The sequence below is a fragment of the Dendrobates tinctorius genome, unplaced genomic scaffold (genome assembly GCF_039654945.1).
Source record: "Dendrobates tinctorius isolate UK_male_01 unplaced genomic scaffold, ASM3965494v1 ptg000011l, whole genome shotgun sequence".
Lineage (NCBI taxonomy): Eukaryota > Metazoa > Chordata > Amphibia > Anura > Dendrobatidae > Dendrobates > Dendrobates tinctorius.
Genome location: NW_027361679.1, coordinates 35,054,680 through 35,198,858, shown reverse-complemented (window position 1 = coordinate 35,198,858; position 144,179 = coordinate 35,054,680). Strand labels below are relative to the sequence as shown.

Genomic DNA, 144,179 nt, shown 5'->3' with positions numbered 1-144,179 from the left:
AAAAGGGCATTACCTGCCCAGGTCTCAGAACTAATGCATTCTCAGGATGCAGCAAACCCATGTGGTGAAGATGGCAGCAACACAGGTGCAAAATACTGATGAGACAACTACTCAAACTACCAATTCATGGAGGCAGTGATTGTTTAGTATTAAATTGCGCAAAAGCGGCTTGTATAGGGCGCTGGTCACACGCAGGTAATGCACAGTGTCTGGTTTACAGCCTATTAGTGAAGCCCATACTATTAGATAGTGCTGGACAGCCCACCTAATCCAAGTGCACCCCATGAGAATAGACACCTTAGTTTACAAGGCTAAAAATGCTGGGCTTGGCTGCACCCTGAAAAATGGTTGAAATAGTTTGTTAAAAAAATGGCTGCGACTTATGGGAGTCTCTTACTCCATGTTGAATCCTGCAGGTTGCTGCTATGAATTCAACATTCTTCTTTGACTCATCTAAAGATGCTTTCCTGTGGTTGGACCAAAATGAAAAGAAACTGCAGGCAGAAGGGTACTGACATCGCCAAGAACTGTATGGTAGCTATGTTGACAGAATAATTTTGTTCCTGGGCCAGAGTACGCTCTCTCTGGAACAGACCGTATTCTTAATAGGCAAATTGGTACTGTTATTTTTGTTAAAAATTCATGGTTAATTGTTTGGTATAGATAATGGTTAAAAGAAGGGAAAATTTGAGAATTGATCTGGTTTCTCCACTCCCCCCGCCCCAACTGTGGCCATTTGTTTAATCTATGGCTCGGAACGAGACTCTTGTCCCTTTTGGGAGCAATTATTGGGGCAAGGCCACAGTGGTTAAATTGTAAGAGTTAAAATTGGGATTATGTTTAAGGATAGATAAAGTAGTACCAACTCAAACATTATTAATGTTTGGGTATAATTTAGAGGGAAAAATGGAGCGAATTAGTCACACCTGCATCACCTGTTGGTATAGATGGAGTTTGTCTTTACCACAATGTCCCTATCTTTTTCCATGGTTCGATTAGAATGTCTAGGAAAATTAATATAATATTGTAGAATGTTAGAGGAATGAATGATACTAGTAAAAGGAAAGTGATTTTTGACAGCATGAAAAAAAATCAACCTTTACGATTATGTCTTCAGGAGACTCATGCGACAGCGCTTATCTGTTAACCCCCTCCTAGGTGGGCTCGAGTTATCATGCAGTGTTCTCCACTTAGGGTCCCGTCACACTAAACGATGCACCAGCGATCCCGACAACAATACGACCTTGTCAGGATCGCTGGTGCCTCGCTACATGATCGCTGGTAACCTGTCAAACAGGCAGACTCACCAGCGATCAGGACCAGCGAGGACGCTGGTATCCAAGGTAAATATCGGGTAACTAAGTGCGCGCGTCGCTTAGTTAGCCGCTGTGTACCTTGGATACCAGCATGCTAGAAAGGTACCAGGTGTTCGAGAGGTCCCTAAGGAACCCGGGGTGTTGTACATCTCCATACTGGGGTACCCAGCAGGAGCCCAAGTACCAAAAGAGGGGGTAAAAGAACCACCACTGGGGGGAGTCCGAGGTCCCCAGGAGCCGCTGAGGGGCTACCAAAGGCTGCTGCTAAAGACTTGATCTGGGTGTCCAGGTCCTCGACACATAGCAGCCCATTGTCCTATGTCTTCCAAGCAGATGGATTGTAGCCTAGGCAGGTGCTGCTCATATTATGCTTACTAAGCCTGCAGTGTTGACTATCAGCCTGGAGAGGGGCCGTAGTCATGTCCCGTTACCATAAATGGAGTACTAGTGTCAGGACTCTTGGACTGAGGGAGTTTGGTGACCCTGATAAGGGCCACGCTTCCCCATCAGTTGATACCAGGGAAACATGTGGGTGTCCGCTGTATCCACGGGGATGCCAAAGATTACCTTGTTGCCAGAGTCTTGATTAAAATGAGCCGTGGTATGGAGTTTCATGACGTCGGGGTAGTCAGAGACTTGCTGCACCCTGTGATAATCGGGCAGGACTTCAGCCTGTTTTGGGACTTGTGGGAAAAGGCAGGGGTGTCCAGTGACTCAGGCAGGTGCCAGCGCACCCCTGATAAATCCTCGTTGCAGGTGGAGGAGTTCCCCTTGTGTGTCCTAGCCGGTGATGAAGATGAACCAATGACCAGTGAGGCAGAGGTTCCTGAGCTTGGGGTGTCTGGGGAAAATTTGGGGACTGCTCAACTGCAGGATCTTACCCTAAAAGAGGCCTTTGAAAATGTGTCTGTGATTGATGGGGTTGCTCAAGAGCCGGGGGGGCTGACACCAGGTACCCACACTTTGCAGTCAATAGCGAATTATTGTATTGAGTGACTACACTGAGGGGAGGTGAAATAGTGGTGCAGCTGTTGGTTCCAGGGCCATACCGGCAGAGGGTTCTAGACATGGTCCATTCGCATGTTTTGGGGGGACATCTGGCGGTGGAGACACAGGAGAGAATATTGCAGAGGTTCTATTGGCCCGGGATGTTACCGGGAGATCCTGAATTATTGTAGGTCCTGCCCCACCTGCCAGATGACCGCTCCTTCTTCTCACTTCTGAAATCCTCTAGTCCTGCTAATGGAAATAGCCCGTTCATGGACCTAGCAGGTCCTTTAGTTAAGTCTGCACGAAGGCACCCATATATTCTAGTGGTCATGGACTATGCGACCCGGTACCCTGAAGCAGTACCCCTAAGGAACTCTTTGGCTAAGAGTATCGCCCGGGAACTTGTCAATATTTTTGCTAGGACAGGCCTGCTGAAAGAGATACTGACACACCAGGAAATCCCCTTCATGAGCAAGGTAATGAAAGAACTGTGTAGGGTCCTCCAGATTGCCCAGCTGTGAACCTCAGTGTAACATCCACAGACCGATAGCCTAGTATAACGCTTCAATAAAATCTTGAAAGCCATGCTCAAAAAGATACAGGAAAGATATATATATCTTCGTACTGTGTTAGCCAGTAGATAAGGTCCAGCCTGATGAAGAGACCTGAGTAGTCTCGAAGGCTTGCAATTTGTTACCATCTTTTCAGTTAGCCATTAAAAGGTATCAACCACTGAGGACTCAATTCTAAATATTTTTTTATGCTCAAAAAGGTAACTGAAAAGGATGGTCGAGACTGGGACTACCTGTTTCTGCTTTTGCTCTTCTCCATCAGGGAAGTTTCCCCGGCCTATACTGGCTTCTCGCCGTTTGAGCTCCTGTATGGTCGACATACATGAGAGGGCTCCTGGACATCGCCAAGAAAACGTGGGAAGCTGAGGTCACGCTACAGAGGAGCATCATATAGCAAGTCGCCCAGCTGCTGGAGAGAATGGCAAAAGTGATGCTTATCATGAAGGAGCATCGTCTCCATGCACAGGAGGCACAGGCAAGGGTATATAACTAATCAGTAGAGTTGAGTGAAACAGGCCGGTCAGATTCAAAAGTCGCCGACTTTCGCCAAAGTCGGGTTTCATGAAACGAAACCCGACCACAGTGTGAAGTCGGCCATGCAGTCGGCAACCCAAGTGCCAAAGTCGGGTTTCGCCGAATGCTTGCACGTGACTTTTTTCCGCCAATGAGAGAAGCAGAGCATAGCTGGAGTGGGAGAGAGAGGGAGATTTCGCTGCATCTAGGGTTAAAATTCATGCCAGGTGTGTTTACAGTCCTCCACTCACTGACGACTTTTCTCCCCATTGACTTGCATTGAGTTTCATGTTTCCCGACTTTTCCCTATAGTCTGCTGATTTTGTTTGACTCGACTTTGGAGAAAGTCGTGTTTCATGAAACCCGACTCGACCCTAAAAAAGGCAAAGTCGCTCATCTCTACTAATCAGCAAGGATGAGGCAGTTCCAGCCCGGTGACTTCATGCTAGTGCTTATCCTCATGGTGGAGAGCAAGTTCCTATTCAAGTGGCAACGTCCATACGAGGTGGTGGAAAAACTAGGCAAAGTTAATTACAAGGTACACCAGTCGGGGCGAAGGAAGCCGCACCAGGTCTATCATGTGAATTTGCTCAAACCCTGGCGAGAACAGGAATTGCTGAACATCCCTTGCCTGGGAGCCAGTCTCAAAGTCACAGTGGATGACGTCACCATTGCAGAGACTCTGACGCCAGCCCAGAGGCAACAGTGTCGGGAGTTGTTACAGTGGACCTATTTTCAGAGTAACCGGGGCATATGCAGGTGGTGGAGCATGACGTGTTGACAGAACCGCATGTAAGAGTGAACCTCAAGCCCTATAGAATTCCGGAAGCATGGAGAGAGGTGACATCAAATGAGGTGAAGAGGATGCAAGACGTCCGGGTGATAGAAGAGTCGAAAAGTGGATGGTCGAGTCCCATCGTCTTTGTGCTTTAAGCCCGACGGTGAGTGGTGGTTTGGCAATGCACCACTACTGCAGGCTGAATGAAGTCTCTAGTTTTGATGCTTACCCGATGCCTCGTATGGATGATCTCATTGAGAGACTTAAGGCCCTGTTACACACAGCGATCTCGCTGGCGAGATAGCTGATTTTGTGACACATCAGGGATCTATCCAGCGAGATCGCTGTGTGTGACATCAAGCAGCGACCGCCCCCCCCTGCCGGGTATCGCTGATCGTGCTGGATCGTCCTGGGCCATTTTTTCATCGCTGGTCTCCCGCTGGCCAGCGCGCATCGCTGCGGTCGGGAGCCAGCGATCAGCGACGCTGCACGCTGGTTTCCAATGTAAACATCGGGTTTCTAAGAGCCGCGTGGCTCTTAGAAACCCGATGTTTACGTTGGATACCAGCGTGATGCTGGTTTCCAAGGTAAACATTGGGTTTCTAAGAGCCGCGGGGCTCAAACCCGATGTTTTTGTTGGATACCAGCTTGCTCGCTGGTCCTGATCGCTGGAGGGGCTGTCTATCATGTCCGAGCAATCCCATCCATGTCGGATCGTTATGTGTAACGGGGCCTTTAGACCCGTGAGATACTTTACAACCCTGGACCTGATGAAAGGCTATTGGCATATCCCCATGTCCCAGACTGCCAAGGAGAAGACAGCCTTCTCGATGCCTGATGGGTGTTTTCAATACACCAGGATGCCTTTCGGTCTGCAGGGGGCCCAAGCCACCTTCCAGAGGGCGATGGATTGGATACTGGCTCCGCATAAGAAGTATGCTGCAGCGTACCTCGATGACATTGTGTTCTTTAGCCTTGACTGGGCTAGTCATCTGCCAAAGGTACAGTTGGTTCTGGATGCTTTAAGAAGTGCGGGGTTCACCATAAATCCGAAAAAGTGTGCCATAAGGAAAAGAGACCAAGTACCTAAGCTATGTTGTCGGAAAGGGAGAAATTAAACAGCAAATACCCGAGATTTCAATGCCGAGATCTCCATCTGCGCTTGCGCGGCGGCCATTTTCCAGGAAGCAATCCACCGCACAGGCATGGAAGGAACGTCAGAGCCTCCGACGCAGCCAGGGACAGTGCCCGGCGGCGGCAAGCACCGGGGGACCCAGCGCGGCAACAGCAGCACCCGGGGACCCAGCGTGGCAGCGGAATCACCCAGCAGCACCAGGTAAAGAGTGGGCGACAGCACCCCGGGGACAGAGCGGGTGACAGCACCCCGGGGACAGAGCGGTAAGCAATAATACGCCTGGATTATAAGAAGCACCAGCATTTTATTAAAAAAACTTTTTTTTTCCTATTTTTCTCCTCAAAATTTGGGGTGCATCTTATAATCCGGAGCGTCTTATAAAGCGAAAAATACGGTACATTAGATCGAGGCGATTCAGAAGTGGCCACAACCGCTTTTAACCCCTTCACCCCCAAGGGTGGTTTGCACGTTCATGACCGGGCCAATTTTTACAATTCTGACCACTGTACCTTTATGAGGTCATAACTCTGGAACGCTTCCATGGATCCCGGTGATTCTGACATTGTTTTCTCGTGACATATTGTACTTCATGTTAGTGCTAAAATTTCATTCAAATAACTTGCGTTTATTTGTGAAAAAAACGGAAATTTGACAAAAATTTTTATGCCCTTAAATCACATTGATACAGCACACAAAAAACTTGATAACTAACATTTCCCACATGTTTACTTTACATCAGCACAATTTTGGAACCAAAATTTTTTTTTGTTAGGAAGTTATAAGGGTTAAAAGTTGACCAGCGATTTCTCATTTTTACAACACCATTTTATTTTTAGGACCACATCACATTTGAAGTCACTTTGAGGGGTCTATATGATAGAAAATACCCAAAAGTGACACCATTCTAAAAACTGAACCCCTTAAGGTGCTCAAAACCACATTCAAGAAGTTTATTAACCCTTTAGGTGCGTCACAGGAATTTTTTTGAATATTTAAAAAGAAATGAACATCTAACTTTTTTTCACAAAAAAAATACTTCAGGTTCAATTTTTTTATTTTACCAAGGGTAACAGGAGAAATTGGACTGCAAAAGTTATTGTGCAATTTGTCCTGAGTACGCTGATACCTGATTTGTGGGGGGGAACGACTGTTTCGGCGCATGGCAGAGCTCAGAATGGAAGGAGCGCCGTTTGACTTTTTCAATGCAAAATTGGCTGGAATTCAGATCGGACGCCATGTCACGTTTGGAGAGTCCCTGATGTACCTAAACAGTGGAAACCCCCTACAAGTGACCCCATTTTGGAAACTAGACCCCCCAAGGAACTTATCTAGATATGTGGTGAGAACTTTGAACCCACAAGGGCTTTACAGAAGTTTATAACGTACAGCGGTACAATTAAAAAATCATATTTTTTCCACAAAAATGATCTTTTCACCCCAATTTTTATTTTCCCAAGGGTAACAGGACCCTAAAAGTTATTGTGCAATTTGTCCTGAGTATGCTGATACCCCACATGTGGGGGTAAACCACTATTTGGGCGCATGGCAGAGCTCGGAAGGGAAGCAGCGCCATTTGACGTTTTTGGCTGGAATTGAGATCGGACATCATGTCGCGATTGGAAAACCCCTGATGTACCAAAACAGTGGAAACCCCCCACAAATGGCACCATTTTGGAAACTAGACCCCTAAGGAACTTATCTAGATGTGTGGTGAGAACTTTGAACCCCCAAGGGCTTCACAGAAGTTTATAACATAAAGCCGTACAATTAAAAAATCATATTTTTTCCACAAAAATGATCTTTTCACCCTCAATTCTTATTTTTCCAAGGGTAACAGCACCCTAAAAGTTATTGTGCAATTTGTCCTGAGTACGCTGATACCCCACATGTGGGGGTAAACCACTATTTGGGCGCATGGCAGAGCTCGGAAGGGAAGCAGCGCCATTTGACGTTTTTGGCTGGAATTGAGATCGGACACCATGTCGCGATTGGAAAACCCCTGATGTACCTAAACAGTGGAAACCCCCCACAAATGACACCATTTTGGAAACTAGACCCCATAAGGAACTTATCTAGATGTGTGGTGAGAACTTTGAACCCCGAAGGGATTCACAGAAGTTTATAACATAAAGCTGTACAATTAAAAAATCATATTTTTTCCACAAAAATGATCTTTTCACCCTCAATTCTTATTTTTCCAAGGGTAACAGCACCCTAAAAGTTATTGTGCAATTTGTCCTGAGTACGCTGATACCCCACATGTGGGGGTAAACCACTATTTGGGCGCATGGCAGAGCTCGGAAGGGAAGCAGCGCCATTTGACGTTTTTGGCTGGAATTGAGATCGGACACCATGTCGCGATTGGAAAACCCCTGATGTACCTAAACAGTGGAAACCCCCCACAAATGACACCATTTTGTAAACTAGACCCCCCAAGGAACTTATCTAGATGTGTGGTGAGCACTTTGAACCCCCCAGTGCTTCACAGAAGTTTATAACGCCCGGGCGTGAAAATTAAAAATTCGTATTTTTTCCACAAACATGATCTTTTAGTCACCATTTTTTTTATTTTCCCAAGGGTAACAGGAGAAATTGAACCCCAAAAGTTGTTGTCCAATTTGTCCTGAGTACGCTGACACCCCATATGTGGGAGAAAACTACTGTATGGGCACACGTCAGGGCTCGGAAGGGAAGTAGTGACGTTTTGGAATGCAGACTTTGATGGAATGGTCTGCGGGTGTCATGTTGCCTTTGTAGAGCCCCTAATGTACCTAAACAGTGGAAACCCCCGACAAATGACCCCATTTTGAAAACTAGACCCCCTAAGGAACTTATCTAGATGTGAGGTGAGCACTTTGAACCCCCAAGGGCTCCACAGAAGTTTATAATGCCAGGGCATGAAAATAAAAAAATTGTATTTTTTCCACAAACATGATCAATTAGTCCCCAATTTTTTTATTTTCCCAAGGGTAACAGGAGAAATTGAACCCCAAAAGTTGTTGTCCAATTTGTCCTGAGTACGCTGACACCCCATATGTGGGAGAAAACTACTGTATGGACACACGTCAGGGCTCGGAAGGGAAGTAGTGACGTTTTGGAATGCAGACTTTGATGGAATGGTCTGCCGGTGTCATGTTGCCTTTGGAGAGCCCCTAATGTACCTAAACAGTGGAAACACCCACAAATGACCCCATTTTGGAAACGAGAACCCCTAAGGAACTTATCTAGATCTGTGGTGAGCACTTTGAACCCCCAAGGGCTTCACAGAAGTTTATAATGCCCGGGAATGAAAATAAAAAAATCGTATTTTTTCCACAAACATGATCAATTAGTCCCCAATTTTTTCATTTTCCCAAGGGTAACAGGAGAAATTGGACCCCAAAAGTTGTTGTCCAATTTGTCATGAGTACGCTGACACCCCATATGTGGGAGAAAACTACTGTATGGACACACGTCAGGGCTCAGAAGGGAAGTAGTGACGTTTTGGAATGCAGACTTTGATGGAATGGTCTGCGGGTGTCATGTTGCCTTTGGAGAGCCCCTAATGTACCTAAACAGTGGAAACCCCCGACAAATGACCCCATTTTGAAAACTAGACCCCCTAAGGAACTTATCTAGATGTGAGGTGAGCACTTTGAACCCCCAAGGGCTCCACAGAAGTTTATAATGCCAGGGCATGAAAATAGAAAAATCGTATTTTTTCCACAAACATGATCAATTAGTCCCCAATTTTTTTATTTTCCCAAGGGTAACAGGAGAAATTGAACCCCAAAAGTTGTTGTCCAATTTGTCCTGAGTACGCTGACACCCCATATGTGGGAGAAAACTACTGTATGGACACACGTCAGGGCTCGGAAGGGAAGTAGTGACGTTTTGGAATGCAGACTTTGATGGAATGGTCTGCGGGTGTCATGTTGCCTTTGGAGAGCCCCTGATGTACCTAAACTATTGAAACTCCCCACAAGTGACCCCATTTTGGACACTAGACCCCCCCATGGAACTTATCTAGATGTGTGGTGAGCACTTTGAACCCCCAAGTGCTTCACAGAAGTTTATAACGCTTGGACGTGAAAATAAAAAAATCATTTTTTTCCACAAAAATGATATTTTTGCCCCCAATTTTTTATTTTCCTAAGGGTAACAGGAGAAATTAGACCCCAAAAATTGTTTTGCAATTTGTCCTGAGTAGGCCGATACCCTATATGTGGGGGTAAAACACTGTTTGGGCGCATGGCAGAGCTTGGAAGGGAAGGAGCACCATATGACTTTTTCAACTCAGAATTGGCTGAAATTGAGATCAGACGCAATGTTGCATTTGGAGAGCCCCTGATGTGCCCAAACAGTGGAAACCCCCAATTCTAACTCCAACCCGAACTCCAACACACCCCTAACCCTAATCTCAGCCCTAACCCTAACCCTAGCCCTAACCCAAGCCCTAGCCCTAACCCTAACCCTAATGGAAAAATGGAAATAAATACATTTTTTTTAATTTTATTATTTTTCCCTAACTAAGGGGGTGATAACGGGGGGTTTGATTTACTATTTATGGCAGTTTTTATGTTTGGCACGCTAAAAGACGCTTTTTATTGTAAAAATAGTTTTTGCATCACCACATATTGAGAGCTATAATTTTTCCGTATTTTGACCCACCGAGTCATGTGAGGTCTTATTTTTTGCGGGACGAGTTGACATTTTTATCGGTACCATTTTCGGGCACGTGACATTTTTTGATCGCTTTTTATTCCGATTTTTGGGACGCAGAATTAACAAAAACCAGCGTTTCATGAATTTCTTTTGGGGGGTGCGTTTACACCGTTCCGCGTGCGGTAAAATTGATAAAGCGGTTTTATTCTTTGGGTCAGTACGGTTACAGCGATACTTCATTTAGGTAGTTTTTTTATGTTTTGTCGGTTTTATGCAATGAAAACTATTTTATATAAAAAATAATTATTTTTGCATCGCTTTATTCTGCGAGCTATAACTTTTTTATTTTTTTGCTGATGATGCTGTGTGGCAGCTCGTTTTTTGCGGGACAAGATGACGTTTTCAGCGGTACCATGGATATTTATATGCATCTTTTTGATCGCGCGTTATTACACTTTTTGTTTGGCGGTATGATAATAAATCATTATTTTTTGCTTCGTTTTTTATTTTTATTTTTTAAGGGGTTCGCTAAAGGGGTTAACTAATGGGACAGTTTTATAGGGCAGTTCGTTACGGACGCGGCGATACCTAATATGTGTACTTTTATTGTTTTGTTTTTTTTTATTTTCAAAAAATGAATTTATTGGGGAATATTTTTTTTTTTTACTAATTTATTTGGCGATTTTTTTTTAAATTTATTTTTACACTTTTTTTTAATCTTTTTTTACTTTATTACATAGTCCCAGGTGGGACATCACTGTCCTGTGACAGATCGCTGATCTGTCACATCACAGATCACTGTGACAGATCAGCGATCTGTCACAGGCAGTGCCGAAGGCTTCCTCATGCCTGCGCTTTGCAGGCACTGAGGAAGCCAGCTTCCTGCAGTCCCCCGAAGGCCCCCGTCGCCATCTTGGATTCGGGGGCCTGGAGGAAAGGAGCCCCCCGCAGCAGCGCTGCACATTGCGCTGCCGTGGGGGGCTCAGGGAAGCACGGAGGGAGCCCCCTCCCTGCCGATGCTTCCCTTTAACTCCCGGTACACCGCGATCATGTTTGATCGCGGTGTGCAAGGGGTTAACGTGTCGGGGGCGGTCCGTGACACATTGTGCCGGGTGTCAGCTGTGATAATCAGCTGACACCCGGCTGCGATCAGCGGCGCTCACCACGTGGGCGCCGCTGATCGCGGTAGACGTACTATCCCGTCCACGGTCATACGGGCCCGGGTACCGTGGACGGGATAGTACGTCGGATGTCAGGAAGGGGTTAAAGAAGCAAGTGAAGGCATTTCTTGGAATTGTGGGCTATTGCCGGCGGCTCATCCCAAGTTTTGCTATAATCGCCGCACCATTGACCGATCTTCTTAGAGGTACCAAGTCGACAATAGTTAAATGGACTGCTAACATAGAGATGGCATTCCAGGAGCTGAAGCAAGCTCTGTGTAAACATCCGATTCTGGTAGCACCAGACTTCAGCAAGGAGTTTGTGATCCAGGCGGATGCCTCAGAAGTCAGCTTGGGAGCCGTGTTGACTCAGGAGATAAATGGGGAAGAGCATCCCATCCTATATCTGATCCAGAAGCTCTTGTCATACAAGAAATATTACACCATTGTAAAAAGCATGTCTAGCCATAAAATGGGCAGTGGAAACATTGAAGTATTATCTATTAGGCTGGAGGTTCAAACTCGTGTCCGATCATGCCCCTCTGAGATGGTTAAGAGAGAAACAGAGTAAGAATGCCTGGGTGACTGGATGGTTCTTAGGCCTCCAGGATTTCAGGTTCCACGTAGAACACACGCCCAAGAAGCTACACAGGAACATAGGTGCCCTCTCCCGAATTCTGTTTGGTGTCCGAAGGTGCCAACATCCCTGGAGGGGGGGGGGTAAATATGTGACAGGGTTACTGGTGCCGTACATGAGGGGAGATATGTGTCACAAAGGTCGCTTTCCTGCGTGATGTGAAAGCCATAAGTGTTTTCTCCAGCATGATATGTGCTGAGAGCAATCCAGTCGCTATACAGCCATGGCTTTTATGGTGGGTAGGTCAGAGATGGGTGGAATGCCTACCCACTATCTCCACCTCCAGGGTGTGGCTGGAGGGAGTTAAATGTCCAGCTAGTTTTTTTTTTTCTGTCTGTGTGTAGTGTGAAGGAAGGAAGCCTCCTGACTGCTAGCTTCTAGGAGAGCTGCCATATGTGTTGTCCAAGAAGTACTAGGCAGGACTTTGGAAGAACTGTTTACTTTCTTTTGAGCCAGACAGGCTGCTTTTCTGTTGTCAGTTTGGGTTTTTGATTTATGATGCAATAAACCACCCAGAGATTTTAACCACACGTGTGCCTCTGTCTACCTTGAGGAGCAGCTAAGTGAGCCAACCTCCCACAACACACACAGATTTCCTACATAACTCACAACTAGTGTTGAGCATTCCGATACCGCAAGTATCGGGTATCGGCCGATATTAGCGGTATCGGAATTCCGATACTGACTTCCGATACTTTTGTCATATCGGATACCGGAATCGGAAGTTCCCATCATGCTATGAGCCTGCTTGCTTTGATTAAGCCAATGGGAATCCTCCGAAGTGTGGGCACATCCTGTTAGGCATGTAGGCATGTTAACTATTGGCATGGCTGTGATTGGCTGCCGAAATGATGTCATGATGCACTATAAAAGCCACCGCAGCCGCCATTTCTGGTTCACTCTGCTGTGAATTCAGTTAGGGACAGGCTGCTGTAGAAGACTATGAGGGACAGTTAGAAATAGCGATTCCACCAAACATCTAGTGCTTTACCCAGGCTACATAAACCACCACTGTAGCCTTCTTTGCCCTAGCAGCAGTGTTCACAGCTGTCTGCAAGGGCTGTGTGAGTGCAGCTCACGCTGTGGAGTGGGTCCTGCAGCCACGTCAGGTTGTAGGCTGCCCAGCGTGTCTCACTGCTGCCTCATACATCTTTTAATTTTTGAGCTGCATTTTTTACATAATTTCAATCTAGTGTGCTTCCATCCGTATCCATATACGTTGGTTGCAAACACTAGTAGTAGACAGCGGAGCCTTTCTGCAGCCTTTCAGTGCTAGTGTCCACTTTGCTGCACTGTTCACGGCTGTCTGAGAGGTCTCTGACTGTGTGTGAGTGCAGCTCACGCTGAGTAGTGTGTCCTGCAGCTTCGTCTGGTTGTAGGACGCTCAGCGTGCGTCAGTGCCTCACACATTTTTATTTGAGTGCAGCTCATTTTTTCTTCTATTAGTGTGCATCCATCCGTCTCCATCTACGGTGGTTGCAAACACTATATAGGAGTACACAGCGGAGCCTTTCTGCAGCCTGTCAGTGCCAGTGCCCACTTAGTTGCACTGTTCACGGCTGTCTGAGAGGTCTCTGACTGTGTGTGAGTGCAGCTCACGCTGAGTAGAGTGTCCTGCAGCTACGTCTGGTTGTAGGACGCTCAACGTGCGTCACTGCCTCACACATATTTGTCTTTGAGTGCAGCTCATTTTTTCTTCTCCTATTAGTGTGCATCCATCCGTATCCATCAACATTGGTTGGTTGCAAACACTATATAGGAGTAGATAGAGGAGCCTTTTTTTCTGGCTTGTGCCCTGCCGGCGCAGCCAGATTAGTATTACCCAATTTTTTTGGAGCCTCATCTTTTGCATTGTAGGTTACCTGCCTGCATTGTAATAGCTCCAAAAAGTTGGTGATACTATCAGTTTCAATTCTTTGTTCACATACTTTGAGTTTGTTTCCAACAAAGAAACCACAAAAAAAGTTCACCAAACACTACATTTGGAACTTGTGTAGGCCACATCAGCTCCTATTAAAGTGTAGTCCACACACACACACTTCATAAAATTAGTGTTTCTTGTACCTGTAACCAGCTGTTCAGGAATAAGCACACTAAGGCCCCCTTTGTACTTTTCTGCCTATCTTAAGCAGTCTGGCAAGATGAAGAAGGCAGGGAGTAAGGCACGTGGGCGTGGAGTTTCAGCAGGGAGAGGACGTGGGGATTCTGCAGGGAGAGGACGTGGGGATTCTGCAGGTAGAGGACGTGGGGATTCTGGGCCTGCTGCGGGCACCAGTGGATCAGCATCCCCCAGTTTTAGCAGGCAACAGTCCTTTATGCACAGCTTTGTAGGACCTCAACGTACCCCACTGCTGCGGGAGGAACAAATTGAAGCCGTTGTCGGATGGATGGCAGCTAACGCATCGACTTCAATTACTTCCACAGCCTCTCAGGACCAGAGCACCGAAGAGCAACCATCTGTCTCTTCACCACCTGCCAAAGTGCCCAGGCAGTCAGAGAGACATGGACAGGAGCCATCACAGTCTCTACTTCTGTTCTCGGAATCTGTTGGCTTGGAAAGAGGGGGCCAGCCAAGCAGCATTCCTGAATGTGAAGAAGAGGGAGTATGCAGTGATGCGCAACTTCTTTGTCCCTCTGAATCTGAAGAGGCGAGTGGGCCAGTGCCTATGGTCAGCACACCTCAGTACGCATCAGATGATGACGAGACTCAGTTGCCACTTTCTGGTGCGTACGGTGCTGGCGAGACAACCCCGGAGAAGCAGCTGTTTGAAGAGGGGAGGGAAGATGATGAGGTCCTTGACCCATCATGGCGTGAGGAACAGGAAGGTGGTGGGAGCAGCTCGGAGGAAGAGATTCCCCTACCGGCCAAAACAGGAGGCAGAGGGAGGGGGAAGACTTGGTTGCCTGTACCCTCCACTTCGGCACCCGTTAGGAGCATTCCTCATTCCAAAGGCAAAACGGGCGCTCCCAAGACTTGCAGTGCGTGGTCCTTTTTTGACACAGTTGCAGATGACATTTGCTTTGTCAAATGCAAGCTGTGTCATCAGAAAGTCAAAAGAGGAAGAAATGTCAGCAACCTCAATACCACAAATATGTGGAAACATGTGCGCACCAAGCACGAGTTGGAGTTGCAGAGACACCCTGAAGACGTAGGCCAACGTACAGCACCACCTACTACCTCTTCAGTTCGTGTTGGGGCCTCTTCCTCCAGCTCACACACTGCTGGTTCGGCTTCCTCACAGGATCGCCAAGGAAGAACCTCTGCCACTGTTGTCCGGAGACCCTGTCAGATTCCACCCATAGCAGCACGTTCCCATCCATCACAGCCATCGGTAGCACAGGCATGGGATAAAAGGCGCCCTTACTCGGCAAACCATCCCCGAGCACAGTCTCTGAATGCTGGCATTGCCAAACTTCTGGCAGTTGAAATGCTGTCATTCAGGCTGGTGGACACTGACACCTTCCGGGACTTAATGGCATTGGCAGTCCCCCAATATAACGTGCCCAGCCGCTTTTATTTCAGCAGGCGAGCCGTCCCTGCCCTGCAGAAACATGTTGAGGGCAAAATAAAACATGCGCTACTAAACGCCGTTAGTAGCAAGGTCCACCTGACCACCGATGCGTGGACCAGTAACCATGGACAGGGACGATACCTTTCCCTCACTGCCCACTGGGTCAATGTTGTGGAGCCGGGTACAGATCTGGAGAGTGGCGCTGTACGTGTTCTTCCAACGCCACGGATTGCAGGACTCCAGTCTGTACACAGACTCCTCCTCCTACTCAAGTTCCTCAGAAACAGCAGAGCAGGAGCCTGTTACGACCGATATGAGCACAGCCGTGGCCAAACGTCAACAGGCTGTACTCAAATTAATTTCTTTGGGGAATCGAAGCCACACAGCGCAGGAGCTCTGGAATGCTATCAAGCAGGAGAGCGATGTGTGGTTTGGGCCAGCGAATCTCCAACCGGGCTTGGTAGTGTGTGACAATGGCCGAAATCTGGTGGCAGCTCTTGGCCTAGGCAACCTCACACACATCCCATGTCTGGCACATGTGCTTAACTTGGTCGTGCAGAGCTTTCTGAGGGACTATCCGGATCTTGATGCACTGTTGCACAAGGTCCGCATAGAGTGCGCTCACTTGCGGCGTTCCAGCACGGCAAGATCGCGCCTCGCTGCTCTGCAGCGACGATTTGGCCTTCCGGAACATCGCATCATATGTGACCTACCCACCCGGTGGAATTCAACGTTACATATGTTGGAGCGGTTGTGTGAGCAGCAGGCAGCAGTCATGGAGTACCAGCTGCATCAGGCACAGACAAGTCGCACTGTGCGCCGTTCACACTTCAGCACCATTGAGTGGGCCTCTATGAAGGACATCTGCCTCGTTTTGCGTGCCTTCGATGAATCCACGCGGATGGCGAGTGCAGATGATGCACTAGTCAGCATGACTGTCCCCCTTATCTGCCTGCTTCAACAAACACTGCAAGCACTAAGGGATGAGGTTTCGGAAGAGGTGGAGGATGAGGAGTCCCAAATGTCATCTGCTTCTGGACAGTCTGCGCTACGTGTTTCCTCACAAAGGCCTAGGCAGGGGACACTTTGTGAGGAGGATGAGGAGGAGTCGATGGAGGAGGAAGACATCTCTCCAGAGGAGGGAGGTACACAAACCTCTACTCAGTATGTACAGCGAGGGTGGGGTGATGCAGAGCAGGCCGAGGTCACGCCTCAAACAGGGGACAGCGGTTCTTTGGCAGTTGGGAGTCTGCAGCACATGGTTGATTTCATGCTGCAGTGCCTGAGAAACGACCGCCGCATCGCCCACATTCTCGTCTCGGCTGATTATTGGGTGTACACCCTCCTAGATCCTCACTACCGGGACAGCGTACAAAGGCTCATACCAACGTTGAATCGGGAGCGTAAACTGCGGGAGTACGAAGAGTCACTGGTGCAGTCCATAATGTTTTCCATTCCAGCCGACAGCATTGTTGCTAGTGCTTTACAAAGCAGCTCTGTGCGTCGAGGCAGTGGAGGAAACTCTGCACAAAGAGGGAGCAGAGGCAGCGCCGCAGCACAAGGCAAGACCACTATAGCCCAAATGTGGCAAAGTTTTGTGTGTCCACCACAATTGTCTACACCATCAGTGACGCCTCGAGTCAGCAGGAGGCAACGCTTCCGTCAGATGGTGTCAGACTACATGTCTTGCCCTGTCACTGTACTCCCAGATGGCTCTTCCCCCTTCAAGTTTTGGGTCTCTAAGCTGGATACATGGCCAGAGCTTAGCCAGTATGCATTGGAGGTGCTGGCTTGCCCTGCTGCCAGTGTATTATCGGAACGCGTCTTTAGTGCCGCAGGTGGTGTACTAACAGACCGTCACACGCGACTATCTTCCGATAATGTTGACCGGCTGATTTTTCTGAAAATGAACAAGGCCTGGATCTCCAAAGACTTTGCCATTCCTCTTACAGACTAAATTAGTGGTTGGCAACTGTATCCAGGTCTGCTGGTGTGTTCATTTTTCTACCACCTGAACTATAATCCCTGTGCTTCAACACAGCCAGTTGTCGCTCAGATGTGTCGTCTGCACAGAGAAACACACTAGCTCCTGTGTTAGTGGGGTTCAGTAACGCCAGCTGATCCCCTGCTGTGTGGACGGCAAAGTCACCAGCTCCATCAACATTCAAACCACTACTGATTTTTAACCATGCCCAACTTAGGTCTCTGGCTCCACTGTCTCTACTATTTCCCCTGGCCTCCAGCCCCGCCATCTACATCTCTGAAGTGGCGTCAGCACAATCTACACTTGTTCCTGTGTTCCAGTGGCTCAGTCCCATCAGTTTATCCCCTGATGTGTGTCCGGCAAGGTCTCCTGCTCTGTCCACATTCCCATAACCAGTAGTGGGAATGAGGACAGAGCTGGCGAACTTGCCGGACAAACATCAGGGGATCAACTGACGGGACTGAGCACCTGTAACACAGGAACAAGTGTAGATTGTGCTGACGCCACTTCAGAGATGTAGCTGGCGGGGTTGGAGGCCAGGGTAAATAGTAGAGACAGTGGAGCCAGAGGCCTAAGTGGAGCATGGTTAGAATCAGTAGTAGTCAACAACCTCCATAAAAACCGCTGCCCTTTGGCCTCTGCATGCGGCATGCGTAATCCTGGGCTCCAACAGCGTCAGTTGGTGTTCAGAAGTGTCGTCTCCACAGAGCCAAACACATTTGTTCAAGTGTTAGTGGGGTTCAGCACTGCCAGCTGTTCCCCTGCTGTGGAGATGGCAAGTCTCCTGCTGCCTTCACCTGCCAAAAGCAACAGGCCCCAGCCTGCTCCTCGCCTAATCCTGGGCTCCAACAGCGTCAGTTGGTGTTCAGAAGTGTCGTCTCCACAGAGCCAAACACATTCGTTCAAGTGTTAGTGGGGTTCAGCACTGCCAGCTGTTCCCCTGCTGTGGAGATGGCAAGTCTCCTGCTGCCTACACCTGCCAAAATCCAGTAGGCCCCAGCCTGCTCCACGCCTGATCCTGGGCTCCAACAGCGTCAGTTGGTGTTCAGAAGTGTCGTCTCCACAGAGCCAAACACATTCGTTCAAGTGTTAGTGGGGTTCAGCACTGCCAGCTGTTCCCCTGCTGTGGAGATGGCAAGTCTCCTGCTGCCTACACCTGCCAAAATCCAGTAGGCCCCAGCCTGCTCCACGCCTGATCCTGGGCTCCAACAGCGTCAGTTGATGTTCAGAAGTGTCGTCTCCACAGAGCCAAACACATTCGTTCAAGTGTTAGTGGGGTTCAGCACTGCCAGCTGTTCCCCTGCTGTGGAGATGGCAAGTCTCCTGCTGCCTACACCTGCCAAAATCCAGTAGGCCCCAGCCTGCTCCACGCCTGATCCTGGGCTCCAACAGCGTCAGTTGGTGTTCAGAAGTGTCGTCTCCACAGAGCCAAACACATTCGTTCAAGTGTTAGTGGGGTTCAGCACTGCCAGCTGTTCCCCTGCTGTGGAGATGGCAAGTCTCCTGCTGCCTTCACCTGCCAAAAGCAACAGGCCCCAGCCTGCTCCTCGCCTAATCCTGGGCTCCAACAGCGTCAGTTGGTGTTCAGAAGTGTCGTCTCCACAGAGCCAAACACATTCGTTCAAGTGTTAGTGGGGTTCAGCACTGCCAGCTGTTCTCCTGCTGTGGAGATGGCAAGTCTCCTGCTGCCTTCACCTGCCAAAAGCAACAGGCCCCAGCCTGCTCCTCGCCTAATCCTGGGCTCCAACAGCGTCAGTTGGTGTTCAGAAGTGTCGTCTCCACAGAGCCAAACACATTCGTTCAAGTGTTAGTGGAGTTCAGCACTGCCAGCTGTTCCCCTGCTGTGGAGATGGCAAGTCTCCTGCTGCCTACACCAGCCAAAATCCAGTAGGCCCCAGCCTGCTCCACGCCTGATCCTGGGCTCCAACAGCGTCAGTTGGTGTTCAGAAGTGTCATCTCCACAGAGCCAAACACATTCGTTCAAGTGTTAGTGGGGTTCAGCACTGCCAGCTGTTCCCCTGCTGTGGAGATGGCAGTCTCTCCTGCTGTCTCCGCATTCCAAAGACAGTAGGCCTCTGCCTACACCCTCCTATTTCCTGGGCTTCAACACAGCCAGTTGTAGCTCGGAAGTGCCGTCCACACGGAAAGAGACACTTGCTGCCGTGTCTCAGTGGGGTTCAGTAACGCCAGCTGTTCCCCTGCTGTGTGGATGGCAGTCTCTCCTGCTGTCTCCGCATTCCAAAGACAGTAGGCCTCTGCCTACACCCTCCTATTTCCTGGGCTTCAACACAGCCAGTTGTAGCTCGGAAGTGCCGTCCACACGGAAAGAGACACTTGCTCCCGTGTCTCAGTGGGGTTCAGTAACGCTAGCTGATCCCCTGCTGTGTGGATGGCAGTCTCTCCTGCTGTCTCCGCATTCCAAAGACAGTAGGCCTCTGCCTACACCCTCCTATTTCCTGGGCTTCAACACAGCCAGTTGTAGCTCGGAAGTGCCGTCCACACGGAAAGAGACACTTGCTGCCGTGTCTCAGTGGGGTTCAGTAACGCCAGCTGTTCCCCTGCTGTGTGGATGGCAGTCTCTCCTGCTGTCTCCGCATTCCAAAGACAGTAGGCCTCTGCCTACACCCTCCTATTTCCTGGGCTTCAACACAGCCAGTTGTAGCTCGGAAGTGCCGTCCACACGGAAAGAGACACTTGCTGCCGTGTCTCAGTGGGGTTCAGTAACGCCAGCTGTTCCCCTGCTGTGTGGATGGCAGTCTCTCCTGCTGTCTCCGCATTCCAAAGACAGTAGGCCTCTGCCTACACCCTCCTATTTCCTGGGCTTCAACACAGCCAGTTGTAGCTCGGAAGTGCCATCCACACGGAAAGAGACACTTGCTCCCGTGTCTCAGTGGGGTTCAGTAACGCTAGCTGATCCCCTGCTGTGTGGATGGCAAAGTCTCCTGCTGCCTACACAGTCCTACTACTACTGATTTTTAACCGTGCTCCACTTAGGCCTGTGGCTTCACTGATTTTCGTATTTCCCCTGTCCTCCAACCCCGCCAGTTACAGCTCCGAAGTGGCGTCTGCACAATCCACACTTGTTCCTGTGTTACAGGTGTTCAGTTCGGTCAGTTAATCCCCTGATGTGTGTCCGGCAATGTCGCCTGCTCTGTCCACATTCCCATAAGTGTGTCCGGCAATGTCGCCTGCTCTGTCCACATTCCCATAACTACTTATGGGAATGTGGACAGAGCAGGCGACATTGCCGGACACACATCAGGGGATTAACTGACCGGACTGAACACCTGTAACACAGGAACAAGTGTGGATTGTGCAGACGCCACTTTGGAGCTGTAACTGGCGGGGTTGGAGGACAGGGGAAATACGAAAATCAGTGAAGCCACAGGCCTAAGTGGAGCTTGGTTAAAATTAGTAGAAGTCTACAACCGATCTTAAAATTTCTTCAATGCAGCCTCAGCCTGCTCCGTGCTTGTCCCTGGGCTTCAACACAGCCAGTTGTAGCTCAGAAGTGCCGTCCACACGGAAAGAGACACTTGCTGCCGTGTCTCAGTGGGGTTCAGTAACGTCAGCTGTTCCCCTGCTGTGTGGATGGCAGTATCTCCTGCTGTCTCCGCATTCCAAAGACAGTAGGCCTCTGCCTACACCCTCCTATTTCCTGGGCTTCAACACAGCCAGTTGTAGCTCGGAAGTGCCGTCCACACGGAAAGAGACACTTGCTCCCGTGTCTCAGTGGGGTTCAGTAACGCTAGCTGATCCCCTGCTGTGTGGATGGCAGTCTCTCCTGCTGTCTCCGCATTCCAAAGACAGTAGGCTTCTGCCTACACCCTCCTATTTCCTGGGCTTCAACACAGCCAGTTGTAGCTCGGAAGTGCCGTCCACACGGAAAGAGACACTTGCTGCCGTGTCTCAGTGGGGTTCAGTAACGCCAGCTGTTCCCCTGCTGTGTGGATGGCAGTCTCTCCATTAAAGAAAGGGTTTTCTTTAATTCCGATATTTTGGCCCCATTGACTTGCATTGGTTCCCGGTATCGGAATCGGCGATACCGATACTTTTTTGTAAGATCGGCCGATCCATTCCGATCCGATATTTTCAAGTATCGGCTGGTATCGCTCAACTCTACTCACAACTCTTACCCATACACAGCTTTCCCACATACACATACAGCTCTCCTATTTCCACAAACACAGCTATCCAAGAAACAAACATGGCTTTGAAGTAAATAAATTGTAGAAAATTGAGCAGATGATAAAGATCAATTAACTCATTACAGGTATGTGAGATAAGGTTGCTGGCTGTACAATGCTCCACACCTGTATGCACTATGCTTCTAGAAGTAAAATATGACCTGAGAATTCCATACTTCTGTAATGTCATTAAAGAATATAGTAACCCTATGGACAACATTAGTTGAATTCCAAAATTAGGCATACATAAAATATAAGGTCCTCAGAGTTCAGACTGTACCAACAATCCCAGTGGGAGAGGAATTGATAGGAGGGTTCCAATCCTTGTGGCAACAGTTCTGTGTCTGAATATGATTCCCGCACAAGTTTTCATTAACCATGTAGATCACAAACCCCACAAGCCATACAATTATGAAAAATCGCAGAGCCTACAATGTGATCTATGAATTGTTCAGATCTTTTCCCACGATTTATGTAGACGAATCTATACATGAGATGATCACAACAGCTCCTATTGACCATTGGAATGGCGAGGTAAGACATTGACAGGGACAACACGGACATTGCTGTCCACACTTTTCTGGTATCACCATAATGGAAAGTGTACTGGATTAAGATTAATTGGTTTGGAGAGTTTACAAATCAACATTAGGGTATGTGCACTTCAAGTCTTCTTCAGTGGAGTCTGCTCCGCCTGAAAAAGCTCTTAAGAAACCTTGAAAGGAATGAACGTATGCATTGCAATGTAAAACGACTGTGCATACGTTCAGTCCATTGAGACTGCGTTAGGCCTGGTTCACACATCAGTTTTTGTACATCAGTCAAGATCCGCCATTTTGCAAAAAAAATAAAAAACAGATCCGCCATTTTGCTTGGCGGATCCGTTTTTTTTCCCATTGAGTTGCATTACCGGCGGATCTTGACGGATGGCCATCCGTTGGATCCGTTTTTTTGCGGATCCGCCAAAATTTTAACGTCCGCCGACATGCCCAAACGGAGCATGTAACGTTTTTTCGGGCGGCAGGATCCGCACTTCACACTGCGCATGCTCGAAAGACTTCACTCAGCCTGAAATTTAACCCTAAAGTCTGTTCTGGCGGCTGGAAAAAAATCTCTCTCTCCCCCCCCCCCTCCCCCGGGCTACGGCTCCTTTAAAATTCTTCATTCATCAAAAAAACGGTCCGGTGGCATCCGTTAACATCAGTTTGTCGAGGTAGCTATTTTGGGAGGGCTAAATTAACCCTTCACGGTTGAGCCAGTGATTTCGAAATTATTCCAGTGTTGCTAGCAACTCAAATGACCACACGGAGACTGGGGTCTCTGTACGGGAGGATCGAGGCAGATCACTAAACCCCTTTATTTTAGTCACATCTTTTATAATGTTTTGCTTAATTATGCAAGGTTCTCAAGTACCAATAGCATAATTTCACTTTGTAAGCCAATAATATTGCAAGAAAACCAGAAACTACATATATGTCCGTATCGAAATAGAAAGTAGTATAATGACATATTCTTCAGAGTTTTACACTCCCACCTCCCTTATCTTTGTACCTGATGAGAACAGTCTGGTTTCATGACAGCACATGCCAATTATAAAAATTTATCTTACAACAACAAAAATTAAGAAACGAAACCTACAGAGAAATGGAGAAGTGAAACTTAAGCTCTGATTTTAGTATTAACCCTTCACAAGTTTAGCAACGGATCCGCTTTCCGCCATTTTGGCGGATTTTTGACATAAAAAACTGAAGTGTGAAACAGGCCTTAGAGGTTTCAAGTTTGTAAATCCAGTCTATTCTTCTCCTTGAAAACCTTTCAATATTTTATACATACAAGTAAAAAAAAGCCACTGCAAAAAACAACAAAATAGACACTTCAGGAAAAAAAATAACTGCTGGTGTTCTCCTATAAGTCTTCTGCTTTAAAAACTCGACTATTCACTACAAGGTCTTATTCTTACCGCACACATAAAATGGCTGTCAGCCAAACGATATTTCGGCTGATTGTTCTGCCAGCAGCCATCACAGCCGAATCTGCCATACAAAGGAGAGCTTGCTTGGCGACGTGCTCCTGTGTTCTTTATGAAGAAGCCACTCACTGACAAATAGACCGGCGGCTTATCTCAGGGAGAACAATGTGATCAGAAGTCCCAAATAAGACATGCACAAATGACCATCAGTCAGCCAGTATCCCCATACACGTTGGACTATCAGAAGAACCCATCGATATCAGCGGCTCCAGCCAACTTTAGTCGAATATTTTTTTTGTTTTCACTCTACATACTATTCACTTTTTGTAGCTATTTTTTTTGCTTTTGTGTTATCTATATACACTCTGGTCTTGAATAGTTGAAAACTTTACATATCTTCTGTGGTGAGGGCCCACTTCTGGTTTATACATAATGATGCAATATACTGTATGTGACACCTGTGGTAGATCAGCTCACTTGGCTGCACATAGCTGTAGACACAGGAACACTGTTTCTTTAAATCTTCCATTGGTTTATTACAAATACTGCATAAACCAGTGCAACGTTAGCTAAAACAAACTCGGCCTTCTTGGTCTAACAGAAAAATAAAAATATAATGTATGGCACAGTCATTGTTGCTACAGGAAACCACCTGCTCCATGAACAAAGGCGCAGCTTTCCTTAACATGAAACCACACCTCCCAAACATGCACCTCCAGGTCCACCCCACACTGAATGCTCTAGAAGGCTGGGTATTTATCTTCTGGACTCCTCCCACTCTACAGCTGTTCAACCAAACTGGCACTAAACATGGCTGATTAACCCCTTTCAGCACTTAGGGTGCTGGAGCATTTTCCTAGGTTGCCATCACTGAAGCCAACACCCTTAGGGTAAGTTACCATGATCAGGATTTGAGCGGTTTTGACGCTGTGTGTTGCAGCGTCAAACCCGCAGCGGCCAGATGTTAGAGCATAGTGGATGGGATTTCTAGAAATCCCATGTCCATTGTACGTCTATGTGCACCAGCAGATCACCCATGGAAACTGACATGCGGCGCATCTTTCAGATCCACAGCATGTCAATTTCTCTTGCGGGTACGCTTGCAGATTTTCACAATAGCCTTATATTAATGAGAAAAATCTGCATGTGTATAAAATTGTAAATGCATGTCCTCTAATTTGGATAATAGGTGCGGAAATGGTGTGGACATTCTACAGCATCAAAACCATAGCAGATCCTTATCATGGGAATGTACCCTTAGTGAAACATACCTCACCTACAGTATTTTGCCACACACCTTATGAGGGTAGGAATGGGTGAAGAAGCAGCAAGTGAACCTTAAAATTCACAATCTCTTGAGCTCTTCATTTGGGCTTTACAGACAAGCTAATGGGTTGTGGAGTGGATTCCCCATCAATTGCTCTCATACCATTATTGTAGCTCTCATTTCTACTTTTAACCACTGACACAAACCACAGAAGACATAATAAATTCCAAAATGGCAATATCTTTATTAATATAAAGTGCATGTGGTATAACATACTGTACTTATAGCATATAAAGTGTATGCAAGCTTACACTACATAATACTCATTAAGGCAGGGGTGCACAACCTGCGGCCTGGGGGCCACATGAACTCTGCAGTACCCTTCTGCGTGACCATCTGATCACAGGCACTTCCGATAGTGTCTGGTAGCTGATCACATGTATTTTCCATGGCAGGTAGAACCACAGAGACAGATACTAATTGAGTGTACAACTTTGGGACCCACATATTTTGGCATAACGGGGGAGTCTTGTAGCACGGAAAGCAGTAGATGAGGTGCGCATAAGAGATATTATATTGTGGGGGGATAGCTTACTGATCAGTGGAGGTCCGAATGCTGGAACCGGCAGCAATCAGTCGAATGAGGAATTTTTATTCTCAAAGGGTCACTTTTATCCTGATTACAAAATGGAGCAGCAAGTCGGACAACTTACCTTCATTCTCTTTGGGGCTGCCAGAAAAAAAACGAGAGCAGTGCTCAGCTGCCCCATAGGGAATGAATAGAGCAGTGATTGAACATGCACACTGTCATTCCATTGGGTCCCACCAATCAATAAGCTATTACTGGACAAGCCCTTTAAAGGGAATCCGTCACCCCTTTTTTGAGATATCATATAATGATATCATTCAATTGTGTGTCACATAAGGATTCTCTTAGTACTTTTGCTTCCCCCTGACCACACACCTTTCATGCATAAATACCTTTTTTATATCGGTCCAGATGTATGTAAACTGCCACGGTCCGGTCCGATGGGCGGGGCTTATTCACCTGCCCCCCCCCCCCCCCGTCTTGCTCTACACAAGAAGAAATGCGTAGAGCAAGACAGGGAGGGGGGGGAGCAGTGAATAAGCCCCGCCCAGCGGACCGGACCGTGGCAGTTTACATACATCTGAACCGATATAAAAAAGGTATTTATGCATGAAAGGTGAGGGGTCAGGGGGAAGCAAAAGTACCAAGAGAATCCTTATGTGACACACAATTGAATGATATCATTTTATGATATCTCAAAAAAGGGGTGACAGATTCTCTTTAAGTAAAATTAAAAGAGCTATATGTATTGTGGATTCTTTTCTGAATGCGGAGAAGGGGACTTTTATCCTCCTGATAGGTGCAAGTCATAAAAATAAAAGCAGCACCTATTAGATTTCTATGGCATGTACTTGAGATAAAATAATGCCACCTAATACTCAAGTGTTATTATAGTCCTTGAGTTGGGTTAATTTGACAATGCGGCAAACAGATTAAAAACAGATTGTACAACATTGTCAAGGGAATATCACATCATTATTCAGCTTAATGACAAGAGACAAATCAGCTGACAACGTGAGCACTAAGGCTGGAGTCACACATAGCGACTCACCAGCGATCCTGACAACGATATCAATGTGTCAGGATCGCTGGTGAGCTGTCAAACAGACAGCTTCACCAGCGATCAGCACAGCAACCCTCAGCGCCCGTCGTCGCTGTGCACATTAGTAACCAGCGCGCTGATGCAGGAAGCTGGTAACTAACGTACACATCGGGTATCCAAGGGACGTGCGTCCCTACATACCCGATGTGTACGTTACCAGCTCCCTGCATCAGCGCGCTGGTAACTAACGTACACATCGGGTATCTAAGGAACGCACGTCCCTTGGATACCCGATGTGTACATTAGTTACCAGCAGATTGCTGGTCTCCTGCCTGTCACACGCAGCGATGCGTGGTGGCCAGCAGGAGACCAGCGACCAAAAAAAAAGTCTTGGCCTTTCCTGCAGCGATCCCGGCAGGGGGGCAGGTCACTGATCGCTGTCACACACAGCGATCTCGCTGGTGAGATCTCTGTTGTCACAAAAATTGTGACTCAACAGCGATCTCGCTAGCGAGATCGCTATGTGTGACGGGGCCTTAAGAGTATGCTCACACGGAGTTTTTTTTACAATGATTTGGAAGCGAATCTGCTCCAAAGTCCACATCAGGACACAATGAATACACTTCTGATTCATTTCAACAGAAAATCCACTTTTCTGATAAAACAACCACCGTCCAAAGTGGTTGTGAAAATTTTTTGTGCAGTAAAACAAAAAAAAAAAACAAAGAAAAAAAAATCTCAAAACAGTGACTCTTACTGATTTCAGGTGGATTCTTCGTGAAATCCACTCCAAAATTGAAGTTATCGAGAAAAAAGGCTGAAAAAAACCCCAAAGATAAAACACCTCCAAACCATTCCCATCCCCTCAAAGAAGCCGCGATTATGGAAGTGGATTTCCCTTAAAAAATGTTAGATTTTTCAGCCTCCCAAAATCTCTGGGTGAACACACAGGCCATACACTTGGACACTTCGGTGTGACTACTTGTACACACACTTTGTGAACAGCCATCCAACACGATACAATTTTTGATACAATTCATACTATAACCTTACATATACAATCTAGCTATGTTATGTGATTCACAAAGTTCTAGTGTAAAATAGATTTACTTCTCACACTGGAGCAGAATCAAAAAACGTACACGGATATCCATGAAACTTGAGCACTTCAAGATGAAGTTTGTTCATAAAAAATACTATAGTAACAACATGCTACAGAATTATTTACAAGGCCTTTTATCTCTTGACTGGCATCATTTAAAAATCAAAGGAAAAAAAAAAAGGTTCTTATTGCACAGTCGTCTTCTTCAGAGTTATTTGTGTTACCTATACTGTATGGTCATGTGTGGCAGAGCGGTGTCATACGTGTGAATGGAATATATAACAATATATGCACACACTGGTGAGAAAATCCTATTCATAGGTGTGGAATTACCACCCTGAAAACGTCTGAAATACTTAATAAAATACTTCTGAAAAGTTATGAAATCTGCCAAGTGTGAGCATACCATATGCATGCACCTAAAGAAACAGAAAGAAATTCTAGTGCCACACACTGTATAATATGAACTGAGATTATTACCGTAATTACAGAGAAATATTCTTCAATTTAGGCGCTATTTACAAAGTTGGATCAGATTACATGATTAGATCAGATTAAATCATGGAGCGGATATGAATCTTTAGGCCGGGAGCACACATGCGAGAAACATGGCCTGAGTCTCGCATGTTAATACCCGGCACTGCCATTGGCACTCGGGAGCGGAGTTTGCGGCTCCATGTATTGCTATGTGGCCGCACGCTCCGATGTGAGTGCCCGGTATTAACATGCGAGACTCGACTGTGTTTCTCACATGTGTGATCCCGGCCTTAAAAAAAAAAAAAAAAAGGTTGTCTTCAGGTTTTTGCCATCTAATCTGAGAGCAATATAATGTACAGTCATGGCCAAAAGTTTTGAGAATGACACAAATATTAATTTTTACAAAGTCTACTGCTTCATTTTTTCTAATGGCAATTTGCATATACTCCAGAATGTTATAAAGAGTGATCAGCTTAACAGCAATTACTTGCAAAGTCAATATTTGCCTAGAAAATTAACTTTATCCCCCAAAACACATTTCAACATCATTGCAGCCCTGCCTTAAAAGGACCAGCTAACATCGTTTCAGTGATTGCTCCATTAACACAGGTGTTGGTGTTGATGAGGACAGGGCTGGAGATCAATCTGTCATGATTAAGTAAGAATGACACCACTGGACACTTTAAAAGGAGGCTGGTGCTTGGCATCATTGTTTCTCTTCTGTTAACCATGGTTATCTCTAAAGAAACACGTGCAGTCATCATTGCACTGCACAAAAATGGCCTAACAGGGAAGAGTATCGCAGCTAGAAAGATTGCACCTCAGTCAACAATCTATCGCATCATCAAGAACTTCAAGGAGAGAGGTTCCCTTGTTGCCAAAAAGGCTCCAGGGCGCCCAAGAAAGACCAGCAAGTGCCAGGACCGTCTCTTAAAAGTGTTTCAGCTGCGGGATCGGGCTACCAGCAGTGCAGAGCTTGCTCAGGAATGGCAGCAGCCAGGTGTGAGTGCATCTGCACGCACTGTGAGGCGGAGACTCTTGGAGCAAGGCCTGGTCTCAAGGAGGGCAGCAAAGAAGCCACTTCTCTCCAGGAAAAACATCATGGACAGACTGATATTCTGCAAGAGGTACAGGGAGTGGACTGCTGAGGACTGGGGTAAAGTCATTTTCTCTGATGAATCCCCTTTTTGATTGTTTGGGACATCTGGAAAACGGCTTATTCGGAGAAGACCAGGTGAGCGCTACCACCAGTCTTGTCTCATGCCAACTGTCAAGCATCCTGAAACCATTCATATGTGGGGTTGCTTCTCAGCCAAGGGAATGGGCTCTCTCTCAGTCTTGCCTAAAAACACAGCCATGAATAAAGAATGGTACCAGAATGTTCTCCAAGAGCAACTTCTCCCAACCGTCCAAGAGCAGTTTGGCGATCAACAATGCCTTTTTCAACATGATGGAGCACCTTGTCATAAAGCAAAGGTGATAACTAAATGGCTCAGGGAACAAAACATAGAGATTTTGGGACCATGGCCTGGAAACTCCCCAGATCTTAATCCCATTGAGAACTTGTGGTCAATCATCAAGAGACGGGTGGACAAACAAAAACCTTCAAATTCAGACAAAATAAAAGCATTGATTTTGCAAGAATGGACTGCTATCAGTCAGGATTTGATCCAGAAGTTGATTGAGAGCATGCCAGGGAGAATTGCTGAGGTCCTGAAGTAGAAGGGTCAACACTGCAAATATTGACTTGCTGCATTAACTCATTCTGTCAATATAACCTTTTGCTACTCATAATATGATTGCAATTATATTTCTGTATGTGATAAAAACATCTGACAAACACACATAAAAACCAGAGGGCAGCAGATCATGTGAAAATATAATATTTGTGTCATTCTCAAAACTTTTGGCCATGACTGTACTGTAGAGACAGAGACCCTGATTTCAGCGATGTGTCACTTCCTGGGCTACTTGCTGTAGTTATGATAAAATCACTAATTTATCAGAGGGATATAATTACTAGAGGACTACGAAACCTGCTGCCATGTGGTCTCCATAGTCATAAGTTCTGTATATCTTCGCCCCCACTGCTGATTAGTAGCCTTCTGCCTATGCACAGTGCATACAGAAAGCTGACAATCAGTGGTGTGGGCAGGGTTATACAGCATTCAGAGAACTCGTAGATCTGCCCCTACATCATGCTGCTCTCAGACGGGATAACTAATACCTGGTGTCAGATTTCTTTTAATCTGACCAGGGCCCTAACATAACAAAAAAAAATAGTGAACTGTAAAGTTTGGGGTTTGTACCAGACACCTAGTGTCCGATGCAGAACTCTGAACACGAACTTCTCCCGGAAGACCATTTTAGTGTTTGGAGATCGGAGGCTGGAGAGAGAAAGATAAGAGATACACAGAGAGAGTCCCCATTAACTTCTACGGGGTTGGTGTTCAAGTTCAGGTAGAGTTCTGGTGCCCGAACAAAACTTTGGGCTAAAAGTTCGCTCAAACCGAACGAATCCAAACATCAAAGGGTCCTCTGAGCCCTACAGAAGAACCGTAGTACCGTATTTAACAGCTCATCACGACTCCAGACTGATGTTAAAACCCTTTTATAAGTTTTATGATTGCTCCATCGATCTGGGCTTATGTAAAATAAAATAAAAGGTTTACACCAGTAGAATGCAGTTCAGGAGAGCACCGCAAGCTCTGCTATTCTTCCCTACATTCAGAATTTTATACATTAACTTCAAAGGACCAAAGAAAACCACCAAAACACACCTAATGATTGACATATACTACAGTGTTCCGTTAAATAGTGTACACTCTAGCAGTAACATCTAAGCAGTAATCTAAATTATTTGACAAGGGAAAGATCAGGATAAATTGCACTAGACCTTTCTATTATAATACACTGTATATAGACAGTAACAATAGTCTTATAGCCTTACTGTATGACGTATTTGCTCATTGGCCTGCAGCACTAAGCCTTATGTTCGTCTACATGTAGGACATCAATGTGTGAATATTTCATCTCTTATTCACTGTGGTCTGAGGATTGTAAGGTGGCTACAAACCCTGTCTTATGAGGAAAGGTTGCAGGATTTGGGAATGTTTAGTTTGCAAAAGAGAAGACTGAGAGGAGACTTAATAGCTGTCTACAAATATCTAAAGGGCTGTCACATTGTAGAAGGATCAACTTTATTCTCATTTGCACAAGGAAAGACTAGAAGCAATGGGATGAAACTGAATGGGAGGAGACACAGATTAGATATTAGAAAAAACTTTTTGACAGTTAGAGTGATCAATGAGTGGAACAGGCTGCCACGAGAAGTGGTGAGTTCTCCTTCAATGGAAGTCTTCAAACAGAGGCTGGACAGACATCTGACTGGGATGATTTAGCGAATCCTGCTTTGAGCAGGGGGTTGGACCAGATGGCCCAGGAGGTCCCTTCCAACTCTACGATTCTATGATTCTATGATACTGGACATATAGTTTATGGGAGGTATATATCACGGAGGTGGTTGTCCTCTGTGATGTAAACCTGGAGTAATGCTCTAGTGCACATAGTACTAAAAGGCTTGTTTTGGGCATCTGGGTCAGGTTTACGAGTAGCCAGAGAGATGGGCGGATCAGGCTGCCCACATACCCCACCTTTGGATGTGGTTCAGATGATAAAATAGAGTCTGTTTGTTTGATGCATGGCCTGTGTGTGGAGATAAGAAGACCTCCCCTGTGATGTCTCTAGACGGTATTCTGAATGCAATCCAGCCTGTGTGACCAGGACTGTCTCTAAAGTGACTTTGTTGGAACTTTTTGTTTTGCCTGCACTGAAAGGCCGTTTATTTTCCTTTGTTTGTGGCATGGTTTATGAAGCACCAATTAACCAGCCTGGACACTTAAATGGAAACGGTTCTTATGTTGCCTCACCACGCACTCCCACAAAATAAAACTGTGGGCAGGTGCCTTCTTTGTGGTGATCGCCCTACTACTGTCCCGGGCAGCCGGGATCATTGTGCGCTTCGTTGAAAGTCTAAAGTAAGAAATTGCTCAGGTCTAATTACAGCAAACTGCAGTTCTCGACTTGCTGGCCTGAAAACAAATACCCATATTTCATTATCGTTGACCAACCCACTATGTCAGTATTTAGACCTGGCTGTTTGTAACACTAGTGGCCACTGTTCCCCCATCCTGGCCCTCTGTGGATTGTGAGGAGGGAGGCCGTGAGCTCCTGCAGCGTGCCTGGCCATTGGCTCCACTAGGTGTCCCCAAGCGGTGGCTCATTTGGGAAGCCGCATCATCGGATTCCCATCTCTCCAATTCTTCTCTCACCAGGCGCTCCATTTGTTCTCGGTGCATTTCATTATCCCGGCCAAGCCTTTCGTCCTACACATGAAGAGAAATTAAAATTATAACTAGTTAGAATAGTCCCCCTCCCTGATTGCATATCTCCCTCTGCACTTAGGTTTATTGCATTCTATTCCCAGCAATCATTTCAGATTTCACTACCCCAATACAACCCAACTAATCCCATGATGCCACAGAATGGCATAGCATTAGCCGGAGGAGCCATTACTATCTGTGTCAAACTGGTTATCCTTCCCTCAATATTCTAGATAAGTATAGAGCCAGGAAAGCGGAGTTGTGATGCTCTCCCCTCTGACTGCTTGCATTAAGCACTTAACCCATGCATGGGTTTTCATAGAGTAAAGGCTTTAATAAGACATATACCTCGGTGACTCCATCCAGAAGTCGTGCCAGGACCTCTCTGCGCTTCATTTTAGCCCTCTCCATGGCTTCCAGCTTAACAATCACTGCATCAATCTTGGACACGATACTTCCAATAGAGTGTTCCATCCGATCAACTCGCCTAACCAGACTACAGGAAGACAGATCATTTATATGCTTGCATTGGGTACATCAAAGGACAGAAAAATTGGGAACCGATAAATGGGGGACAGTTTAGGGCCTTCTGACTTGTATACATGGCATTAACATCTCCATAGAAAGCTAAAACATGGGGTCCCCATGGAACGTCATTCCCCCAAAAGAGAGTAGTGATCCCCTTTGACATATAACATGCAATGGCAACATTTTTTTACTTTTAGCATGAAGCAACAATTCCACTTAGTGCTCACCGTAGCCTTTAAGGTATCAACCCTTTTATAGATAAAAAAAGAAGGAAGAGAGATAGAAAACTAGGTGAAACGTGCTCTCACACTTGAAATTCTTCATAGGAGACGCCACTAGAGCTGCTTCCTCTCCTGCGAGAGCTGTGTCCACTGTCCTCATCATCATCCTCTTCGGAGTCATCAAGGCTGCGTGGGAAGCTGCGGCTGCTCATGGGGCGAGGCAGAGAGCTGCGGTCCAGCTCCAGGTCCTCCTTGGAGGAAACAAACATGCAGCTACTGATTGCTGATCATGGGATGTGAGGCCAATCTAGCTGCGAATCTTTACCTTAGTAATAATAGGAAACCCAATCCCTCACTTATTGATTAAAATAGGGTCTGTGCATACGGTGTACGAGCCTTCCAGAAAAGGTGCAGTATTTCTCAGGAACACTTCCAGAAAATACTTCTGCCTTGACCATTCGGCCGTCATCCAGATCATACATCACACTGTGGCTACACAATTGTGTCCCACTAGATTAAAAATGCAGTTTGATACACAAAGGTTTGGCAATGCGTCCTGCACTATGGAGGCCAAAAAGGCACTCTGTCTCTTTGGGTGAATCGAACCCAATGAAACATTTTATTTACGCTCTGGATGAGCAGCGTTATATATACTGTATATATTTTCCTATATTTGATGTATATACACACATATGGGACAGGCTTACACATCTGGCAGAGAATTTTCTAGGTCAGTGACATAGCTATATACAGCAGATTCTTTAAAGTTTATGGCTTCTGCAATACAAAGTCCAGGTGATCTTATTTTGCAATGTTTTCTACACACCTGCATGACAGCTTATTAGTTACACAGAATTATAGGGTAAAGTCCACGCCTGGTGGCTTTTTCTAATTTGCATCATTTTTTTTAAAGTCAACTTTTTTTTTTTTTTTTTTTGCTATTGTGGACAGGATTTAGGATTTTCAGATATTATTTGGCTGATTCATCAACTGCAACTTTTTGAAAAGTCACAACATCTTTATGCGGATATACTCCAGTCCCCCACTCAAGTGATTTTATATATGCTCAATTTTTTTTTGTATCTTTAAAAGCTAAAAAGTAAAAATAAAGTTAAAGTCATCAATAGAGTATTTTTGATTTTGCGAAAAAATTATATAAATCGTGTGCGCCATTTTAACCCTTTTACCCCAAGGGTTGTTTGCACGTTCATGACCGGGACAATTTTTACAATTCTGACCACTGTCCCTTTATGAGGTAATAACTCTGGAACGCTTCCATAGATCCCGGTGATTCTGATATTGTTTTCTCGTGACATATTGTACTTCATGTTAGTGGTAAAATTTCATTCATATAACTTGCGTTTATTTGTGAAAAAAACGGAAATTTGGCGAAAATTTTCCAACTTTGAATTTTTATGCCCTTAAATCACAGAGATATGGCACACAAAATACTTAATAAGGAACATTTCACATATGTTTACTTTACATCAGCACAATTATTACTTCAGGTTCAATTTTTTTATTTTACCAAGGGTAACAGGAGAAATTGGACTGCAAAAGTTATTGTGCAATTTCTCTTGAGTACGCTGATACCTGATATGTCGGGGGGAACCACTGTTTCGGCGCATGGCAGAGCTCAGAAGGGAAGGAGCGCCGTTTGACTTTTTCAATGCAAAATTGGCTGGAATTCAGATTGGACGCCATGTCACGTTTGGAGAGCTCCTGATGTGCCTAAACAGTGGAAACCCCCCACAAGTGACCCAATTTTGGAAATTAGACCCCTCAAGGAACTTATCTAGATGTGTGGTGAGAACTTTGAACCCTTTGTAAAATAAAAAAAAATGGACCTGAAGTAATTTTGTGAAAAAAAGTTAAATGTTCATTTTTTTTTAACCCCTTTCTGCCATATGATGTACTATCCCGTCCATGATGTGCCCTGAGACTTAATTCCCAAGGACGGGATAGTATGTCATAGCGATCAGCAGCGCTCCCGGGGGGGAGCACCGCTGATCGCGGCCAGGTGTCAGCTGATTATCACAGCTGACACCCGGCACTATGTGTGAGGGGCGGTCTCGGACCGCCCCCAACATATTAACCCCCGGCACACTGCGATCAAACATGATCGAAGTGTACCGGAGAATCAGGGAAGCATCGTCAGGGAGGGGGCTCCCTCCGTGCTTCCCTGAGACCCCCGCAGCAGCGCGATGTGCAGCGCTGCTGTGGGGGCCTCCTTCCCTGCAGGTTCCCGGATCCAATATGGCGGCGGGGGCCTCAGTGCCTGCAAAGCGCAGGCACTGAGAATGCCTGTGCAGCGCCCGTCAGATCGCTGATCTGTCACAGCGCTGTGTGATGTGACAGATCAGCGATCTGACACATGACAATGATGTCCCAGCCTGGGACAATGTAATAAAGTAAAAAAAATAAAATAAAAAAAAAGTGTAAAAATAATAAAATCGCTAAATAAAAAAAATAAAAAAACCAATAAAAGTACACATATTTGGTATCGCCGCTTCCGTAACGACCCACCATATAAAACTGTCCCACTAGTTAACCCCTTAAAAAATAAAACTAAAAAACAAAGCAAAAAATAATGCTTTATGATCATACCGCCGAACAAAAAGTGCAATAACGCGCGATCAAAAAGACGCATATAACCATGGTACCGCTGAAAACGTCATCTTGTCCTGCAAAAAACGAGCCACCATACAGCATCATCAGCGAAAAAATAAAAGTTGTAGCTCGCAGAATAAAGCGATGCAAAAATAATTATTTTTTATATAAAATTGTTTTCATTGCATAAAAGCGCCAAAACATAAAAAAATGGCATAAATGAGGTATCGTTGTCATCGTACCGACCTGAAGAATAAAACCGCTTTTTCAATTTTACCGCACGCGGAACGGTGTAAACGCACCCCCCAAAAGAAATTCATGAAATGCTGGTTTTTGTTCATTCTGCGTCCCAAAAATCACAATAAAAAGCGATCAAAAAATATCACGTGCCCGAAAATGGTACCAATAAAAACGTCAACTCGTCTCACATGACTCGGTGGGTCAAAATATGGAAAAATTATAGCTCTCAAAATGTGGTGATGCAAAAACTATTTTTACAATAAAAAGCGTCTTTTAGCGTGCGACAGCTGCCAAAAATAAAAACCGCCATAAATAGTAAATCAACCCCCCCGTTATCACCCCCTTAGTTAGGGAAAAATAATATAATTAAAAAAAATGTATTTATTTCCATTTTCCAGTTAGGGTTAGGGCTGAGATTAGGGTTAGGGGTGTGTTGGGGTTAAGGTTGGAGTTAGAATTGGGGGGTTTCCACTGTTTAGGCACATCAGGTGCTCTCCAAATGCAACATGGCGTTTGATCTCAATTCCAGCCAATTCTGCGTTGAAAAAGTCAAATCGTGCTCCTTTCCTTCCAAGCTCTGCCATGCGCCCATACAGTGTTTTACCCCCACATATGGGGTATCAGCCTACTCAGGACAAATTGTACAACTTTTGTGGTCCAATTTCTCCCGTTACCCTTGAGAAAATAAAAAATTGGGGGTAAAAATACCATTTTTGTGGAAAAAAAAATATGATTTTTTTATTTTTATGGATCTACGTTATAAACTTCTGTGAAGCCCTTGGGGGTTCAAAGTGCTCACCACACATCTAAATAAGTTCCTTGGGGGGGGGTCTAGTTTCCAAAATGGGGTCACTTGTGGGGGGTTTCCACAGTTTTGGCACATCAGGGGCTCTCCAAAGGCAACATGACACCCGCAAACCATTCAATCAAAGTCTGCATTCCAAAACGTCACTACTTCCCTTCCGAGCCCCGACGTGTGCCCATACAGTAGTTTTCTCTCACATATGGGGAATCAGCGTACTCTGGACAAATTGACAACAACTTTTGGGGTCCAATTTCTCCTGTTACCCTTGGGAAAATAAAAAAATTGGGGACTAAATGATGTTTGTGGAAAAAATATGATTTTTTTATTTTCTCACCGGGGCGTTATAAACTTCTGTGAAGCACTTGGGGGTTCAAAGTGCTCACCACACATCTAGATAAGTTCCTTGGGGTGTCTAGTTTCCAAAATGGGGTCACTTGTGGGGGGTTTCCTGCTCTCTGCAGGCACTGAGGAAGCCGCCTCCCTGCAGGGAAGGAGACCCTCGGAGCAGCACAGCACATCGCGCTGCTCCGGGGGTCTCAGGGAAGCACGCAGGAATCCCCCTCCTTGTCGATGCTTCCCTAATCCCCCGGTACACTGCGATCATGTTTGATCACATTGTGCCAGGGGTTAATGTCCCGGGGGGGGGGGGGGGGGGGGGGGGGGGGCCGGGTGTCAGCTGTGATAATCAGCTGACACCCGGCCGCGATCAGCGGCGCCCCTCCAAGAGACGCTGATCGTTTAGACGTACTATCCCGTCCCCGGTCATAGGGGCCCGGGTACCGTGGAAGGGATAGTACGTCTCATGTCAGAAAGGGGTTAAAGAATTGGTGTGGGGGGAAAAGAGAGCATCACCACAAGTACCCTGGGATTTACCGGTCACATACAGAAAAAATTCATAATTGCAGTATGTAATGACAGGGATCACCAAATAATTATAAATGATTTATTAACAAAGACAAGCCAAACAGAACATGTTTAAAAACCGCTAAAAAGCATGAGTAGCTATGGAAGGAAATATACAAGATCACAACATTATAATGTAGAATTTGGACGGGAAGGAGTGACGTATGGAATGCAGACTTTGATGGAATGATCTGCCGGCATCATGTTGCGTCTGGAAAGCCCCTGATGTGCCTAAACAGTGGAAACCCCCCAGAAGTTACCCCAATTTGGAAATTAGTCCCCCAAGGAATTTAAGTAGATATGTAGTGAGCACCTTGAACCCCTTAGGTGCTTCACTGAAATTTATAACTTAAGAGCTGTGAAAGTAAAAATAAAAAAATAAAAAATATAATTTTTTTCCACAGCAATGTAAATTAGCCTAACTTTTTTTATCTTCACAAGGGTAACAGGAGAAAATAGACCCCAAAATTTGTTGTGCAATTTCTCCTGAGATTCCCCAATTGTTAGGGAAAACTACTTTTTGGGCGCATGGCAGGGCTCAGAAATGATGGAGTGACATTTGAAACAGACTTTGATGGAATGGTCTGCAGGCGTCATGTCACATTTGGAGCCTATACAGTGGAAACCCCCCCACCAGTGCCCTATATTGGAATTTATCTAGTGTTTTCCTGGTATGTGAATTTTTTTAATATGGTAGCATACAAAGTTGTGTAGAGTGCATCAGGTTGTCATACACGAATTGTGTAGCGTGCCTCAGGTTGGCATACGCGAGCTGTGTAGAGTGCATCTGATTGTCATACGAGAGTTGTTTAGAGTGCATCAGGTTGGCATACGTGAGTTGTGTAGAGTGCATCAGGTTGGCATACGTGAGTTGTGTAGAGTGCATCAGGTTGGCATACGTGAGTTGTGTAGAGTGCATCAGGTTGGCATATACGAGTTGTGTATAGTGCCTCAGGTTGGCATACGTGAGTTGTGTAGAGTGCCTCAGGTCGGCATACGCGAGTTGTGTAGAGTGCATCATGTTGGCATACGTGAGTTATGTAGAGTGCCTCAGGTCAGCATATGAGTTGTGTAGAGTGCATCAGGTTGGCATACGTGAGTTGTGTAGAATGCATCAGGTTGGCATGCATATGAGTTGTGCAAGTATTTCATACACAGACTAGGATTGTCATGGCAGGTGTCACACAGATAAATGGTGTCTTTGCGTATCCCCGGTCAATAACACACTTTGTACTGTTTTTGAGACCTTCCTCTCTTTCCAGTTTGAGGAACCTCACCTGGGAAATGTTGGAATGGTACGATACGAGCACCTTTAGTTCCAGAAGTACTGGGGTCCGCTCCTTCATAACTGCCAAATATTAGGGCCTTGATTACTACTTCTTGGAACTGAAGGAATATACCACTATGGCCTGCACATTGTGATAGCACGAAAGCATTGTACCTTGCCAATTGCATGATGTACACGGCCAGCTTCTTGTACCACATCTTTCTCTTGGCATTGTACGGCTGGAGAACTTGAGAGAGATCAACTCCCCCCATGTTGTTGTTGTACCCCAGTACCCAGTGTGGTTTGGGGACCTGTGTAGAGGTACATCGTAGAGTGCTGAGAATTCTGCTGTCACCATGTATGGTGGTCAAGAAAAGGACAGCCCTCTTGTCCTTGTACTTGACCACCAGCATGTTGTCGCTACATTGGGCTCTGCTCTCACCTTTTCTGAGCAGCTGCCCAATTAGTGTATTAGGGTGGCCATTCTGATTTTTGCGGACAGTATCGCAGGCTGCGGTAGCTCGCACTGAGAGGGACTTTATGAGTGAGATGATGGTAAAAAGTTATCTATATAGGGGTGATAACCTTGATCCTGCAGTGGGTGCACCAAATCCCACACAATTTTCCCACTCACTCCCAGCACATGGGGCCATTCAGTGGGTTCAATCCAAGTGTCCTTCCCTTCATAAACTCTAAACTTGTGGGTGTGCCCTGAGGTACTCTCATACAGTTTGTACAGCTTAATTCCATTTCTGGCCCTCTTACTAGGCAGGTATTGCTGGAATTTGAGCCTCCCCTTGAAACTTATTAGGGATTCATCCAGGCAGATGTCCCTTTGGGGAACGTACACCTTGTTTCTGAATTAATCAATGACCGGCCAAACTTCGAAATGTAAGGGTCATTTAGGTGAGGACATTGTGCACCATCACTGTAATGCACAAAAATTGTTCATGGTCGCAAAGAATGTCTGGGGCATAGCCATGCGGAACAGTGGAGTGTTGTATAAAATGTCAACACTCCAATATTGCTGAATTTCTAGTTTCTTCACTAATCCCATGTGGAGAATAAGGCCCCAAATCGTCATTATTTCTACGGCGTCTACAGAGGTTCAGTTGGCAAATGATGAAGGTGGATTTTAGGATCAAAATGGCAGTGCATACAAATTTGGCTGGGACATTATGAGAGCTACAAAATCCTCAGAGAAAAAGTCAATTTCTGTGAGGCCGGCAGTGTCAAATTGAATTAGAAGATTGCACCACAAAAATCAGGAATCCGTGGCTCATAATTTTCGGGGGGTGAGGTCCATAGAGGGTCACCAACGGTGGTCGCTGGTTCATATTCTGTCCTGGGGGGTCTGCGTGGTTGTTCGGTATCACTTCAGGAAGAGTAGGAGGAGGAGGAGATGGAAAACAAAGGAAGGTGGGATCCTCTCCCTTAAGGCCCCATTGCACATAACAATATCCCAGCGATCCCACCAACGATCCGACATGGATGGGATCGCTGGGACATAGTTAGCTGATCGCTGGTGAGCTGTAACAGACAGCCCCTCCAGCGATCAGGACCAGCGAGCAAGCTGGTATCCAACGTAAACATCGGGTTTCTAAGAGCCGCGCGGCTCTTAGAAACCCGATATTTACCTTGGAAACCAGCGTGCAGCGTCACTGATCGCTGGCTCCCGCTGCCACACGCTGCGATGTGCGCTGGCCAGCGGGAGACCAGCGATCAAAAAATGGCCCAGGACGATCCAGCACGATCAGCGATACCCAGCAGGGGGGCCGGTCGCTGCTGGATGTCACATCAGCGATCTCGCCAGCGAGATCGATGTGTGTAACGGGGCCTTTACTGTTAGTCTTGGAGTCAAGGAAAGCGAATGTCTCCTCCGCTGAATACTGGGTTTGGGGTGAGCCGGATGACATTTTTTATGCGGTGTTGGTATTGTGTACCAAATTTTTTTCAGGTGTGTGAGTATTTAGTGTAAAGTTTTTTTTATTTAGAAGAGACAAAAAAAAAGAATCTAGAGAGAAAAAGATAAAATAAAAATATAAACGTTTACTAAAAGGACATCTGTAAAAAAACAAATTACTGAGCACCCGCAGCTGACACTAATCCTGACTATATTCTGTAGAAAATACTGTAATAGTCGCTGGTTACTACGGTATAATTTCATTATCCATAATCTAGTCCTATTATCTAACCTACTTTTTTTTCCCCACAAAAAAAAGACAACAACCGGATGCCGATCACTCATGTGCATCAGTGCTCGATCGCTGTAGGACGCCCGTACAGATGGGATTCTTTTTTTTCCGAGCTGACACTAACGGTAACTAAATTCATAAAAAAAATACTACATACTGTGATCGCAGTGCTGGCCCTGGTGATGTCGGCGTTGCTACGCTCCGGCCTATGATTGGGGCTCTTACAGCAAACGATGTGATTAGCTGTTCAGAATTGAACAGAAATCATGGTGATTGTAGTTTTTTTTTTTTTTTTTTTTGGGGGGGGGGCACACCCCACCATGGCTACGAGTCACGCTGCCCTGCTGTGAGAAACATGTACTTTATTGGTCGGGAAGTCCTTCCCTCCATGACACATATATATCAAATGTTGGGAAAGGGTTAAAAGAAGACTTTGTTAAAAAAAAATAAATAATAATTTCTCAACATTTCTTGATACACTGCTATAACTCTGAATAATAAACTCGACATAAAACAATTCCATATTATTCTCCTATTATATAAGAAAAAGGATAGTTACTGCTACTATACAAGTAAATAGGCAAGACAGGAAACCACATGGGAGGCTCACCCTCTCCTTCTCCAAATCGTCCCTCATCTGCTGATGTTCATGCTCAGTAAGCTCCTGGTCCCCATCTTGGTCATATTTAGCAAAAATTGCCTCAATTTCTGCATCTGTGTGGCCTTTCCTGAAAGACAAATGTAGACTTTCTAGAAAAGGAATTCTGTAATTGATATTGAACAGGTATCTTTTTACCAAGCCAGTTTTTAAAAAATAAACTTAAAAGAAATATATACTGTGTATAATAATATAATATAATTTTTTTATATATACAGTGGGGGGGAAAATGGGAAAATAAGAGGATTGCAATTTTTACTGTAGGTACACTTCAACTGTGGGAGACCATCTAAAAAAAAATACAGAAAATCACATTGTATGATTTTTACATGATTAATTTGCATTTTATTGCATGAAATAAGTATTTGATTCAATAGAAAAACAGAACTTAATAATTGGTACACAAACCTTTGTTTGCAATTACAGAGATCAGATGTTTCCTGTAGATCTTGACCAAGTTTGCACACATTGCAGCAGGGATTTTTGCCCACTCCTCCATACAGATCTTCTAGGTCTTGTGGCTGTCACTGGGCAACATTGAGTTTCAGCTCCCTCTATAGATTTTCTATTGGGTTCAGGTCTGGAGACTGGCTAGACCACTCCAGGAATATAAAATGCTTCTTATGGAGTCACTCCTTAGTTGACCTGGCTGTGTGTTTCGAGTCATTGTCATGATGGAAGACCCAGAAATGACCATCTTCAATGGTCTTACTGAGGGGAGGAGGCTGTTGGCCAAAATCTCGAGATACATGACCCCATCCATCCTCCCTTCAATACGGTGCAGTCATCTTGTCCCCTTTGCAGAAAAGCATCCCAAAACTATGTTGTTTCCCCATCATGCTTCACGGTTGGGACAGTCCTTGGGGCTGTACTCATTCTTCTTCTTTCTCCAAACTTGGTGACTGGAGTTGATGCCAAAAAGTTCTATTTTGGTCTCATCTGACCACATGACCATCTCGCATGGTTCATCCAGAAGGTCAATGGCCAATTTCAAACTGGCCTCCCCATTGTTTGTAGGTGGAAAAAATTGCAATATTGGCAGTGTATCAAATACTTAATTTCCTCACTGTATATGTGGTTTCCCTCACTAAGGGGTCCTGATATTTCTACCCACATAATACAGGTATATCGTCAACAGAAGCTGCACTCTTAATTCTATAATTTGCCATATATGAATTGGACAGTGCAGGAACACTCACACACTTGTCAAGTGTCCAAGCACAACACTTGTGATGAGTGAAGTGTCAGAAAAAGCCGGTGGGAATAGGATCCAGATACATTTATTTATAAGTTGATGTCGACTATTTCTGTACTGAGAAAGGAAACATTTTACGCTGCTATTTTTAATATTACACTTTAAGGAATAATAACAGATGTGTTTGCTATAAAAGTTTTTGAACATCTCAATTTTTATCAACTAAAAAAATTCCAATAGAAATAATAAATAAAATATCCTGAAATAACACAGTATTCCTCCAGAGACTACAGCATAATTAAATATGCAATATTAGGTTAGAATAGGGTTTAAAATAAACTCACCCTTTCAAGTCCTGGCGTAGTTCATCAAAATTAAGTTTCCCCCCTCCTTGTCGTAGGCTTTCGGATATATCATCCACTGCAGTTTTCTTGAGCTTCAGCTTCACCATTGCTTTACTGCAACCCTGTAATTAATACGCACATGTGACTACTATATACGAAAAATATGTAATATACCACATTTAGATGAATGAAACCACAGCAGAAGTCACTGCAATAAATCTGCCACATGTGATTATACCATTATGGTCAGTTTCCCACATCCTTGAATCGTAGTTTGACATCTATGGACTGGCTTGTGGGTCTCCTGACCTGAATTTAACATATATGGCTACAGGGCTGCAAAGTTGTGGTGAGAGGACCCATGGCTAGACTTGGACCGTGATATATGGATGTGTGAAACCGGCCTAAAGCTCGGCTGATCGTGAAGAAGGCATCAATTAAGTACACCCAAACAGCGGCTATCGCTCAGCAGTTTACACCAGTGGTCCCCAACCTTTTTTGCACCAGGGACTGGCTTCAAGCAAGACCATTCTTCCATGGCCTGGCAAGGCGGGGATGGAGGTGTGGCACGGGCGGGGCTTTGTCATAAGGGGCGGGGCTATGGACGGGGTTGTAGTTTAGTAGTGCATACTTATCATTTAATGCTAACATTTATAATGTTAATGTGACTCAACTCACCATAGGTTTTGAATTAGTGGGAGCACCGGGCTTGTTTCCCTGTATCAGTGGGAGCCGTGGGCTTGTTTTCCTGCAACAAGACTGTCCCATCTAGGGGTGATGGGAGGCAGCGACACCCTTGTATGCATGGCTCCGCTCCCACCCTTGTATGCATGGCTCCACTCCCACCCTTGTATGCATGGCTCCGCTCCCACCCTTGTATGCATGGCTCCGCTCCCACCCTTGTATGCATGGCTCCGCTCCCACCCTTGTATGCATGGCTCCGCTCCCACCCTTGTATGCATGGCTCCGCTCCCACCCTTGTATGCATGGCTCCGCTCCCACCCTTGTATGCATGGCTCCGCTCCCACCCTTGTATGCATGGCTCCGCTCCCACCCTTGTATGCATGGCTCCGCTCCCACCCTTGTATGCATGGCTCCGCTCCCACCATTGTATGCATGGCTCCGCTCCCACCATTGTATACATGGCTAGGCTCCCCTGTCCTCCCCCATCATACTTACCCTCACACCGTCGCTGAACTTCCCTGCATCTCTATCCTGGCGCGTCAGCTTCTGCCTGTGCGGAGCGGTCATGTAGTACCGCTCATTAAGGTCATGAATATGGACGCCACGCCTATGGGAGTGGCGTCACGTCCATATTCATGATCTTAATGAGCGGTACCACGTGACCGTTCAGCACTGGATGAAGCTGCCACGCCCGACAGGGATGCAGGAACTGAGGGTGAATATCGATGTCTTCTGGAAGCCGGCGGTTGCAGCTGTCACTACAGTGCTACAGCCGCCGGCTCCCCTTGTGTCCAGCATTCTGAGCCGTGGCTCCGCAGATCGGCAACAGCACTGCAACGGCCCAGTCCTGGGCCGCGGACTGGTGGTTGGGGACCCCTGGTTTACACCATAATGGACAATATGTTATTATGCCATAAACTGATAGAGACCAGAGCGTAATGTTAAAGCACCGCTCCGTGTTTTTTTTATTTTGCCCCTAGTCTCATACCTACCCACCGCAGTCTTCATCTTCTATCACCCACACTCCCAGCAGTGTCCGGCAGTTAGTGCCCTACCGGATCTAACTGCAGCAAGCCGGAGGTCAATTCTCAATGCAAGGCTACGAGAGCCTCGGTCTGGTTCTTATAGACTTAAATTGAGTACTTGTGACTGTTACTTCCTGCTAGTTAGAAGTGGTGGTCACAAGATGGCACTGCGGGACTGAAGCGGTGCCGATAAAAGGTGAAGATGCTGGTGGGTGAGAATAATACTACGGTCAGGGACTATATTTTCAGTGCTGGAGTGGTGATACTGATCTAACAAAAAGCTGGAGTGGTGCTTTAAAGATTTGTTTTTATCAGGTTATATGAATATCAGATATGTGCGTGTAACTGGAGTGAAATATCTCTCGTTATACTGATTAATCCATAAAGAATTAGCCAATTCTTGGTAGTGCATTTATACACACCCTCTACCACTAGGGGGAGATAATGGGGAGATCCTGGAACCTTATAGAGATAATTCTTCCATTGTGTTACTAGGGTCTTTACTGACCCCAGATGTAATTTTAGAGGTTGCCCCAAATCTTTACTGTATTTAAACCTGGTCAGTAAAGTTCCTAAAGCTAGAAGAGAGCAGGAGACCGATGTGTCAAGTGTCACATGTTGGTTAATGCCAAATTTTTGTCCAAATTGTGACTTTTGTTTTGTGCATCCTAAAAAATAAACATGCGGCATAAATGCATTTGTTTATCACCTTGAAAAGGAAGCCGCCATGTTATATTAACTCTTTATATGCAGGTTAATAGCGTTACAATGCTGTGAACAGGTGCAAGCAGTCACGACTATTCAATATAACCAAGAAAATACAGCTGTAGTCCGAAATGCTATAATATGCAAGCGCTGAATATATGAAATTAGAACTGCATTACTGCTATAGAAAATATGTTTAACCCCTTACTGCCATGTGACGTTCTATCCCGTCCATGTGCCCTGGGACTTAATACCCAGGGACGGGATAGTACGTCACAGCGATCAGCGGCGCCCACGTGGTGAGCGCCGCTGATCGCGGCCGGGTGTCAGCTGATTATCACAGCTGACCCCCGGCACAATGTGTCAGGGGCGGTCATGGACCGCCCAACATGAACGCGGTGTACCGGGGGTTAAAGGGAAGCATTGGCAGGGAGGGGGCTCCCTCCGTGCTTCCCTGAGCCCCCCACAGCAGCGCAATGTGCAGCGCTGCTGCGGGGGGCTCCATCCTTGCAGGTCCCTGAATCCAAGATGGCGACGGGGACCTTCGGGGGGGCCTGCAGGGAGCTGGCTTCCTCATGCCTGCAAAGCACAGGCAAGGAGGAAGCCTGTGTAGTGCCTGTGACAGATCGCTGATCTGTCACAGTGATCTGTGATGTGACAAATCAGCGATCTGTCACAGGACAGTGATGTCCCATCTGAGACAATGCAATAAAATTAAAAAAAATAAAATAAAATCGCTAAATTAAAAAAAAAAAAAAATATTCCCTAATAAATTCATTTTTTGGAAATAAAAAAAAAACCCAATAAAAGTACACATATTTGGCATCGCCACGTCCGTAACGACCCGCCCTGTAAAACTGTCCCATTAGTTAACCCCTTTAGCGAACCTCTTAAAAAAATAAAAAACGAAGCAAAAAATAATGATTTATTATCATACCGCCAAACAAAAAGTGCAATAACGCGCGATCAAAAAGACGCATATAAATATCCATGGTACCACTGAAAACGCCATATTGTCCCGCAAAAAACGAGCTGCCATACAGCGTCATCAGCGAAAAAATAAAAGTTATAGCTCGCAGAATAAAGCGATGCAAAAATAATTATTTTTTATATAAAATTGTTTTCATTGCATAAAAGCGCCAAAACATAAAAAAAGACATAAATGAGGTATCGCTGTAACCGTACTGACCCGAAGAATAAAACCGCTTTATCAATTTTACCGCAGGCGGAACGGTGTAAACGCACTCCCCCCAAAAGAAATTCATGAAACGCTGGTTTTTGTTCATTCTGCGTCCCAAAAATCAGAATAAAAAGCGATCAAAAAATGTCACGTGCCCGAACATGATACCAATAAAAACGACAACTAAGACCTCACATGACTCTGTGGGTCAAAATACGGAAAAATTATAGCTCTCAAAAATAAATAGTAAATCAAACCCCCGTTATCACCCCCTTAGTTAGGGAAAAATAATAAAATTAAAAGAAAATGTATTTATTTCCATTTTCCCATTAGGGCTAGGGTTAGGGCTGAGATTAGGGTTAGGGGTGTGTTGGGGCTAGGGTTGGAGTTAGAATTGGGGGGTTTCTACTGTTTGGGCACATCAGGGGCTCTCCAAACGCAACATGGCATCTGATCTCAATTCCAGCCAATTCTGCATTGAAAAAGTCAAATGATGCTCCTTCCCTTCCAAGCTCTGCCATGCGCCCAAATAGTGTTTTACCCCCACATATAGGGTATCAGCATACTCAGGACAAATTGCAAAACAACTTTTGGGGTCCAATTTCTCCTGTTACCCTTGGTAAAATAAAAAAATTGGGGACTAAATGATCATGTTTGTGGAAAAAATACGATTTTTTTATTTTCATGCCCTGGCATTATAAACTTCTGTGAAGCACTGGGGGGGTTCAAAGTGCTCACCACACATCTAGATAAGTTCCTTAGGGGGTCTAGTTTCCAAAATGGGGTCACTTGTGGGGGGTTTCCACTGTTAAGGTACATCAGGGGCTCTCCAAAAGCAACATGACACCGGCAGACCATTCCATCAAAGTCTGCATTCCAAAACGTCACTACTTCCCTTCCGAGCCCTGACATGTGCCCATACAGTAGTTTTCTCCCACATATGGGGTATCAGCGTACTCAGGACAAATTGGACAACAACTTTTGGGGTCCAATTTCTCCTGGTACCCTTGGGAAAATAAAAAAATTGGTTACTAAAAGATCATGTTTGTGGAAAAAATACGATTTTTTTAATTTTCACGCCCGGGCGTTATAAACTTCTGTGAAGCACGGGGGGGTTCAAAGTGCTCATCACACATCTAAATAAGTTCCTTGGGGGGTCTAGTTTCCAAAATGGTGTCATTTGTTGGGGGTTTTCACTGTTTTGGTACATCAGGGGCTTTCCAAACGCGACATGGTGTCCGATCTCAATTACAGCCAAAAACGTCAAATGGCGCTGCTTCCCTTCCGAGCTCTGCCATGCGCCCAAATAGTGGTTTACCCCCACATGCGGTGTATCAGCGTACTCAGGACAAATTGCACAATAACTTTTAGGGTCCTGTTACCCATGGAAAAAAAAAATTGGGGGTGAAAAGATCATTTTTGTGGAGAAAATATGATTTTTTAATTGTACCGATGTACGTTATAAACTTCTGTGAAGCCATTGGTGGTTCAAAGTTCTCACCACATATCTAGATAAGTTCCTTGGGGGGTCTAGTTTCCAAAATGGGGTCACTTGTGGGGGGTTTCCACTGTTTAGGTACATCAGGGGCTCTCCAAACGTGACATGGCGTCTGATCTGAATTCCGGCCAATTTTGCTTTGAAAAAGTCAAACAACGCTCCTTGCCCTTCCCTTCTGAGCTCTGACATGCGCCGAAAGAGTGGTACCCCCCACATATCAGGTATCAGCGTACTCAGGACAAACTGCACAATAACTTTTGCAATCCAATTTCTCCTGTTACCCTTGGTAAAATAAAGAAAATTGAACCTGAAGTATTTTTTTTGTGAAAAAAGTTAAATGTTCATTTTTTTTTTTAAATATTCAAAAAATTCCTGTGACGCACCTGAAGGGTTAATAAACTTCTTGCATGAGGTTTTGAGCATCTTCAGGGGTGCAGTTTTTAGAATGGTGTCACTTTTGGGTATTTTCTATCATATAGACCCCTCAAAGTGACTTCAAATGTGATGTGGTCCGTAAAAATAAAAATGGTGTTGCAAAAATGAGAAATCGCTGGTCAATTTTTAACCCTTATAACTTCCTAACAAAAAAAAATTTTGGTTCCAAAATTGTGCTGATGTAAAGTAAACATGTGGGAAATGTTATTTATTAAGTTTTTTGTGTGCCATATCTCTGTGATTTATGGGCATAAAAATTCAAAGTTGGAAAATTGAGAAATTAAAAATTTTCGCCAAATTTCCGTTTTTTCACAATTAAACGCAAGTTATTTGAATGAAATTTTACCACTAACATGAAGTACAATATGTCACGAGAAAACAATGTCAGAATCACAGGGATCCATGGAAGCGTTTCAGAGTTATTACCTCATAAAGGAACAGTGGTCAGAATTGTAAAAATTGGCCCGGTCATGATCGTGCAAACCACCCTTGGGGGTTAAAAATGTTAAAACATAGTCATGAAGGCTTCCACCTGTTCACACTTGAGTTATTTTATCTGGAGGTGTGGGTCATTTCTTTTATTTTTGTGCTCAAACAATCTGATTAAGGGCTCCAGCAGACATTCGTGGAGCTTGGCCCGATCTCATACCGCAATACACGGACAGGGTACGGTTCTCCAGACCGGAGCGTGACAAATACTTATATTTATGTAGGCTGTCACGCTTAGGGGGTCCATGCAATAGCGGTCCCATGCTTGGACGTCTTCATGAGCCCTAACACATGGGTCCCTAATACAGCACCGACTCCTTCTACTCGTATTACAGTAAATAATAACATTAGAAACTCTTACCTTTTTAATAAGATCGGCCAGTTCCATTTCACTCTTTTGCTGAGCCATGTCAGTTTTTACTTCTGAATAGGTGTCACTGATGATGGCCAAAAACATGTTCTGTTAAAATACAAACAGTATTTAATAACACAAACGCACATTTTTACAGAGTCACAGATATTAATACTAGTATCCTGGATTCTGCGCATAACAAGAGATCTGCAGATGTGACAATCGCAATGTCCATCCTCAAATGTGAAGAAGCATTTGTGGGCCTCAGGCATTTCATCTTTACACTTGTGAACTAGTGATGAGGGAATGTGCTGGGATGAGGTGTTACCTGAGCTTGCTCGGGTGCTAACCAAGGATCGTGCTTGAATAATTTGTGCGAGCCCCCACAGCTGCATGTCTCACGGCAGTTCGAAAGCTGCATCACCTGCAGAGATTGCCTAACAAACAGGAAATCCGAGCATGTGTTGCGGCTATCGAACAGCCGCTAGACAGGCAGTTGCGGGGGCTCGCACAAATTATTTGAGCACGATCCTTGGTTAGCACCTGAGCAAGCTCAGGTAACACCTTATCCCAGCATATTCGCTCATCACTATTGTGAAAAGGCAACACAGGAACTGAAAATTTTGGACTTTTCATCTGTTTTAATGGTCAAGGAAAAACAACCATAAGAAAATCTTTTTTAAATGACTAAAAGGTCAAGGTCAGACAAGGGTACTAAAAATTCTCCAATTTCCATCCAGAAAACTTGTGATCATTTTCATCACTATCGTCATGCATGGGTTATCAGTGTGTCCTTATTTTTCGTCCGTGTGCCTCACATTTTTATACATCAATATTTTTTAAATATTTGTGATCAAGTACAGTTTTCTAGGTTAATAATGGCGATATATCCATTAAAATCTGATGCTATACAGATAATCCATATGGGGATGTGTTTGGTTTTTTTTTTTGCGCAACCATAAAATTGTAACGAGAACAGTGAGTGCTGTGATTTTTTGTCACACAGACACTCACTCCATGTGAGGAAACGGTCATCTGAACAGCCCTATTGAATTACATTGGTCTGATTTTTACTCGGACAGCACACGCCCGTCGAATACGCTTGTCTGAACAAGGCCTGACACCGACGTCACAAAGTATAGCTACCAAACCAGTATACAGGAGCTTACAATTAAAATATGATCACAATGGCCTAGCATTGGTCATAGATAAAATAGCAGAATAAACTGACTGATGACATCGACAAAGAGATAATGAAATAATGTTAAATAAACAAAAAATGTCACTAGATGGGAAATGTAAGAAATAATATAATTCACATACCAAAAGGATGAAGAACATAAAGAACACAAAAGATGTAAAATAAATGGGCCCCAAGATTCGATTTGCTTCCTCAATCTCAGTGAAGTTGAAATCTCCCAAAAGAATACGAAACTGAGTAAAACTAAAAGAAACAGTCAATAAAGTTCAATTAGATCAGGTTCTACAGCTAATAGCCACTTTACATCTCATGTGATTTATGGTTGGTCACTGAAAAAAAGAAAAATAAATTGTACCAGTCTACAAGAAGCCCAGATAGCTGAGCCCTCACATACACAGACTAATGGCAGCAAAACCTATTGATAATGATGGGTTTGGTCAACAGGGTCATGTGTATGTGTATGGGGGCCCCGGACCGATGATTGTTGGGGAAGTGAATGACCTGGCATGTCTGATTTCGGACTGGCGAACCTTTTTTTCCTTAGATAAGCCGCCAGCAGCAATGTCTGGAACATAGAGCACACAGGAGCACTTGGCAGAGCGAGTGCGATCCTATGTAGGGGGGAGACGGACAAGATGATTGCTGGGGTCGAATGATTGGAAGAACCATCGCTTCCCAACAGGCATAAAGTGGGGCTTAAGTCTTAGGACACCGTTTTAAGGGCTTCAAAACTCGGACAGATATTTGTAGACCCTGTTCGCACAGTTTTCAAGGGTTATGAAGGGGTCCACAAGCATTTTTGCTTTCAAAGTCTTTGACTTTTTAAAAAGTTGCATGAAATTTCTATTTGGTACCAGACAGAAGAGCACAGTAGAAAATGCTGATATAATGAACACCGAATAGGATGGAATCATGACAATTGAGTGAGCAGTGGGTGGTCCAGTGGTGGCAAAACTGAAAAGAGAAGCAATAAAAATTTTGATATAATTTCACACAAAACCCCTAAAATGGCCCAGACAAAATTGTTGGCACCCTCAACTTAGATCCATGGTTGCACACCATTTGGAATAAATAACTGCAATCAATTGCTTCCTATAACCATCAAGTTTCTTACACCTCTCAACTGGAATTTTGGACCACTCTGCTTTTGCAAACTGCTCCAGGTCTCTCATATTTGAAGGGTGCGTTGTCCCAACAGCAATTCTAAGATCTCTCCAAAGGTGTGGACTCATTGATGGCCACTTCAGGACTCTCCAGTGCTTTGTTTCCCACCATTTCTGGGTGCGTCTTGAAGTATGATTGGAGATCATTGTCTTGCTGAAAGACCCACGATGCAAACACAGCTTTCAGACACAGGCCACTACATTGTGACCCAAAATAGGGATTTTTGTGTACTCACCATAAAATCCTTTTCTCCGAGCCAATCATTGGGGGACACAGACAGTGGGTGTTATGCTGCTTGCCACTAGGAGGACACTAAGTAAACACAGAAAAAAGTTAACTCCTCCCCTGCAGTATACACCCTCTCGCTGGCTGGGAATTCCCCAGTTCGGTGAAAAAGCAGTAGGAGCATTAAAGAAATGACAATAACCATAACTCCTTCAAAACCTAAGAATGCTACAGTGAGCCAATAGGCGAAACAGGGTGGGTGCTGTGTCCCCCAATGATTGGCTTGGAGAAAAGGATTTTACAGTGAGTACACAAAAATCCCTATTTCTTCTACGCCTCATTGGGGGACACAGACAGTGGGACGTCCTAAAGCAGTCCCTGGGTGGGGAACATACAACTGCTAATACCCCATGTACCACAGACTCAACACTGTGGTACTGCCGATTGCAGGATGCGTCTGCCAAGAGCTGCATCCGCAGAGGCCTGAGAATGAATTTGGTAATGTTTGTAAAGGTATGCAGGCTGGACCAAGTCGCAGCCTTGCAGACAGGCCTGAGAATGAATTTGGTAATGTTTGTAAAGGTATGCAGGCTGGACTAAGTCGCAGCGTTGCAGACCTGTTCTGCCGACGCCTGGTGCCGAATGGCCCAAGAGGCGCCCACTGAGCGGGTAGAATGCGCCTTAATCCCTGCTGGGACAGGCGTGTCCCTGACACGGTAGGATTCCTGAATAGCCTAGCAAATCCACCTGGCTATCGTGGTCTTTGAAGTGGCTAGACCTTCCTATGCCCCTGTGGAAGTATGAACAGGGCATCTGACTTGTGGAAGGGAGCCATCCGCGAGATGTACTGTCTCAGAGCCCTAACCACATCCAGGGTGTGGAGGGCCCTCTCAACTCAATGGACTGGTGCTGGACAGAAGGAAGGCAAAACAATTTCTTCATTGAGATGAAAAGAAGACACGACTTTGGGCAGGAAAGATTGGGATGTCCTGAGAGCTGCCTTGTCCTGTTGAAAAGTCAGGAACGAAGGACGGCAGGACAGGGCCGCCAATTCTGAATCTCGTCTGATTAACGTAATTGCCGCTAGAAAGACCACCTTCCAAGAGAGAATAGCTAGTGGTACATCCTGCAGTGGTTCGAAAGGAGCCTCCTGTAAAGGCTCTGAGAACCAAGTTAAAGTCCCATGATTCTAATGGCCCATAATATAGGGAGGCGCCACATGGGAGACTCCCTGAATGAATGTCTTCACCTGAAGTTTGGTGGCAATTTTGCGTTGGAATAGCACTGACAAGGCTGAAATCTGGCTCTTGAACGAACTAAGCGCGAGGCCTGACGTTAATCCGGATTGTAAGAATTCCAATATGGAAGGAATAGAAAACACCAGTGGGGATTTGCCATGGTCCTTGCACCACGAGAAGAAGGTTCTCCAGGTGCAGTGATAAATGCGCATGGACACGGGCTTCCTACATTAATCATGGTGGAGGTCACATCGGGAGAAAAACCAGCCTGTGCTAAAATCCAGGATTCAACGGCCACGCCGTCAAAGACAGGGCCCCAGAGTTCTGGTGGTAAATCGGGCCCTGTGAGAGTAGATCCATGCGATCTGGAAGTCGCCAGGGAACGTCCGCGACTAGTTGTACTAGTTCTGCGTACGATGGCCGGCGCGACCAATCTGGCGCGACTAGGATCACTGGTACTCCCTCTGCTCTAATTTTTCGAAGAAAAAAACGCATACCAGCCCAGAAGACTGGCGTCAATGGTCGCCACCGACCGTCGTACTGGGAGAAAGAACTTCCCTTAACTCATGGAGGATTTCAGTGTCCCCCGCTTGGGGGCTCGTCTGACCCGCAGGGACAGAAGGAACCGGCGGTCCAGGGAGAACGGGTTCTTGTCCCAAGTTAACAGCAACGCATGTTGTAAAGGACCACCGAGAACTATCATGCTGAAACGTATGGAGTGAGAAACTGGTCGGGAAAGAGTCCGCGCTGCCTGTTGTAAGGCTCGGGCCTTTTCTGGAGGGAGAATGACCAACCCGCGGGAAGTGTCCCAAGATCATTTCCAAAAAGGAAATCTGCACCGGGGGAAGACTTTTCAAGTTTATCTTCCCACCCAGGCAAGAAAGTGTATTTACTGTGATATCCACGGATTCATCGCAGGCTGGAAGGGACAGGCCCTTGATCAGCAGGTCATCCAGATACGGCAGTACCACCACTCCCCGAACGTGTAGAATGGCCATGACAGCTACCATGACCTTGGTATAGACCCTGGGGGCGGTGGCGTCCAAAGGGCAAGGCAACGAACTAGAAGTGTTTCTCTTGAATTGCAAACTGCAGGAACTGCTGGTGAGACGGGCAAATCGGAATGTGATGGTAAGCATCTTTGATACCGATGAATGATAGGGACACTCCCTTTTACATGGAGGCGACAACCGATCGGAAGAATTCCATTCGGAATTGCCGTACCATGACAAACTGATTTAACAGCTTAAGGTCCAGTGTGGGCCGCATTGTTCCTTACTTCATTGGAACCACAAAGAAAGGTTTGAATAAAAAAAAAAAAAAAAAAAAAAAAAAAAATTGCTGAGCCAGTTGTCTTGTGGGACCGGAAGGGTGACTCCATCCCTTTGCGGCGCATGAACGGCCCGAAGGAAGGCTGTGACTGAATGACAGCAGACGGCCGCCTATTTTGTCGGTGTCTGCCAGATACCACAACAAGTCATTGAGTAGAGGATCTATGGGATCTACTCTCCTAGATCCAGATGCTCTTGGCCTGGGTTTCCAAGAGAGGTTAGGTCTGTGAGAGACCTGGGAACCTCTGTCTCCATGCGGGGACCGACCTGATCTGGAAGAGAAGGTTGTGGAAGACCAGCTGGAGCTGTTGCGAAAAGGTCGAAAAACGAGTCAGCTGTTGATTCCGAAAACGGACGGGCAGCCCCTTGTTGGGGAAGAAATCTACTCTTTCCCCCGGAAGTGTCAGAAATGAGCTGGTCTAGTTTTTCCCCAAACAGGCGACCAGTTTGATGATAGGACAGAGAAGTCATTGATCTCTTGGAGATGGAATCTGCCCGCCAGTCGCGTAGCCATAGGGGTCTTCTGATGGAGACTGCATTAGCGGTTGCCTTAGCAGCGCAATTAGCGGCATCTAAAGAGGCGTCTACTACAAAATCTGCGTAAATTATTTGCTTGGAAACACTGGTTGTCCTTAGCCACTCAAGTCACCGTGAAAGGGAAAATAGCCGCTCCTGAAGCTCCAAAAAAACGAACGAGCGAGGTACAGGAGGATCCACCGAGGGGGACTGTAACCAATCCTTCATTAGATCTAGAGCAAAGGGGTATTTAGCCTCAATAGTCTTTTGCCCTGTGAACCGTTTATGTGGTCGGTTCCTACGTTTCTGGACAATGTCTGTAAACTCCGGATGGCTGGCAAATACCCTGCGTCCACGTTTAGTCTTGTTAAAGGAGATAACGTGTTCTGGAGTGGAAATATTCTCCTCGACCAACGTCAGAAACTTGTTGACTGACTCGGTAAGAGAATCAAGCAACTCATGGACATTTGGGGGATTCTGAGGGACTGACGTGTCAGACTCGAATTCAGAGTCATGTTCTCTGTGAACATTAGGAGAGGGAAAGCGAGGCAGAACTCGCCGATGCTGAAGTGCGAGCGTGACTAGGGGACGTGTCATGGGTTCGCTTTCTAGAGACCGAGGATCCCTTGAACGAGCATGGCCCCTGCTGTTGGACGGTTCCCGGCCGTCGCGAAAGCCCTCCTCAGGCGGTAAAGACGCGTTCTGACTTAAAGAGGATTCCCGGAGGAAGTCTATAGCCTTGGACAGTGACTCCACAGACCGTGACAAGGACGCAGCCCACTCAGGGGAAATAAAGGAAGGGAACACCTTGCAGTGGCGGCGGATGGCGTTTTAGCGCAAGCCGGGCCGCAATCCGTGCATAGCGGATTCGTCTAGGCACTGGGCAAGACAGTCTTGTGGTACAAGCGGTAAAGAACGCAGTGTGCTTCTTAGTAGCCCCCATTTTGCCTTTTTAGATTGAGACATAGTGCCTGAAAAGGTTACAAGCAGAGCCTGGGCTGCAGCTGCAGGGAATGTGCAGAGAAGGGGTTAAGCTTTGCTCTGAGGTAGATGCAGCTTACCCGCGGTCCTGATGCTGTGTCCCTGGGAAGAATATCGGTGGACCTGTAGCATCATCAGATGCTGTCCATCCGTGCGCGCACCCCCCGCAGCCGTCACAGAGCCCAAGGGGCAGAGGTTAAGGACATGGCCCCTGAGACTAGCAGGGCGCCTCTTGTACAGAGCGAGAAGCGCCAAAGATGTGGGCGGCGGCGCTAACGATGGGCGGCGCTATGTAAATTGCAGCCTACTAGGCCAAAAAGCCGGAGACTAAATTTTTGGGCCTACCCGCGGCGAGCGCCGGGTGAAGCTGGGAGCGGGGGGCCACGACGGGGCGCTGGTATACCACCACTGAGACTAGGTCAGCGCTTCTCCCAGGGACCAGGACCCGAACCCATACCTCCAATCCGGTGTTTGCGCCAGCTGCGCTGTCCAGGAGCCTGCAGATTTCATCCCATCACAGATCCTGAGGTAAAAAAGCTCCCGGGCGATGTAGCAGAGCCGGAGGAGTTGTTAAAGGGGTATACCTCAATCGATCCACCCTATGGGCAGGGGGATGGAGAGGCTATGGGGTTGATTCAGGGCATCCAAAGCGCTCCACAAGTTCTCCATACACTCCGTGTGCTCCGCGCTTGCCCTCGTATCCGTGTGGGGAGACCGGGACCGTAAAGGAAACGTCGCCCAGAAGAATCAGGTATGCCCCAGTCCTCGCAAGAAAGTGTACGGGAAATGTACTCCGCGTGCTCACCTGTTGTTGGTTCGGGGGAGAGCGGGCCGTTGAAAGGAACAGTCGCCCCCTTCACTGTTACAAAATAAAAATTTACAGAAAATTCAAAAATGAAAATAAAAACGGTGGGGTCTGAAGTCAGACCCAATTGCCTCCTACAGACACTAATCAAGAACTGGGGAATTCCCAGACAGCGAGAGGGTGTATACTGCAGGGGAGGAGTTAACTTTTTTCTGTGTTTTCTTAGTGTCCTCCTAGTGGCAAGCAGCATAACACCCACTGTCTGTGTCCCCCAATGAGGCGTAAGAGAAATCCTTTGGTAATCTTCAAATTTCATGATGCCTTGCACAGTAAAAAGGAGCCAGTGCCAAAGACAGCAAAACAACCCAAAAACATTTTTGATCCTCCACCATATTTGACTATAGGTACTGTTGTAAGCCTCATTCCGTTTTCAGCAAACAATAGAATGATGTGCTCATCTTTGTCTCATCTGTCCACAAGACGCTTTCCCAAAAGGATTTTGGCTAAGGCTGGTTTCACATTAGCGTTGAAACAACGCTGCGCACTGCGTCGGTAAGCCCCGCCCCGATCCGGCTCCCTGCCCGCCCCATCCGGGATCACCGCCTACTATCGCATTTGCACGCATGCGATCGGCGCACCCTATCTTTAGCATAGAGTGCGCAGATCATGCGCTGCCAGTGTGAACGTAGCGCGCTGCGCACTTTTGATGGTGCGCCGTGCGCGCCGAAATGCAACATGTTGCATTTCGGCGCGCATGGCGCACCGTCAAAAGTGCGCAGCACGCTACTTTCACACTGGCAGCGCAAGATCTGCGCACCCTATGCTAAAGATAGGGTGCGCCGATCGCATGCGTGCAAATGCGATAGTAGGCGGTGATCCCGGATGGGGCGGGCAGGGAGCCGGATCGGGGCGGGGCTTACCGACGCAGTGCGCAGCGTTGTTTCAACGCTAATATGAAACCAGCCTTACTCACATACATTTTGGCAAACTGCAGTCTAGCTTTATGTCTATGTGTCAGCAGTGGGGTTTTCCTGGTTCTCCTGCAATATTTCATTCAGATGTTGACATGATAGTTCCCGCTGACACGGATGCACCCTGAGCCTGCAAGACAGTTTGAATTTTTTGGAAACTTTATTGGAGCTGCTTATCCACCATCCAGACTATTCTTCTTTTCCAACCTTTCATTAATTTTTCTCTGCTGTCCACATCCAGGAAGTTTATCTACAGTGCCTTGGATTGTAAACTTGATGATTATATTGCACACCGTGGACAAAGATCTCTGTAGATTGAGGATTTTTGTGAAATTATGTCAGATTCTCCTTTTTTTGTGTTGTTCCAATACACACAAAGGAAATAAGAACATATAGAACAAAACATGTGTAATTGTAATAATTTTCTGGGAGAAATACTTCATTTTCTAAAACAATTTCAAGGGTGCCAAAAAGGAGTGGACACTGAAAGCTGACGGACACCTGTGCAAGAAATGTGTCTGGGCCTCCCTCCTTTTATGGCGACAAAGCTACAGATATATATATACACACACACATCTATCTATATATATATATATAGTCACACACACACACACACACACATATACATACGTGTATATTACATAGTCTCCTTTGGATTATATAGAGCCCTGTCTTTTTTCCGTAAATATATTTATTGAAGTTTTAAACAGTAAAAGCAATACAAAGAACCCGTTACAATGTCCAAGAGCCCTGTTTTTTATTACATAACGTCCTCTCTTGTTAGATAATATAATGCAATGTCGACTGATGGGGCATGGGAAAGCTTCTTTTCTAATAGAGGAACTGATGGGCCTGATCACTGGCTGCTTCATCAGCAGTCATTTTATATTCTAACAAGAGAGGGGATTATGTAATAAGAGAGGACGCTGTGTATAACAAACATAAGAATACACTATGTAAGGGACAGCAAATTACATAACAGCTGAGGAAGCTATATAATAAGAGATGGCATCATATATAACTAGAGAGGATGGTACATAATAAGAGACAGTGCTGTACATAACAGCAGGGGAAGCTATATAATAAGGGACCGCCCCATATGTAACTAGAGAGGATGGTATAATAAGGTACGGTGTTATACATAATAAAAGAGGAAACTATGTAACTAAGGACGGCGCTATACATAAGTGAGTATACTATACACTAAGAGACTGTGCTATATATATATACATACATACACACTAAGGGACTGTGCTATACGTAATAAGTGTCCTCTCCCCCACCTCCATCATTGTCTTCTCATCACTATCATTGCCCTATCCACCACCCCATCATTGCCCTCTCCACCATCCCAATCAATGCTCTTCTCCACCACCTCCATTATTGCCCTCTGCACCACCTCCATCGTTGCACTCTCCATCACCCCAATCATTGTTCTCCCACCATCACCACCATCATCATTGCCCTCTTCATCACCCCAATCATTGTTCTCCTGCACCTTCTCCCAATGTACTGTTAAAAAAACAAAACACCACCGCTCCCTCTCTGTCCATTCCCCCGCAGCATCATCGTCGCCGGCAGCTTTCTATTTGACACAGGCGGGCTGAATGCTGACGTCATCCAGCTGTGCGACTGTCAGACAGAAAGGGCCGGGCAGGAAGTAGAGGATGAATCCCTGCAGCTCCGATTTGCTGCCATTTTTTCCTGTTAGCAGTGGAGCTGCAGGGATCACTCCCTTCCCACTGCACATAAGGGCAATCTGGCCATGGGCTCCCAGGAGCCTTGGGGCCGGAGAAACAGGCCAGACTGCCCTCATTAGCAGGCATCCTGCAGGGGCCCCCCTAGGGCTCCGGTGTAGCTGAACTGGTGGTTTGTCCACCCCTGGTGCCAAAACTTTTAGCCATGACTGTATATAGTGCACATTATGAGATACTCCACCCTTTCAGATAAAAAGTCTGGACATCCAATATTTATAACTAAACTCTGAATACAAACTGCAAAGGAATAATTACTTACATGCAGTCTTGGAAGCTACTGAAGTCATCAACCTGGGTGCCAAACACAAGGTAGGCAAACTGGGCATACGCAAGGAATATGATGAAAAACATGATGGAGAAACCGAGAATGTCCTTGGCACAGCGAGACATGGTGGTTGACAACTGAGTCATAGTTCTGTTGAAGTTCACAAACTTAAAAAGCTTTGGAAAAGAAAATTACAAAGTGTCAGTATAGATATAATTACATTCCAATAGGGGGTGCAGTCAGATGGACATATATATCCAACCAAGATCAGAATGCAGTGCATGGACTGGCCAACGGTACTCCCGACCCAAACGTGACAGCTTACGGTAATTTTCGTCTATGCTGCTGTCACGCTAGGGTCAGGAATGCCGCCGGCCAGTCCGTGCACTGTGATCTGATCTTGGACTGATTTAAACAGCCATCTATCTGCGCCATTATACTAAACAGTTATGATCAGTGGCGAACTTTGGGGGCTTCAAAATGTTTAGGCAGGGGTATACATGTATTTCTTGCAGTGCAACTACAGTTTCACCAGCAAAAAAAGTGTGGCCATTACGATCACAGTTTATCTTAATGGCTGCGTGGGCTTGTAGGTGAACCAGACTTGATTTTGCCAATCATGGAAAGACCGCAGAGCCACAGGACTGATGCAGCTAAAAGTCACCTAATAAGAATAGAATGAGTATAATGGGGACTGTTACCTTAACCCAAGCGAAGAATACAGTTACTGCAACCACGTTATTAAACTGGTTCTGCCAGTAAGCCAGAGATTCCAGGTTGTGGAATAAGTTCATGTCCGCTAGGAGCTTGCTCAGAGGTCCTTCCATTGACATTCTGTACAGACTGAGGCCCATTGACACCACAGAGAGCTACACAAACAATATCATGAAAAGGATCAACCATTTCTGAAGGTTCTGTTATACAAAGAGGTCACGGGTACAGAAAATTACAAGGGGCTTTCCAAATACTTTAGTGACCGGTCAATTATGGGTAATGTTATTTCAGTAAATGGGGGAAGATAATTGGCTCTCAGAACGGATTAAACATGAATATCTATCTTCTCCAATCCAAGTTTTCTTCAGACTTTATCAACTGCCATTAACATATCAAACTTATGGTGATAAAAATCTGTTGTCTACAGCCTAAATCTAAACCTAGAAATAATGAGAAAAGTAGTAGAAGATAACCGTGCCAAATAATGTTCATTAGTTTGTCATGCAGGAAAACTCAAAAACTATCAGTCTTGCTGAAATCATGCAGAGATCACATGATCGGTTAATTTTCTGCTTTGTTCCACTTTCTTTTTTTTGTCCTACTGTAGACAAAGCAATGGGGGGAGGCTCCTGCTGCAGCCAGTTTTAGAGTAGAAACGCTAAATGTCCAATTTCATCCTGTACTTCTAAAACTCTACAAGGTTGTAGTCTTGGGAAAGAGACAGGCTAGTCTAGGACTAGAAAAAAATTAGAAATGCCTTTGGCCAAAAAGTACAACATACTATAGATATCTTCTCTCTATGGAGATATACATCCTGTCAGTTATGTCCCAGACATCACAAATGGAAACTAGTAATGCAAAGCAAGCCTTCTAAGTTGTAACTTACAGAAATGCTGCCTTAGATACATCACGTACCACAATGATGACAATATCCAGGCAATTCCAGAGACTGTGGAAATAGTGCAGGCGATGATTATAGATCTCCAGGAATTCCTCCACCATATAATACAGGATGAAGATGCAGAATGCTATCTCACAGGCAGCCAAGAAATAGTCGAATGTGGAGACATAGTGAATCAGCTTTACCGTCTGGAACTGCCAGGAGGTAACTAGCCCCCCAGTTGCTGGAAATTCTACCAACAGCCTAAAAATCGTACATAAAAGAGCAGCATCAAATACAGCTCATAGATAAGGGAGCAGAATAAACTACAATATGTGTATACAGTGAAGAACAAATGTGTAACAATGTTTTGCACTTTTGACTTTCAGGCTCCATATCTCGCCATCCACTTCTGCTTTGGACTTGAGACTGCTATCATGTTATAGACAATCATGTTGGATAGCTCATACTTAAATTTGCCTTGCAACTATTTAGCATGTGATTAGTTATGCATATTCTTATCATATCACTGCATTGTTACTGTTTTCCTCCTGACGATATACATTTTTTTATTATTTTGTTAGTATTTTATAATTCCACCTTTGTCTTTCAACGTTCCCTCAATCCTTCTGGGCATGCTCTTGGTCAGATTCAAACATGTGTTAACCAAAATTTAATCTCAGGTCTCTTCTACACGTTCCCAAGGTTGGTGCATACTGGTCGACTTGGGTATGTATACAGCTTTTTCTTCAATTCTTACCCACAAGTGTTTGATTGGGATGAGGTCTGGGGACTGTAGGGGCCAATCTAGCACCTCTACTTCATTGTCATTGAACCATTTCTTCACCAATCTCGACGTATGCTTCATGTTGTTGTCCTGTTTGAACACTGTCGTTATTTTCATACCCATAGTACTTGAGTGTGCCAAGTAACTCCTCTTGTAGGATACTCACATATAGCTCAGCATTGAGATCACCAACGATCCCGTCAAGTATCCAACATCTTTGGCTATGAAACAACCCCATATCGTCACTTCCTCCACCAAACTTGACATTTTCTTCAATTTCTTGATCCGTAAGCCACTTTTTTCCTTGTTTCTTTCAGACCCATTTGCACATATCAGAGCCTTGTCTATTGACTTTCATCTCATCGCTACAAATCATCAGTTTCAAATCTTTAAATGTCCACTTTTCAGACTTTTTTGCAAACTCAAACTGACGCTTCCTATGGCAATAATGAAGTTGAGGCATCTCGAACGTTTTCCGGGCCGCCATTCCAGACTTGTGTAACGTGCATCGCATGGTGCCTGCATGAACATCTGTGATCTCACTATTTTGAAGGATATGAACCACCTTCACTGCCGCGCCAGAACTGATAGACCTTGGGATGAGCAGACATGTTGACTCTCTTATTTTGCCTGTACGTCCACCTTTTGGCTTCTGAATGGCTTTACGGATTTCATTTCACATTCTTCCAACAGTCACGGCACTCACATGATGCAACTTTCTTGGTCAAGAGACGGCTATCGATGAGCTGGATGATGCGGTTTCTCTTTTCTTGGGAAATCATCTTCATGGTTGCTCCTCAATTCAAACTAATGACCTTTCACTTGGGAATCAATACTAATACACTGAGCTATTAGGGAATGTGAGAACAGGTTGTATTTTGTAGTATTCAGGGAGAAAATTTTTTTCTCACCACTAGGGGCAAAACAGTAACAATGCAGTGACATGTCAGGAATCTGCATAACTAATCATATGCTAAATACGAGGGGCGCCTGAAAACTTCGAGGCCCACCCATGAAATCTTTTTTGCATGGTCTTGTTTTGCAATGCAATATGTTATTTAGTTAGCTAAATGGTCTCATGAGCAATCTGGATTTATTTTGATTTTTTTTGTTTCCGTTACAGCATTTTAAAGTTGGGTCGCAAGGCTGAAATATGGAAATGGAGAAGTTGGCAAAGTTCACACATCGGCTGTTGCAATGGCTGCAATTCCACCTTCCACCAAGGTGCTTTTTCATCTGTGGGAATAGGTGATAGTCCGAGGGAGCCAAATCAGGGGAATAGGGTGGGTGCTGAAGCAGTTGGAAACCACAGGAGTGAATTGCAGCAGCCGATGTGTGAACTTTGCCAACTTCTCCATTTCCATATTTCAGCCTTGCGACCCAACTTTAAAATGCTGTAACGGAAACAAAAAAAATCAAAATAAATCCAGATTGCTCATGAAACCATTCAACTAACTAAATAACATATTGCATTGCAAAACAAGACCATGCAAAAAAGATTTCATGGGTGGGCCTCAAAGTTTTCAGGCGCCCCTCGTAGTTGCAAGTCAAATTTAAGTATTAGATATCCAAGATGATTGTCTATAAAATGATGGGAGTCTCACGACTAAAGCAGAAATGGATGGTCAGATATGGAAGTCAAAAGTGCAAAACATTGTTACCCTTTTCCTCTTCACTGTAAAAAAGACTACTGCATGTACACACTTGTCTTGTTATTTCCACCAGGGTTATGGTATTTTTCATGGCAAGAATAGCATTCAATGTAGTGTTGTTCTTGCTTATGAAAAACCAGGGGAAGAGTCTTGAGGAGATCATCTGCATATTCCCAGTGCCTTCTGGGATAAGTGAAGAGTCTCCGCGAGCTCAACGATCACTGGGTTTTGGCTGTTGCAGCTGAAAAGAGGAAATCGGAAAACCAGGGGAAGAGTCTTGAGGAGATCATCTGCATATTCCCAGTGCCTATCGGCGCGCAAATTTTGTCTCATCTTTCATCGTTTTTAAGAAATCTCAATATGGAAGAGGCCAGGAGCCATTTGGTGAGCTGCATTTCTTGCTACATGTTCACAGACTTACCAGTGGAAAAGCCAAACTTCTCATGCCACAAATGCAAGCTTGTGTCCCTGTTGGAGGAAAAGTTGCAAAGTCTCGAAGAGAGGTTAGCTACGTTGAAGATCATTAAGGAAGGTGAAGAGTTCTTGGACAGAACAGAATTATCTCTTCATGTTACGGAAAGAGAAGAAATTCGAAGTGCACCTGAAGAAACAGAGGAATGGAGACATGTGACCCAGAGAAGCAGGAGGATCAGGAGGCAGTCAGCACCCATACTCCTCAGGAACCAGTACCAGGCTCTCACGCAGTAAACCAATGAAGAAATACATCAGGATAAGATTTTGCCCACAAACAGCAACTATGTACGCCTTCAGAGTCCTCATGGATGGAGAAAGAAAAATGTTGTGAAGAAGAAACGGAGAGTGGTGGTCATGGGGGATTCCCTGCTGAGAGGAACAGAGGCCGCTATCTGCAGACCGGATATAACTTCAAGAGAAATGTGCTGTCTTCCAGGTGCAAAAATTAAAGATGTGTCTGACAGGATATCAGGACTCTTCAGACCTACAGATGACTACCCATTCCTGCTACTACATGTGGGGACAAATGACACCGCAAGAAACGACCTGGAAACCATCTGCAGAGACTTTGAAGACTTAGGCAAGAAAGTGAAAGAACTGGGAGCGCAGGTGGTCTTCTCTTCCATCCTCCCAGTGGATGGCCATGGAACAAGGAGGTGGAATAAGATTCTGCAGGTGAACAACTGGCTACGTCGATGGTGCCGTCAGCAACGATTTGGATTTCTGGATCACGGAGTGAGGTACCTTTACGATGGACTACTTGCTAGAGATGGGGTGCACCTTACGAAGACTGGAAAACATGTATTTGGAAGTCGTCTTGCTACACTTGTAAGGAGAGCTTTAAACTAGAACAACATGGGAAGGGAAGCAAAAGACTAGAAAAAGCCATACACCTGACAAATGGTATTGAGAACTCTGCTATTAGAAGTGGAAAGGAAGAACAAAGACGAAAGAATCTAATTAATAAAAATATTGGAGAAAGAGAAACCAATCACAAACTAAAATGTTTCTATACTAATGCACAAAGCATGGGCAACAAACAAGGAGAATTGGAACTACTAACACAGGAAAAGAAATATGATGTCATTGGAATCACTGAAACTTGGTGGGACAATACACATGATTGGAATACAAGACTAGAAGGATACAACTTATTTGCAAGAAACAGACTTGATAAACGAGGAGGAGGTGTCGCATTGTATGTTAGAAACGCGTATATCTGCACAGAGATTGAAGCTTCAGAGACTGGGAGTTCTGTGGAAACTGTTTGGGTAAGAATACAAGGACAGAACAATGGAAAGGACACCATTGTAGGCATTTACTACAGGCCACCTGTGCAAGCTGAAGATATGGATGAACTCTTTATGCATCAAATGGCCAAGTTCTCCCAAAAATATGACATAGTTGTCATGGGAGATTTCAACTATCCAGACATTTGTTGGGAATCTCTCTCAGGCAAAACTAACAGGTCAAGGAAATTCTTATCCTCTCTTGCTGAAAACTTTATCTTCCAAAAGGTAGGGGAGAAAACAAGGGGAACTGCTACCTTGGATCTAATCCTTATAAACCTGGAGGAAATGGTTGAGGAGGTAAAAGTGGCTGGGACCCTAGGAGGTAGCGACCATGCTATTTTAGAATTTTGGATAACTAGAGGAGGAAGACCTGTGAAGACTCAGACGTCAAGGTTAGATTTCAGAAAGGCAGATTTTAAGGGATTCAGAAAGAGAATTGGAGGGATCCAATGGCTGGATATCCTTAAAGACAAAACTGTCCAGGAAGGATGGGAAATCTTGAAAAATGAAATTCTCAAAGCACAATTGTTAACAATTCCGAAAAGAGGGAAGAATAGGAAGCATTTAAGGAAGCCAGGATGGATGAACACAGAACTTAAGCACATGCTGAAAAGGAAGAAAAAAATGTTTATAAAATGGAAAGAGGGAGGCATATCTAAAGAAGAATATAATGCTGTCTGCAGAACCTGCAGGGCACAAATCAGATTATCTAAAGCTGACAATGAATTGAGGCTTGCAAGAGATGTCAAAAGCAATAATAAAGGATTTTGGGGATATGTCAAAAGTAAAAGAAAAGTCAAAGATGCTATAGGATTTTTACAGGATGAAAATGATGAAATGGTAAGACAGGATGTTGAGAAGGCCGAACTTTTAAATTCCTATTTTGCATCTGTTTTCTCTCAGAAAGGAAATGTGACATCAACTGTTCTTCACTGTCCTATTAAGGGAATAGAAGAATCCAGGATATCTATAAACAGAAAGATAGTGAGGAAACACTTAGCTAACCTAAATGAATTCAAGTCTCCAGGTCCAGATGAATTACACCCCAGAGTACTGAAGGAGTTAGCAGAAGAAATTTTTGAACCCCTCTCCATAATATTTGAAAATTCTTGGAGAACAGGAGAAGTCCCAGAAGACTGGAGAAGAGCAAATGTTGTTCCTATCTTCAAAAAGGGGAAGAAGGTGGACCCAGGCAACTATAGGCCGGTGAGTCTGACTTCTATACCAGGAAAGATCTTTGAACAAATTATTAAACAACATGTATGTCAGTACCTGGATAAGAATGAAGTGATTAAACAGAGTCAGCATGGGTTTGTAACTAATAAGTCATGTCAGACTAACTTAATTTCCTTCTATGACGGAATCACTGATTGGGTGGATCAAGGAAATGCTGTAGATATAGTATATCTTGACTTCAGCAAAGCATTTGACAAAGTATCTCATACAATCCTTATTGAAAAAATGACTAAGTATGGAATGGACAAGGCAACTGTTAGGTGGATTCATAACTGGCTTAGTGATCGGACCCAAAGAGTGGTCGTAAATGGCTGCACATCCAGTTGGAAGAATGTCTCAAGTGGGGTACCACAAGGCTTTGTCCTGGGCCCTGTATTGTTCAACATCTTTATCAACGATTTAGATGAAGGAATTGAGGGTAAACTGATTAAATTTGCTGATGACACAAAGCTAGGAGGGATAGCTAATACTAGAGAAGAGAGAGAGAGGATTCAAAAAGATATAAATAAACTGGAGAAGTGGGCAGCAACTAACAGAATGGTTTTTAACAGGGAAAAATGCAAAGTACTACATCTGGGCAATAAAAATGAAAAAAGCATATACAGAATGGGAGGAATAGGCCTAAGCAACAGCACATGTGAAAAAGACTTGGGTATACTAATAGATCACAAACTGAATATGAGTCAACAGTGTGATGCAGCAGCAAAAAAAGCAAATGCAATTCTAGGATGTATTAACAGAAGCATACAGTCTAGATCAGGTGAAGTCATTATTTCCCTCTACTCCTCTTTGGTCAGACCTCATCTGGAATATTGTGTCCAGTTTTGGGCACCACATTTTAAAAAAGACATCAACAAACTGGAGCAAGTTCAGAAAAGAGCAACCAGAATGGTGACTGGTCTGCAAACCCTGTCTTATGAGGAAAGGTTGCAGGATTTGGGATTGTTTAGTTTGCAAAAGAGAAGACTGAGAGGAGACTTAATAGCTGTCTACAAATATCTCAAGGGCTGTCACATTGTAGAAGGATCATCTTTATTCTCATTTGCACAAGGAAAGACTAGAAGCAATGGGATGAAACTGAATGGGAGGAGACAGATTAGATATTAGAAAAAACTTTTTGACAGTTAGAGTGATCAATGAGTGGAACAAGCTGCCACGAGAAGTGGTGAGTTCTCCTTCAATGGATGTCTTCAAACAGAGGCTGGACAGACATCTGACTGGGATGATTTAGCGAATCCTGCTTTGAGCAGGGGGTTGGACCAGATGGCCCAGGAGGTCCCTTCCAACTCTACGATTCTATTCTATGATTCTATGAAAAATACCAGAATTCATACTAAAACCTGACAGAACTAACTATACAGTAAGTCGATGGGTTCGACCACGATCATGCCTCCATGAGGGGTTGAGGCCATGAAACCAGCAGGCACAGGAGCTAAAGTTTCCATTCTTGACCTACCTGATAATGCAGAAGAGATTAATATTTGCATTATACACTGTGAAGTCCATAAACACTGCTCGGGTGCCTCGGTCCAGCCATAGGTTACTCTTCAGGGTCTCAATCTGAGCAGCAGCCTCTTCTCTGTTCCTTGACAGATCTAAGTAATACCCGGCCCCACTGTATGTGGATATGAGGCCCCATTGACTTCTGCCATTTAAATCCCTTTCTTTGGTATATGTCCACCTGTATAGGCATATGGTTACATAGATTATAGTCCAGACATTATGATGCAACTACTATAATTCATTTATATTTCCCAATCACTTTTACATACATATTCGTAATCAAAGTATTTTTTGGACTGTAAGACGCACCCCAGCTTTAGACAGCAGAAAATAGGAAAAACATGTTTCCTATTAATTAAAACTTCCCTTGTGGTGTAAAGTGGAGGGGTCATTACCATTATTCACTAAGGTCGATTAGGGATGTACTCTAGGTATAGGGATTCTACACATACAGCTCTGTTACACATGCACATATAGACATGCAGGAGCTCTACTTAAGGCAATTAATACAATGACAAGGATTTGCAGACCCATAATACACATATGGTTAGGATATCACGTGGGGGTAACCACAACAAGAACTAAGTTCAGACCAAATACCACCACTTGAAGTATATCAAATATAAGTGCAGATAATTTAGCAATTAAACAATTTAATCTTTATTACAAAAAAATGCATATATAGGCACATACAGCTTTGGTACATGCACATTTACATACACACAGCTCTGCTCTACATACACACAGCTCTGCTACATGCACATTTATATACACACGGCTCTACTACATGTTGGTATACACACACAGCTTTGCTACATGCACATTTATATGGACACAGCTCTGCTACATACACATTTACATACACACAGCTCTGATACATGCACATTTACATACACACAGCTCTGATGCATACACATTTACATACACACAGCTCTGATACATGCACATTTATATACACACGGCTCTGCAACATGTAGGTACACACACAGCTCTGATACATGCACATTTATATGGACACAGCTCTGCTACATACACATTTACATACACACAGCTCTGATACATGCACATTTACATAGACACAGCTCTGATACATGCACATTTATATGGACACAGCTCTGATACATGCACATTTATATACACACGGCTCGGCAACATGTAGGTACACACACAGCTTTGCTACATGCACATTTATATGGACACAGCTCTGCTACATGCACATTTACATACACACAGCTCTGATACATGCACATTTACATACACACAGCTCTGATATATGCACATTTACATACACACAGCTCTGATACATGCACATTTACATACACACACCCCTGATACATGCACATTTAGAGACACACAGCTCTGATACATGCACATTTATATGGACACAGCTCTGATACATGCACATTTACATACACACAGCTCTGATACATGCACATTTACATACACACAGCTCTGATACATGCACATTTACATACACACAGCTCTGATACATGCACATTTACATACACACACCCCTGATACATGCACATTTAGAGACACACAGCTCTGATACATGCACATTTACATACACACAGCTCTGATACATGCACATTTACATACACACAGCTCTGATACATGCACATTTACATACACACAGCTCTGATACATGCACATTTACATACACACACCCCTGATACATGCACATTTAGAGACACACAGCTCTGATACATGCACATTTATATGGACACAGCTCTGATACATGCACATTTATATGGACACAGCTCTGATGCATGCACATTTACATACACACAGCTCTGATGCATACACATTTACATACACACAGCTCTGATGCATACACATTTACATACACACAGCTCTGATACATGCACATTTATATACACACGGCTCTGCAACATGTAGGTACACACACAGCTTTGCTACATACACATTTATATGGACACAGCTCTGCTACATGCACATTTACATACACACAGCTCTGATACATGCACATTTACATACACACACCCCTGATACATGCACATTTAGAGACACACAGCTCTGATACCATTTATATGGACACAGCTCTGATACATGCACATTTATATGGACACAGCTCTGATACATGCACATTTACATACACACAGCTCTGATACATACACATTTACATACACACAGCTCTGATACATGCACATTTACATACACAGCTCTGATACATGCACATTTACATACACACAGCTCTGATACATGCACATTTATATACACACAGCTCTGATACATGCACATTTACATACACACAGCTCTGATACATGCACATTTATATGGACACAGCTCTGCTACATGCACATTTACATACACACAGCTCTGATACATGCACATTTACATACACACAGCTCTGATACATGCACATTTATATGGACACAGCTCTGATACATGCACATTTACATACACACAGCTCTGATACATGCACATTTACATACACACAGCTCTGATACATGCACATTTACATACACACAGCTCTGATACATGCACATTTATATGGACACAGCTCTGATACATGCACATTTATATACACACGGCTCGGCAACATGTAGGTACACACACAGCTTTGCTACATGCACATTTATATGGACACAGCCCTGCTACATGCACATTTACATACACACAGCTCTGATACATGCACATTTACATACACACAGCTCTGATATATGCACATTTACATACACACAGCTCTGATATATGCACATTTACATACACACAGCTCTGATACATGCACATTTACATACACACAGCTCTGATACATGCACATTTACATACACACACCCCTGATACATGCACATTTAGAGACACACAGCTCTGATACATGCACATTTATATGGACACAGCTCTGATACATGCACATTTACATACACACAGCTCTGATACATGCACATTTACATACACACAGCTCTGATACATGCACATTTACATACACACAGCTCTGATACATGCACATTTACATACACACACCCCTGATACATGCACATTTAGAGACACACAGCTCTGATACCATTTATATGGACACAGCTCTGATACATGCACATTTATATGGACACAGCTCTGATACATGCACATTTACATACACACAGCTCTGATACATACACATTTACATACACACAGCTCTGATACATGCACATTTACATACACAGCTCTGATACATGCACATTTACATACACACAGCTCTGATACATGCACATTTATATACACACAGCTCTGATACATGCACATTTACATACACACAGCTCTGATACATGCACATTTATATGGACACAGCTCTGCTACATGCACATTTACATACACACAGCTCTGATACATGCACATTTACATACACACAGCTCTGATACATGCACATTTATATGGACACAGCTCTGATACATGCACATTTACATACACACAGCTCTGATACATGCACATTTACATACACACAGCTCTGATACATGCACATTTACATACACACAGCTCTGATACATGCACATTTATATGGACACAGCTCTGATACATGCACATTTATATACACACGGCTCGGCAACATGTAGGTACACACACAGCTTTGCTACATGCACATTTATATGGACACAGCCCTGCTACATGCACATTTACATACACACAGCTCTGATACATGCACATTTACATACACACAGCTCTGATATATGCACATTTACATACACACAGCTCTGATATATGCACATTTACATACACACAGCTCTGATACATGCACATTTACATACACACAGCTCTGATACATGCACATTTACATACACACACCCCTGATACATGCACATTTAGAGACACACAGCTCTGATACATGCACATTTATATGGACACAGCTCTGATACATGCACATTTACATACACACAGCTCTGATACATGCACATTTACATACACACAGCTCTGATACATGCACATTTACATACACACAGCTCTGATACATGCACATTTACATACACACACCCCTGATACATGCACATTTAGAGACACACAGCTCTGATACCATTTATATGGACACAGCTCTGATACATGCACATTTATATGGACACAGCTCTGATACATGCACATTTACATACACACAGCTCTGATACATACACATTTACATACACACAGCTCTGATACATGCACATTTACATACACAGCTCTGATACATGCACATTTACATACACACAGCTCTGATACATGCACATTTATATACACACAGCTCTGATACATGCACATTTACATACACACAGCTCTGATACATGCACATTTATATGGACACAGCTCTGCTACATGCACATTTACATACACACAGCTCTGATACATGCACATTTACATACACACAGCTCTGATACATGCACATTTATATGGACACAGCTCTGATACATGCACATTTACATACACACAGCTCTGATACATGCACATTTACATACACACAGCTCTGATACATGCACATTTACATACACACAGCTCTGATACATGCACATTTATATGGACACAGCTCTGATACATGCACATTTATATACACACGGCTCGGCAACATGTAGGTACACACACAGCTTTGCTACATGCACATTTATATGGACACAGCTCTGCTACATGCACATTTACATACACACAGCTCTGATACATGCACATTTACATACACACAGCTCTGATATATGCACATTTACATACACACAGCTCTGATATATGCACATTTACATACACACAGCTCTGATACATGCACATTTACATACACACAGCTCTGATACATGCACATTTACATACACACACCCCTGATACATGCACATTTAGAGACACACAGCTCTGATACATGCACATTTATATGGACACAGCTCTGATACATGCACATTTACATACACACAGCTCTGATACATGCACATTTACATACACACAGCTCTGATACATGCACATTTACATACACACAGCTCTGATACATGCACATTTACATACACACACCCCTGATACATGCACATTTAGAGACACACAGCTCTGATACATGCACATTTACATACACACAGCTCTGATACATGCACATTTACATACACACAGCTCTGATACATGCACATTTACATACACACAGCTCTGATACATGCACATTTACATACACACACCCCTGATACATGCACATTTAGAGACACACAGCTCTGATACATGCACATTTATATGGACACAGCTCTGATACATGCACATTTATATGGACACAGCTCTGATGCATGCACATTTACATACACACAGCTCTGATGCATACACATTTACATACACACAGCTCTGATGCATACACATTTACATACACACAGCTCTGATACATGCACATTTATATACACACGGCTCTGCAACATGTAGGTACACACACAGCTTTGCTTCATGCACATTTATATGGACACAGCTCTGCTACATGCACATTTACATACACACAGCTCTGATACATGCACATTTACATACACACACCCCTGATACATGCACATTTAGAGACACACAGCTCTGATACATGCACATTTATATGGACACAGCTCTGATACATGCACATTTATATGGACACAGCTCTGATACATGCACATTTACATACACACAGCTCTGATACATACACATTTACATACACACAGCTCTGATACATGCACATTTACATACACAGCTCTGATACATGCACATTTACATACACACAGCTCTGATACATGCACATTTATATACACACAGCTCTGATACATGCACATTTACATACACACAGCTCTGATACATGCACATTTATATGGACACAGCTCTGCTACATGCACATTTACATACACACAGCTCTGATACATGCACATTTACATACACACAGCTCTGATACATGCACATTTATATGGACACAGCTCTGATACATGCACATTTACATACACACAGCTCTGATACATGCACATTTACATACACACAGCTCTGATACATGCACATTTACATACACACAGCTCTGATACATGCACATTTATATGGACACAGCTCTGCTACATGCACATTTACATACACACAGCTCTGATACATGCACATTTACATACACACAGCTCTGATACATGCACATTTATATGGACACAGCTCTGATACATGCACATTTACATACACACAGCTCTGATACATGCACATTTACATACACACAGCTCTGATACATGCACATTTATATGGACACAGCTCTGATACATGCACATTTACATACACACAGCTCTGATACATGCACATTTACATACACACAGCTCTGATGCATACACATTTACATACACACAGCTCTGATGCATACACATTTACATACACACAGCTCTGATACATGCACATTTATATACACACGGCTCTGCAACATGTAGGTACACACAGCTTTGCTACATGCACATTTATATGGACACAGCTCTGCTACATGCACATTTACATACACACAGCTCTGATACATGCACATTTACATACACACACCCCTGATACATGCACATTTAGAGACACACAGCTCTGATACATGCACATTTATATGGACACAGCTCTGATACATGCACATTTATATGGACACAGCTCTGATACATGCACATTTACATACACACAGCTCTGATACATACACATTTACATACACACTGCTCTGATACATGCACATTTACATACACAGCTCTGATACATGCACATTTACATACACACAGCTCTGATACATGCACATTTATATGGACACAGCTCTGCTACATGCACATTTACATACACACAGCTCTGATACATGCACATTTACATACACACAGCTCTGATACATGCACATTTATATGGACACAGCTCTGCTACATGCACATTTACATACACACAGCTCTGATACATGCACATTTACATACACACAGCTCTGATACATGCACATTTATATGGACACAGCTCTGATACATGCACATTTACATACACACAGCTCTGATACATGCACATTTACATACACACAGCTCTGATACATGCACATTTACATACACACACCCCTGATACATGCACATTTACATACACACAGCTCTGATACATGCACATTTACATACACACAGCTCTGATACATGCACATTTACATACACACAGCTCTGATACATGCACATTTATATGGACACAGCTCTGCTACATGCACATTTACATACACACACCCCTGATACATGCACATTTACATACACACAGCTCTGATACATGCACATTTACATACACACAGCTCTGATACATGCACATTTACATACACACAGCTCTGATACATGCACATTTACATACACACAGCTCTGATACATGCACATTTACATACACACAGCTCTGATACATGCACATTTATATGGACACAGCTCTGATACATGCACATTTACATACACACAGCTCTGATACATGCACATTTACATACACACAGCTCTGATACATGCACATTTATATGGACACAGCTCTGATACATGCACATTTACATACACACAGCTCTGATACATGCACATTTACATACACACAGCTCTGATACATGCACATTTACATACACACACCCCTGATACATGCACATTTACATACACACAGCTCTGATACATGCACATTTACATACACACAGCTCTGATACATGCACATTTACATACACACAGCTCTGATACATGCACATTTATATGGACACAGCTCTGCTACATGCACATTTATATGGACACAGCTCTGCTACATGCACATTTACATACACACAGCTCTGATACATGCACATTTACATACACACAGCTCTGATACATGCACATTTACATACACACAGCTCTGATACATGCACATTTACATACACACACCCCTGATACATGCACATTTACATACACACAGCTCTGATACATGCACATTTACATACACACAGCTCTGATACATGCACATTTACATACACACAGCTCTGATACATGCACATTTATATGGACACAGCTCTGCTACATGCACATTTATATGGACACAGCTCTGATACATGCACATTTACATACACACAGCTCTGATACATGCACATTTATATGGACACAGCTCTGATACATGCACATTTATATGGACACAGCTCTGATACATGCACATTTACATACACACAGCTCTGATACATGCACATTTACATACACACAGCTCTGCTACATGCACATTTATATGGACACAGCTCTGCTACATGCACATTTACATACACACAGCTCTGATACATGCACATTTACATACACACAGCTCTGATACATGCACATTTACATACACACAGCTCTGATACATGCACATTTATATGGACACAGCTCTGATACATGCACATTTATATGGACACAGCTCTGATACATGCACATTTACATACACACAGCTCTGCTACATGCACATTTACATACACACAGCTCTGATACATGCACATTTACATACACACAGCTCTGATACATGCACATTTACATACACACACCCCTGATACATGCACATTTACATACACACAGCTCTGATACATGCACATTTACATACACACAGCTCTGATACATGCACATTTACATACACACAGCTCTGATACATGCACATTTACATACACACAGCTCTGATACATGCACATTTAGAGACACACACTGTTCTGCCACATACACACACCTCTGTTCCAGGAAAATTAACACACACACACTATACATTACCACATCTTGCAGTTCCTCCCAGCATATGACAGATAAGCTAGTCAGGTGGAAGGTCCTTCAGCTGCTCGGGATGTGCAGCTTCCCGGCAGGTCCCAATATCTTCCTGCTCTGCACCGATTACATATATCAGTGTGGCGCAGGAGGAGAAAGAGCAGCTTTCTGTGATCAAGAAGGACATGGTGGCTATGTTTTAATTCATGGCAGGGAGCTGCCTGCAGACTATAAGACGCACACACTTTAATCAAGAGTTTTTCTTGCTAAAAAGTGCATTTTATAGTAGGAAAAATACGGTAATTAAAAATTGTTTCTTTTTCCAATTACTGAAAGCATGAACATGTGATTTGTGTCAAAACCATTTTTACACAATGCTAGTATATAATCCTAATGTCAGTCTATATAGGAAGGTTACTACACCATGCTTGATTTTAGCATTTTCTTAAAAATGTCAATAACTGAAAGTGGTACGTACGCAGTTCCATTGCGTAGTCCAAAGGGGGCAGTATCTTCATTCCTGACTGAGTACATATCATAGCACTCTGTGATTTCATCCTTCAGGTCTTCTGGAACTGAACAGGAGCCGTTCTTCACTTTAAGCTGACGTAGTCGAGGTACTCCAAGGAGGAGGTTCTCGTAGTAGATAAAGCTTTGATTTTCTGCTATAGTCCTGTTCTTGTACCACATGTCCCAGTACAGGCCGTCTACTAGAGGCCCCTCAGCAAACTGCAACAATAAAAATCACATTAAGTGTTGATTAAGAGGTCTAATATTTAGTTGCAATGACAAAAATGTAAAGGGAACCTTTCCGCTGTTTCATGCTGCCAGAACCAGGGCTAGCAAGAATTCTAGACAGACTTAACACAGCGAGGTAGGTGTTATTCTAAAAACTGGAGGAAAGCATAACTTAAAAGATAAGTCGGGCAAAGGTAGAAGAGTCATGGCACAGGTAAAGTCTAGATTTCTTGTGGCCTGTCTCTCAGACAGCATGAAAGAGCTGAAAAACTACCTTTAAATTGTTAATCAATTAATACATTTGAGAACCTTACAACTACAAATGAATGACAAGTATATGGTGGATGCACCTGCCCATATTGTTTGTCGGTCAGCAGGATTTCTTGCATGTTTCTGAAACAAACCGTCTTGTAGAAATCCTGCAGCTCTTCAGCTAGCAAATAGATGAAGTGGTGTGGCTCAGTCAAAGGGGTGCAGTTTAACAATAATTTTGGTCGAATGCACATTAGGCAGAGGGGGAGGTTCCTGCTGCAGACAATTATCTTTTAGTCTGACGTAGGACTGTGAGGAAGGAGAAAATACTCAGTTAACGGGACACAATTACCTTCACTTGGCTTTGGTTAAGGACTTCACTTTCTAAACAAATTCAATACAACATTGCAACACGTAAACACAACATTTGACATGCTGCAATTCACATCACAACCATTGGGTGGACACAGGCACATATAGCATATAAATCATGTGACAGACTCACAAAATAACGCTTTTAACACTAATATTGCACGATACATCTCGGGATATCTTGAGCCAACAGATGGATATGGAAAGACACATCTGGAAATAGATATATATTAATCATATGAAACCTATTTCTGCTTCTACTACGACAGGAAGGTTGTTCCAAACCTCTTGGAGAGCTGACCACAAATCTTATGTGGATTTAGTGCAAAATTTTCATGCAATTTAAGGGCCCGTTACACTAAGCGATATCGCTAGCAATATTGCTATAAAGTCACTGGTTTTGTGACGTAGCAGCGATATTGCTAGCAATATCGCTATGTGTGATACTTCCCTCCGACCGGCTCCCCCGCTGGTTATCGCTGATCGCGTGAGAACGTCCTGGGCCGTTTCTCGTCGGCCGCTTCCTGCTGTGGCGACGAGCAACGCGTGGACGCGGACGGAAGGACGTCTTCATTGCCTCGTCTGACAGGTAAGTAGCGACCGCCGACCGCTGCTATGTCTGTTGTGAGTTCATTTTTCCCTTCACCATTGAGGTTTGATGAACTCCCTCCTCTGGTGAAGGAAGGTAGTGAGACTGATTACCAAACACCTGGGCAGCTAGATGATAACTGGGTGGCTGGAATTGAGGAATGGATATAAGGCTGCCGACGCCCTTCTTCCTGGCTGGTGATTTTCCTGCTGGATTCTTGGAGACCAGTCTGATTCCTGCATCTCAAAGCTAAGTTTTTCTGCTCTGCTTTGTACTCTTCAGTGTTTTGTTTTTTTTCTTACCTTGTTTTTTGGGAGTTCTGCCATCCCCGGCCGGGGGTGAGCTGAATTCCATTTTTGTCTCTGATCTGTTTATCTTTTGCTCTGTCTTCAGAATATACCTGAGTGCTGATATAGTCTTTTGAAGCCTAGCGACTTCAGGGCCTGTTTTCCCTATCAGTCGGTTGGCTCATTTTGATAGGGTTTTTGCGGATGGCAGACAGCAGCTTTCCTATCCTGTCCTATGTAGTTAGCTTGGGCCCCATCATTTGCTCAACCTATCTTTCTATCTATGTTAGTGTTTTCATCTTGCTTCACCGTCATTATATGTTGGGGGCTGCCTATTGCTTTGGGGTCTGCTCTGGGGCAGTTTAGTTTTTCCCCTTTCTGTCTTTAGGCTATGTAGCTCTCCGGCTGTGATCGAGGGGTCTAGGGCACTGTAGGAACCCCCCACGGCTACTGCTAGTTGTTGTGGATAGGTTCAGGGGTCTGCAATCCGATAGCTGCCAACCTCTCTGGTTTTTCTGGACTTAGCTGGTATTTTGTTTTTTCCTCCTTCGGTGACTCATCATAACAGAATCACCAGCCATACCGCAGATCCTAGGGTACTCAATAGCAGGAGAGAATTGTAATAAAAAAAGGGAAAAAAAAAAAAAAAGTGTGTCAGAATTTTTTTTTTTTTTTGTGTGCATATTTTTTCCTCTATATCTCTGAGGCCGTAGGGGGAATTTTTCTCTCAATGGAGATGAAGCAATTGTCTGATCGTGTGGAGCAGCTCGCTGCTGAAGTGCTGGGAATTTCCGCCTATCGTGCTCATTCACATGCTGCTGAACCAAAGATTCCTACTCCTGATGTGTTTTTTGGGGATCGGTCTAAATTCTTGAATTTCAAGAATAATTGTAAATTATTTTTTGCCTTGAAGCCTAACTCGTCGGGGAACTCCGCGCAGCAGGTTAAAACTGTCATCTCTTTGCTGCGCGGCGATCCCCAGGATTGGGCGTTTTCTTTGAAACCTGATGATCCTATTCTGAATAATGTGAACGCATTTTTTCAAGCCTTGGGGTTGTTGTATGATGAACCTAATGCTATTGATCAGGCTGAAAAGACCCTGTTGGCATTAAGCCAGGGTCGGGATTCGGCAGAGTTGTACTGTCAAAAATTCCGAAAGTGGGCGGTCCTTACTACCTGGAATGATGGTGCCTTGGCAGCCCTCTTTCGGAAGGGTTTGTCAGAAACTGTAAGAGATACTATGGTGGGATTTCCTGTTCCCTCTGGTCTTGACGATTCTATGTCATTAGCCATTCAGGTGGATCGGCGTTTACGTGAACGCAAAACTACACGAGAGATGTTCCCACCTGTTGAACAAATGTCTGAACCTATGCAATGTGATAGAGTTTTGTCTAGGGTGCAACGTCAGGAGTTCAGAAGGTGTAATAAGCTGTGTTTTTTTTTGTGGAGATGCCTCGCATATTATTTCTGTCTGCCCTAAACGAGAGAAACGTTGTGCACACACGTTTTCTGTGGGTGGTGTTCAACCTAAGTTTCTTCTGGCAATTACTCTGATCTGCTCCCTGTCCACATTTTCCGCCAAGGCTTTTGTGGATTCAGGAGCAGCTCTTAACCTGATGGACTTGGATTTTGCTAAACGTTGTGGATTTCCTATGACACCTCTGTGGACGCCTATCCCTTTGAGGGGTATTGATGCTACTCCTTTGGCGAAGAATAAACCTCAGTTTTGGACCCAGGTGGTAATGCGGGTCGCCCCAGACCATCAAGAAAATTGCAGATTTTTGGTGTTGCATAATTTGCATGATACCATTGTTCTGGGGTTTCCCTGGTTGCAAATCCATAATCCAGTTCTGGATTGGAAATCTTTGTCTGTGGTGAGTTGGGGTTGTCGGTGTGCCCTTAGTGATGCTCCTGTTTTCTCCACCTCTCCCCAGTCGCATGATGTTCCTGACTATTTGGCTGACTTTTATGATGTATTTAGTGAGAATGAGTCTGCGTCTTTGCCTCCTCATTCTAGTTATGACTGTGCAATTGAGCTGAACCCGGGGTGTAAATTCCCCAAGGGTCGGCTTTTCAATTTATCTGTACCCGAGCATGAGGCTATGCAATCCTATATTAAAGGAGGCATTGGAGAAGGGTCATATTAGACCATCCTCTTCACCCTTAGGTGCTGCTTTTTTTTTCGTGGCTAAAAAGGATGGTTCATTAAGGCCTTGTATTGACTATCGTGCCCTCAACAAAATTACTGTTAAATATCAGTATCCGTTACCCCTGATTTCTGATCTATTCTCCAGAGTTAAAGGTGCTTGCTGGTTTACCAAGCTTGACCTCAGGGGGGCGTATAATCTTATTCGCATTAAGCATGGGGATGAATGGAAGACGGCGTTTAATACTCCGGAGGGACATTTTGAGTACCTGGTGATGCCTTTTGGGCTCACTAATGCCCCTTCTGTCTTCCAGTGCTTCATGAACGATATATTCCGAGACTTTGTGGATACATTTTTGATCTATCTGGATGATATTTTGATCTTCTCCAAGAATTGTGACTCTCATGTGGAACATGTTCGGACTGTGTTCCGGATTTTGAGGGAGAATTCCCTGTATGTCAAGGGATCGAAATGCCTTTTTTGGGGTACAGAGGGATTCATTTTTGGGATTTATTTTGTCTCCGTCAACTATTGAAATGGACCCGGCCAAGGTACAGGCCATTTATGATTGGGTTCAGCCCACTTCTTTGAAGGCCCTCCAGAAGTTTTTGGGTTTCGCTAATTTTTATCGGAAATTTATAGCTAATTTTTCTGGTATTGCCAAGCCATTGACGGATTTGACTAGGAAGGGTGCTGATGTGCTGAATTGGTCTCCGGAGGCTGTTTCTTCCTTTCAGGAGCTGAAGCGAAGATTCACTTCTGCTCCGGTTTTGCGGCAACCTGATGTCTCACTCCCGTTTCAGGTGGAGGTGGACGCTTCTGAGATTGGTGCAGGAGCGGTGTTGTCCCAAAAAGATCCTGTGACATCTAAAATTAATCCTTGTGCTTTCTTTTCCCGAAAGTTCTCCCCATCCGAATGTAACTATGATGTGGGGAATCGGGAACTGTTGGCCATGAAATGGGCATTTGAGGAGTGGAGACATTGGTTGGAGGGAGCCAAACACCAAGTCGTGGTCCTTACTGACCACAAGAATTTGATTTACCTGGAGTCGGCCAATCGCTTGAATCCTAGACAGGCTAGGTGGGCCTTGTTTTTCACACGTTTTGATTTTGTGGTCTCTTTTCTTCCGGGCACTAAGAATGTCAAGGCAGACGCCCTCTCTAGGAGTTTCCTTGCTGATTCTCCTGTTGTGACTAAGCCTGCTACCATCTTAGGCGAGGGGGTAGTTCTTTCTGCCATCTCGCCCGATTTGAGACGTGCTCTGGAAGAGTTTCAAGAGGACAAACCTGAGCGTTGTCCCAGTGGAAAGTTGTATGTGCCTGACCAGTGGAGGAAGAGAGTGATGTCTGAAGTTCATTGCTCTGCATTGGCTGGTCATCCAGGTATTTTTGTTACTAGAGATCTGGTGAGTCGGTCTTTTTGGTGGCCCGCCTTGTCTCGTGATGTCAGGAATTTTGTGCAGTCCTGTGGGACTTGCTCCCGGTCTAAACCTTGTTCTCGCTCTAGTGGGTTGTTGATGCCTTTGCCGGTGCCCAGGAGGCCATGGACCCATATTTCAATGGATTTTATCTCTGATATGCCTGTCTCTCAGAGAATGACTGTTATTTGGGTGATTTGTGATAGATTCTCTAAGATGGTCCATCTTGTACCACTCCCTAAGTTGCCATCTTCCTCTGAGTTGGTGCCCTTGTTTTTGCAACAGGTGGTTCGCTTGCACGGGATTCCTGAGAACATTGTATCTGACAGAGGAGTTCAGTTTGTGTCTAGATTTTGGAGGACTTTCTGTTCCAAGCTGGGAATTCAGTTGTCCTTCTCCTCTGCGTTTCACCCTCAAACCAATGGGCAGACGGAGAGAACAAACCAGACTTTGGAGTCGTATTTGAGATGTTTTATTTCTGCCGATCAGGATGATTGGGTTTCATTTTTGCCCTTGGCCGAATTTGCTTTAAATAATAGAGCTAGTTCTGCCACTTTGATGTCACCTTTTTTTTGTAACTTTGGTTTTCACCCTCGATTTTCTTCAGGGCAGGTGGAGCCTTCTGCCTGCCCAGGTGTTGACACTGTGGTGGAGAGAATGCACCAGATCTGGGACCAAGTAGTGGATAAGTTGTCTCTCTCCCAGGAAAAGGCCCAGTGGTTTTCCAACCGGCGTAGGAAAAAATATCGCTAAAAAGGTGGCTTCTCCTAAGTTTAAGCCTAGATTTATTGGACCTTACAAGATTTTGGAGATTATTAATCCGGTCTCTTTTCGGTTGGCTCTTCCTGTCACATTTAAAATTCATAATGTGTTTCATAAGTCCTTGTTGAAGAGGTTTGTTGAACCAGTAGTTCCTGTGGTGGCACCTCCTGACCCTATATTGGTTGAAGGTAACATGGAATATGAGGTAGAGAAGATACTGGATTCCCGTCTGGCTAGACGGAGACTCCAGTATTTGGTTAAGTAGAAGGGTTATGGTCAGGAGGATAATTCCTGGGTCTCTGCCTCTGATATTCATGCCGAAAGATTGGTGCGTGCCTTTCATCGGGCTCACCCGGATCGCCCTGGTGGCATGGATGAGGGTTCGGTGACCCCTCCTCAAGGGGGAGGTACTGTTGTGAGTTCATTTTTCCCTTCACCATTGAGGTCTGATGAACTCCCTCCTCTGGTGAAGGAAGGTAGTGAGACTGATTACCAAACACCTGGGCAGCTAGATGATAACTGGGTGGCTGGAATTGAGGACTGGATATAAGGCTGCCTACGCCCTTCTTCCTGGCTGGTGATTTTCCTGCTGGATCCTTGGAGACCAGTCTGATTCCTGCATCTCAAAGCTAAGTTTTTCTGCTCTGCTTTGTACTCTTCAGTTTTGTTTTTTTCTTACCTTGTTTTTTGGGAGTTCTGCCATCCCCGGCCGGGGGCGAGCAGAATTCCATTTTTGTCTCAGACCTGTTTATCTTTTGCTCTGTTTTCAGAATATACCTGAGTGCTGATATAGTCTTTTGAAGCCTAGCGACTTCAGGGCCTGTTTTTCCTATCAGTCGGTTGGCTCATTTTGATAGGGTTTTTGCAGATGGCAGACAGCAGCTTTCCTATCCTGTCCTATGTAGTTAGCTTGGGCCCCATCATTTGCTCAACCTATCTTTCTATCTGTGTTAGTGTTTTCATCTTGCTTCACCGTCATTATATGTTGGGGGCTGCCAATTGCTTTGGGGTCTGCTCTGGGGCAGTTTAGTTTTTCCCCTTTCTGTCTTTAGGCTATGTAGCTCTCCGGCTGTGATCGAGGGGTCTAGGGCACTGTAGGAACCCCCCACGGCTACTGCTAGTTGTTGTGGATAGGTTCAGTGGTCTGCAATCCGATAGCTGCCAACCTCTCTGGTTTTTCTGGACTTAGCTGGTATTTTGTTTTTTCCTCCTTCGGTGACTCATCATAACATATGTCGCTGGTGAGATCTGCCTGTGTGGCAGCTCACTAGCGACCACTTAGCGATGCACCAGCGTCCTGACCGCGTCATATCGTTGTCGGGATCACTGGTGCATCGCTAAGTGTAACGGTACCCTAACTCAGTGATGTTTAGATTGGGGCACTGTGGAGATTGTATCATCACTTCCAGGACTAGAGTTGAGCGAATATGTTCGGAATCAGTCGCCGAATCTGAATTTGCCATATTCGTGCCAGATTGGTACCCTATTCATGCCGAATTTATGTTTGCTGATCGGTGAAAAACATATTCTCTCATTTCTATTCCATTGACTTTCGGTTGTGTTCGCCGAATATTGCAAAAACAATATTCGCCGCCGATCATAATCGGAACTGAATTTTGAAAAATTTGCTCACCTCTATCCAGGACTCCTTGTTCTGTTACACTGCAGATAGTTCTTAATGACACTGGCTGTATGTGTGGGGTCATGGTCCTGCTGCAGAACAAATTTGGATCCAATGAAACGCCTCTATGATGGTATTGTATAATGAATAAGTCTCTGCTTGTATTTCTCAGCGCTTTCTCCATCTTCCCCAAACTTGCAATAAACCTCCACTGTCCTTCCTGTTGCCAGCAGACACTTCTTTTTGTACCGCTCTCCAGCCCATAGGTGAACAAACTATCTTTAATTGCAGACAAATATTTCACATTTTGACTCATAACTCTAGAGCACCTGGTGCCATTTTCTGCACCCTAATCCCTATGTTTTTATACATAGTTGAGTGACTTGGCCTTGCTCCCAATTCCAAGGTATGGATTTTAGCCACAATCCTTCTGTGGGGAAGGTGACCGGACGACCGGACTTGTCAGAAGGGAAACAGCTGGGAAAAGTGTAGAATGGGTGCAGTACCCCGATATGACCACAAGATGGCAGGGGGAGTGTGAGTACAGGACTTGACAGCAGCTTATGGCTCTACAAACCGTTAGTCATGGGGGGCGGGGTTACAGGGGTTCAGGAAGGTTATAAATAGGACAGGAGGGTTCCAGAAAGTTCCAATCCCGGGAGGAGCTCAGGAGGAGAGGAGTTTGTGAAGGAGAGCGGACAGTGTTGGAGAGCTCAACAAGGGGACTGAGGAGAAAAGGAGTCAGTGGAGTGGCCCCGACACAAAGAACCGCAGAACAGAACAGACGAGGCCCCGGGGGTACCAAATTGATGACGACCTCTGACCGGTGAAGTGCTGGTGGTAGTTAGGCCTAGGGTGGCCCCCAGTGACAGAACCGTGAGAAACATCAAAGCGACAGAAGAAAGGTGTGTGTACCCGGGTCTGAATACGGAGAGCTGTGGAAGTGCTGCGGTGTATTGCTGAGGTCATCAGAAGGACGGCCAATAAACTTTGACCTGTTGTACCCGAAATCTGCCTCCGTCTCGTGTCTGTGACGTCTGTTCGCGGTAAACGGGACCACCTCCCAAGCTGGGCCACCTTACTACACTTCCATGTTGACCACTTCCGCCCAGACTTCTCCAAACAGTAGGGACTAGATGGGTCCCACTGGTTGCTGCCAGTTGGGAGCTGATGGAACTGCGGGACGTACTGATTTTGAAGGGAAGTAGGCCTGATGCATCTTTCATCTGATGTACTAAGTTTTCTTGGCTAAGTACAGCGCCTACAGTTCTCAACGTAGCCCTTTTCTTGATGTCTTCAATGCTGAGAAACACAAGCAGATACTTATACATCAGGGAGGCATCTGATTAACTCCAAATTTATTCTGCAAAAGACATGGACCCTAAACATACAGCCAAAGCTCTACAGGCTATCTTCATCAGAACTAAGAACAAGTATTCCTGGAAGTGACGATACAGCGCTCACAGAGCAAAGGATTTGCACAAACCTTTATCCATTGTAGATCCATGGTTAGTTCCCCAAGATTCTCGGAACAACCTCCCTAGTTCCTTCAAAAACTGTGTGCAAGTGTCTCTAGAAGAACTGATGCCATCTTGCAGGTAAAAGGTGCACCAAATATTGACTTGCTTTCTTTTTTGTTCATTGCCTTTGCATTTTAATTGATAAAAATAAACTAACTCTTCTATTTTTTAAAGCATTCTTACTTTGCAGCATTTTTTCCACTCCTACCTCACAATCGGCCCTTTGGCACAAACAAAGGAATGAAATGCTCCAGCAGTGCGGGTTATCTGGAGAGTAGTGCATTCACCACTGCACTGCCAAACACAGCCGAAAGTTTGTCCAGACTACACTCCTGTGCAGCAGATAAAAAAATCTGCCATCCGAAATGTATTTTTTTTATTAAAAGTAAGTTCCAGGTAAGAATAAATAAGGGTATTGGGCATCATACTCATCTGACTTGTGGAATACATGGATCCACATGTGTATGTGGACCCGGTGCTTTTATTACAAGTTAAAGGGGTTGTCCAGGCTTGGGGTTAAAGTCACTTTATGTGACTTCAGAATCTTCAAAGCGAGCAGTGTGCGCGATTCTCCAGCAATGAAAATGGACCATGCATTCCTTTACCTTCCAGAAGTCGCCCATGGTCATCAGGGTCTTGAAGTTGGTGTTTTCAGTTTTTGACACCGGCGTATCCAGAAAAAGCTGTGTCATAACTTTAGTGTAATAAAACATACTGGAAGTCACCATGCCATACGTCACTGCAAAAACAAGACACAAGACAGATCCATTTACATCAGTTACTTCTTATACTAATTCTTTCAGGTCAACATTATGCGCAACCAATAATCACTGGTAAGCGTAAGGTAAGGTTAAACAAAAAAAATTTGATTTAAAGAGCTCATCCAATCATAACGTTCTAAATTAACAGGCCATAATCATCTGATCACCGACTCTTTAGTTCCACTTTGTGTTGCAGTCAATCAGTGGTTTTCCTCTACTTAGATATCCCAGATAATAGTGAAGGAATCCCTGCCGGCTGTTGGATGACTATTAGCAATGACCCGCTCACAGAGGAGTGCCAGGCTCATGCAGATCATGTCCTACCGGCAGGCTCTTGTCCCATGTCAGACTGTTGGAAGCCTATTTTGTCAGTACGTGGTAAGGAATCATCTTGCATTTGGGTTTGATTGCAGAATACAACGCTCACTTTTACAAACTATGCTTAGCATTTTTGTGACACAAAGCTGGTCATTCCGGCAGGTGACTTCAGGAATATCAGGCAGAACACTGCAGCATGATCTTTCAGTAATGATAGTATAATAATAATAATAATAATAATCTTTATATATATAGCGCCAACATATTCCGCAGCGCTTTACAGTTTAACAGTTTCAAAACACAAGTCATAAGTAACAACGCTAACAATACAATAATTAAAGCAAAATAAGACGAAATAAGACGACCCTGCTCGTGAGAGCGTACAATCTACAATGAGGTGAGGGAGATACAGAGTACAGGTGTGTAGGCACTAGACCAAGATGTATGCACACTTAACTCAATGTAGCATGAAGTATACACTGCATAGACATAATTAGGCAAATTGGGAGACTACAGTCATGGTCCGATTGGTTACTGGATGTCCTCCCCAGACTAATAACCTGCACGTAGGAACACTGATGGTCCTTATGCTAGAACACTTCGTTCCATAATCTATTCCTAGAATTATTAGATATAACCACAACTGCTGTAGACCAGCTCCCTGCATATAAAAATGCACAAGTCTGAGTATCCAGCATGCATAACGCTACATCTAGAGCCCCTCATACACTCTAGATGGCTGTCCATTGTTCGGCCAGCAGCTATCTCTCCTTCTCTCTCACGGTGCACCGCGTCATTTCCAGGTCATACATGACGCACTATGTATTTATATGCTGATGGCCTTCTTTACATTTAATATCATATCTGAGTCTGATTGGTTGGTCATGTGACTGCTACAATGTCTTTACTCTGTTTAGGAGATTCCCTTGCGATATTGAGCATTCCACATGTAGCCTTCTATGACTGTCACCGTTTTTTGTCTGTTAGGCCTGTTTCACACATCAGTTTTTTCTGCCAGTTGTAAACCGCCAAAATGGTGGAAAACGGATCCGCCTGCGTAAGGACATCAACGTGTGCCACCGGACCGTTTTTTTGATGGATCCGGCGAAGGAAGAAATTTAAAGGAACCGCTGTCTGTGAGAGATAGAGGGGGAGAGAGAGAGAGAGAGAGAGAATTTTTTCTCAGCCGCCAGATCGGGATTTAGGGTTAAATTTACTGCAAAGGCGATTCTGCTGGGCATGCGCAGTGTAAAGTACGAATCCGGCCAGCCAGAAAAACGTTGCATTGTCCATCCAGTCTTGTCAGCGGACGCCAAAATCTTGGCGGATCCGCAAAAAAACGGATCCAACGGATGGCCATCCATCAAGATCCGCCAGTAATTCAAGTCTATGGGGAAAAAAACGGATCCGCCAAGAAAAATGGCGGATCCGTTTTTTTTTTTGCAAAACGGCGGCTCTTGACTGATGGAGACAAACGGAAGTGTGAAACAGGCCTTAGTTGTCAGCTTTGGGCATGAAATCTCATCATGATGTCTGGACAAAATGAAGAAGAAAAGAAGAACGACTTCAATCAGAACAGACGTCACCTATAAGGTCCCTGGATGTAAATATGCGATACTGCCTGCATCTCAGCAGTACTGTGGTTTCTGTATTATGAGGAGGATTTAGCCAGTTTCTGCACCAAAAACTCAGTTTAAGTTAGCGTGTGTTCACACAAACTCTCAAAAAACTTCCCAAACACTCAAAACCTGGTTCTGAGGATGAATTAATGTACTAACAGTTGTTCTGGTGATGTATTCATGTAATTAACCCTAAACATTTTTTTCCTGCCCTTGGGATTGGTTCAGTATGGCAATGTGGCCCTTGGACCAGAAAATGTTGTGCATCCCCTGCTTTAAGTAAAAGGACCAACACATCAATAATTTAGAACCATAGCATAAAAACACTGAAAAAAAGGATGTGTAGGCAGCATTTAGGACACGCGAGGACAAGTATGCATCTCAGGAAACAGAAGAAAACTTTGAAAATGTTTCTCTTTTTCTATGTTCTGGGATCGACTCCAATTTGTTATAATTAGTACTGTCCCAAAAAAACAGATGGATCGAGCCTTCCCCTGCCACATCCACTCAGATATGGCGCTATATACAATTCAGATATTTGTGGACTCGCTTGAATGACTAGTAAAACACTAACCAGCTCAGTGGGAGAGCACAGCCCTACAGAGAGCGGAAGAAGCTGCGCTCTGCAGGAGTCCAGTTTGCTCAGGGACAAGGTCACTGCCAGACATTCTTCTGCCAGGTATGCAGGAGAGGGCAAGCTACAGACAAAGCAGATGGGCCACTCTCATTTAACTCTTTGACGCTGCATTATAAGTGCACCATGATAATACTCTGAATTAAAACTTGCTTTTCTTACACCCTATGTAAAAAGAGGATATTTTGGACATGGGGCACAGGCTCTTGCCGCTAGGAGGAGAAGTTAGTAATGCAAATAAAAAATAATCCTCTCTTCTTGCTCATGTCTTTGGTAGACACAGAAGACTTGGTGACATCCTAAAGCTGTCCCTGTGGATTGGAACAAGACACAGGTCTTCTAAACCATTGTTGTCTGACGGCATTTGATTGGGAAATCCATCCTAGGATGCACACAACCAAAATGTGGATAAAGGACCAGGTGGCAGCCTTACACATCTGTAGACCAGAGGACTGATGGCCAATAGGCCCCCACAGGTCTTTTGGAATCAGCCTTGATTCAGAAGAGTAGTGCTCTGCCTTATGCACAACACCACTCAAATGGCCATGCTGAAAGTAGCCTGGGATGATAAGACTGAGTAAAGCCCCCGTCTCACATAGCGAGATTGCTAGCGAGATCGCTGTTGCGTCACTGATTTTGTGATGCAACAGCGATCTCGCGTGCGTTCTCGCTATGTGTGACACATAGCGGCGATCGGGCCCCTGCTGCGATGTCGCTGATCGTGCTCGAATGTCCTGGGTCATTTTTTGATCGCTGGTGTTCCGCTGGCGAGCATGCATCGCTGTGTTTGACAGGGACAACGACGAACGACCTCAATACTACAGGTCTGAGAGACAGGGTCTCAATGACCGTCGTATCGTTCCGTATCGTTGCTGCGTCACTGTTGAGATCTGACTGTTTGACATTTCACCAGCGAACTCGTAGCGACGCACCAGCGATCCCTATCAGGTCGCATCGTTGTCGGGATCGCTGGTGCGTCGCCAAGTGTGACGGTACCCTAATGAAGATTGTTTGGCACCGAAGAGTCTACAGGGCTACAAACTTATATGGTGTTGTTCAGGATATGTGAGAGGGGGAAAGAAATGACCACCTGTAGCTTGAAGGAGGAAAAAGTACACATAGGTTGATTACAAAGATGACTACTGCATGGGTCAAAGAACAGGACAAGGTCGCAAGTGGTTGGCGACAATAAGGGGAGCAGGATAGATAACCCCTTGGAGATAAATCTACACGTAATTTCAGGGAAGCGGGGGGCCGAACCCAATTCTGCTGTGGAAAAAAAAGTTCTCACACTAGCAGCAGGAGGCCTTCTAGGTCCTGTACAAAACAGGAAACAGTGAAGGACTTCTGGATTTCAACATGATTCTGATGACTCGTTCGGAGAAATCATAAGATCTTAGGAATGTGCATGTGTTGGCGGTGAGGCTCTGATGTGGGCACACAGTATCATATTTTTTTGTCTTGTCCTGGGATCACGGGTTTCTGGGAGGACGTGAGACAGTTGATTTCCAAGGTTCTCTATGTGGAGGTGGAACTGGAGCCAACTATAAACCTGTTAAATATTACTCCCAAGGGAATGGGGAAAAATTTAGCCAAATGCTACTACACATTCTCACAGCAGTTAGGTGCTTGATATCTCTTAACTGGAAGCAAGTCTCCCCTCCCTCATCCCAACACCTATTATAGAGAATTAATGACATCAGGAGAATGGAAAATATGACAGCTCTTTTGAATCACTCTGACTCTATTTGGGCTCCATGGGATTACTTCTGGGCTCAGAGTAATCAATAGATCTTCTTCTAAAATATATGGTTCATTCTCTTCTTGGTGTCATGATCCAGGCCGGGTTTTGTATCCTGTCTCTCTTTCCCGGTCTGATCATGTCAAGGGTTAACTTTTCTCTGCCTCGTTCTGGCATCAGGTCGGCTACTTCTCTCCACTGCATCCTGGAGGCAGTGTCACTTATAGTTTCTGCTTAAGGCGTGTGTAGCTGACTCTACGTACCGATTTCGTCCTGCTGCTTTTGCTGACTGTACCCATGTCTGTTTATTCCCCTCTTCCCATCCCGACTCTGTGTTCCCCTTCTCGTGTTTTGACTCCCTGGTATTTGACTTGGTTTGGATCCTGACCTGCTGTTTGTCTCTTGTTCTTGGCATATCTGCTCTTGACCGATATTGACACATTTGGCTTGTTTCTGATTGTGCTTGTTTATTCTTTTGGTACTGCGCTACAGACTAATATCGACCTGGCTTGTTTTACCATTCTGCTGCCACCTGGTGGTAGCCTCGCTGATGCGCTGCAGGTCTGCTCCTGCTGTGTGCAGTCCTCCCTCCATTCTATTGCCATGTAGTGGAGCTGCATCTACCTGCATAGCAGCAGCGTGACACTTGGATTACTTATTCCCCTTTTTTCCCCCTCCTAGATGTGTATGTCTTGTCTTTTGTCTGTTATAAGAGGCTGTATTCATGACTATTATTTGGGGAATGTTAGGATTTGTGATATCTAATTTTGTTTGGTATATATAATTTCCACGAGCTTAGCTTATGGATTACATTTGAACATTCCCCTTCTCATGTACAGCACCATGGAATTAACCCCTTAACGACCGCCGATACGCCTTTTAACGGCGGTAATTAAGGGTACTTAAACCACAGCGCCGTTAATTCACGGCGCTGTGATTTAAGTGAATAGCGCCCCCCAGTGTCGGATTTTCTCCGGGGTCTCGGCTGCCAGGGGTAGCCGAGACCCCAGAGAACATGAATCAGTCGGTTTTTACCGACCCCCGCTTTTGCGATCGCCGTTATTAACCCTATAACGGCGACCGCAAAAAAAAAAAAAAAAAAAAAAGCCGCAATTTTACATTTAATTTCTCTTTCCTCTGATGTGATCGCACATCAGAGGATAGAGAAATAGGGTCCCCGATCCCCCCGGTCCCCTCCCTTGTCCTCCGTCCCCTCCCGGTGGTCCCGCGCCCGCCGGCGTCATCCGATGGGCGCCGCCATCTTGAAAATGGCGGGCGCATGCGCAGTGCGCCCGCCGGGAATCTGCTGGCTCCGGCTGGCAGATTCCATTCATTATTTTGATCACTATGATAAACGATCATAGTGATCAAAATAATAAAAATAGTACATAACCCCCCCGTTTATCACCCCCTTATATAGGCACACATAACGAAATAAAAAAAATATTTTTTTTTTCAGTTTTCCATAAGGGTTAGGGTTAGGCTAGGGTTAGGGTTAGGCTAGGGTTAGGGTTAGGCTAGGGTTAGGGTTAGGCTAGGGTTAGGCTAGGGTTAGGGTTAGGCTAGGGTTAGGCTAGGGTTAGGGTTAGGCTAGGGTTAGGGCTAGGGTTAGGGTTGGGCTAGGGTTAGGGTTGGGCTAGGGTTAAGGGTTAGGGTTGGGCTAGGGTTGGGCTAGGGTTAGGGCGAACTAGGATTAGGGTTAGGATTAGGGTTGGGATTAGGGTTAGGGGTGTGTTGGGGTTAGGGTTGGAGCAAGAATTGAGGGGTTTCCACTATTTACCAACTTTGGGGGTCTAAAAATTGGGGTCTAAAAAATCACTTTTGTGGAAATAAAAAAGACTTTTTATTTTCACGGCTCTGCGTTTATAAACTTCTGTGACGCGCTTGGGGGTTCAAGGTGCTCACCACACATCTAGATAAGTTCCTTAGGGGGTCTAATTTCCAAAATGGAGTCACTTGTTGGGGGTTTCCACTGTTTAGGCCCATCAGGGGCTCTGCAAACGCAACATGATGCCCGCAGACCATTCCATCAAAGTCTGCATTCCAAAATGGCACTCCTTCCCTTCCGAGCTCTCCCATGCGCCCAAACAGTGGTTCCCCCCCACATATGGGGTATCAGCGTACTCAGGACAAATCGCATAATAACTGTGGGGGTATGATTTCTCCTGTTACCCTTGTAAAAATAAAAATTTGGGGGTGAAAAGATCATTTTTGTGGAAAAAAAAATGGATTTCTTATTTTCACGGCTCTACGTTATAAACTTCTGTGAAGCACTTGAAGGTTCAAAGTGCTCACCACACATCTAGATAAGTTCCTTAATGGGTCTAGTTTCCAAAATGGGGTCACTTGTTGGAATTTTCCACTGTTTAGGCACATTAAGGGCTCTCCGAATGCAACATGGCATCCGATCTTAATTCCAGCCAATTCTGCGTTGAAAAAGTCAAACGGTGCTCCATCCCTTGCGAGCTCTGCCGTGTGCTGAAAAAGGGGTTTACCCCCACATATGGGGTATCGGAGTATTCAGGAGAAATTGTACAACAAATTTTGTGGTTGATTTTCTCTTTTAACACTTGTGAAAATAAAAAAAATTGGTTCTGAAGTAATTTTTTTCCAAAAAAAAGTTAAATGTTAATTTTTTCCATCCACATTGCTTTCGTTCCTGTGAAGCACTTAAAGGGTTAATAAACTTCTTGAATGTGGTTTTGAGCACCTTGAGGGGTCTAGTTTTTAGAATGGTGCCACTTTTGGGTATTTTCTGTCATGTACACCCCTCAAAATGACTTTAAATATGATGTGGTCCCTAAAAAAAATGGCTTTGTAAATTTTGTTGTAAAAATGAGAAATCGCTGGTCAACTTTTAACCCTTATAACTTCCTAACAAAAAAAAATTTTGCATCCAAAATTGTGCTGATGTAAAGTAGACATGTGGGAAATGTTATTTATTAAGAAATTTATGTGACACATCTCTCTGATTTAAGGGCATAAAAATTTAAAGTTTTAAAATTGCAAAATTTTAAAATTTTTTGCCATATTTCTGTTTTTTTCATAAATAAACACAAGACTTATCGAAGAAATTTTACCACTAACATGAAGTACAATATGTCACGAAAAAACAATCTCAGAATCAGCAGGATCCATCAAAGCGTTCCAGAGTTATAACCTCATAAAGGGACAGTGGTCAGAATTGTAAAAATTGGCCTGGTCATTAAGCTGCAAACTGGCTCTGTCGCTAAGGGGTTAATGGCGCTATATAATAACAACAACAACATTATAAAATTTGGGGGTGATTTTCCTCATATTGCCCTCCGCATTGCCCGGTCTATGTAATTTCCTTTATTTTTTGTGCCTCTGGATGTAAATGTTAATCTGGAATTAATTTCATTTGTTAAAATTTGTAAAAGTTGAACAAAAATTTAGTTTAAAAAAAAAAAAAGAGATCTTTGCAATGTGGTTTCCACCATTGTGCCGAACTCTGGAAGAAAAGGTCTTCCCTGCTAAGTCGACAGCAGTAGACTTTGGACAGAAATGAAATAATGAGGGTGTGCTGTACCACACAAGGCCCATCTGGGAGCAACTGGACTTTTAGGATTCCCTATGTTTTGATAAAAATCATGGGAAAGGAGGCAGGAGCCATCTAAAGTGGCAAACTCTGCCCAACTAAATCTGCATTTTCCCCGGTCTGAAATCAAACATTAAAGTGGGTTGTCTGAAGATCATTGGTCAGGTGCGGCATGGATGCTCTTGATTGCACAGAATATGATAACACTTCAATAATGGAAGAAAATCCTAAACACTTACAAACGCATAACAGGAATAGAAACGCTACGTAAGTAACCAGCTCTCGGAGGATGGTTTTTAAGTATTTTTCCCTTGTAGTTATTCGGTCTGCTGTGTATCTTGTGCCCCAAAGACCTGTAGAAAAGCAGAAAAATAGATAAGGACCAAAAAAGAAAAAAAAGCGCATAAAAAACCCAAACAAAAGGGAAAGTATAACAAAATATTTTTTTTTTTCTTGTGCCAACTTAAAATAAATGTTTCAACAGAAATGACCTATTGTTTGAATTAGGTTTTTACATTAAATGGATTTTTTTTTATTTTCCAAATATCTATCTATATTACCATATATTAAAAAAATTAGAAACCTTGAACTTTTGCCACTGACCACTAATTTAGGGTATGTGCACATGCTGCGGATTGTGCTGCGTTGTACAGTACCTTTATTTCCTATGGAAATAAAAAACGCTGTGCACATGCTGCAGGTTACAATCCGCAGCATGTCAATTCTTTGTGCGGATTTTGCTGCGGTTTCACATGAGGTGTGAAACCGCAGGGCAAAACCGAAGCCCAATCCGCAGATAAACCGCAGGACTTTTGTCCTGCGGATTTACCTGCAGATTTTTCATCAAAATCCGCACAACCTAAAAACTACATGGAGTTAACTCTTAGCCCAAGAGCTGATCTCCGGATCGCTGCGTACAGGACAGGTCTTCAAGGCTCCTCACACCTTCTCTCCAGAGACTGAACACTTGCTACTTCCATAGACAGGTACTATACAAGGGTCTACCTAGACACCAGGGGTCCAGTGTCCACGCCTGCAGTAGATTGGGGGCTGCAGATGGGTGGCCATGCTCCATTGTACTGAACATGAGAAAGAGAAGCAGCAAAGATGGTTTCGTAAATGCCAGGTTTTTTTCCCCCTTGCAGTTTTAGAGATGCCGGATTATTATTTGAATTCTTCAGAACGTTAATATTTTCAATGTTTTTGCAGTGTTCTTCAAGCATTCTAAAAATGGAAGTAAAAACCATCAAAGAAGCACGTAAAAACGCGAGTAAAACGCCAAGTGTGAACATACCCCAATTATAGTGCAACTACAACTCTCAGCATGCCCCGGCAGCAGCAGGCCGTAATGTGTCATCACGCATGTGCAGACACTACTTATGGAAAATACGAGTTGGAGGACATTCATTGCAATACGTGCCAGTCAGATGTCATCGGGGGCTGCAAGAGGCAACATAGCAAGTCCGACTGATTAAAGCTAAAAGTGGTGAGAAGCTTCCCGGGGGGCTGGTGGTCACAAACCCTCCTTTTCTAACCATTGGTGAAACTTCTGACAATAGATCTGCAGGCCACTGCGCCATGTCAGATCCTGAGAATCACCAGAAATGAATATGAAGACCACTGGCTCTCCGGCGACACCTACAGGCAGCTGCCATATAAGTCAGACACTACGAAGAATTCTTGGCCGGTTTTATGGAATGTGAGGACATAATGGAAAAAACTGCACGCCCTCACTGCCAGCCATGATACTGAGGGAGGTGGAAATTCTGTGTAACTGTTAGAAAAGACACTTGAAGCTCCAGGACAAACTGGACGCTACAGTAAATGCATCCGTATACCACTGCTACAGTAAGTTCTTCCGGATTCAGAAAACCCTTTCTCCCACAGCTGCAGTTTGCTTTTATTTAAATTGTTCTTTCCTCACCCTCCCCACAACCAGCGCTGAGGCTCCGGCGCCACTCCTGGTGTCTGTCATTGCCCACAGTGCTGGCAACATGGTGACTGCTGCCGTCAATAACTGATTTCAGTGGCTCTGGCAAAGAGAATGGCATGTGCAGCTGAGCTCACCGATTGGCTGCAGTGCCGCTGACGTGACATCAGCACTGCAGACACTAACAGAAGCAGTGGTAGAGAATTATCACTGGAACTAGACAGAGTGAGTAAAGGTCAGGTCATTTTTAAAATAGCGCCCAAAGTGAATAAACTGCTATTGCATATGTTCACCCGTCACTTCGGTCACTGCCCATGGGATTGACAGATACAGCCGGCAGCACGGTTCTCAGTGTCGGCGCCAGGCAGTTTCAGAATGCCATTAAAGAAGCTGTCCACTATGTGGACAACTCCTTCTCATACCCCACACTTGGCCCCGATAACATAGCGCCTATATACTCCCCTCCCGTGCAAGCGCTGTTCACGCGGTGTCGGCAATTGCTCTCCCCAGGGCTCTTGTGTGATGTTATGACCCCAACGCCCAATCAGAGCTGGCATCACTGGCATGAAAAGGAAGTCAGATCAGCTGCAGCCCGGACTTACTCTTCATGTTCAAAATACACGAAGGTGAAGACAGTTACGCCAGCACTGATTGGGCACTGGAGAGGCATTACACCGCACGAGAGCCCCGGGGAGAGCAAGTGCCAACACCATGTGAACGGCACCGACATGGGAAGCGAGTATAGGTTTTATTATGTTATTGGGGCCAAACATTTCGATCAAGAAGGGGTTGTCCTAGTAGTGGAAAACCTCTTTAACCTGCAGATTACCTCATATCTAAGGGTTAATAGTGTTTTTTTTACATGACAGGTTCCTTTTACCTGGTTAAAAGTGATCACTTTTTGCCTAAGCAAGAACTGGCTCAGGACAGAGACAGCAGAGGGTGTATAGAATCATAGAGTAGGAAGGGACCTCCTGGGCCATCTGGTCCAACCCCCTGCTCAAAGCAGGATTCGCTAAATCATCCCAGTCAGAAGACTGTCCAGCCTCTGAAGATTTCCATTGAAGGAAAACTCACCACTTCTCGTGGCAGCTTGTTCCACTCATTGATCACTCTGTCCAAAAGTTTTTTCTAATATCTAATCTGTGTCTCCTCCCAGTATCTGTGTATACTGTGGAGGAGGAGTTAACTTTTTTGTGTATTTGCTTAGTGTCCTCCTAGTGGCAGCAGCATAACACCCAAGGTCCTGTGTCCCCCAAGGAGACGTAGGAGAAAGTGTTTTTTGTTTTTTTTTTTACGAGAGAGATATTTTTTTAGGTCCCAGAATGGAAATCGCAGCTGCGGATCCGCAAAAACAAATGACATGCTGCAGAAAATAAACCGCAGCAAATCTGTGTGGAATTTTCCACAGCATGTGCACAGCGGATTTGGTTTTCCATAGGTTTACATGGTACTGTAAACCGCATCCAGCGTATCTGCCCACTACACCCATACAAACAGCCCAGTATCCCCATCGTATCTTCCCAATAAACCCACACAAACATCCCAGTATCCCCATCGCATCGGCCCAATATACCCACACCAACAGCCGAGTATCTCCATCTCATCTGTCCAATATATGCACACCAAGAGCCCAGTATCCCAAACGCATCTGCCCAATATACCCACACCAACATCCCAGCATCCCGATCGCAAAAGTCCAATATACCCATACCAACAGCCCAGTATCCACATCTCATATGGCCAGTATACCCATACCAACAGCCCAGTATCCACATCTCATATGGCCAGTATACCCATACCAACAGCCCAGTATCCCCATCTCATCTGCCCAATATACCCATACCAACAGCCCAGTATCCCCATCTCATCTGCCCAATATACCCATACCAACAGCCCAGTATCCCCATCTCATCTGCCCAATATACCCATACCAACAGCCCATCCGCAGGGCCAAATCTGTTGCGGATTCGCAGCGAAATCCGCAACGTGTGCACACACCCTTACAGGGCAGATAAGTACGCCTGCGCAGGAGCTCAATGCCGGTTATTTTTCTTATCTTTCAGGTTGGACCGGAGGATTATCTACAGCATTATAGAATGCTGTAGATAAGCCCTGAAAGACAGTGGCCACATCTTATATCAGCCAAAACAGGTGTCAGGTTCCCTTTAATGAAATACTCATACTTGAACCAAATGAACCAAAAGGGGGCCAGAGCCAAAAATATACAGAAAACAATTAGCTCACATTGCCCAACATAGACAATGAAGATCCATATAAAAACACAACAGGAACAATCTCACCCATTCAGTAGGGAGCAGGATCTCCAAGATGGTTTAAAAATTCTCCCATGGAGCTGAAGACATAACACCATAAGGACAGACATCTAATTCAGGAAAAAGAAAAAAAAAAAAGATATTCATGCCATTCCAACCAGGGACCGCCTCCCAGCGCATTTCATCTCATTAGGGGATATGGCAGCCAGGGAAAGAGTTCCACCATGCCAGGTGATGCACTAGAGCCTCCCAGGGGAAGGGGGAACATGGTGAGGGCCATTTAAAAATTCATTTTTCTGGTACTGTAAAATGCTGCGTTTTTTTTTTTGCATGCAATAAAATTGCAGTGTGTGAACAAGCCCTAACTCTATAATATGTTACATGTGCACGTTTCCATATGGTGAAATTAACAGAAGTTGAAAGGACTTGGATATTACTGTGCTGTACCATAGTAATGATTACTGTATCATAGGTTATAACCAACTATAATGTAAAGGTTCATGGAAAATCAGGGACATCGCTGGATATTTTACAACACTAATAACGCAGGTAACCCGTACATTGACTCACGACAAAAAAATCTGCGATTTGTCTGCAACTACAGCTGCGATAACCTATGATCACATTGCAATTGTGGTGAAGCTAAGGACTGATCTAGAGGAGCATTCAACATTTAGGTCTCAGGTTTGTCTTCCCAGTATCCCCATCTCATTAGCCCAGTATACCCACACCAACAGACCAGGATTACCATCTCATCTGTCCAATATACCAACACCAACAGCCCAGTATCCCCATCTCATCGGCCCAATATGCCCATAGAAACAGCCCAGTATGATCAGTATCCCCAGCATATCTGCTCAATACACCCATACAAACAGCCCAGTATCGCCATCTCATCTGTCCAATATACGCACACCAAGAGCCCAGTATCCCAAACGCATCTGCCCAATATACCCACACCAGCATCCCAATCGCAAAAGCTCAAAATGCCCATACCAACAGCCCAGTATCCACATCTCATCTGCCCAGTATCCCCATCTCATCTGCCCAGTACACCCATACCAACAGCCCAGTATCCACATCTCATCTGCCCAGTACACCCATACCAACAGCCCAGTATCCACATCGCATCAGCCCAATATACCCACACCAACAGCCCAGTATCCCCATCTCATCTGTCCAATATACCCACACCAAGAGCCCAGTATCCCAAACATATCTGCCCAATATACCCACACCAACATCCCAGTATCCCGATCGCAAAAGCCCAATATACCCATACCAACAGCCCAGTATCCACATCTCATCTGCCTAGTATACCCATACCAACAGCCCAGTATCCCCATCTGATCGGCCCAATATACCCATACAAACAGCCCAGTATCCACATCTCATCTGCCCAATATACCCATACCAACAGCCCAGTATCCACATCTCAACTGCCCAATATACCCATACCAACAGCACAGTATCCACATCTCATCTGCCCAATATACCCATACCAACAGCCCAGTATCCACATCTCATCTGCCCAATATACCCATACCAACAGCCCAGTATCCACATCTCATCTGCCCAATATACCCATACCAACAGCCCAGTATCCACATCTCATCGGCCCAATATACCCATACCAAAAGCCCAGTATCCACATCTCATCGGCCCAATATACCCACACCAAGAGCCCAGTATCCACATCTCATCGGCCCAATATATAAATACCAAGAGCCCATAATCCCCATCTCATCTGCCCAATATACCCATACCAACAGCCCAGTATCCACATCTCATCTTCCCAATACACCCATACCAACAGCCCAGTATCCACATCTCATCGGCCCAATATAACCACACCAAGAGCCCAGTATCCCCATCTCATCTTCCCAATATACCCATACCAACAGCCCAGTATCCACATCTCATCTGACCAATATACCAACAGCCCAGTATACACATCTCATCGGCCCAATATACCCACACCAAGAGCCCAGTATCCCCATCTCATCTGCCCAATATACCCATACCGTGTGTCTCCCTGCAGCATAAGTATCTGAAGATGCAGTTATTACTACGGCCGATAATTAACATCAAGCTCCTCTCCTCTCTTCACACAGGTACAATCTTTGCTCCTGCTACAATCCCTGCTTGCTGTCATCTAGTGCAACCTTTCATTTAATGGTATATAACAGTGCCTACTGAATGTTTGCTAAATTCATTTGTTGCATTGAACTCAAAACTTACTGCTGTACAGCCATGTTGGGGCCAGAAGAGATGTTATCAGGTGTAAGGTGTTACTAGCATATGGATGTAGCCAGGCCCTATGCCTTTGATTGTCTAACCTCCCCTGGTGTGCTAGGCAATTGGTAATTTATTCCAAATCAGTTCCCACAATCCCTCTCACCTGATCCTCTACTCAGTCCTATATATTCAGATGCCGCCTAGGGGGGCACGTGTGTCTCCCTGCAGCATAAGTATCTGAAGATGCAGTTATTACTACGGCAGTTAGTCTCGGCAGGAATCAGGACCCCACACTATGTACCTGTCTCGTTTGGGTATGTCTGCTGAGTAAGCCATTCTTATTACTTGGACTTAGCTTTTCTTAACCTATCTTAATTCTTCACCATGTTTACATATACCCTCACATTGTTTGCTCCTTTAATCCTCACTCTCCTTCGCTATCCCCAAACCCCAACACCCTCTAACCAAATAATCATCTCCCCTTCCCTCCCCACCTGACCTCCTCTGCTGAACTGCTACTCAATCTCAAATCTGTCCGAATGAAACATAAAACAAGCTGCCCACTCTCCTCCCATCTGCTCTCACTTTCTATGCTTCTCCTCACTGCTGGTGACATATCTCCCAATCCTGGACCCCCACAGCTCATACCCCCCATTACTACCCCTTCCTACCGCTCCCTATCTAATAAAAACTACCGCAATCTTTCCAACTTAAAACCTGTACCATTGACACCCAACCCCCTGCTCCCTCTCTCGGGAGCACTTTGGAATGCCCACTCCATCTGCAATAAGCTCCATGTGATTCATGACTTCTTTCTCTCTTGCAATCTTGTCTTCCTCGGCCTCACAGAAACATGGCTGACATCCTCTGACACCGCCTCCCCTGCTGCGCTGTGTTACGGCGGCCTCCACTTCACCCACACTCCTCGCCCTGGCAACAGACACGGTGGAGGAGTGGGTCTTCTCCTTTCTTCCAACTGTACCTTCAACCCAATCCCACCTCTTCCCTCCCTAATCCTCCCCTCTTTTGAAGTCCACTCTGTCCGCATCTACTCTCCCTCCAACCTCCAAGTGGCTGTCATATACCGACCTCCAGGCCCGACCACTGTCTTAACTGACCAATTCTCTACCTGGCTTCTTCATTTTCTTTCAACTGACACCCCCACTATCATCATGGGTGACTTCAACATCCCCACTGATACCCTTCAGTCAGCAGCCTCCAAACTCCTGTCCCTTACTTCATCCTTTGGACTTACTCAGTGGTCCTCCTCAGCCACCCACACAGACGGACACACATTAGACCTGGTCTTCACCCGTCTCTGCTCTTTTTCTAACTTCACCACCTCCCCTCTCCCTCTATCTGACCACCATCTACTCACTTTCTCATCCCTGTCCTCCTCACCAGGCACCCAGGTCCAGCAACATGCGCACCCCCCGCAGAAACCTTGCGCACCTAGACACCCACGCGCTCTCTGACTCTATTCTACCACTGGCATCCATATCCTCACTCCATGACACAGACAGTGCCACTGCTTTCTACAATGCCACTCTCGCATCAGCTATTGACGCGGTTGCCCCTCTCGTTCATGGCAGAATGCAACGTATCAACAGACAACCCTGGCACAACAACACCACTAAAAAGCTCCGGCAGGTGTCCAGAATTGCAGAGCGGCGCTGGAAGAAAACAAATTCGCAAGATGACTTCACCACATTCACACAGGCAACACTCGATTTCAAATCTGCCCTCACCTCTGCTAAACAGGCCTACTTCATAACCGTCGTATCTTCCCTATCTTACAACCCCAAACAGCTATTCAAAACTTTTAACTCCCTCCTCCGCCCACCACTACCTCCTCCAACCTCCCTCATCTCTGCCGAGGACTTTGCCACACACTTCAAAAACAAGATTGACCAAACAAGGCAAGTCTTCATCACTCAACCACCACAACCCCTTTGTATGCCAGACCAATGCCCAAACCCCATAACCTCACTCTCCAACATCACTGAAGAGGAGCTTAGTCGTCTCTTCTCCAAATTGCACCTCACAACCTGTGCACTTGACCCCATCCCATCCCACCTCCTCTCCAACCTCACCACCACACTTATCCCATCCCTAACCCACCTCTTCAACCTATCACTAACCAGGGCTGTGGAGTCGGTAAGCCACAGTTGCGACTCCGACTCCTGGATTTTATCAGGCTCCGGCTCCGACTCCTTCATAAATGGCCAATTCATAACAACAAATTTACTGTTGTAAAATATTAAACATCGTGCTTATTCAGTTTCTCACCATCATATAAGTAATCAGACCACTTAGAGCAAAAACTACATTTATTAGAATACAATTAGAATATAGCAAATAACTTTTATAAACTTTTATAAACTGTAAGTAAATATGCAATAAACACTTTTATGCAGTTAATAAGAAGAAATCTATAAATTTGTCCTCAGAAAAAGTATTGCCTCTGTCAGATCCTCCTTCGTGGATGCCCTCAAATCTGATCTAATTATTTTGAGAGCAGAGAACAACCTCTCTACACTAACTTGTGTTGGTGGCAAAGCAGTAACCACTCGGGCAACATCTCTGACAATGTCAGGATACAGAGAAATCGCTTGTTGCACTGTTATTTTTGATGAACGGTCAAATTTCTCAATTTCTTTTAGTGCACATGAAAAATTCTGCTGAAATGTACTGGCTATTTTCCTTGATGGGGATGACTCTTCTTCTATGCGGGAACGCTTTGCACGGTCCTTGTGATCCAAATATTTTTCGAAATTAAATTCTTCATCAGTTGATGATAAGGGTGAAGATGTGGCAGGACGACCAAATTCTTCTTGTTCCTCCTGACTGTTCTGCAACCCTTTCATCCTTACTGCTATTTCAAACAGAGCTTCTTTTCCTTTACTTAGCTGTTGATCATCTAGAAGAATCCGATGCATTGGGTCTACATAAACAGCTGCCAAAAGAATGTTATTTTGTAATAGTAGCTCCTCTCTCTGTTTCATTGATGTAGCAATGCCACTTGCAATTAACCCTCCTCTTTGGGACAGGCGAAACATCAGGTTCTTCCACTCCTTTAAGAAAATACCTGGAGTTAAGTCCTCTGCTTGTAATTTTTTAGTCACTGTAAATGGGTGCTCTAGCAATTTTTCCAGCTCAGTCACCTGATTCCACTGACTTTCATTTAGCGTCAGTTGAGGGTTAGCCATGTCTACAAGAAAGGTTTTCAGTTCAACCAAGCGCTGAATCATTAAGTAAGTACTGCCCCATCGTGTGGCTTGATCAATAATTGCCCTTTTTCCAGCACATCTCTTCAAAATTGAGTCAACTTTAGGGGTTCTGGCAACAGTAGCCAATTTTCTCACCTTGCCAATCAGTGCAGCAGCATGTCCTTCTTGCAGACTGTCTCTTATAGCCAGCTGTAGCGTATGCACAACACAGCGCATGTGATGAATGAAAGAACATATTGACACAGTTTCAACAAGATCATCTAAACTATCATGTTGCTGTTCATCTGAAGCAACTTCAGTTTGCTCCTCAGTTACAATACTGTGTTCCTCTATTTCAAACATTTCTGTGTCTGTGGACCCAGAATGTTCTTCTAGCTGCTGGTCACCATCATTACTCTCATTCATTAGCTTAATAGTACTTATCATATTTGAAGCATTGTCAGTTACGACAGAAAGAACTTGCTCTTTTTTAAGTTCATAGTCTTGCAGAACCTTTTCCACCAAGACCTGGAGAAACTCACTGGTGTGATCAGCGTCGGACTGGAACACCTTGGGCCCACCAGAGAAAATCATTCTTGGGGCCCACTATGTAGCTGCATAGAGTTAAATACCAGACCACCAATTATGCGGTAAAACACGCTAATATCCGGGTATAAGGTTGTACATGTCTTAATTATGTAGCAGGAGTTGGGGTAGCCCCCTCATAGAATATAAAGCAGCCCCCTCACATAGTATAATGCAGCCATCTCATAGAATATAATGCAGCCATCTCATAGAATATAATACTGCCCCCCTCATAGGGTATAATACTGCCCCCCTCATAGGGAATAATGCACCCCCTCATAGGGTATAATGCACCCCCTAATAGGGTATAATGCACCCCCTCATAGGGTATAATACTGCCCCCCTCATAGGGTATAATACTGCCCCCCTCATAGGGAATAATGCTGCCCCCTCATAGGGTATAATACTGCCCCCCTCATAGGGTATAATACTGCCCCCCTCATAGGGTATAATGCTGCCCCCTCATAGGGTATAATGCTGCCCTCCTCATAGGGTATAATGCTGCCCTCCTCATAGGGTATAATGCTGCCCCCCTCATAGGGTATAATACTGCCCCCCTCATAGGGAATAATGCACCCCCTCATAGGGTATAATGCACCCCCTAATAGGGTATAATGCACCCCCTCATAGGGTATAATACTGCCCCCCTCATAGGGTATAATACTGCCCCCCTCATAGGGTATAATACTGCCCCCCTCATAGGGAATAATGCTGCCCTCCTCATAGGGTATAATGCTGCCTCCTCATAGGGTATAATGCTGCCCTCCTCATAGGGTATAATGCTGCCTCCTCATAGGGTATAATGCTGCCCCCTCATAGGGTATAATGCTGCCCCCCTCATAGGGTATAACGCTGCCCCATCATAGGGTATAATGCTATATAGATATATAGATATAGAGTTAGATAGATATAGATAGAAAGATAGATGTAGAAATAGATAGATATAGAGATAGATAGTAGATAATGGATAGAAAGTAGATAATGGATAGATATAGATAGAAAGATTCATAGAGATAGATAGAGATAGATAGAGATAGATATAAAGATAGATATAGAAAGAAATATAGATAGATAGATCGATAGGTAGATAGATATAGAGATAGATAGAAAATAGATAATGGATAGATAGATAGATATAGAGATAGATAGCTATAGATAGAAAGATATAGAGATAGATAGATATATAGATAGAGATAGATAATAGATAGAGATATACAGATATAATAATAATAATAATATAGACATATATAGATAGATATAGAGATAAATATATATAGATGGCTATAAATAAAAATAGATATAGAGATATATATAGAGATAGATATATATAGAGATAATAGATATAGAGATAGATAGATATAGAGACAGATAGATATAGAGACAGATAGATATAGAGATAGATATAGAGATAATAGCTAGATATAGAGATATGTATAGAGATAGATAGATATAGAGTTAGAAAGATAGATAGATAGATAGATGTGAGCGAATGCCATAGACTGCGAGAAAGAGAACTATGATATGCCATGGACTTCTATGGCACCCACCCTGGATATGCCCCAATCCCCCATCCACCTTCCCTATGCCATGGACTTCTATAGCCCCATCCTGGATCTGCCCCATCCACCTTTCCTACAGCCCCTTCCCAACATCCCTACAGTCCCTATCCCCTTCTGTACACCTGCTTTGGCAAAACTAATGTATATTTAGTCCTGCCAATAAAGCTTCTTTGAATCTTGAATCTTGATAGAGATAGCTAGATAGATAGATGGATAGATAGATAGATATAGATAATAGAGATAATAGATAGATATAATAGATAGATATAGAGATAGATGGATAGATCAATAGATAGATAAAGAGAGAGAGATGGAGATAGAGATAGATAATGAGATATAGAGATAGATATAGAGATATAGTGTTAGATAGAAAGATAGATATAGAGATAGATAGATATAGAGATAGATATGGATATAGAGATAACAGATATAGAGATAGATAGATATAGAGATAGATAGATATAGAGATAGATAGATATAGAGATAGATAGATATAGAGATAGATAGATATAGAGATAATATATAGATAGATATAGAGATAATATATATATAGCTATAGAGAGATAGATATAGAGAGAAACAGATATAGATATAGAGATAGATACAGAGATAGATAGATATAGAGATAATAGATAGATATAGAGATAGATATAGATATAAAGATAAGAGATAGATATAGAGATAGATAGATATAGATATAAAGATAGATAGAGACAGAGAGAGCGGTAGATAGAGAGATAGATATAGAGAGAGATAGATACAGAGATCGATAAATAGATAGATAGATATAGATATAGATAATAGATAGAGATAGATAGATAAAGATAGATAATAAATATAGAGATAACAGATAGATATAGAGATAGAGTAAGATAGAAAGATATAGAGATAGGTAGATATAGATAATAGAGATAGCTAGATAGATAGACATAATAGATATAGATAGATATAGATAGATATAGAGATAGATAGAAAGATAGATATAGAGATAGATGTAGAGATAGAAAGATAGATATAGAGATAGAGCGATAGATAGAGATAGATATATATAATAGATAGAGATAAATAGATAGATAAAGATAGATAGATATAGAGATAGATATAGAGATAGAAAGATAGATAGATATACAGATAGATATAGAGATAGAGATAAATAGATATAGAGAGAGATATAGAGAGAAATGGATATAGATATAGAGATAATAGATATATATAGAGATAGATAGATATAGATATAGAGAGAGATAGATACAGAGAAAAGATATAGAGATAAATAGATAGAGAAAGATAGATAGATATATAGATATAGAGATAGAAAGATAGATAGATAGATATACAGAGAGATAGATATAGAGATAGATAGAGATATATAGATAGATAGCTATAGAGATAGATATAGAGAGAAATAGATATAGATATAGAGATAGATATAGAGATAGATATATAGATATAGATATAAAGATAGATATAGAGATAGATATAGATATAGAGATAGAGCGATAGATAGCGAGAGATATAGATATAGAGATAGATAGATACAGAGAAAAGATATAGAGATAGATAACGGATAAATAGATAGATAGGTATAGAGATAGATATAGATATTAGATAGAGATATATATATAGATAAAGATAGATAGATATAGATGGTAGCTAGATAGATAATAAATATAGAGATAATAGATATAGAGATAGAGTAAGATAGATAGATATAGAGATAGATAGACATAATAGATAGATATAGAGATATATATATAGAAAGATATAGAGATAGATAGATAGATAGATAGATAGATGTAGAGATAGAAAGATAGATATAAAGATAGAGCGATAGAGATAGATATAGAAATAGATAGATATAGATAATAGATAGAGATAGATATAGAGATAGATATAGATAATAGATATAGAAAGATAGATATAAGAGAGATAGAGAGAGAGATATATAGAGATATATAGAGAGATAGATAGAGACAGATAGAGAGAGCGAGAGAGATATAAAAAAAAACCAAAACACAATACTCACCTCTCCTCCTCGCTCCCACGCTGATTCCGGCTTCAGTGTCAGGAGCTGCCCCCTCTGCCAGACACACAGCGGGTGCGCGATGTAGTGACGTCATCGCGCACTGGCTGTGAGCCAGGAGCAGAGAGGACTGAGGGTGGCGCCGGCCCTGATGCAGAGCAGCTTACTGGGCTGGGGGCGGGGCCTCTGGGGGTGGAGACCTGAAATGATATTCACTGCTTCGCAGTGAATATTCATTTCTCTTTAGCAGCGGGGACAGGGGCTCCTGCCTCCTGACACCCGCTACTGCTCCGCTGGCAGGGGCCCCCATAGCAGCTGCATGGTGTGCGACACACCACTGGCTGGGGGCCCCTGGAGCAGCGGGGGCCCTAGGCAACTGCTGGCCCTGTATGCCAGCAGGTGCCAGGGCCCACCAGATGCCAGGGCCCACTGGAGAATCCTGCGGTTCTCCGGTGGGCCAGTCCGACGCTGGGTGTGATGAGCTTTGGTGTCTTTTACTGCCAATGTCTTGGTAACTATTTCATTTTTGTCACAAACAAATCGGACATTGATGGCAAAATAGTTCACTCTGTGACGTGTGCAGGCATCCATTTTAAGAAACAGAAAGCGTCCCTTGAGAGTTTTTTTTAAGTTCTTCCTTTTGTTTAAAAGCTTCTTCGATTACTAATTTTCTAATACTCTCTCTCTCCAGAGAAACACCAAGCTTGCGGGCCATTTCCCCATTCAGACACATAAAAGCTGGTCGTGAAAATAATGAAATAGGCACACTATCCTTTACAACAAGCTCTATGATCTGTTTTTTAAATGTATCTACTGTCATTGTCACAGTAACTTTGTCACTGACAAAATATCTTGCAACTGATGGCTGCAAAGTTCTCTGCTCCTTTGTTTGGCTGGAAGAGCTGGGCACTGGTTCATTGGTTTGGATGCAGTCTTTCTCATCCACTGCTTTCAGTACTTCTGGATGAAAGTGCTGTAAATGTCTCTTTAGATTAGAAGCTCTGGTAGGAGCATTTTTATCTTTGCCTGAATATGCACTCATCTTGGCTTCACAGCATTTGTTTTCGTCTGGATCATTTGTCATACACTGACAGACATAATGTTTTCTATCTTGAGTGATGGTGAAATGTTCAAATACAGCTGATTTAATGTGATGCTTCTTTGACATTCTCAGGTTTTTAATTCTGCATTCACAATCCAAATGACAATTGTTTTTCCTAAAAACAATTGTACAAAATTATTGCCAGGTCGTACAACTGATATAGTGGTCAGTAATACTGTTATTATTCCTCATGTACTCACAGTTAACTGATGCAAAGTTTGTTGAAAGGATAATACTTCTTACAGTCTTCCTCTTCTGAGTAGCAGGCAGCTGTGAGATGCTTGGAAGACGCACACCTAGCATGATCTAGTCTAGAGGAGGAGCTTTACTACTAAGAATTTGCAACACATTTTCACTTTCAGTTTCATACATTGTAAGTAGGGGGGTTGGGGCAGCATGAGGTTAACCAAGTATAAGATTAGATAAGGGCAGTGGAGAACAGTGACACACAAGAAGTAAGAAATGTCTATCTCCAGCAGAACTGCTTATCACTGTTGTTCATAGTTTGATAGAACATATATATTTGAGTAACATTTATAAAATTCATATGAAAGTTCAATTATGAAATATTAATACATTTTTTTTTTTTAAAGCTGGAGTCGGTACATTTCTACCGACTCCAACCAAAACTAACTCTGACTCCACGACTCCGACTCCACAGCCCTGTCACTAACGTCCGGTACCTTCCCTTCTGCTTTCAAACATGCCACAATCACGCCTACCCTTAAAAAGCCAACCCTCGACCCAACTGCTATGTCCAGCTATCGCCCAATATCGTTGCTCCCATTCGCTTCCAAACTCCTGGAACAGCACGTCCATGCTGAACTTTCCTCCCACCTATCATCTAACTTGCACTTTGACAATCTACAATCTGGTTTCCGCCCCCATCACTCCACTGAGACAGCCCTGACCAAAATTACTAATGACCTACTTACAGCCAAATCAAACGGACAATACTCTATACTCCTGCTTCTAGACCTGTCCTCTGCATTTGACACAGTTGACCACTGCCTCCTACTACAGATCCTCTCCTCCTTTGGCATCAAAGGCCTTTCCCTATCCTGGATCTCCTCATACCTTTCCAATCGCACATTCAGCGTCTCCCACTCTCACACCACCTCCTCCTCCTCCCATCCTCTCTCTGTTGGAGTCCCCCAAGGCTCTGTTTTAGGACCCATACTCTTCTCTAGCTATACACTTGGTCTGGGGCAACTCATAAAGTCCCACGGATTCCACTACCACCTTTATGCTGATGACACCCAGATCTACCTCTCTGGCCCAGACGTCACCTCTCTGCTGTCCATAATCCCAGAGTGTCTATCAGCCATATCCTCCTTCTTCTCCTCTCGCTTCCTCAAGCTCAATGTGGACAAATCTGAACTCATCATCTTTCCTCCATCTCTGAGATCTTCCTTACCCGACCTAGCTATAAAAATTAATGACATCACACTTTCCCCAGTACCGGAAGTCCACTGCCTCGGAGTAATCTTTGACTCTGCCCTGCCCTGTCCGCACAGCCAAGCTCTTTCTACCTCCTGTCGCCTCCAGCTCAAAAATATTTCCAGAATCCGTCCTTTCCAAAACCCTCAGTCTACTAAAATGCTTGTGCATGCCCTCATCATCTCCCGCCTCGACTACTGCAAAATCCTTTTCTGTGGACTCCCTGCTAACACCTCGCACCTCTCCAGTCCATCCTTAACTCTGCCGCCCGACTAATTTATCTCTCTCCTCGCTAATCCTCTGCTTCTCCCCTCTGCAAATCCCTTCACTGGCTCCCATTCCCTCAGCGTATCCAGTTCAAATTACTAATACTGACCTACAAGGCCATCTATAACCTGTCTCCCCCATATGTCTCTGAACTAATCTCCCGATACCTTCCCTCACGTAATCTTCGGTCCTCCCAAGACCTCCTTCTCTCCTCCACACTTATTCGCTCCTCACCCAACCGCCTCCAAGACTTCTCCCGAATAGCCCCTATTCTCTGGAATTCTTTGCCCCAACAAGTCCGACTATCAACCACATTTGGATCCTTCAGACGGAACCTGAAAACCCACCTCTTCAAGAAAGCCTACAGCCTGCAATGACCCCGCTACCTCCTTCTCTCTCACCACTACCAGTGATCTCACCTCAACCAACACCGAAACTGCTGCAACCCACCAACCTACTGTCTCCTTCCCCACCATCCTGTAGCATGTAAGCCCGAAAGGGCAGGGTCCTCTCTCCCCTCTGTATCAGTCTGTCATTGTTAGTTTGTTTACTGTAAGTTATATCTGTAATTTGTATGTAACCCCTTCTCATGTACAGCACCATGGAATCAATGGTGCTATATAAATATAATAATAATAATAAATACCAAGAGCTCAGTATCCCCATCTCACCTGCCCAATATACCCATACCAAGAGCCCAGTATCCACATCTCATCTGACCAATATACCCATACCAAGAGCCCAGTATCCCCATCTCATCGGCCCAATATACCCATACCAACAGTCCAGTATCCACATCTCATCGGCCCAATATACCCATACCAACAGCCCAGTATCCACATCTCATCAGCCCAATATACCCATACCAACAGCCCAGTATCCACATCTTATCAGACCAATATACCCATACCAACAGCCCAGTATCCACATCTCATCTGACCAATATATCCACATCTCATCGGCCCAATATACCCACACCAAGAGCCCAGTATCCCCATCTCATCTGCCCAATATACCCATACCAAGAGCTCAGTATCCCCAACTCATCTGACCAATATACCCATACCAAGAGCCCAGTATCCCCATCTCATCTGACCAATATACCCATACCAAGAGCCCAGTATCCCCATCCCAACAGTCCAGTATCCACATCTCATCTGCCCAATATACCCATACCAACAACCCAGTATCCACATCTCATCTAACCAATATACCCATACCAACAGCCCAGTATCCCCATCTCATCTGTCCAATATACCCATACCAAGAGCTCAGTATCCCCATCTCACCTGCCCAGTACAACCATACCAACAGCCCAGTATCCACATCTCATCTGACCAATATACCCATACCAAGAGCCCAGTATCCCCATCTCATCGGCCCAATATACCCATACCAAGAGCCCAGTATCCCCATCTCATCGGCCCAATATACCCATACCAACAGCCCAATATCCACATCTCATCTGACCAATATACCCATACCAACAGCCCAGTATCCACATCTCATCTGACCAATATACCCATACCAACAGCCCAGTATCCCCATATCATCTGCCCAATATACCCATACCAACAGCCCAGTATCCCCATCTCATCTGCCCAATATACCCATACCAACAGCCCAGTATCCACATCTCATCGGCCCAATATACCCATACCAACAGCCCAGTATCCCCATCTCATCTGCCCAATATACCCACACCAACAGCCCAGTATCCACATCTCATCGGCCCAATATACCCATACCAGCAGCCCAGTATCCACATCTCATCTGACCAATATACCCCTACCAAGAGCCCTGTCTCATCGGCCCAATATAGCCCTACCAAGAGCCCAGTATCCCCATCTCATCGGCCCAATATACCCATACCAACAGCCCAGTATCCACATCTCATCGGCCCAATATACCCACACCAACAGCCCAGTATCCACATCTCATCTGACCAATATACCAACACCAACTGCCCAGTATCCACATCTCATCTGACCAATATACCAACACCAACAGCCCAGTATCCACATCTCATCGGCCCAATATACCCACACCAAGAGCCCAGTATCCACATCTCATCGGCCCAGTATACCCACACCAACAGCCCAGTATCCCCATCTCATCTCCCCAATATACCCACACCAACAGCCCAGTATCCACATCTCATCGGCCCAATATACCCATACCAACAGCCCAGTATCCACATCTCATCCGACCAATATACCCATACCAACAGCCCAGTATCCACATCTCATCGGCCCAATATACCCATACCAAGAGCCCAGTATCCCCATCTCATAGGCCCAATATACCCATACCAACAGCCTGGTATCCACATCTCATGGCTCACTTTCCACATTTGATCCCATCACAGAAGAAAAAGTCTCCAGAGTCCTCTCTTCTTCTCGTCCGACTACATGCACTATCGACCCCATTCCCTCACATCTCCTCCAGTCGTCACAACCCACCTAACTACAATCTTTAATCTCTCCCTCTCCTCGGTCATTTTCCCATCCTCCTTCAAACACGCCATTGTTACTCCATTACTAAAGAAACCCACTCTCGACCCATCCTGCACAAACAATTACAGACCAGTCTCCAATCTACCCTTCATCTCTAAACTTTTGGAACGCCTAGTTTACTCCCGCCTTACCCGTTACCTCTCCATTCACTCCCTTCTAGACCCTTCACAGTCCGGCTTCCGCCCCCTACATTCGACTGAAACTGCACTCATCAAAGTGACCAATGACGTTCTGACAGCAAAAACGTAACGGTGAACACTCTCTGCTCATTCTTCTTGACCTATCTGCAGCTTTCGATACTGTTGACCACCATCTCCTACTCTCTAGGCTCCAGTCACTAGGCATTAAGGACACTGCACTCTCCTGGTTCTCTTCCTATCTCTCTGACCGCTCTTTCAGTGTTTTGTTCTCTGACTCCACGTCATCTCCTCTTCCTCTTGCTGTCGGGGTACCTCAGGGCTCAGTCCTTGGCCCCCTTCTTTTCTCTCTCTACACGGCCCCAATTGGACAGACCATCAGCAGATTTGGCTTTCAGTACCATCTTTATGCTGATGACACACAACTATACACGTCTTCCCCCGACCTTACCCCCGCTGTACTACAGAACGCCCGTGACTGTCTGTCCGCAGTCTCCAATATCATGTCCACTCTCTATCTGAAACTCAACCTCTCTAAAACTGAACTTCTTCTGCTCTCGCCGTCTACTAACCTCCCTAAATCTGACATTTCCCTCTCCGTGGGTGGTACTACAATAACACCCCGGCAGCAGGTGCGGTGTCTGGGTGTTATGTTTGACACCAATCTCTCTTTCACATCCCATATACAATCTCTTGCCCGCTCTTGCCGCTTACACCTAAAGAACATCTCTAGAATCTGCCCTTTTCTCACTATGGAAACAACAAAAACCCTCACTGTTGCATTGATCCACTCCCGCCTGGATTACTGCAACGCTCTATTAATTGGCCTCCCCGTCACTCAACTATCCCCTCTCCAGTCCATACTTAATGCAGCGGCCAGGATCGTCCATCTGGCTAATCGGTACTCGGACACGTCCGCTCTTCGCCAGTACGTACATTGGCTGCCCATTCACTATAGGATCCAATTCAAAGTACTTGTTCTCACACACAAAGCTCTCCACAGTGCGGCACCCCCTTACATCTCTTCCCTCATTTCTGTCTATCGGCCTAGCCGATTGCTGCACTCTGCAAACGACTTGCGACTAACCTCTGCACTACGTACCTCCCACTCCCGACTCCAAGACTTCTCCCGTGCTGCTCCTATCCTCTGGAATGCTCTACCTCAAGAAATCAGGACTATCCACAATTTGCATAGTTTTAGGCGCTCCCTCAAAACACACTTGTTCAGAGCGGCCTATCACGTTCACTAATCAAAGTCATTCTCTGTGTAAGTGTGCGTGTGTAACCCATTCACTATCTCCATCTATCCCTCACTCCCTCAAGATGGCTGGACCTTCATTGTAAATACACAATTGTAAATACACACCTGTACTTTGTATCTCCCTCACCTCATTGTAGATTGTAAGCTCTCACAAGCAGGGTCGTCTTATTTTGCTTTAATTATTGTATTGTGACTTGTGTTTTGAAACTGTTAAACTGTAAAGCGCTGCGGAATATGTTGGCGCTATATAAATAAAGATTATTATTATTATTATCTCATCTGACCAATATACCCATACCAACAGCCCAGTATCCCCATCTCATCTGCCCAATATACCCACACCAACAGCTCAGTATCCACATCTCATCGGCCCAGTATCCCCACTCCAACAGCCCAGTATCCCCATCTCATCTGACCAATATACCCATACCAAGAGCCCAGTATCCTCATCTCATCGGCCCAATATACCCATACCAAGAGCCCAGTATCCTCATCTCATCGGCCCAATATACCCATACCAAGAGCCCAGTATCCCCATCTCATCGGCCCAATATACACATACCAACAGCCCAGTATCCCCATCTCATCGGCCCAATATACCCATACCAACAGCCCAGTATCCACATCTCATCGGCCCAATATACCCATCTCATCGGCCCAATATACCCATACCAACAGCCCAGTATCCACATCTCATCTGCCCAATATACCCACACAAACAGCCCAGTATCCACATCTCATCTGCCCAATATACCCATACCAACAGCCCAGTATCCCCATCTCATCTGCCCAATATACCCACACAAACAGCCCAGTATCCACATCTCATCGGCCCAATACACCCATACCAAGAGCCCAGTATCCTCATCTCATCTGCCCAATATACCCATACCAAGAGCCCAGTATCCCCATCTCATCTGCCCAATATACCCATACCAAGAGCCCAGTATCCTCATCTCATCGGCCCAATATACCCATACCAAGAGCCCAGTATCCCCATCTCATCGGCCCAATATACACATACCAACAGCCCAGTATCCCCATCTCATCGGCCCAATATACCCATACCAACAGCCCAGTATCCACATCTCATCGGCCCAATATACCCATCTCATCGGCCCAATATACCCATACCAACAGCCCAGTATCCACATCTCATCTGCCCAATATACCCACACAAACAGCCCAGTATCCACATCTCATCTGCCCAATATACCCATACCAACAGCCCAGTATCCCCATCTCATCTGCCCAATATACCCACACAAACAGCCCAGTATCCACATCTCATCGGCCCAATACACCCATACCAAGAGCCCAGTATCCTCATCTCATCTGCCCAATATACCCATACCAAGAGCCCAGTATCCCCATCTCATCTGCCCAATATACCCATACCAAGAGCCCAGTATCCTCATCTCATCGGCCCAATATACCCATACCAAGAGCCCAGTATCCCCATCTCATCGGCCCAATATACCCATACCAACAGCCCAGTATCCCAACACCAACAGCCCAGTATCCCCATCTCATCTGCCCAATATACCCATACCAACAGCCCAGTATCCACATCTCATCTGCCCAATATACCCACACAAACAGCCCAGTATCCACATCTCATCTGCCCAATATACCCATACCAACAGCCCAGTATCCCCATCTCATCTGCCCAATATACCCACACAAACAGCCCAGTATCCACATCTCATCTGCCCAATATACCCATACCAAGAGCCCAGTATCCTCATCTCATCTGCCCAATATACCCATACCAACAGCCCAGTATCCCCATCTCATCTGCCCAATATACCCACACAAACAGCCCAGTATCCCCATACCAACAGCCCAGTATCCCCATCTCATCTGCCCAATATACCCATACCAACAGCCCAGTATCCCCATCTCATCGGCCCAATATACCCATACCAACAGCCCAGTATCCACATCTCATCGGCCTAATATACCCATACCAACAGTCCAGTATCCACATCTCATCGGCCCAATATACCCATACCAACAGCCCAGTATCCACATCTCATCAGCAAAATATACCCATATCAAGAGCCCAGTATCCCATCTCATCTGCCCAATATACCCATACCAAGAGCCCAGTATCCCCATCTCATCTGACCAATATACCCATACCAACAGCCCAGTATCCCCATCTCATCTGACCAATATACCCATACCAACAGCCCAGTATCCCCATCTCATCGGCCCAATATACCCATACCAACAGCCCAGTATCCACATCTCATCGGCCCAATATACCCACACCAAGAGCCCAGTATCCACACCTCATCGGCCCAATATACCCACACCAAGAGCCCAGTATCCACATCTCATCGGCCCAATATACCCATACCAACAGCCCCGTATCCCCATCTCATCGGCCCATTATACCCATACCGACAGCCCAGTATCCCCATCTCATCGGCCCAATATACCCATACCAACAGCCCAGTATCCACATCTCATCAGCCCAATATACCCATACCAACAGCCCAGTATCCCCATCTCATCGGCCCAATATACCCATATCAACAGCCCAGTATCCACATCTCATCGGCCCAATATACCCATACCAACAGCCCAGTATCCACATCTCATCGGCCCAATATACCCATACCAACAGCCCAGTATCCCCATCTCATCTGCCCAATATACCCATACCAACAGCCCAGTATCCACATCTCATCTGACCAATATACCCATATCAACAGCCCAGTATCCCCATCTCATCTGACCAATATACCCATATCAACAGCCCAGTATCCCCATCTCATCGGCCCAATATACCCACACCAAGAGCCCAGTATCCACATCTCATCAGCCCAATATATCCATACCAACAGCTCAGTATCCCCATCTCATCGGCCCAATATACCCATACCAACAGCCCAGTATCCACATCTCATCGGCCCAATATACCCATACCAAGAGCCCAGTATCCACATCTCATCGGCCCAATATACCCATACCAACAGCCCAGTATCCCCATCTCATCGGCCCAATATACCCATACCAACAGCCCAGTATCCACATCTCATCGGCCCAATATACCCATACCAACAGCCCCGTATCCCCTTCTCATCTGCCCAATATACCCACACAAACAGCCCAGTATCCACATCTCATCTGCCCAATATACCCATACCAACAGCCCCGTATCCCCATCTCATCGGCCCAATATACCCATACCAACAGCCCCGTATCCCCATCTCATCGGCCCAATATACCCATACCAACAGCCCAGTATCCACATCTCATCAGCCCAATATACCCACACCAACAGCCCAGTATCCCCATCTCATCGGCCCAATATACCCACATCAACAGCCCCGTATCCCCATCTCATCTGCCCAATATACCCATACCAACAGCCCCGTATCCCCATCTCATCGGCCCAATATACCCATACCAACAGCCCAGTATCCCCATTCATCTGCCCAATATACCCATACCAACAGCCCAGTATCCCCATCTCATCGGCCCAATATACCCATACCAACAGCCCAGTATCCACATCTCATCGGCCCAATATACCCACACCAAGAGCCCAGTATCCACACCTCATAGGCCCAATATACCCACACCAAGAGCCCAGTATCCACATCTCATCGGCCCATTATACCCATACCGACAGCCCAGTATCCCCATCTCATCGGCCCAATATACCCATACCAACAGCCCAGTATCCACATCTCATCAGCCCAATATACCCATACCAACAGCCCAGTATCCCCATCTCATCGGCCCAATATACCCATACCAACAGCCCAGTATCCACATCTCATTGGCCCAATATACCCATACCAACAGCCCAGTATCCACATCTCATCGGCCCAATATACCCATACCAACAGCCCAGTATCCCCATCTCATCTGCCCAATATACCCATACCAACAGTCCAGTATCCACATCTCATCTGACCAATATACCCATATCAACAGCCCAGTATCCCCATCTCATCTGACCAATATACCCATACCGACAGCCCAGTATCCACATCAAGAGCCCAGTATCCCCATCTCATCGGCCCAATATACCCACACCAAGAGCCCAGTATCCACATCTCATCGGCCCAATATATCCATACCAACAGCTCAGTATCCCCATCTCATCGGCCCAATATACCCATACCAACAGCCCAGTATCCACATCTCATCGGCCCAATATACCCATACCAAGAGCCCAGTATCCACATCTCATCGGCCCAATATACCCATACCAACAGCCCAGTATCCCCATCTCATCGGCCCAATATACCCATACCAACAGCCCAGTATCCACATCTCATCGGCCCAATATACCCATACCAACAGCCCCGTATCCCCATCTCATCTGCCCAATATACCCACACAAACAGCCCAGTATCCACATCTCATCTGCCCAATATACCCATACCAACAGCCCCGTATCCCCATCTCATCGGCCCATTATACCCATACCGACAGCCCAGTATCCCCATCTCATCGGCCCAATATACCCATACCAACAGCCCAGTATCCACATCTCATCTGCCCAATATACCCATACCAACAGCCCCGTATCCCCATCTCATCGGCCCAATATACCCATACCAACAGCCCCGTATCCCCATCTCATCGGCCCAATATACCCATACCAACAGCCCAGTATCCACATCTCATCAGCCCAATATACCCATACCAACAGCCCAGTATCCCCATCTCATCGGCCCAATATACCCATACCAACAGCCCCGTATCCCCATCTCATCGGCCCAATATACCCATACCAACAGCCCCGTATCCCCATCTCATCGGCCCAATATACCCATACCAACAGCCCAGTATCCCCATCTCATCGGCCCATTATACCCATACCGACAGCCCAGTATCCCCATCTCATCGGCCCAATATACCCATACCAACAGCCCAGTATCCACATCTCATCTGCCCAATATACCCATACCAACAGCCCCGTATCCCCATCTCATCGGCCCAATATACCCATACCAACAGCCCCGTATCCCCATCTCATCTGCCCAATATACCGAAACCAATAGCCCTGTATCCCCATCTCATCGGCCCAATATACCCATACCAACAGCCCAGTATCCCCATCTCATCTGCCCAATATACCCATACCAACAGCCCAGTATCCCCATCTCATCTGCCCAATATACCCACACCAACAGCCCAGTATCCACATCTCATCAGCCCAATATACCCATACCAGCAGCCCAGTATCCACATCTCATCAGCCCAGTATCCACATCTCATCTGACCAATATACCCCTACCAAGAGCCCTGTCTCATCGGCCCAATATAGCCCTACCAAGAGCCCAGTATCCCCATCTCATCGGCCCAATATACCCATACCAACAGCCCAGTATCCACATCTCATCGGCCCAATATACCCACACCAACAGCCCAGTATCCACATCTCATCTGACCAATATACCAACACCAACTGCCCAGTATCCACATCTCATCTGACCAATATACCAACACCAACAGCCCAGTATCCACATCTCATCGGCCCAATATACCCACACCAAGAGCCCAGTATCCACATCTCATCGGCCCAGTATACCCACACCAACAGCCCAGTATCCCCATCTCATCTCCCCAATATACCCACACCAACAGCCCAGTATCCACATCTCATCGGCCCAATATACCCATACCAACAGCCCAGTATCCACATCTCATCCGACCAATATACCCATACCAACAGCCCAGTATCCACATCTCATCGGCCCAATATACCCATACCAAGAGCCCAGTATCCCCATCTCATAGGCCCAATATACCCATACCAACAGCCCGGTATCCACATCTCATGGCTCACTTTCCACATTTGATCCCATCACAGAAGAAAAAGTCTCCAGAGTCCTCTCTTCTTCTCGTCCGACTACATGCACTATCGACCCCATTCCCTCACATCTCCTCCAGTCGTCACAACCCACCTAACTACAATCTTTAATCTCTCCCTCTCCTCGGTCATTTTCCCATCCTCCTTCAAACACGCCATTGTTACTCCATTACTAAAGAAACCCACTCTCGACCCATCCTGCACAAACAATTACAGACCAGTCTCCAATCTACCCTTCATCTCTAAACTTTTGGAACGCCTAGTTTACTCCCGCCTTACCCGTTACCTCTCCATTCACTCCCTTCTAGACCCTTCACAGTCCGGCTTCCGCCCCCTACATTCGACTGAAACTGCACTCATCAAAGTGACCAATGACGTTCTGACAGCAAAAACGTAACGGTGAACACTCTCTGCTCATTCTTCTTGACCTATCTGCAGCTTTCGATACTGTTGACCACCATCTCCTACTCTCTAGGCTCCAGTCACTAGGCATTAAGGACACTGCACTCTCCTGGTTCTCTTCCTATCTCTCTGACCGCTCTTTCAGTGTTTTGTTCTCTGACTCCACGTCATCTCCTCTTCCTCTTGCTGTCGGGGTACCTCAGGGCTCAGTCCTTGGCCCCCTTCTTTTCTCTCTCTACACGGCCCCAATTGGACAGACCATCAGCAGATTTGGCTTTCAGTACCATCTTTATGCTGATGACACACAACTATACACGTCTTCCCCCGACCTTACCCCCGCTGTACTACAGAACGCCCGTGACTGTCTGTCCGCAGTCTCCAATATCATGTCCACTCTCTATCTGAAACTCAACCTCTCTAAAACTGAACTTCTTCTGCTCTCGCCGTCTACTAACCTCCCTAAATCTGACATTTCCCTCTCCGTGGGTGGTACTACAATAACACCCCGGCAGCAGGTGCGGTGTCTGGGTGTTATGTTTGACACCAATCTCTCTTTCACATCCCATATACAATCTCTTGCCCGCTCTTGCCGCTTACACCTAAAGAACATCTCTAGAATCTGCCCTTTTCTCACTATGGAAACAACAAAAACCCTCACTGTTGCATTGATCCACTCCCGCCTGGATTACTGCAACGCTCTATTAATTGGCCTCCCCGTCACTCAACTATCCCCTCTCTAGTCCATACTTAATGCAGCGGCCAGGATCGTCCATCTGGCTAATCGGTACTCGGACACGTCCGCTCTTCGCCAGTACGTACATTGGCTGCCCATTCACTATAGGATCCAATTCAAAGTACTTGTTCTCACACACAAAGCTCTCCACAGTGCGGCACCCCCTTACATCTCTTCCCTCATTTCTGTCTATCGGCCTAGCCGATTGCTGCACTCTGCAAACGACTTGCGACTAACCTCTGCACTAATCCGTACCTCCCACTCCCGACTCCAAGACTTCTCCCGTGCTGCTCCTATCCTCTGGAATGCTCTACCTCAAGAAATCAGGACTATCCACAATTTGCATAGTTTTAGGCGCTCCCTCAAAACACACTTGTTCAGAGCGGCCTATCACGTTCACTAATCAAAGTCATTCTCTGTGTAAGTGTGCGTGTGTAACCCATTCACTATCTCCATCTATCCCTCACTCCCTCAAGATGGCTGGACCTTCATTGTAAATACACAATTGTAAATACACACCTGTACTTTGTATCTCCCTCACCTCATTGTAGATTGTAAGCTCTCACAAGCAGGGTCGTCTTATTTTGCTTTAATTATTGTATTGTGACTTGTGTTTTGAAACTGTTAAACTGTAAAGCGCTGCGGAATATGTTGGCGCTATATAAATAAAGATTATTATTATTATTATCTCATCTGACCAATATACCCATACCAACAGCCCAGTATCCCCATCTCATCTGCAAAATATACCCACACCAACAGCTCAGTATCCACATCTCATCGGCCCAGTATCCCCACTCCAACAGCCCAGTATCCCCATCTCATCTGACCAATATACCCATACCAAGAGCCCAGTATCCTCATCTCATCGGCCCAATATACCCATACCAAGAGCCCAGTATCCTCATCTCATCGGCCCAATATACCCATACCAAGAGCCCAGTATCCCCATCTCATCGGCCCAATATACACATACCAACAGCCCAGTATCCCCATCTCATCGGCCCAATATACCCATACCAACAGCCCAGTATCCACATCTCATCGGCCCAATATACCCATCTCATCGGCCCAATATACCCATACCAACAGCCCAGTATCCACATCTCATCTGCCCAATATACCCACACAAACAGCCCAGTATCCACATCTCATCTGCCCAATATACCCATACCAACAGCCCAGTATCCCCATCTCATCTGCCCAATATACCCACACAAACAGCCCAGTATCCACATCTCATCGGCCCAATACACCCATACCAAGAGACAAGTATCCTCATCTCATCTGCCCAATATACCCATACCAAGAGCCCAGTATCCCCATCTCATCTGCCCAATATACCCATACCAAGAGCCCAGTATCCTCATCTCATCGGCCCAATATACCCATACCAAGAGCCCAGTATCCCCATCTCATCGGCCCAATATACACATACCAACAGCCCAGTATCCCCATCTCATCGGCCCAATATACCCATACCAACAGCCCAGTATCCACATCTCATCGGCCCAATATACCCATCTCATCGGCCCAATATACCCATACCAACAGCCCAGTATCCACATCTCATCTGCCCAATATACCCACACAAACAGCCCAGTATCCACATCTCATCTGCCCAATATACCCATACCAACAGCCCAGTATCCCCATCTCATCTGCCCAATATACCCACACAAACAGCCCAGTATCCACATCTCATCGGCCCAATACACCCATACCAAGAGCCCAGTATCCTCATCTCATCTGCCCAATATACCCATACCAAGAGCCCAGTATCCCCATCTCATCTGCCCAATATACCCATACCAAGAGCCCAGTATCCTCATCTCATCGGCCCAATATACCCATACCAAGAGCCCAGTATCCCCATCTCATCGGCCCAATATACCCATACCAACAGCCCAGTATCCACATCTCATCTGCCCAATATACCCACACAAACAGCCCAGTATCCACATCTCATCTGCCCAATATACCCATACCAACAGCCCAGTATCCCCATCTCATCTGCCCAATATACCCACACAAACAGCCCAGTATCCACATCTCATCTGCCCAATATACCCATACCAAGAGCCCAGTATCCTCATCTCATCTGCCCAATATACCCATACCAACAGCCCAGTATCCCCATCTCATCTGCCCAATATACCCACACAAACAGCCCAGTATCCCCATACCAACAGCCCAGTATCCCCATCTCATCTGCCCAATATACCCATACCAACAGCCCAGTATCCCCATCTCATCGGCCCAATATACCCATACCAACAGCCCAGTATCCACATCTCATCGGCCTAATATACCCATACCAACAGTCCAGTATCCACATCTCATCGGCCCAATATACCCATACCAACAGCCCAGTATCCACATCTCATCAGCAAAATATACCCATATCAAGAGCCCAGTATCCCATCTCATCTGCCCAATATACCCATACCAAGAGCCCAGTATCCCCATCTCATCTGACCAATATACCCATACCAACAGCCCAGTATCCCCATCTCATCTGACCAATATACCCATACCAACAGCCCAGTATCCCCATCTCAACGGCCCAATATACCCATACCAACAGCCCAGTATCCACATCTCATCGGCCCAATATACCCACACCAAGAGCCCAGTATCCACACCTCATCGGCCCAATATACCCACACCAAGAGCCCAGTATCCACATCTCATCGGCCCAATATACCCATACCAACAGCCCCGTATCCCCATCTCATCGGCCCATTATACCCATACCGACAGCCCAGTATCCCCATCTCATCGGCCCAATATACCCATACCAACAGCCCAGTATCCACATCTCATCAGCCCAATATACCCATACCAACAGCCCAGTATCCCCATCTCATCGGCCCAATATACCCATATCAACAGCCCAGTATCCACATCTCATCGGCCCAATATACCCATACCAACAGCCCAGTATCCACATCTCATCGGCCCAATATACCCATACCAACAGCCCAGTATCCCCATCTCATCTGCCCAATATACCCATACCAACAGCCCAGTATCCACATCTCATCTGACCAATATACCCATATCAACAGCCCAGTATCCCCATCTCATCTGACCAATATACCCATATCAACAGCCCAGTATCCCCATCTCATCGGCCCAATATACCCACACCAAGAGCCCAGTATCCACATCTCATCAGCCCAATATATCCATACCAACAGCTCAGTATCCCCATCTCATCGGCCCAATATACCCATACCAACAGCCCAGTATCCACATCTCATCGGCCCAATATACCCATACCAAGAGCCCAGTATCCACATCTCATCGGCCCAATATACCCATACCAACAGCCCAGTATCCCCATCTCATCGGCCCAATATACCCATACCAACAGCCCCGTATCCCCATCTCATCGGCCCAATATACCCATACCAACAGCCCCGTATCCCCATCTCATCGGCCCAATATACCCATACCAACAGCCCAGTATCCACATCTCATCAGCCCAATATACCCACACCAACAGCCCAGTATCCCCATCTCATCGGCCCAATATACCCACATCAACAGCCCCGTATCCCCATCTCATCTGCCCAATATACCCATACCAACAGCCCCGTATCCCCATCTCATCGGCCCAATATACCCATACCAACAGCCCAGTATCCCCATTCATCTGCCCAATATACCCATACCAACAGCCCAGTATCCCCATCTCATCGGCCCAATATACCCATACCAACAGCCCAGTATCCACATCTCATCGGCCCAATATACCCACACCAAGAGCCCAGTATCCACACCTCATAGGCCCAATATACCCACACCAAGAGCCCAGTATCCACATCTCATCGGCCCATTATACCCATACCGACAGCCCAGTATCCCCATCTCATCGGCCCAATATACCCATACCAACAGCCCAGTATCCACATCTCATCAGCCCAATATACCCATACCAACAGCCCAGTATCCCCATCTCATCGGCCCAATATACCCATACCAACAGCCCAGTATCCACATCTCATTGGCCCAATATACCCATACCAACAGCCCAGTATCCACATCTCATCGGCCCAATATACCCATACCAACAGCCCAGTATCCCCATCTCATCTGCCCAATATACCCATACCAACAGCCCAGTATCCCCATCTCATCTGCCCAATATACCCATACCAACAGTCCAGTATCCACATCTCATCTGACCAATATACCCATATCAACAGCCCAGTATCCCCATCTCATCTGACCAATATAACCATACCGACAGCCCAGTATCCACATCAAGAGCCCAGTATCCCCATCTCATCGGCCCAATATACCCACACCAAGAGCCCAGTATCCACATCTCATCGGCCCAATATATCCATACCAACAGCTCAGTATCCCCATCTCATCGGCCCAATATACCCATACCAACAGCCCAGTATCCACATCTCATCGGCCCAATATACCCATACCAAGAGCCCAGTATCCACATCTCATCGGCCCAATATACCCATACCAACAGCCCAGTATCCCCATCTCATCGGCCCAATATACCCATACCAACAGCCCAGTATCCACATCTCATCGGCCCAATATACCCATACCAACAGCCCCGTATCCCCATCTCATCTGCCCAATATACCCACACAAACAGCCCAGTATCCACATCTCATCTGCCCAATATACCCATACCAACAGCCCCGTATCCCCATCTCATCGGCCCATTATACCCATACCGACAGCCCAGTATCCCCATCTCATCGGCCCAATATACCCATACCAACAGCCCAGTATCCACATCTCATCTGCCCAATATACCCATACCAACAGCCCCATATCCCCATCTCATCGGCCCAATATACCCATACCAACAGCCCCGTATCCCCATCTCATCGGCCCAATATACCCATACCAACAGCCCAGTATCCACATCTCATCAGCCCAATATACCCATACCAACAGCCCAGTATCCCCATCTCATCGGCCCAATATACCCATACCAACAGCCCCGTATCCCCATCTCATCGGCCCAATATACCCATACCAACAGCCCCGTATCCCCATCTCATCGGCCCAATATACCCATACCAACAGCCCAGTATCCCCATCTCATCGGCCCATTATACCCATACCGACAGCCCAGTATCCCCATCTCATCGGCCCAATATACCCATACCAACAGCCCAGTATCCACATCTCATCTGCCCAATATACCCATACCAACAGCCCCGTATCCCCATCTCATCGGCCCAATATACCCATACCAACAGCCCCGTATCCCCATCTCATCTGCCCAATATACCGAAACCAATAGCCCTGTATCCCCATCTCATCGGCCCAATATACCCATACCAACAGCCCAGTATCCCCATCTCATCTGCCCAATATACCCATACCAACAGCCCAGTATCCCCATCTCATCTGCCCAATATACCCACACCAACAGCCCAGTATCCACATCTCATCAGCCCAATATACCCATACCAGCAGCCCAGTATCCACATCTCATCAGCCCAGTATCCACATCTCATCTGACCAATATACCCCTACCAAGAGCCCTGTCTCATCGGCCCAATATAGCCCTACCAAGAGCCCAGTATCCCCATCTCATCGGCCCAATATACCCATACCAACAGCCCAGTATCCACATCTCATCGGCCCAATATACCCACACCAACAGCCCAGTATCCACATCTCATCTGACCAATATACCAACACCAACTGCCCAGTATCCACATCTCATCTGACCAATATACCAACACCAACAGCCCAGTATCCACATCTCATCGGCCCAATATACCCACACCAAGAGCCCAGTATCCACATCTCATCGGCCCAGTATACCCACACCAACAGCCCAGTATCCCCATCTCATCTCCCCAATATACCCACACCAACAGCCCAGTATCCACATCTCATCGGCCCAATATACCCATACCAACAGCCCAGTATCCACATCTCATCCGACCAATATACCCATACCAACAGCCCAGTATCCACATCTCATCGGCCCAATATACCCATACCAAGAGCCCAGTATCCCCATCTCATAGGCCCAATATACCCATACCAACAGCCCGGTATCCACATCTCATGGCTCACTTTCCACATTTGATCCCATCACAGAAGAAAAAGTCTCCAGAGTCCTCTCTTCTTCTCGTCCGACTACATGCACTATCGACCCCATTCCCTCACATCTCCTCCAGTCGTCACAACCCACCTAACTACAATCTTTAATCTCTCCCTCTCCTCGGTCATTTTCCCATCCTCCTTCAAACACGCCATTGTTACTCCATTACTAAAGAAACCCACTCTCGACCCATCCTGCACAAACAATTACAGACCAGTCTCCAATCTACCCTTCATCTCTAAACTTTTGGAACGCCTAGTTTACTCCCGCCTTACCCGTTACCTCTCCATTCACTCCCTTCTAGACCCTTCACAGTCCGGCTTCCGCCCCCTACATTCGACTGAAACTGCACTCATCAAAGTGACCAATGACGTTCTGACAGCAAAAACGTAACGGTGAACACTCTCTGCTCATTCTTCTTGACCTATCTGCAGCTTTCGATACTGTTGACCACCATCTCCTACTCTCTAGGCTCCAGTCACTAGGCATTAAGGACACTGCACTCTCCTGGTTCTCTTCCTATCTCTCTGACCGCTCTTTCAGTGTTTTGTTCTCTGACTCCACGTCATCTCCTCTTCCTCTTGCTGTCGGGGTACCTCAGGGCTCAGTCCTTGGCCCCCTTCTTTTCTCTCTCTACACGGCCCCAATTGGACAGACCATCAGCAGATTTGGCTTTCAGTACCATCTTTATGCTGATGACACACAACTATACACGTCTTCCCCCGACCTTACCCCCGCTGTACTACAGAACGCCCGTGACTGTCTGTCCGCAGTCTCCAATATCATGTCCACTCTCTATCTGAAACTCAACCTCTCTAAAACTGAACTTCTTCTGCTCTCGCCGTCTACTAACCTCCCTAAATCTGACATTTCCCTCTCCGTGGGTGGTACTACAATAACACCCCGGCAGCAGGTGCGGTGTCTGGGTGTTATGTTTGACACCAATCGCTCTTTCACATCCCATATACAATCTCTTGCCCGCTCTTGCCGCTTACACCTAAAGAACATCTCTAGAATCTGCCCTTTTCTCACTATGGAAACAACAAAAACCCTCACTGTTGCATTGATCCACTCCCGCCTGGATTACTGCAACGCTCTATTAATTGGCCTCCCCGTCACTCAACTATCCCCTCTCCAGTCCAAACTTAATGCAGCGGCCAGGATCGTCCATCTGGCTAATCGGTACTCGGACACGTCCGCTCTTCGCCAGTACGTACATTGGCTGCCCATTCACTATAGGATCCAATTCAAAGTACTTGTTCTCACACACAAAGCTCTCCACAGTGCGGCACCCCCTTACATCTCTTCCCTCATTTCTGTCTATCGGCCTAGCCGATTGCTGCACTCTGCAAACGACTTGCGACTAACCTCTGCACTAATCCGTACCTCCCACTCCCGACTCCAAGACTTCTCCCGTGCTGCTCCTATCCTCTGGAATGCTCTACCTCAAGAAATCAGGACTATCCACAATTTGCATAGTTTTAGGCGCTCCCTCAAAACACACTTGTTCAGAGCGGCCTATCACGTTCACTAATCAAAGTCATTCTCTGTGTAAGTGTGCGTGTGTAGCCCATTCACTATCTCCATCTATCCCTCACTCCCTCAAGATGGCTGGACCTTCATTGTAAATACACAATTGTAAATACACGCCTGTACTTTGTATCTCCCTCACCTCATTGTAGATTGTAAGCTCTCACAAGCAGGGTCGTCTTATTTTGCTTTAATTATTGTATTGTGACTTGTGTTTTGAAACTGTTAAACTGTAAAGCGCTGCGGAATATGTTGGCGCTATATAAATAAAGATTATTATTATTATTATCTCATCTGACCAATATACCCATACCAACAGCCCAGTATCCCCATCTCATCTGCCCAATATACCCACACCAACAGCTCAGTATCCACATCTCATCGGCCCAGTATCCCCACTCCAACAGCCCAGTATCCCCATCTCATCTGACCAATATACCCATACCAAGAGCCCAGTATCCTCATCTCATCGGCCCAATATACCCATACCAAGAGCCCAGTATCCTCATCTCATCGGCCCAATATACCCATACCAAGAGCCCAGTATCCCCATCTCATCGGCCCAATATACACATACCAACAGCCCAGTATCCCCATCTCATCGGCCCAATATACCCATACCAACAGCCCAGTATCCACATCTCATCGGCCCAATATACCCATCTCATCGGCCCAATATACCCATACCAACAGCCCAGTATCCACATCTCATCTGCCCAATATACCCACACAAACAGCCCAGTATCCACATCTCATCTGCCCAATATACCCATACCAACAGCCCAGTATCCCCATCTCATCTGCCCAATATACCCACACAAACAGCCCAGTATCCACATCTCATCGGCCCAATACACCCATACCAAGAGCCCAGTATCCTCATCTCATCTGCCCAATATACCCATACCAAGAGCCCAGTATCCCCATCTCATCTGCCCAATATACCCATACCAAGAGCCCAGTATCCTCATCTCATCGGCCCAATATACCCATACCAAGAGCCCAGTATCCCCATCTCATCGGCCCAATATACACATACCAACAGCCCAGTATCCCCATCTCATCGGCCCAATATACCCATACCAACAGCCCAGTATCCACATCTCATCGGCCCAATATACCCATCTCATCGGCCCAATATACCCATACCAACAGCCCAGTATCCACATCTCATCTGCCCAATATACCCACACAAACAGCCCAGTATCCACATCTCATCTGCCCAATATACCCATACCAACAGCCCAGTATCCCCATCTCATCTGCCCAATATACCCACACAAACAGCCCAGTATCCACATCTCATCGGCCCAATACACCCATACCAAGAGCCCAGTATCCTCATCTCATCTGCCCAATATACCCATACCAAGAGCCCAGTATCCCCATCTCATCTGCCCAATATACCCATACCAAGAGCCCAGTATCCTCATCTCATCGGCCCAATATACCCATACCAAGAGCCCAGTATCCCCATCTCATCGGCCCAATATACCCATACCAACAGCCCAGTATCCCAACACCAACAGCCCAGTATCCCCATCTCATCTGCCCAATATACCCATACCAACAGCCCAGTATCCACATCTCATCTGCCCAATATACCCACACAAACAGCCCAGTATCCACATCTCATCTGCCCAATATACCCATACCAACAGCCCAGTATCCCCATCTCATCTGCCCAATATACCCACACAAACAGCCCAGTATCCACATCTCATCTGCCCAATATACCCATACCAAGAGCCCAGTATCCTCATCTCATCTGCCCAATATACCCATACCAACAGCCCAGTATCCCCATCTCATCTGCCCAATATACCCACACAAACAGCCCAGTATCCCCATCTCATCGGCCCAATATACCCATACCAACAGCCCAGTATCCCCATCTCATCTGCCCAATATACCCATACCAACAGCCCAGTATCCCCATCTCATCGGCCCAATATACCCATACCAACAGCCCAGTATCCACATCTCATCGGCCTAATATACCCATACCAACAGCCCAGTATCCACATCTCATCGGCCCAATATACCCATACCAACAGCCCAGTATCCACATCTCATCTGCAAAATATACCCATATCAAGAGCCCAGTATCCCATCTCATCTGCCCAATATACCCATACCAAGAGCCCAGTATCCCCATCTCATCTGACCAATATACCCATACCAACAGCCCAGTATCCCCATCTCATCGGCCCAATATACCCATACCAACAGCCCAGTATCCCCATCTCATCGGCCCAATATACCCATACCAACAGCCCAGTATCCACATCTCATCGGCCCAATATACCCACACCAAGAGCCCAGTATCCACACCTCATCGGCCCAATATACCCACACCAAGAGCCCAGTATCCACATCTCATCGGCCCAATATACCCATACCAACAGCCCTGTATCCCCATCTCATCGGCCCATTATACCCATACCGACAGCCCAGTATCCCCATCTCATCGGCCCAATATACCCATACCAACAGCCCAGTATCCACATCTCATCAGCCCAATATACCCATACCAACAGCCCAGTATCCCCATCTCATCGGCCCAATATACCCATACCAACAGCCCAGTATCCACATCTCATCGGCCCAATATACCCATACCAACAGCCCAGTATCCACATCTCATCGGCCCAATATACCCATACCAACAGCCCAGTATCCCCATCTCATCTGCCCAATATACCCATACCAACAGCCCAGTATCCACATCTCATCTGACCAATATACCCATACCAACAGCCCAGTATCCCCATCTCATCGGCCCAATATACCCATACCAACAGCCCAGTATCCACATCTCATCGGCCCAATATACCCATACCAACAGCCCCGTATCCCCTTCTCATCTGCCCAATATACCCACACAAACAGCCCAGTATCCACATCTCATCTGCCCAATATACCCATACCAACAGCCCCGTATCCCCATCTCATCGGCCCAATATACCCATACCAACAGCCCCGTATCCCCATCTCATCGGCCCAATATACCCATACCAACAGCCCAGTATCCACATCTCATCAGCCCAATATACCCACACCAACAGCCCAGTATCCCCATCTCATCGGCCCAATATACCCACATCAACAGCCCCGTATCCCCATCTCATCTGCCCAATATACCCATACCAACAGCCCCGTATCCCCATCTCATCGGCCCAATATACCCATACCAACAGCCCAGTATCCCCATCTCATCTGCCCAATATACCCATACCAACAGCCCAGTATCCCCATCTCATCGGCCCAATATACCCATACCAACAGCCCAGTATCCACATCTCATCGGCCCAATATACCCACACCAAGAGCCCAGTATCCACACCTCATCGGCCCAATATACCCACACCAAGAGCCCAGTATCCACATCTCATCGGCCCATTATACCCATACCGACAGCCCAGTATCCCCATCTCATCGGCCCAATATACCCATACCAACAGCCCAGTATCCACATCTCATCAGCCCAATATACCCATACCAACAGCCCAGTATCCCCATCTCATCGGCCCAATATACCCATACCAACAGCCCAGTATCCACATCTCATCGGCCCAATATACCCATACCAACAGCCCAGTATCCACATCTCATCGGCCCAATATACCCATACCAACAGCCCAGTATCCCCATCTCATCTGCCCAATATACCCATACCAACAGTCCAGTATCCACATCTCATCTGACCAATATACCCATATCAACAGCCCAGTATCCCCATCTCATCTGACCAATATACCCATACCGACAGCCCAGTATCCACATCAAGAGCCCAGTATCCCCATCTCATCGGCCCAATATACCCACACCAAGAGCCCAGTATCCACATCTCATCAGCCCAATATATCCATACCAACAGCTCAGTATCCCCATCTCATCGGCCCAATATACCCATACCAACAGCCCAGTATCCACATCTCATCGGCCCAATATACCCATACCAAGAGCCCAGTATCCACATCTCATCGGCCCAATATACCCATACCAACAGCCCAGTATCCCCATCTCATCTGCCCAATATACCCATACCAACAGCCCAGTATCCCCATCTCATCGGCCCAATATACCCATACCAACAGCCCAGTATCCACATCTCATCGGCCCAATATACCCACACCAAGAGCCCAGTATCCACACCTCATCGGCCCAATATACCCACACCAAGAGCCCAGTATCCACATCTCATCGGCCCATTATACCCATACCGACAGCCCAGTATCCCCATCTCATCGGCCCAATATACCCATACCAACAGCCCAGTATCCACATCTCATCAGCCCAATATACCCATACCAACAGCCCAGTATCCCCATCTCATCGGCCCAATATACCCATACCAACAGCCCAGTATCCACATCTCATCGGCCCAATATACCCATACCAACAGCCCAGTATCCACATCTCATCGGCCCAATATACCCATACCAACAGCCCAGTATCCCCATCTCATCTGCCCAATATACCCATACCAACAGTCCAGTATCCACATCTCATCTGACCAATATACCCATATCAACAGCCCAGTATCCCCATCTCATCTGACCAATATACCCATACCGACAGCCCAGTATCCACATCAAGAGCCCAGTATCCCCATCTCATCGGCCCAATATACCCACACCAAGAGCCCAGTATCCACATCTCATCAGCCCAATATATCCATACCAACAGCTCAGTATCCCCATCTCATCGGCCCAATATACCCATACCAACAGCCCAGTATCCACATCTCATCGGCCCAATATACCCATACCAAGAGCCCAGTATCCACATCTCATCGGCCCAATATACCCATACCAACAGCCCAGTATCCCCATCTCATCGGCCCAATATACCCATACCAACAGCCCAGTATCCACATCTCATCGGCCCAATATACCCATACCAACAGCCCCGTATCCCCATCTCATCTGCCCAATATACCCACACAAACAGCCCAGTATCCACATCTCATCTGCCCAATATACCCATACCAACAGCCCCGTATCCCCATCTCATCGGCCCATTATACCCATACCGACAGCCCAGTATCCCCATCTCATCGGCCCAATATACCCATACCAACAGCCCAGTATCCACATCTCATCTGCCCAATATACCCATACCAACAGCCCAGTATCCCCATCTCATCGGCCCAATATACCCATACCAACAGCCCCGTATCCCCATCTCATCGGCCCAATATACCCATACCAACAGCCCCGTATCCCCATCTCATCGGCCCAATATACCCATACCAACAGCCCAGTATCCCCATCTCATCGGCCCATTATACCCATACCGACAGCCCAGTATCCCCATCTCATCGGCCCAATATACCCATACCAACAGCCCAGTATCCACATCTCATCTGCCCAATATACCCATACCAACAGCCCCGTATCCCCATCTCATCGGCCCAATATACCCATACCAACAGCCCCGTATCCCCATCTCATCGGCCCAATATACCCATAACAACAGCCCAGTATCCACATCTCATCTGCCCAATATACCGAAACCAATAGCCCTGTATCCCCATCTCATCGGCCCAATATACCCATACCAACAGCCCAGTATCCCCATCTCATCTGCCCAATATACCCATACCAACAGCCCAGTATCCACATCTCATCTGCCCAATATACCCATACCGACAGCCCAGTATCCCCATCTCATCTGCCCAATATACCCATACCAACAGCCCAGTATCCACATCTCATCTGCCCAATATACCCATACCAACAGCCCAGTATCCACATCTCATCTGCCCAATATACCCATACCAACAGCCCCGTATCCCCATCTCATCGGCCCATTATACCCATACCGACAGCCCAGTATCCCCATCTCATCGGCCCAATATACCCATACCAACAGCCCAGTATCCACATCTCATCTGCCCAATATACCCATACCAACAGCCCCGTATCCCCATCTCATCGGCCCAATATACCCATACCAACAGCCCCGTATCCCCATCTCATCGGCCCAATATACCCATAACAACAGCCCAGTATCCACATCTCATCTGCCCAATATACCGAAACCAATAGCCCTGTATCCCCATCTCATCGGCCCAATATACCCATACCAACAGCCCAGTATCCCCATCTCATCGGCCCAATATACCCATACCAACAGCCCCGTATCCACATCTCATCGGCCCAATATACCCATACCAACAGCCCAGTATCCACATCTCATCGGCCCAATATACCCATACCAACAGCCCAGTATCCACATCTCATCTGACCAATATACCCATACCAACAGCCCCGTATCCCCATCTCATCGGCCCAATATACCCATACCAACAGCCCCGTATCCCCATCTCATCGGCCCAATATACCCATAACAACAGCCCAGTATCCACATCTCATCTGCCCAATATACCGAAACCAATAGCCCTGTATCCCCATCTCATCGGCCCAATATACCCATACCAACAGCCCAGTATCCCCATCTCATCGGCCCAATATACCCATACCAACAGCCCCGTATCCACATCTCATCGGCCCAATATACCCATACCAACAGCCCAGTATCCACATCTCATCGGCCCAATATACCCATACCAACAGCCCAGTATCCACATCTCATCGGCCCAGTCCCCTATCACATTTGCAGTCCTGGTACCAGACTCACCTCTCACAATGTGCAGGATTCTGCCCACTCCCTGCGGCTCCTGGGGCTGCTCAGTACCTTGGCCCACTCTGCCACCCCCAGGGCCAGGATCGCCCCTTCTCCTGCGGCCCCTTTGCCCCTGGCTGCCGATGCTGTTGTGATGATAGCCGACGAGCCCAGTGCTGCCCCCACTACTGGTGGATACCAGAGATGAAGACCTCCTGCCCGGACCAGAAGGATGCCACTCCACATCCATCTCCACCACCATGCCCTCCTCTCCGTCCTCTTCTTCCTCCATCCCGTCCTCCTCGGCCTCGAAGCCGGGATTGTCTCTGCTCCACGCCTGCCGGGAGCAGGAGGACAGAGGTGACGGGGTGGATCCAGCAGGGGGCAGCCTGACAGCGGGTGCGGGAGGCATGTCCTGCCTGGGCAGAGGGTCCATCTCCAGCATTGTCAGGGGGGGTGGCTGTCCCTGCAGCTCGGGCTGAGGCTTCACTCTGCTGGGGTTCACCATGCTGTAGCAGCCATTTTATTATTTGGGGTCTTTGTGTGTTTCCCGTGGCTTTCTCCGCCCTCCTTCCTCACACTCCGCTCCGTTATCCGGGGGCAGGCCGTCACTGCCCAGCTCCAGCACGGCTCTGCTCCTGGGAAGCAGCTTGTTAACCCGTCCCGAGCCGCTGCCCTGCCATTATGTCAGTGTGTTCTCTGGAGAGGAATGCACAGGACTGTTTGGGAGTCTGGTCTCCAGGCAACGGTGCCCCTACGTGGGGGGAGGGCTGCGGATCGGTCAACAATTAACTACGCCATGCAAATAGTGTGCAGGCGGCACATGATGGCAGGCCAGGCTGGGCTCTGCTGGATTATGAGGGCAGCCTCTGTGTACTGTGAGGGGAGTCCTCTGTGTATTGTGAGGGGAGTCCTCTGTGTATTGTGAGGGGAGGCCTCTATATTGTGAGGGGAGTCCTCTGTGTACTGTGAGGGGAGGCCTCTGTGTACTGTGAGGGGAGGCCTCTGTGTACTGTGAGGGGGACCCTCTGTGTACTGTGAGGGGGACCCTCTGTGTATTGTGAGGGGGACCCTCTGTGTACTGTGAGGGGAGTCCTCTGTGTATTGTGAAGGGAGGCCTCTGTGTACTGTGAGGGGGACCCTCTGTATATTGTGAGGGGGAGTCCTCTGTGTATTGTGAGGGGGAGTCCTCTGTGTATTGTGAGGGGAGTCCTCTGTGTACTGTGAGGGGAGGCCTCTGTGTACTGTGAAGGGGACCCTCTGTATATTGTGAGGGGGAGTCCTCTGTGTATTGTGAGGGGAGTCCTCTGTGTATTGTGAGGGGAGTCCTCTGTGTATTGTGAGGGGTGTCCTCTGTGTATTGTGAGGGGTGTCCTCTGTGTATTGTGAGGGGTGTCCTCTGTGTATTGTGAGGGGTGTCCTCTGTGTATTGTGAGGGGTGTCCTCTGTGTATTGTGAGGGGTGTCCTCTGTGTACTGTGAGGGGAGTCCTCTGTGTACTGTGAGGGGAGTCCTCTGTGTACTGTGAGGGGAGTCCTCTGTGTATTGTGAAGGGAGGCCTCTGTATATTGTGAGGGGGAGTCCTCTGTGTATTGTGAGGGGGAGTCCTCTGTGTATTGTGAGGGGAGTCCTCTGTGTACTGTGAGGGGAGTCCTCTGTGTACTGTGAGGGGAGTCCTCTGTGTACTGTGAGGGGAGTCCTCTGTGTATTGTGAGGGGAGGCCTCTGTGTATTGTGAGGGGAGTCCTGTGTATTGTGAGGGGCACCCTCTGTGTATTGTGAGGGGAGTCCTCTGTGTACTGTGAGGGGCACCCTGTGTGTACTGTGAGGGGCACCCTGTGTGTACTGTGAGGGGCACCCTCTGTACTGTGAGGGGAGTCCTCTGTATTGTGAGGGGCACCCTCTGTACCGTGAGAGGAGTCCTCTGTGTATTGTGAGGGGAGTCCTCTGTGTATTGTGAGGGGAGTCCTCTGTGTATTGTGAGGGGAGTCCTCTGTGTATTGTGAGGGGAGTCCTCTGTGTACTGTGAGGGGCACCCTCTGTGTACTGTGAGGGGCACCCTCTGTGTACTGTGAGGGGCGCCCTCTGTGTACTGTGAGGGGCGCCCTCTGTGTACTGTGAGGGGCGCCCTCTGTGTACTGTGAGGGGCGCCCTCTGTGTACTGTGAGGGGCGCCCTCTGTGTACTGTGAGGGGCGCCCTCTGTGTACTGTGAGGGGCGCCCTCTGTGTACTGTGAGGGGAGTCCTCTGTGTACTGTGAGAGGAGTCCTCTGTGTACTGTGAGAGGAGTCCTCTGTGTACTGTGAGAGGAGTCCTCTGTGTACTGTGAGGGGCGCCCTCTGTGTACTGTGAGGGGCGCCCTCTGTGTACTGTGAGGGGCGCCCTCTGTGTACTGTGAGGGGCGCCCTCTGTGTACTGTGAGGGGCGCCCTCTGTGTACTGTGAGGGGCGCCCTCTGTGTACTGTGAGAGGAGTCCTCTGTGTACTGTGAGGGGCACCCTCTGTGTACTGTGAGGGGAGGCCTCTGTGTACTGTGAGGGGAGGCCTCTGTGTATTGTGGGGATGCCTCTGTGTATTGTGAGGGGCACCCTCTGTGTACCGTGAGAGGAGTCCTCTGTGTATTGTGAGGGGCACCCTCTGTGTACTGTTAGGGGAGTCCTGTGTGTATTGTGAGGGACACCCTATGTGTATATTATGAGGGTGGAGGCCTCTGTGTATTGTGATGGGCATCCTCTGTGTATTGTGAGGGTCACCCTCTGTATTGTCGGGCAGCCTCTGTTGTCTGGCATCGATAGTGGTGGAGCAAGGGCTTTTAACCCTTTAAAATACCAGTTGCGTTTTCAAACCTGAATAGTGTGTCCGGCTGCCATTTTGATGCCAGTTTTTATGCCTATAACCATGTTGGGCCAGGAGGACAGAGCTGTTATGTACCTTGGTGTGCCGGGAGACAGTGGCCCAAAATGAGTTCACCTGTTAGGTTCACACTGTCCAAACCACGGCCTGCATTATTCAGAAACTGGAGAAACATTTGCAGTCTCAGGAATGAGTTCCAGATGAATCATAAGCTTGAGTCATCCAGACCATCTTTTTTCTCGGCAGTATTGATGAGGGGGCGTGCTTGAGTCAGACGCTCCTGATTCATGACGAGACACACGCCTCTTCATTAATGAGGAGCGTATGACGAGTGGTGTGCCCCACAACAGAAATCTTACTCCAGTCAGAGACCGGAGTGAGATTTCTGGCGTTGGGAATGCCGCAGCTCGTTATAAATTACGCATGGGAATATAAGGACTTATTCTATTAAATAAGTTACAGTATTTACAATCAATCACATATAAAAATACTCAACAACTGGTTTGGGATAAAAATGGCCGCAGTGCTTTATTAAGGATAATGATTAAATAGTAACCAATTAAACAAAACTTTATCTTTAATATAATGCTAGGAGCGTCATTCTGTACGAAGCCTTTATAGACTGCGCAAGTGCGACGCGCCTGCGCAGTCTGGACCCCACAGAGTAAGGTTTCTTTCACACCAGTTTTTTTACGTCAGTCCCAAACCTTCAAAGTGTAAAACAACGGATCCGTTGCAGATTTGCAAAAAACTGATGCACCGGATCCGTTTTTTGGACGGATCCGTTGCAGCAGGAAGTGTATGAAATTTAAAGGAACAGAACTCGATAGAGAATTTTTTTTCAGCTGTGCCAGAACGGCATTTAGGGTTAAATTACATGAATAGAAGATTTTCCAGGCATGTGCAGTTTAAAAAAAGTGGGTCCGCCGCAAACAAAAAACGTTACTATGTCTACTCCACACGGCAGACGCTGAAATACCAACTGCAGTGTGTCTTCAAGAAAATGGCGCTGGAAAGCGCAGACTGCGCAGGCGCCGATTCCGGCGCCACAATCCCGCCCTCTCCTGACATCACGGCGAGAACCTGTGGCAATACCAGTGTCTTCAAGAAAATGGCGCCACGCTAATTCCAGAGCCACAGTGTCCCCAGGTCCCCATACCCCCTCTGCTCACATCACTGATTTATTTAAATATGTAACTCATGCCCAAACTTCGCCGCTATTTTAAAACCCCTGCCCCCTCTGCTGACATCACTGATTTATTTAAATATTTAACTGACACCCACAATTCACCCCCATTTTAAAAACAAGAATTCTACGCCACACAGTGCCTCCAGTGTCTGTCTTAAAAAAAAACCCAAACATTTGGTCCTATATATACACGTAAATAGTACACACTTCGCCGCCATTTGAAAAACACAAGATTTCTGCACCACACAGTGCCTCTGGTCTCTGTCCTAAACAAAAAAATTTTTTGGGACTATAACACATATATAGTACACATATATCAATAACTATATAGCTATACAGGATACTATATATAGATTAGTCAGCAGAGTAGTCCAGCACAGTTTTAACCTATATACAACGTCAGCAGATCACTCAGCGGAGCAATTCAGTGACTTTATACTGAATATATATACCGTATTTTTCGGACTATAAGACGCACCGGACCATAAGACGCACCCCAATTTTCAGTAGGAAAATAGGGAAAAAAAAATGTCAAATGGGGGTCTGTCTTACAGTCCGAATTCAGCTTACCTGGGAAGGGATCCGGCACAGGTGGAGAAGTAATCACAGGGATCATTCAGTGGTCCAGGCTCGTGCGGTGGCGGCTCTGTGCTAGGGCAGGTTGGTCGTGCTGGGGCAGCTGCGCTGGGGTAGGGGCAGCTGTGCTGAGGCAGGGGCAGCTGTGCTGGGGCTGGGGCAGCTGCGCTGGGGCAGCAGGGCTGGAGCAGCTGTGCTAGGGCAGGGGCAGCAGTGCTGAGGCAGGGGCAGCAGTGCTGGGGCAGGGGCAGCAGGGCAGGGGAAGCTGTGCTGGGGCAGGGGCAGGTGGGCTCTGCGGTGCGGTGGTGGCAGCGGGCTGTGCTCCGGTGCAGGGGCCGCGTCTCCGCCGGCATTTCTTCGCAGCCCGGAGGCCCCCACAGTTCCCTTGCTGGCCGCCGCCATGTTGTGGTGGCCTCCGGGAGCATGGACGGCGGAAAGATGGCCGCCGGTCCGGGGACGGCGCATGCGCGGGATCAGATCTCGTCCCGAGATCTCGGACGAGATTCAAATCTCGGCAACGAGATCTCGTCCCCCGAGATCTCGGGACAAGATCTGAAGCTGCGCATGCGCCGTCCCCGGACCGGCGGCCATCTTCCCGGCGGCCATGCTCCCGGAGGCCACCACAACATGGCGGCGGCCAGCAAGGGAACTGCGGGGGCCTCGGGGCTGCGAAGAAATGCCAGCGGAGCCGCCGCCCCTGCACCGCAGAGCGCCGCCCGCTGCCACCACCGCACCGCAGAGCGCCGCCCGCTGCCACCAGCCACCAGGTTAGTACCGTGTATTGTGACCATAAGGCGCACCCCCCACTTTCCCCAAAAATTTTGGGGGAAAAAGTGCGTCTTATGGTCGGAAAAATACGTTATATATATATATATATACACAATACGTCAACGGAGCTATCCAGTGACTTTCTACTGAATATATATAGAAAATACGTTAGCGGAGCAAGACAGCCACTTTCTACTGAATATATATTTAAAATACGTCAGCGCAGTAATCCAGTGACTTTCTACCGAATATACCGTATATATAAAATACATCAGCGGAGCAATCCAGAAAATTTCTACTGAATATATATATATAAAAAATCCGTCAGCGGAGCAATCCAGTGACTTTCTACTGAATATATATCTGAAATCAAAAAATTTTAATGAACGTTTACAACCTTATTTGTTCCGTAATTTCATAATAATGCCCCCTAACGCCAACAAGTTCTTTCTCAGGACGAAACTCAGGCAAAAAAAAGGGCAGAAGCTCAAAAAGGTTCATAGAAGTAGGGTTAAAAAACAGCCATTTAAATTGCAGCGTGAAGACAAAACTCTGAAGAAGGGTTGCCTGTCATAATCTCACCTAAAAAAGCGTCAACAGATTCGCAAAGCTGATGCTGAAAGGCATAGGCCTGCCCAAGAGAGTATGACAGAAGGTGAGCATCAACAGCATCACAAAGCCAATGCTGAGACAAAAAGAGTAGCCCGTACTAAACAACCTTCCCGCTGGGGTAAGAACGTAAGATTTCGCAACACTGCTTTGCTGGCTGAAAACTTCAATGAAGACGACATTGAAGCATGCTATCTTGGCCCAATGAAGAACAAATGCTCATTTTGTAAGGCCAACCTGTCATGTGTACTGTCCTGTGTGACACGACCCGTAGGTCGGTAACTGAAACAACAAGACCAACACGTGTAACTGTCCTGTGTGACACGACCCGCAGGCCGGTAACTCAAACAACAAGACAAGGGGGAAGGGGAAACAGTTACAACGGTGGGCCCTGTGTAGTGGTGGGGGGGGCTGACGGCGGCGATTAAGGTGGTGCTGAGGAGATTCTGTTGAGAGTGCGGATAAGCGGGGAAGGTGTGCTGGGATGCTGATCCCACAGAACTGGGGGGTGACCCACCTCTTGGCGTCGGCAGACACGAGACAGAGACAAGGGTTGTGTCCAACAGTTCAGATTTTATTGGCCGTTTTCTGGATGACCACCGTACTTCGTCACAGGATTAGTCCACATTTCACTTTTTACACAGACCCGGGTACTTTCTCTCCCTTGTATTACCGTTCATGGCGTCCTCTATGACTCTTTCCCGCTGTGGCTGCCCTAGGCACTTTCACCACAGCGTTGTGCCCTTTAGAGTACGCCATCCACCTGAGACTCACAGTCTGTCTCTGTCCGCAGCCACTGTCCTTTTGGGTCACCCCCCGTGACCGTCTCCACTGTCAGTCTCTCTCTCTGAGGGTTCTCTGCTGCCTCTCCTCACAGCAGACCCTCCTCTCTTGTGA

At 45.6% G+C, this 144,179-nt stretch overlaps 1 protein-coding gene across 2 annotated transcripts; it reads right to left on the bottom strand.

Moving 5' to 3' along the window:
- Positions 1-25,923: 25,923 nt before the first annotated feature.
- Positions 25,924-138,191, bottom strand: PKD2 (polycystin 2, transient receptor potential cation channel). Of its 2 annotated transcripts, none has more exons than XM_073590812.1 (15): positions 137,307-138,191; positions 95,742-95,855; positions 87,476-87,609; positions 77,643-77,893; positions 68,536-68,760; positions 61,674-61,902; positions 60,746-60,913; positions 60,039-60,220; positions 50,914-51,034; positions 49,600-49,698; positions 43,223-43,344; positions 41,636-41,753; positions 33,093-33,256; positions 32,605-32,752; positions 25,924-32,259 (listed from the first exon to the last, which is right to left on the bottom strand). In XM_073590812.1, exons 1-15 carry the CDS (start codon positions 137,797-137,799, stop codon positions 32,020-32,022), a joined length of 2,808 nt encoding a protein of 935 aa, XP_073446913.1. In that variant the 5' UTR covers positions 137,800-138,191; the 3' UTR covers positions 25,924-32,019. The 2 variants fall into 2 exon arrangements, with proteins under 2 accessions (XP_073446913.1, XP_073446923.1); XM_073590822.1 differs by having other exon boundaries at positions 33,093-33,253.
- Between the last annotated feature and the right edge of the window lie 5,988 nt (positions 138,192-144,179).

Bases quoted from the DNA above. Each gene is read 5' to 3' on its own strand.
- PKD2 (XM_073590812.1), bottom strand. From the start codon at position 137,799: ATGGTGAACCCCAGCAGAGTGAAGCCTCAGCCCGAGCTGCAGGGACAG. The intron at 77,894-87,475 runs GTAAAGGAATGC...TTATTGTTGCAG, and splicing joins CCATGGGCGACTTCTGGAAG to TTTGCTGAGGGGCCTCTAGT. The intron at 60,914-61,673 runs GTACGTGATGTA...TTGTTTGTGTAG, and splicing joins TGGATATTGTCATCATTGTG to CTCTCTGTGGTGTCAATGGG.